This window comes from Idiotropiscis lumnitzeri, chromosome 18 (genome assembly GCF_059441095.1).
Source record: "Idiotropiscis lumnitzeri isolate Australia: NSW breed Sydney's pygmy pipehorse chromosome 18, RoL_Ilum_1.0, whole genome shotgun sequence".
In the NCBI taxonomy this organism is placed as follows: domain Eukaryota; kingdom Metazoa; phylum Chordata; class Actinopteri; order Syngnathiformes; family Syngnathidae; genus Idiotropiscis; species Idiotropiscis lumnitzeri.
The window spans coordinates 10037994-10162639 of NC_142408.1; the positions used below are offsets into that span (position 1 = coordinate 10037994).

Here is a 124646-nt window from a genome sequence, read left to right on the forward strand (position 1 = left end):
GCATACAATGCTGAATCCGTATCTATCCTATAATATCATACTTGATACATACCTACAGTAATGACGAAGAAGAATTGATGATTTTTTTTTTATATAATTATTTATTTATTTTTTTTTGCTAGATGTTCAGATTGACTGTACATGGAGACGGCCTAAGCACATCAGTAAAGCTGTAGATTTAGTCCAATTTTGTCTGCTCTTCGGAGAGGATAAAGAATATATGCCAGTGAGTACTGTTCTGAATGGTTTGCTCCATCATTTATGTCCACTAATATGTTGCGGAAAAGATTCTAACACCCATAAATGCTCTTTGTCAATTCGTCTATGACATTTCCTATTACGTGTTGGCAATAGGCTAGCGGACTTAAAGGCAAAGCTACTTGGTTGTTTTAAATATACAATGTGCAATTGTCTTTGTTTTATGTTTCGTTTGACAGTAAACTTGAACTGTGAGTGTCAACGAACAAATTGATGGCTCCTTTTCATACAATTGTTCCCTATCTGCTAAAGTGCTGTTTGTTGTGAAGTGAGTTGAGTTGACTGGCTCGACACACTGCTTGTATCTCATGCATGTCATGCTGTGTGTGTGTGTGTGTGTTTTTTTTTAAATTATTATTCTTGTTTTGAATCTGTCCTGGAAGGTTTTAACCGTGTGGTAACTAATGAGATCCAGCGAGGTTCTATAACACCGCACATTACATGGACGTTGATTAACATATCGCTAGATAATACCTCTCCGCTAGTGTCACTTCTGCTCGGGTAACAGACCTCATTAGCCTGTGCAGGTGTACCTAATAAAGTGTCCCCTGGGTGATCAAGGGGAGCTTCCCTCTCATCTGTATATGTTAGTGTGTTGGCCAATTTGCTTTCAAGGCAAGGCGATGGATAATTGCTGAAGCTATGATGAATTATGAAAGCTTTGATGGAGTAACCGGCTTTAGCTCGAGTGCTATAAAGCATGCAGAAGGCACGAACTGTATATTTACCTGTCTAACTTGTTTTCAATTTCTACTTCGGGGTTAATGAAAATTGAGGTCTTTTATGGCAGCTGAAAGCGTTGAATCTGAACCCAGTCATTACAGTGTAGAAGTATTTATGCTTGTTTTTTTTCAGTTTGAGCTTCTACCACCCCTGTGTATATGCGTGTGGGTGTGTGTGTGTGTGTGTGTGTGTGTGTGTGTGTGCTTATGAGTGCTTGCATTGAAGACGGCTGCAATACATCATCTCTCACGTCAATGTTTCCGCACAGCACTGTCCTAAAAAAATCGTCTTGATTTAAAGGTTTCCCGGATTACTGGTGACATTTTTTATATCGGTGATGAAGCAAGGATTGGGGGGGGCTTTGCTCTTTTGCTTTGGGATGTCCCGTGAGGTAAATGAATGAGTGGCAGATGTGCACAAGCGTGTCTTGCAGACGTTAGTGTAATTACGGAGAAAGGTTAGGTTGTTTTTTATAGTCTTTTTTATAATTATTTTTTTTTCCCCTTAAACAGTACAAAAGCAACTCAAAACTCCCTCAAGGCAAACCAATGAAGGGATCGTGTTTGTGGTTTTGGAAGAGAGAAATAAATACAAATTGGTTAGTGAAACCAAACATACACAAACGTGAAAAAAATGGTGCATTGAATTCCATCAATTTGAGTTTGTCTAGTGGTTGCACAAAATTAAATGATCTGGATCCAGATATTTTTTATTAAACAGAAAAGGCAAGTCAACCACACTAAAACAATTTGTAATAAAATGTTCTATGCGCCTTAACCAGTCTAAACATGGCATTCTGATTAAAATTGCTTTTGCAGAATATGAGTTAAACAGCAAAGGAACTGACCAATCACAGCTCTTCAGTTTTCAGAATCCGAGCCATGATTGGTTGTTAGCTGAGCCCTGAAGTCGACAGCGAGAGACAAAATGGCCGCCACTGAGATGGCTAATAACGGTTGGATTTTACCGCTTAACTCATATCCGGCAAACACAATAATAATCAGAATGACATGTTTCGACTTTTTGGAGAGCATAGATCATATTCTTGTAAAAAAAAAAAAAAATGTTTTGGATTGACTTCCCCTTTAAAAGTAGTAGTTTATGAGTCCGATTCGGCGGATTCATCACCCATTCAGTAAATATTTACCTAAAGTCTATATTTTGACCTTTTGCCCAAAGTCACGTGATCGCTTCCAGCTTGCTGTGACCATCAACAGGAAAAGCGGGATAGAATATGGATGGATGGATCATCACATATGGAGTTTTTACACTCTGGGAAAAAAAACCCACACTAATAGGTTTTTAAAACGTGATCACAGAGTGACACATTGAATGGACATATAAATGCTGCCGTCGCTCACGTTAGGCAGCTGCGGCAGAGCCAGATGGCTTCTGTCAAAGCCTTTTCGGATGCATTCTGCCCCTGCCAAGAGAAGCCGAGCAGCTCCATCCCGCCTGCCAGTCACGCTGAAGCTCAGCCAGGTTGTGACCTCACTGGCGAGCTTCGGCGTGCAGACAAGGAGAGCCGCTCCACCGACTTGGACTGACACGCGGAGACGGATGTTGAATGAGCGGGGAGAATGTGCTCATGAGGGTATAGATTTAAGAGACATGCTTGGTGTCTCACTAATGTCCTCTGGCAGCAAGCGAACGAGTAGGGGAGAAAGATGTCAGCTCACAGGTCACGCTAACAAGAGTTTTTCATCTCGGAAAGTCTCAACGGCATTACTGATGGAACAGTTGAAGATTGGCTCAAACCATTTCATTGCACTTTTTCTTGTTCAGCACTAGAAATGACAACTTTTCTCATATTGTTTATTGTATATATGTATGAATATTCCGAGAGATAGCGTGAGACCATTGGATTTGTTTTCATTAAATCAAGACGATGTTTATCACGACATTTATCACGCTATTATGACCTGTATTGCAACAGCCAAATGGGCTGAATAAAAGGAATTTAAATCGGTAAAGGGACTGTTTGTAACTTTTTGCTTTTGGCCGAGGATATGTGGAGATTTTCACAATTCTTTTTCAAGTCTTCAAGAAAGTTCAAATCATTTCAAATAATGCAACATTTCCCAGCTCAAATTGCAGCTTGAATATATTGAATACATATTCCCATCATACCATTCCGTTAGAAATGTAAATATTTTGTTTTGTATAAAGTTGCCTGATGCAAAATAAAAAAAATTCATTCAATGTTGTTCAATGTTTGTGTCAACAGAAAGCCAATTTGTCCAGCACAATCGATTTCAATAGAAAATGTTGCTTCAGGGGTCACATATCTTATTTAAATAAAACTTCTTCATGGACATAAATAATTATAAAACTTCTAATTAATTAGATGTATCTTTAAATTGGGTTCCCCTACCAGCTTTCAACCATACTAAGTAAATAAAACCACCGATAATTAAATCAATACGGGGTTCGCTAACATAGCAGGATGCTGCAGAGAAAGCAATGGTTTTAAATTACGAAAAAGACTGGAAAATGGACACGTGTGATCACATAATAATGGATTTGTTCCGACTTGGTGAAGCTGTATTTTATTTTCTGTTAAGTAACTGCAAACAATTGTTTTGTATTCATCACAAAGCTGGTCACATTTTCATTCTGGACCTTGACAACAGCATTGCAAATGTCGGCTCAAATCGCTTCTGGTGTCTATTATAGTAACGCGTTGCCACGACACTTCCAGAGAAGGCATATTGGCCTCTTTTTTTTTTTTCTTTCATCTTAAAGTGAACTGTTTTAGAAATGTTCCTTGAATTATAACAGCGATTGAGGAGAAATTTTCCCACAATTGCATTCCAAATATCTTGGAATGAAAGTTGCTAAGAACTTGCATGTAAAGCCGTCCCTTTTGTGCAATCGCATTTTCCATATGAATAAAATACAAGTGTTGCCATTCATTAGAGGCCCTCCTAATTACCGTGCAGCACTTTACATTTTAATGAGATATTCAGGGTCCTTGGTTCCAAAGATTCGAATGTGAAGATTCAAGAGAGCCCCGGCGCGATATTACAGAATAAAATCACCAGTAGCCTCCATCACAGCTGACAAAGTCCTCTGACTTGCGAAAGCCCCGACGTTCCTCTCGTGTTCAGTCACAGTTGGACTGGCTGCGTTTAAAATTCCCCGCATGCACACAGCTGAGGCCTGGAGCAGAAATGCTCTCCTAAACAAACACGCCAGCATCCAGCACATATACGATCACATCCAGTAGCTCGTTAGACCACCGGAATTACTCGGCCCCTACCCTCTCCATCCGCGTGACCCAGACTTTTCAACGTCACATACCTAAATGGCTCAGTTTTTCCCTCCAAGGGAAATAGTCCTTCGAACAACTAATCAACCATTAACCACCACTCAACTTGTCATGTATGAAGCGCACTAGCAAGAGCAACACTTAACAACCGGTGAAAGATGGCAGAGGCAGGTTGTAGATTTGCTCACAGCTGCAATAGGTTACAAAAAGCATCAGTAAAAGGCTTAGTGGAACTATTGGACTATTATTCTCAAGTGGAACACACAAAATAAGCATTGCCTGCGGTTTGGAGCACCATGCAAGATCATGCCTTGTCGAGCGAAAATGAAATCTTGGCTGTACCTGCAAAGTCCTATCGTTCAAAAAAGCCCACACACACACTGATGTAGCAATTTGGCAGAATGAACATGTCGTCAGTTGGAAGTTGAATGTCAATGTTTGAGCTAGACTGTTTGATTTATTCTAAGCTATATAACTCATAGATGGTTTCATCCAAAATGTTGTGCCGTGTGAATGGTACTTGCACTTTACATATTTGTAACTTTTTGCTTTTGCTGCTGCCTTGGACTCTCTTGAAAAAGAGCTTTTTTAATCTCAGCGGCTGTAACCTGATAAAGGTTAAATAAGTAATAAATAAATAAATCAATAAATAAATCAATAAATAAATAAAATAAAATGATTCTAAATCATACAAAGGTGAGTTTGCATTATAGCATTTAGATTAGATTAGCATTTGACCATATAGTAATTAAAATAAAATTCATTTAAATCAAATGCATTTAATCTATTATGCCCCCAACCTAAAAAAAAAACTGCAATTTTTAACGTCAAAAATAGCATTGTAATGCACACATCGCCAAATCGAATTGGCCACCAAGGCCTCGTCTTTCAGAGACTATAATCATGATCCATCGAAAGTAAATTGGCTCTGGATCCCCAGCCAACCTATCTGAGAATTACAAAATGAGAAACGTCCTTTTGTTGCATCTATTTTATTTCTTCTGATTAAACAGATCAGTATGTCTTAATTACATCTGGTCAAGATTAACTCCACTCATCCACACACAGTCGTAAAAACACACTTTCGTAATATAATGCATGTGATGTTTCGGGAAGCTTGACAAATGGCACACAATATAAAAGAAAACGATCGGAACCCATTATAACTTGGAAGCATGCTTGAGATTTTTTCTACAGGCTGATAAGAGCACATCATTTAATATCCTGGATGGAGAGTGTGCGGGTATTTTTTTGTATGTTATAAGAGTATAAAGAGAGTTTACTGCTATGTTCTCTTCACGTTCGATCTTTCATGTCAGAAATTTTGTACGTCTTGCCGCATAATGTGACATGTCCTACGCCGTCCTATGTTTGGTTCTTCGGCATTGACCAATAGGAAGACGGCGCCCTCCTACTTATGACAAGACTGGACGTGAAGCGCACATACAAACAATCAAAATGTCAAGAAAAGGGAACGGACAATAGGGATGAATTATTGGAAAATAGAAGAAGCATTTCAACTCATGCTGTTTGCTATCTGCGAAGCCAGTAGCTGATTAGCAAACGTAATGTCATTAAACAAAATCTCTCCACGTCTATTTGTGCCCAGTGATTGACTGGGAAGCAGTCCAGTTTCTTACAGTGGAGGCCACTAATTAATTCGCTGCCATTGACAGATATAGGAGCCAAAAAGTACATTAATTTTACGTGCGCTGTCAGTGAATGAGGTAAGGAAATTAGTTTTTTGTTTCAAGTTTTTATTCCAGTTAAGAGTCACCAGTTTCTCATTTATATTCAGCATTTTAGAGATATACTGTCCATTAAACAATGTGCAACATTAAAGGTTATAGTGTAGACAAAAACAAGAAACTATTTCCTTGTGATCTATATCTCCAGATCACAACATCGGCGCGGGTCGGCAACAAAACGCAATTGCAGTTAAATTGATGAAACCGCGGCAAATCACCAAAAAGGTGTGATTTCTGACGGTTTATTGAAAGAGTTGAGGAGCAGAACGGCGAGGAGAGCAGCTGAGACACATGGGGAAAATAAAAAAAAAGCTCTTTATGGGAAACTGCTGAGGTGTTGAAGGGAGACAGCTGGGAGAAGGGATGAGAGGAAAGTGAGAGCAAAAAAAAACCCAAAAAAACAATAACAACAAAAGGAAGCCCTCTGGCAGTGATTCTGCAAAATGTACTATTTTTACGTTCTGCCCCCCCGTCCAACAAAATGCAATATCGTGAATTATTGAAGCCCCTTAAAATTCCCTGCTTCAAAACGTGTCAACCAGTATGAAACGTGACAGTTGTGCTTGTGAGGTAAGCTCTTTATGAAAAGGACGCATCTTTGGTGTAACGACTAACATTTACATGACAATGAGGGGAGGAAACTTCAATGGGAAAAGCAAGGCCACTTGTGCTAATATGTTGCATCTTTTACTCTTTGACTATTATTACCCCTGCTATGTACATAATTCTAAAGACAATAAACATGTTTGTTTTAATCGTAGTTTGTTCATAAAAACTCCACCTGCTTCGAGGTAACACCATCTCAGAGGAACCTCACGCCTCAAAATAACAGCAAGCGGCTCATCCCTTACATATATCACATGACCCCATCAAACTGGACAGACCAAACCATGCATCCATTTTCTATAATGCCTTTCGTCATTATGCTTGCGGGTTGAGCTGGAGCCTATCCCAGCTGACTCAGGGTGAGAGGTGGGGTATTCCCAGTACTGGTCTCCAGCCAACCACAGAAGACCAAATCAAAGGAAAGTGGATTGTGATCATTTTTTGACAGTGATTTGTTTGTGAGCAGAGGCTGAGCGCAGAACAGTGAAAGTGTGTGGTCATACTGGTCACAGCACAACACGTGAATCATTGTTCCTTAAGTGTAAATGAAAAGCTGTTACATCCACAGCTCCCTCGGAGTTGGCTTTTCATTAAAGTGTTGTTTTTCCCCCGCCCCAGTAATTTGTCACACTTCATTATCTCATGGTGCCTGGGAACCCACTTGGGAAATTCTGGAAGTGTCGCTAAGCAGCTTGGTGTCAGAATTTAAGTATCTTGTGGAGAGAACCTAAAATATAAAAGGGAAATCTTCTTTCTTGTTATTGACCTAAGCTGGGACGTAGAGACTAAAAAGTACAGGCAGCAGAGCAAATTCAACTAAACAATCTAATCACATCCAATACAAAAGTATAAAGGTGATTAAAGCTACAAGCAGAGATGAACAGGACCTCACGCCACTTTTTCGTGGCAAATCCCTACAAAGTTTGATGCCATTCTCCACCCACTTTAAATATATATCGTCTCACTCTTTATAACATTCTGGGGTGCATGCAAATTGCCATCAGAAAAATTACGCAGTAGACTTTGTGAAAATTCACATTTTCTTTTGACCACAGCTGTACATGGAGGGGGTCACAACTAATTATTTTAGAGTCAGCCAATCCTCCACCAAGCATCTCCAGTTGGTCCATAATGCTGCTACTCGCCTCTTGACTGCTACTCATAAGACGAAAAACAAAACTCCTACTCTGGCGTCAATCCATTGACTCCTTGTACATTTTTTTAGTTCTTTTTGAGATTCTAGAATTTGTTTTCAAATCTTGAAATGATATCACTCCACTTTACATCGCTGAGCTCCTTCAGCCCTACGCACCTGCCAGGTGCAGGTCTGTGGACCAGAAGGTATTAGAGGGATACGCTAAACCTTAGGCAATTGATTCCCATCTTTAAAACACTTCTTAAAACTAATTTTTATATTGACTCAGCAAGAGATTTGGTTTTGTTTTTTTACAGTTTTTTTGTGGTTTTTACTGTCTTCATTAATAATGTTTTATTGTTGTATGACTCAGTTTTGTTTTACAATGCTTTAAAGTCAAGTTGATTTGACTTTTTAAATACAGTTCAGTTGAGTTGCGTAATAATGTTCCTTTTGAACGAGACCATCAGGCAGATATTAATTTAACAAAAAATTTATTATGCCAGTGTTTTCCGAAACATATGTATAAATAAATAAAATATTAGACACAGCTCTCTGTATGATAATCCGTCAGTGAGTTTCAACATTGTATCTATTTCTGATACACTCCTATGATTTTAGAGGAAGAGAAACACATGTTCTGTGTTTAACCGTGGTGGTGAACATTTGAATGAATAATGCACAGATATGTATCACGTGAGCAAACGCTTGAAAAAGAGAAGTTTGATTTTCCAATGTTGTGTTCGCCGTACAGCAGAACATATCAGATATATCTGATTTACAACTCCGTAGCAAGGTCCCGCCGGCTTCAATCTAGGATTCAATCTGTTGGCGCGCATGAATTTGCACAATTTATTCTAGACATAGCTCTGCCCGTTGGCACTGTGCGAGTACGACGGGAAGCTCCAATATGCCTTAAACGGTTTCAATCACATGGAAAAACACACCCAGGCCCATTACGTTGTACAAACAAACATATTTCCTCCACATTTTTTTAATAGCCTCAAATTCTGCTAAATATTATGAAAATACAATTACTTGGAACATCCATACTTCAAGTTTTAGTGTTATGCTTTTTTTGAAAATGGAACTGATGAATCACTTTAATGTGTGAGTCAAGTATGACGCATTTTACCAGGAACAACATTCATATTTAAACATGCATATTAATATGAGGAGTAGAAGGGAGCTCAAACGGAATCAGGATTAAAAGGAAGTTTTATATATATATATATATATATATATATATATATATATATATATATATATATATAGAGAGAGAGAGAGAGAGAGAGAGAGAGATAGTTTTATAGAATAATGAGGCATCCCTCTAATAATACCCAATAGCTCAGATATAAAGTACAATTGTTAGTAGATTGCTGTCACATGTAGAAAACAGCCTGTGCTTGCCAGAAATTCCTGCAGTGTTTTGCTATAGCCTTGTTCTCTATATTCTCCTCTATACCTGCTGAGCTCAATTAAGCAAGAGGTCGGATAGACTCAGGAGTTTCAACTTCAAATGCAAAATCTCAGAACATTTAAATTAAAAAAAATAAATCAATAAAATAATATATATATATATATGTGTGTTAACCAAATTTAATGTGATAGACTATGAAACGCGTTCATTAAACAGTCAAAACTTCATTTGACGCACTAGCTAAGTAATGATAGTATTTTAACGTATATTTGAATATTCAATATTGTAATCACATTGCTTTTGCTTCCTGCCACTACCTGCAAAAAAAAAACTGAGAAAAAAAAATGATGGCCGACAAAAGGACCCCGATGATGATTCAACTACAAAAACAACATTACATGCTGTGTTAGCTATTTCTGACTAATATGTCAGGATTCATCCCTGCAAGATTTATCAAGACTGTTCATCTTTTGTCAAACAGGATGATTCAAAACCTTTACTGTAAAAATGTTTCCAATTCCACGAACAGACGTGCTTTTATGACACCCATGAGAACTCCTAGTTAACTCGTTGCTACTTGAAGCATAAAAGATAATGGTTGGAACACTGTGCCCTCCCTTAACGGTTTACAATTAACAGCTTGGCCTTTACCGGTAACGTTGAAAAGTAACAACTCTGCTTTTCTTCTCAGAGAGAGAATGAGAGTTGTCAAGTGCTGAGAGCCGTCAACAGCACTTATAAATAAATTTTAAAAATGACTTGTGGGGCAATAATTTGAACTCCAAACAACTTGTTTCAAAGTTGCAAAATTATTTACAGTTTTTACAATTGTGTTGTTGCTTTTCACAGCAATACCAGTAGACAACAAATTCACATTCATGGTATTAATCTATTCAAATTAAAAAAAAAAAAAAAAAACACCCCTAGAACTACTGAAGCTGTTTTTGCTTCGTTGATGTCAGGATAATTGATAATTCCATAAGAATTGATTGACTTGCTTTGGGCATGCTAAATAAGCAGTTTTGCCTTTTTTAAAATTTATTTTTATTTTTTTATGATGTTAGTCTTGCTAATGTAGATAAAATTGATTACATCAGAAGTACTCTGGCCAGCTTTTATTCATCTTAATTCCGTTAAATAAAGCTGCCAGGGAATATGCTAACGGGTATTCTGGATTTGTAACTCCGTGTTTTTTGCATATATCTCGGGTTTATTGGGCTGTCAGCTTTGCGCAGCCCTGAATGCATGCGGAAATGTACCTGCATGCCTTGGAGGAAGCGGCAAATGTAGATACTGGAAATCAACAACTCAAATGATGAAGGGCCCGAAGGTTGTTCTTGTTTATTTCTTATTTTGCAAATTGCAATTCAAGATGATAGCAAGTTCAGGTCAATCTCTTTGACTCTTGCTCAACAATGAGGATTGTTACCAACTACTTTGAGCACGCTCGCAATCTGTCCAATTCATGTTCAAACTGGAAAATGAAAAATTGATGGTCTTTACTTGGTCTCTTTCACCCGAGATCAGGAGTTCCCTACTAAGAAGTTTTAGCCAAGTGGAAGTATGAAACATTCACAAGGCTCGAACTCCAATTTAACGTTGGCCATATTCAAGTTGACATTTTTGTCAAATTGAGCATTTTCATTCAGACCCAGCTGTGCCGAGTGATGTCACCGTGAATTTTTATACAGATACGGATGGTTTTCTCGACTGGAACAGGTTCACCCTGTCATCTTCATAAAGATAAGCTTACAGGATTTAGCTGTCAGTCAAGGGTAAAAATAAGAAACAACATTAACAGTCATCTAAAATATAAAAAGACACAGCTGATGAATGACAAAGGTGGAGGTGATTCATATATCCATCCATCCATTATCCAAGCCAGCTGTCTACGAGCTGTAGGCGGGGTACACCCTGAACTGGTTGCCAGCCAATCGCAGGGCACACAAAGACGAACAACCAACCGTCCTCACAAACACACCTAGGATCAATGCAGGGTGACCCATCAAACTAACATGCATGTTTTTGGAATGTGGGAGGAAACCGGAGTACCCGGAGAAAACCCACGCAGGCACGAGGAGAACATGAAATCTCCACACAGGGAGCCAGAATCAAATCCCGCACCTCTGCATTGTGTGTGGGGGTGTGTGTGTGAATTATTCATAGTCTCCCTAAGCATGTTGTGTTGGTTTTCTTCAGGAAATCCAGCTTCTTTCTACATTCCAAAAACATGCACGTTAGATCTGATGGAGCCTCCAAATTGTCATCAGAAGGTATGATGAATGTGACGCTGAAGGGATGTCTTATCTCCTTTGTCGCCCAAAATCAGCTAGAATAACTAAATACAGAGTGTTTTACCGTATTGCGGTTCTGACATGACGGTAGATCTTTTGATTGAATTTGATGAGAACGCTTTTCGTGGCAATGTTGAGCGTGGTGCTTTTAGAATTAGCATGTATTTACGCTATTGATTCTTTTTTTGTTGTTTTATAGCGAAAGGTTAATGAACTGTATTAAAATAGTCCTATATAGAATTAATGTTTACTTGGAAACAGAAAAAGGCCTGCCGATTTTTAATTCATTTTAATTCCTTCTTTCTGCAGTAAGAAAAAAAAAAAAAAGTGTCTGATTTAGAACGGAAAGCATCCCTCAGGCTTCACACGTGCTTTTACAGCTCTTTCTCCAAAGTGATTAAAATTAGCCATTTATGCAAACTGTCGGCTCTCATTAGATGACGCTGCAAGATGTGTACAACAGAAGAGCGAGAGAATTGACAACATTTTCTCTACAACCATAATGGGGAAAGTGATATTTCCTGCATTTCTTTTCATGAGGTGGGAGAATCACTGAATGTTCTGAACTTCTGTTTCATTATCCATCAGTGCTGCTTGGAAGCGTTTCGCCACAGCATGGACGTCATGCGTGGACTTTTTTTTTTCCATTGCGGCTGTCAAGTCGTTCTTCTCTAAACAACAGATTCAACAGCGCCTCTGCTGGTGGAAACCAAATAGTGCACTTCATTTTGCCCTTACTGCTGATCCAATTTATAAACAATCAATTCCTTTATGGTAGTTCTAAATGCTGGGGAAGAAGATTTTTGATCTATGTTGTGGAGTAATTATAAAAAAAATAAAAAATAAATGTGCTTGCATGTAAGGAAGGTAATTGAACTACCAAACAAAAACATTGGGAAGCAAATGAAGACAAGCGGTAAAATAAATGGATAGTTGGGGGAAAGATGCGTTCAGAAAAAATTCAAAAGCTCGATAGAAACACCTACCATAATGTTGACAGTAAAAAAAAAAAAAAATAATTAAAAAAAAAAGGTATATGGAGCCAGAGTGAGACTTTTGGCAACCAAACTATTCAGCTCAGTTCACATGTCAAAATGATTTTTTTTTTTTTTTTTGCCACCTTATTTGGTTGGTTTGTGACTAAATACAATTATCATGTCTTGTGCCAGAGCATTAAAAACGTGGAAAAACTAAGGAAAGTTCCACACATAGTGCCAAACACTTTATTGTCTTGTGACAATGTGCTCATACCCTGCCATGTGCCAAACGTGAACAGTATTTATTTTCTTCCTGTCAACCAGATCGACCTTGATAAGGATTTAATTTGTTTTCCCTAATTGAATGGGCAATACCTGTTGAGTTGAAAAAAATAAATAAACTAACAAGCGTTCTCTCTTATGAGATTCTGAAATAAAACCGGTGTTGACGTGCTACTTGTCGACAAGCATCACGTGAGAGCTGAGGCCTATACCAGCTGACATTGAGTGAGCTAGAAATGGTTGCCAGCCATTGACAGGTAACAAGTTTGCATGCAAAAATACATCCCAGTATTAGAAATGGAGATAAACTATAGTTAAATATGACATTCATGTGAAAGAAATCTGAATGTTTTTCCTTTTAAAGTCAGAATCCTTCCAACTTTTTTTTTTTTTTCCATTCATGGCCCTAATCCTCTTCTGTAACAATACAATATTGGTATTCAAGAAATAACGCATAATCATTTTTGTCATACATCTGTATCATCATGTAGGAAGTTATTCTAACAATTGTGAAAGTCACACATGATCTTTTTTCCGATTATTATTGATACTTTATAAGCACAATCAACACCCTATTGATACGGTAAAAACAAAGAGTGTGTTTAAGAATTATCTTGAATCAAAGCGAACCGTCACTGCTTTCCCATTGTTGAGGCGTAAAAAGGCAAAATCATAAAAACTCACCTTCATGATATAACTCTTAAAATGTGGTCTTTGACATTGACGCTTAAGATCATAAGACTGTTGAAATGTCAAGGACAGTTTTTTTCTTCAACAATGACAAAAGCCTGTTGCCTCTAAATCCTGGAAAAAAAAAAAACAACAAACGCATACCTTTATGAGTTCAAGGTCGGATTATTGGCAATATTTCTATAGTACTGTGATAAAACACCATCGGTTGCTTTTCCGCAGGAAGGAGAGAACTTGTCCCGACAAAATGCACTTGTTCTTACTAACACAGCAGTTCCTATCGCAACAATCACCGCTCCTGACCACAAACAATAAAAATTGACGACGTGAGCTTGTACTGAGTAAACATAAAGCAAACTTAACTTAGGGACTGGATCGTTGTGTATATGAAACACCAGAGTTGATGTTATGCGGAGTATATGTGTACTTCCCCAACAGGACTTCTTGACTGTATAAAATAAAGGAAGACGCTTAGTTGCAATCTCCACCGTGAGGGATAAGCTGCAAATGAGCTGTGAAGTGTCTGCTTTGGAAACAGCGGGGAAATGCTGTGAAGTTTGTTTACGTCCGCTCGGATGGTTCCATTAATGGTAATTTAATAGAGGTTTCAAAGCGGGGAATTGAATATTTTTCAATCTCAAAGCAGAGAACATCCATCTGATCTCTGTTCCTATGAATTAGTAATCACACATGAAAAAAAAATCTTTAAAGGCAACCAACTCTATTGTGCTATTTTTTTTTCTTCAAATCGTCTTTGCAATTAAAAATATAGCTTCAATGAGACAAATTTCAGAATATTTAAGAACACTGGCTTTGAATAGTTTACTATGAAATGTGGTTAACATTCTTCAACATGCTTAGGAGTGAGGATGTGTTTTTTTTCCATATTTTTCCAAGTATTTCTAATTTCTTTCCATTTATAATGGAATAATTATTAGATTCCCATACAAAGTAGAATTTTTGAGTTATAAACAAGCAGGTCACAGCCACCCAAAACGTGCCGCAAGGCGATTAAAATAGATGTGATATTTTACTACAATACAGTATTGTATACCTGTGGATGAAATTGTGAATTTTATGTTGAAAATAATATATGCGAATGGCGTACGTTCCACACCGGTGTTCTGAAATTGCTTCCGACGCGTCGAGAAGGCCTACCAATGCCCAGTGCGCTTGCGCATGCATGCACAAAATATTAAATGAGAGGTGTCAGAACAAAGTACAGCCTCATGCAGTTCACATCGCAAGTGTCATTTTTTGCGACGGTCAGGTGCAGGCCAGATTTCGGAGTATCACTTGTTATGCGATGGCCCTTAGGTTAATTAAAGACCTCAAAGGGTCATCAGGTATAAACGTATTACGGCTTGAGTTGGAGCCTATCCCAGATGACTTTTTAAATGAGATTGGTTGCCAGCCATTTTGGTGCAGATTATCACTGCTGTGACAATCCTGTGATGTTTTCAGTGGCATCCGAACCATGCTTGGTTAGATTGTACACACACGGAGTTAAAATCGAGAGCAAGCCGGCAGAATGATCCAAACAGGACATCTATGGTGCATTACTTGGCTGCATCCCCTGCGGTGCACCAATTTATTTTCTGTCAAGGCCATATCACAACTGGACCGTAGAAGTAGCCTTGCATGTACAGAGATGCATGACAACAAGATTCTGGTGAACAAAGGCAGCGTCACAACTAGTTGTATGCATTTATACATTCTGACATTGGGTGTGAGGATGTGGACTTGAGGCTGAAAGTTCAAAGATGAAGTCTGAGAAGTTGTACATGTGCCTCGGGATATGTTTGGGGGCATCACTTCCAATCAGGTTTGTCCTGCGGTCTGACTACCATGGATCGGAGAGAACTTATGTCGTTTAAATTCAGCAAAGGAGGAAGAAATGAAGAGTTCAAATGTAAAAGTTAATTTGGAAAACTTGAATTCAAAGATATTCAATGTCACCAACCAGACAATTCCAAGAAAACCATTTTCTTCCAAATGAGTCTAAAATATTCACAAGGCTACATAAATACGCTAATGTGATAAAAATTACGCTATGTGAAATTTTAATTCTAACCCTTTAACGATAGCGACAGACCACATTGATTGCACAGGGCCACTTCGTTACTGCTATCCTCAAGATCATGTCAACCTGCTTGATTATGACAAACATTTGCAAAGGTTTCCTCGCAGAATCTGCAAATCTGATCACTAACACCAATATCACCGATATTCCAAAACAGAGACAGACTATTGCATCAACATTATCTTGACCAAAGGAGCACTGAGGTCTTCAATCGGATTAGGTTCCAGCTCAACCACGGCCCAAACGCTAAAGAAAATTCATGCAAAATAAACATTAGCGAAAGTTCATACACATTAAACTTTAAATTGAAAAACATAACGAGTAGTATTCCACCATCACGCGATTTATTTATACTAATTACAAAGCTTCTAATTAAATGCATTCAATTAAGTGCCACCACTAATCATTTCCTAACTAAAAATTTCCTAATCCAATGGAGTAGATTACTGTATTTTAGAGGGTGGGTGCAAAATATTTGAAATTAGCTGGTGCCATGCAAATGACCCTGAAAGTCACTTAATGAAAATGTTAAACATACTGCTGCTCGGTAGGTAATATGTGGACCGCATATGCTGCCTACTTAGTGTGCTAAATTAAAAGAATTTCATTAAAATTTGATGTTATCTTCACGCAGTGGGGGCTACCCCATCTTCATGTTTTCCATTAGTGCCCGAGCAGTAGTCTAACAAACTGATAACTTGACCAAAAGTGACATCCGCTTTCTTGTATTTTCTAAACCTCTGTGCTCTCCATTTTAAATCACAATGGTTCACATCTTTAATCAAGATGTTTATAAAAATTAAGATGATCCGTAGGAGTTCATAATGATAAAAAGCATGACCTGCCCGAGTGCAGTCACGGCCATATTAGCGCTGTTATTCAGCATGTACGGTTAAAACCTGCTGAGCAACACAGCGAGGAGACAAACAAATGTGAAAAAAAAAAGTTCAAATGCCTGCATTTATTTCCAGAATGTATTTATTCATTTGGGTGGGGTTCACTTTGATATTGCAGTAGAAATGATCTATCCTCCAAATTAATGTCACCGAGATGACGAAACTATTTCAGAGGAGGTTCAATTAACCTAACATGGCAGCTGGTTTGTGTCAAACGATTTAGTGTCTGAAAAGGGAACGCGTCGACCGTTTGGAAAAGAGCCGAAAACTCCCGTCAATTATAGCAAAAATGGTCAACAAGAGAGACACGAACACATGTTGCTAGAATTTCATTCATAATTTAAATGCATAATATGATACAACATACAGACATTTTGTCGAAAAAATATTTATCTCCTTTGCATTTATGACAGCGGGAAAATACAGATTTTAACACCAACTGTGTTTCTCCTGTATTGGTTTATGCAGCTGTTTAGTGCTCAATTTAACGAGTGCCCTTGCAGTCTGCTTTGAAGCAAATTGTGTGTGCATCCTAATTATAACTACATTGTTAGGAGTACATTAGCATCCTTTGCATTAGCCATAAACATTTGTTGTACTTGTGGTGCCCTACTATAGCTTCTGACGTGTCTACTGATGCAATTTAACGCGATGTTGACTCACTGTTGCCCATTTTAATTGAAAGTCAGTTCACGCACGATTGCCGCATTCATCTGGAACATGATGCTTGACATTCTTGTTTGCACATCCGGAAAAAGGGTTAAATATATCTTTCAATTCATGACTAGGATTGGGGTGTATTGTTTTGTGAGTGTGTTGATGCTGTTTTATGTAACACTGGTGAAGTTCCATAAAAGCGATAAAACTTCCAATTAGCCTGCATTCATTGGGAAATGCAGCAGTTAAAGCATCTGTGACCTAGAAAGATTTGCAGTGAGTCTTCAACAGTAGTCATCCTAATTGCAATATTAAACCCAGTGGTTTGAGGTCAAGTAAAAAAATAATAAATAAAAAGTAAAAATAAAAAATATAAAATATAAAAATAAAAAAATAAAAATTTATATATATTTATATATATATATATATTTATATATATTTTTATATATACATATATATATATATATATATATATATATATATTTTTATATATACATATATATATATATATATATATATATATATATATATATATATATATATAAAATACACAATAAGAACTCATTTAAAAATATAACACAGATATAATATGACATAAATGTGAAGAACATTTCTTGATTTTGTCAGGCCAACAGAGACCACCCAGCACTGACTACAAATACAAAGAAACTATAGAATTGAGTGGCTCGCATTGAACCACTTTCACAAAAAAAAGTCATCGCCATCATATTCATAAAAAACATTTCAATGCTTTTGTTTTTTTCTCCTCAGAGAACATTTTGACCTCAACTTCTGCTATAGCACTTTCAGGTCCCCGCAGCGCATGTCCATGTTGCTTCTGGCTGGCTTTCAAAACCAACTTCATGTTTGTCTCCAGCAGATTTTCAATTAGGGCACAAGAGTCTTCATTATTTTTCTCGCTCTGCCACCTTCTTCCTCTTTCTCAAATCTGTCCATCTCTTTTCATTCCCTCTGTATTGTGTCTTCTCTCCGTTTGCCCCCCACTATTGATTTTCTCTCCTCTACTCTTCTTGTAATGTTTGGCGTCTTCTTTTTCTACATCCAAGATGAAGTCCATGGAGATTTGTTTCATGGTTGTTGGGTCCTTTGAGTCTGTTAAGTCACTTGGGGGATCCTGTAATGCCTGTAGTTTAGGGACAGAGTAGCTCCCAGGTGTTTCTTCAGAACCGCAGGTGTCCAAGGGAAGTTCTGGAATGTTTTGGGGTTCTGGGAAAAGCTCAACACCAGGCTTTTGATCATTAACAGTTGTCTTCTCGGACTGTGAATCTTGGGAATATATCTTCTGCTGAGTGCAGCAAGGGAGATTCACCTGAAATTCAAATGGATTCAACACTTTGTTCTTGGCACAGATAACAAAACCATTCTTTGATGAGGTCAGTATCCAGAAGAAGCAGTTCGTCCACTTTCAGAGTGTATTAAACTTTCTGAGCTAGCGACATCAGGTTGTGGATTTACTGCACTTGATTTATATTGTGTGGTGCTTTTGTGGTGAGGACCAGAAAGATTGGGCCGCTTGTTTTGGGTATACGTGAGGAACAGACTGTCAAATGACCAAACTGCCTCTGCAATCCGTCTTTGTACCAATTCCCTGATGGCGATGTGTGGCGAGGAGATGAGATGTTTGAGTCAGACTGTTCTGGTGTCTCTGATAGTTTTAGGAGAGAACGGTGCACTCAAAATCTGGGGTTGATTGATCTGGGAAGGGTGTGGGGAGGTAGAAATGAGTGTAGGCGCAGGAATGTGTGGATAATGAGAAGGACAACTCGCCAGGCACTTTCTGTAGGCTTCCTCGTGGGCCTCAGCCTCCTTCTGCAGCTGAAGGATCCAAGCGGTGGGTTCCGTCCACAACCCCATGTTGGGATTGTCACATGACTCCTTCCTTTGAATGCTCCAGCCTGATGTGCCGCTCTGCATGGTGTGGTTCACATGCTTGTTGGAGCAAACAATTTTATCAGACGTAGAGATGGCTTGGAGACGTTTTAGGAATTCTTGATTTTGGTGGAAACGTTTGTTTAGGTTCTCAACATGAATCGTGAACCACTGTAACTTCTCCTCACATTCTCTAAGATGGACTTGGAGTTGACTACATCGCTTCTTCTTCAGGACAATCTGTGCCTGCAGAACATGCTTCTGGTTGTTCAAAGCTTGTTTTTCCAGAAGGTGTTGACTTTGCAGCCTGCGTATCTCTGACTGCAAAGCCAGAGAAGGTTTCTCTAAGTCTGCACAAATACGCTGGTTCTCCATCTTTGAGTCCTCCAGTTGTGTTTTGAGAAGCTGCACCCGCTCCTCCAATGTCGCTTTTTCGCTCTTTAATCCGGTATATTCTCTCATGTGCTCCAGTTTGTCTATCAGGAGTTCCTTCTGTTGATTTAACACTGAGGTCTTCTGCAGCGCTGCCTTCAATTCTTCCTGCAATCGTCTCACCGCTGGGAAGACTCCGCTGTGGTCTTCTGCTTTTGCGTCGATTGCAGCCAACTCGGTTTGGATACATGCGGTTTCTAGTTTCGTTTTGCCGTCTATGGGTTCATCTGTTCCCTTGCTGTGTTCTTCCTTTACCTTTGGGTCATACTTGGAGAGTTCTAGTTGTAGCCTGCGGTCATGTGTGTCTTTCATTGTTTTCATCACTCGCTCTCTCCTCCTCAACAATTCCTCAGTGGTCTTGACCTGCTCTTTGTGTCGTTCACAAATTTCTTTAAACGTCTCCATTTGCATCCTCAGCTCGTTTTCTTGCTGCCACAATGTTTCCATTTCCTTCAGCAATGCTCGTCTCTGGACGAGGACATTGTTTTCCTCAGCCTGATGTTGTTTTTGTAATCGATCTATTGTGTTATTTTCCTTGGCATTTAATGCTTTTGCCTTAATTCCATAGGTCATTTCCAGTTCTTGTCTCAATTGCTCAAATTTCTTTTGAAACTGCACCTTTATTTCCTTCCTCAACTCGGCAATTTCAATGTCTTCGAGACACTGCATTTTTACATTGATTTCCATTTGCGTCTGCACTTCGACTTCCTTTCTGTATGCCTCCAGTTTGGACTGGGTTAAAAAGTGTTCATCTTCACTTCCATTATCATATTCCTTTTTAATCATTTTCATCTTCTCAGCAAGAGACTCACCACCATTTATGACGCTGGCTGTCTGAGTTGATGCATCATGGTAAAGACCAGGTGCGTGACGCTGCACCACATGTGTCAGAAGTTGCATTAAAAACCCTTGATTATTGCGCTCTTCATCCTTAAGCAGAAATCTGGAAAGTGATGATTGAGGATCAATTTCAAGAAGCTGAAGAATGTGTTCTTTCTCGAAAATCATCAGGTTACTTTCAGGACAGAACACAGAAAAGGTGTAGTCATACCCAGACGTGTGAAGATGATTAGCAACAATGCTGTTGCAAGCGGACACTAAATTAAAGCGTGATTTCACAGGCACCGGGCTGCGAGCTGGTCCACTTGAGAATGGTGGCGGTTTGAGCTCCCTGATAAGTTGAGTGCGCAGTTGGGTTTGGAGCATTTCCCGCACTCGCTTATCCTTAAATCTTTTAAAGAGCCTGTCCCTCAGCTCACTGGATGATAAAGCATCCTCCCTGGTTGACAACATTATTATTGTCAAGTGGTGTGGGTCCACAAGGTGTGCCTTTTGATTTTAAAATGTCAAGCAAAATGATTTAGATTAAAAATGGTAACAGGGACAAACGCAGCAGCCTTCCCGTTGCTTTTTTTTAGTAACCTCAAAGAGATTAAACGTGAAGTGCATCACAAAGTCCAACTTCAAATAAATTTGATGCCACACTGACTATAAGGTGCATGACTATCATTGCCATGGTAACCCTGAGTTACATTCTTAAGTCGCCTTTAATGTCTATGGATACTTCTGTGCAAATTTGGAGTACTCAAAAAAGTAGTTGTTGATAATTGTTATTCAGAAAAGTAAGAATACTTGACCTTTCTTGTATAGGGCCTTTTTCCAGTATTTTGCACTTTAATTAAAATTCATTTATCAGACCAATTACTGCTTTGATGTAACATTTTAAAACCAGCAACTGTACCTCTTACTTTGAACATTTTCAAAACAGGGTCGTGTCTTTAGTTTTGAACGCATGGCAATGAATAAGATAATAGATTAGACCTGGAAGAAAAAGCTGCTATTGCTTTTTCTTAGCGCCATCAAACATATGAAGGATTAGTTCTGGTCCCCTACATCCCAGCTTGTGATTGGCTCAATGGCAATGCTATGACATCACATGTAATTGGCTATAAAAAAAACAAGTAGTACCAAAACATATGAGAAACTCATTGTGACTTGCATGATTATGATTCTTTATATCATAATTTAGAAACCAATCTTGGGTCTTAAATCATTCACTACCTGCCCAGTTAAAACCATACTTTTTGGCTTCTACACCTGTCAATGGCAGTGAATGAGTTTTTAAGGGTGTGAACTTTCAACTTCAACGGCCGTTAAATTATATGATGTGAGAAAGAAGCATCTGGAAAAAGTACTTTTTGCTCAATGCTATCATTAATGTTGAACAGTGTGGAAGTAAAAGTATTTCTCAAACAACGAAGATTTCTTGCGGATAGAGCATGCGCAGAACACAGACCAATGTTCCTTTCAATCGAGCAATCCCACTTTTGTTTATATGACCAAATATTTGGGTTAGAAAAAAGGTATTTGGCTTTTCAACAATTGTAGGTTGCTGAGAGTGTTCACATGGCCTTTAAAAAAATATATATTGCCAATATTCAGGTTTTGAAAGAGTTATCAACTGCATGTAAACATAGTCTGATACTTTGAGAGGTTGATGTGTGCATCAGCAGAGATGTCCACATAAATTTGGATATTTGTAAAAAGGTTGACAACCACTGATTTAGACCGCACAAATTGTGTTCAATTCCTCTGCTGACGTCAGGGGGAGGAAGGGGGCTTTGTCCATATTGCAAATAAAAAAGACGTGTGAAGAGTACTGTAGTTAGTTATTTACTGATTTCCACATAACTAATTCAGAAAATTTTAAATGCAAGAGAGTTTCATTTTCCTGATTAAAAAAACACTTTTGTGTGGAAAATTCTGAATCATATTCCCTTTAAAGTACAATACGGCAAAGTGTTCTCTTTCCTAATTATAAAACGTGGGACCATTTTTTGTTGGTATTTTTTTGTGCTTAATGACATTTTCATTCATCTCAGTGGGCAAAGATGATTTCAGACATTATTTTAACCCGCGACGATCTCACATTCCTCACCCCCGCCCTCCCCCACAACCCCCCCCCGTTCTCCACTTCCTCTCCCTCGTTGTATCCAACCTCTCCAGTCCACTCGTGTGACTTCCGCGCGTGTATGTGCCACAAAAAAAGCTCATGCAGCGCAGCTGCTTCCATTTCTCACAGCGCGAGACCAGCAAGCTCTCGCCACTTGCTGCTGGGGAGACGGAAAGCACCGGCCGGACTCAAGTCTCTCATGATGGCCACTTAGCTCCTCGTCATACGGAACGCAAACTTCCCCAGCCACCTGTTTTCATGTGTTTTTTTGTGTTTGCGCTCCACAGTCAGGTAGCCTGTGAGTTTTTCCCTAATCTTTTTGTAGTTATTATTTTTTTTTTTTTGGACGCGCGAGACGGAGCACTGTCCCGCGACGTGGATGCAGCCCTGCTCCGGTTGTTTCCGAGTGGACGAGGAATATATGCGCGGAGATGCTGCTCCCGGTGCCCCTTTTGTGGCTTCTGCATCTGAGCCGAGCGGCTCCAACGCAGACCGGGCGGGAGGACACGGGGGTGGTAAGAAGTTTGTGCCTTCTTTTTGACGTGCTAGTGGTTGTTTTGGGTTGGATGTGAGGTGGCAAACGGCTTTGAATATTAATCAGTCCGGATGTGATGAGGGGAGGATTCAAAAGGCACTCCGAAGCAGTGATGGGGAGCCGCGATGTGAGGTCGCGCAAAATGAATAAATAAATAAATAAATAAATAAGACACGAGGCTCGGAGTAAACACACACACACGATGTCTTCGCCAGGGCTGTCACACAGCCGGTTGACGTGAAACGAGGCGCACTTCCAGCTCCGTGACAGCGCCAGACGATGCCACTTTATTGGAAATGTCATTTTCTCTCAGTCATGCTTCGGAAATGTTGTCACGACAACACTTTTTTTTAGTGGCGCCACAAGAATTCAAACTGATGCATATTTAAGCACGGAGATTATAACGGTAGCCCGTGACTTTTTTTTTATTCAGGTTTTGATGAGCCAGGTATGAATGATGGTGAAAGCGTGTATGCATATTTGCTGATTGCTTTCAATATGTCAAAGGGACTGGCAGTCTAAAAGTTTGGATTCTAAATCATTTTGAAAATGCGAGTCGACCCACATCCTGGGGGGGGACACCATAAGATAAACATGTCATTACACTAGAAGAGAAACGTCTATCAAACATAGTGGTATATCATTACTGTCCAATTTTACATTTTTTTAAATTTAAATTCTCACATAAAAGGGATGGATGTCTGCAATGCAAAAACTCAATTCACGTAAAATTATAATAAAAAAAAAGTACATAAATGTTTTTTACAGGGCAGCGACGATATTTATACAAACAATTGTAAAGCTGTCCCTGGTCTGTTTCTGTGCAGCCCGATACCGGTCCGCAGACCGATGGTTGCGGACCACTGCTTTAAAGGATTAGAATTTCCATGTCAACCTTGTACTAGCAGACAAACAAAACATTTGACTCCTTCAGCAAAAACATATTGACAGAGAATGGATAATGTGGCATGATTTTGATGCACTACTGTAGCACTAATTGTTGTTTTGAGTTTCCAATTCCCACTGTGTTGGGAAGTGAGAGTTTGGCCAAGCTGGTCGGAACTCTGCTCCTACTGTGTGAGATTATTGTCCCAGCTGGATAAGAATTGTAAACACTAGAAATCTATTTTATGGCTGCGTTGTTCTCCAATACTCTACTCTCCGACTAACAAAGCCCTGGTTAAGTGGGTGGATGTGGAGCAAGGCACGCCCAAAAATAATTGTATGCACTCAGGAGCGAGCTTCACAACGAAAATTGCAAAGATGTCCTCTTCACAGCGACATGGGGGGCGTATTTGTATGCGGTGTAATGTGATTGGAAGTCATGTATTAACAGGACTTATATCGTCCATTCACTTCTTTCTTTGGCGGTTCAGCAAAGCATATACGATATCTGAATTAATTGCCATTTTTAATTAGAATCAGGTGATAAGTTTAATGAGGGCACAAAATATTACAGGGTGAACTGCTGCTGACATCATACTTTTCATGGTAATGGCTTTTGTAGCAGATGCTTTTGTCTCCCATAACAAAAATAATGAATCAAGACACGAGAACATTCGCCCAGACGCTCTTAAGCATCTGGGTCTTTAGTGTCCCTCCGGTCTTCAGTTTTTGTTCCGCCTCGCACCGAATTTGATTACGGACATTGTCTTGGCTCTTTAGCATTGTTTCCAATTCCCAGGGAACTTTTGCCCTGAGATTTTTTTAGATCTGCAACAAACTTGGCAGAGGCCAAGTAATGACACAATCCTGTTCAATTTAATTATGTGTTAAAGGAGTGAGGTCATTGCGTTTGCAGTACCAGGAATTTTCTTCTGAATAACTACAATATAGCGGGACTGCTTGGACTAACTATATGTCCTTCCTTTTCTCCCATCGTTTGAGGCAGTCACAGCTTTGTCGATAGATACAGCAGCACTGCGTCATATACAAATGTCGGCAGCAGTTATGATGGGAATACATTTCCCCTTTAGTTTTATCGTTTTATGAGTCATGCAGACTCCACATTGCACCTGGTATCAACTTTTCTTTCCTGTTTAAACTGATTCCTTCTCTACATCCAAATACTCTCTACTTTTTTTAAACAAAAAAAAAAACAATTGTATCAAGCCCAAGTTGTGGGACGCCTCGCGTCGTACGTTTGCTTTAGTATTCTAAGGTTTGGTGCCCGAATCTCAGATTCGGCCTAGCCGTGTGCATTTTGCATAATCTATGGATCTTTATGTGGGTTTTCCCTCCCACCTCCCAAAACTTGTGTTGAGTTAATTGACGTTACATCTGCAGCGGTTGTGAAAGCGCAACATAAATGAAGATGCATTGTATTTGTTTGTTTATATGTGTCCTGTGATTGGCTGGTGACCCGTCAAGGACTTCAGCTCACCCTGGACGCTAACTAGAGTGAGCGCATTAGAGAATGGATGGATGAATTGGATCATGTGGAGAGGGTGGAGTTGTTAACAAAAAGCAATGTGTAAATAACAAAAGGGGGATTCTGAGAACCAGATGGGCCACAGACACCATCCCTCCCACCAGTGACCTTCTTGATTGAGCGACTTTAAAAAGTCCCCACTGATCAAGCCCTCAGCTGTTGGGAGCAATGGATTACATTTTTGCAGCTTTTAACTGGGGTTCCTTTATCTCGACCCAGTGGTGCTCATAACCATTGTCCATTAGAGACACGGCCCACAAAACAACTTCCCGCCCAGAGAAGCGTGTCGTCCTCCACCCCTCACCCGCTCTGACGACACCACGCCATTATGATGCATCACTTCGCTCTTAGTGGAGCTTGCGCGCTGCCGCGTCGCTGTCTTTGAAACTAATTAACTGAACCACAAACTTTAAGCGCAGCTCTGAGCCATGCATGCTTTGCTCTTATCTAGCGCACCGCTCCAAAGCGTTTGTAATCCTTGCGTTTGGAGGGGATTTCAACATAACAGCCCATGTGCTGTATGATCCAAACTCTTTTTTTTGGGGGGGGTTCATCTTATCAATTTCAAGATGATTCTTTTAGATCAGGGATGTCCAAACTTTTTGCAAAGCGGGCCGGATTTGAAGTTGCAAAATGTCGGGGGGGCCGACCTCGGCTGACATTCACTGCATAAACAACAATATATTCAAACACATTTTAGCAAGCGATTCTGTGTTTCACATTTTGCTTTTTTATTTGCATTTAAACCATCAAACATGTATTTTGGTTCATTTGAAATATGAACATCACATGCAATTGAATATTTGCTTAACTTTTTATTCTTAAACAGAAGTAATTATACTCTTGAGTGCAAATAATATTTGAACATGAATTATATTATGAACATGAATTATATTATCATCATGGGAGTTCAATGTCCACAGAATTTTTGAAAAACAGAAATGATTACCACAAGTGCAGGACTAATTTGATATATATGACATATCAAATATAAATGTTGATTGAAAATTTTATTCTGGAATGAAAACCGACAACTTGTCTGAATTTGTGACTGAACAAAACAAAATTAAGTCAGTTATTTTAATGACAAATGACTTGCCTGCATTAATGTGACGGGTGATACTGAGATCTGGACTGCAGCACAAAGGCCAGGTCTGGCTCAAAGGCAGAAGTATTAATGCGCAAGATGTCTCGCAGATGAGAGTCTGTGAGCCGTGTCCTCAGACGACTCTTATTTAAGTTCATTACAGAGAATGTCTTTTCACACAAATACGTCGACCCAAACAAGCTCAACATTTTCTTAGCAAACTCTCGAATCTCTCGAAACCTGCCTTTATCCAGCTCTCTGTAAAAGTTGGCAAGAGAAAGTTGCTGGTGCCGACTACGGCTCTCGGCGTCACACTGCAACTCAATGAGCTCCAGCTGTAAATGGGCTGGAACATTGTCTGTGTCCACGGAGAAAGGTGATGAAAAAAGAGCGATGTCCTTCTCAATAGCTGCAAAATCCCGAAAGCGTTGTGTGAACTCTTCAGCCAAAGATTTCATATCTGATGCGTACCTCTTCGGTGTCTTTCAAACAGTTTGAGCTTGATTCCAAAGGCTTTTATGTGTGAAAATAGTTTGTTTATGACTCCGTCTGGTCGCTGGAGACTGGTGTTCAGGACATTAAGGTGCTTTGTAATGTCAACTAGAAAACCCAAATCAGCTAGCCACATGGGGTCACTTAGTTCTTGCATAGGTTGTCCCTTTTCAGCCAAAAACTCACAGATTTGCTGCTAAAGAGAGTAGAAGCGCGACAGTGCAGAACCCCGACTAAGCCATCGCACGTCAGTGAAATAGACAACATCTCCATATTCTGCATGAACATCGCTGAGAAACTGTTGAAACTGGCGGTGGCATAGCGCTCTGGAGCGAATATAGTTAATAGCCTTTATCACCGGTTTCATAACATGTTCGTATTGGAGATGTTTGGCACACAGAACTTGCTGATGAATGATGCAATGGAGTTTTACAGCGCTACCCCCTTCTTCACTTACTTTGTTACATATTAGTGTCGCTAATCCACTTCGTTCGCCAGCCATGGATGGTGCGCCGTCCGTAATAATCCCAGAAATTTTATTCCACGGGAGTTTTAAGTCATCCACGGCAGCGCAAACAGAAGAGAATAGGTCTGTTCCTCTCGTTTGGGCTTTCAGGCTCTGCAGGTCAAGTAGTTCTTCAGTAACGTTCATGTCATTGTCCACTCCTCTCAAAAAAATAAGCAACTGGGCAGTGTCCGAGGCGTCTGTGCTTTCGTCGCAAGCCAGCGAAAAAAAATCAAACTCCTTTCCTTGGACCCCCAATTGTCTTTTGATGTCTGACGACACTTCCTCAATCCTGCGTGCTACGGTGTTACGTGCCAGGCAAACTTTGGCAAACTCTTGCTGCTTCTCGGGACATATTTTCTTCGCCATAGTCATCATGCAGTCTTTGATAAATTCACCCTCGGTGAAAGGTTTGCAATGCTTCGCGATCAGTGTTGCTACCTCGTAGCTAGCTTTCGTGGCATTCTCATTTGACTCTCGGGCTCTTGCAAAATACTGCTGCTGTGAGAATAAACCCGCTTCAAGTTGCGCCAATTTCTTGCTGCGTTCCTCCCCGGTCAAATTGTCATACATGTCAGCGTGTTTCGTTTGGTAATGTCGTTTGACATTGAACTCTTTAAAAACAGCCACGGTCTCTTTGCAAATGAGACAGACACAGTTGTTACGTATTTCTGTGAAGAAATAGTCCAATTTCCACACATCTTTGAAGCGTCGACCCTCGCAGTCAACTTTCCTTTTTTTGTTTATTGTCGCCATTTTATAAATTGGGGGTAAAGGTCACCCGGGCTGATGCCTTGTAGTGATACTGCCTCTAGTGGGTAAATTAAGAACAGCAGTTAGGAAGAGCGCGCACTCAGTACTGTATATGTGCGGGCCAGAATGTATTAATTTTATTACAGAGGCTGCGGGCCGGATTAAGTTTGACCCCGGGCCGCATTTGGCCCCCGGGCCGGACTTTGGACATGTCTGTTTTAGATGTTTCGTTTTATGCCAAATTCAGCAGTGTACTGTATTTATCAGCTGCAGATAAAAAAAAAGGAGATTTATGACTTCATTAAATTACCTGGAACACAACAATACCTGTGTAGTGTTCTTTAGCTTTTACATGGTGCGTTAAAGGCCATTTCTGGTCTCTCCATCTGGCCTCATGTCCACTGACTTGAAGGAACATGCCGGGCCCTCCCACGGGTCTCATGTAACATGTCTTCCCACAACTTGCACCAGTACCTCTCATTAGCTCTGCTGATTTCAAAAGAATCACATTCTGCCAACCCCTCAGCTCACTATTCTCTCGCTTTACTTCTTTGAGGTTAGTTCTTCCGATGGTGGCTTCCTTATACCAACACATTGTAAGCCTTGTGATTATAGCCAAAAGCGGAAGACTGGAACAATGTTCAAGAGAAAAGTAGATGATGTCAAGATGTAACAGAATGAGGAAACGTTTGCATCGAAATTCATCAGCCAGACAGGGTCAATTAGATTGTTGTAACGAGAATATACCAAATACTTTGTGTTGCTAGAAAGTTGCCGAATTCAAATGCTATTGCTGTCAGTCAATGTCAGACCACGTTTTGTTTGATATAAAGGTTTGTTTGAAATAAAAGTGTGAAAAGTGACATTTAATTCTTGTGAGAATTTATTGAAGCAGTCTGCAGAATTAAAATTGACTAGCTTGGTAGATTCAAATGTAGCATCATTTTACGTAAATTTCATGTAAATTCTGGATGCCCAGAATTAGATATTTTTTGGGCCGGCTAACGATTTGATCTGGTACCTACATCCCCTGACTCTGGGAATATTTGGCCCGCTAATGCATCGCTGATGGCTAGCTAATGGCGTGCTAGCAACAATTGAAAGGAAGTTAGGGTAGCCTAGCGCTAGCTAGGATGAGGCTAGTAGTAATGTAGATAGATGAGAGGGACCTAAAAGAAAATTATAATAAGTTTTAAAATGACAGTCTGTGGTCGGCTAGGGTAAGGCGTGAGATCCTGGAGATTATATTCAGTTATTTTAAACTAAAAAGGTTCATGTTTTTGTGTGTTGTCATGCTGCATCAGCCGGTATGTGCTACGCTCTGATACATTTGAAGGAGAGAAATAAATATGGTTTCGTAAAAACTTAAAGCGCCATATAAGTGCACTCGAGTTACCATTTTGATCGAATTGGATTTTTAATTTGTTGGACTATGACGTGTTGACCAGTTGACTCTGTCATTCGCTAGCTAATGTCAATATGAATAACAAATACAGATTTTTGTTGATAGTCAAAGCTCTATTAAATAGTCACAGAGAACGCATATGTAGCTTCTTCACACAGCAGCGCTAGCAACAAACATTGATGCTTTTCAAATGCCAAAACTATTTCTGATACTCGGTCAGTCGGGAATCTCAGCATGCGGTGATGCAAACCACAGATGGTTGCTCATCGGTCAACCAACTTAGTCATATCTGCGTCATTGTAACGTTGTAATGATAAATGGTTAGAAATAACAAAAATAAACACAAGCTAACATGATTATATTCTGTCACTGAGCTCTTTATTATTGTTATCATTGTTGTACACCGAGTACAATGACAATAAAGGACATTCTGATTCTGAGATCAGATTTGCCTGTCGCCTTGCTGACCTTACTCTCCGAGTGAATATAATTTGTCTCTTTACTATGGCCAGGATGCCAATATTAAGAAATGAACATGGGCGACCGTCATTCTCATTTATTATTAAAAATGTGCTCATTGTGACTGATGTGTTTCATGCACTGTGGTGGAACCAGCTTCCCGTGGAACCGGAGCTGTGAAAATACACCTTCAGGCAATTTAGTCTTCTCTTAACCTAACATACAGGATTTTTATTTTGAATATACTGTACTGGAAAATGCTTTTAGAAAATGAATCAATATAGAACATACGAGTCAAAATGCATCCTTCTGAACAATTAGGACACTTTTCCAGTTAAGACATGTTTCTAGCCAAGCAGTTAAGACATGTTTCTAGCCAAGCAGTAGGATCTTTCTGTGTGTGGTCCTGCACTACGACCTGGTTAATGAGGGCACTTTTATTGAAAAAGTCTCAGACAGAGATTCTCATTGTGAACTGATTGACAGCAATGAGTGACAGTTTAGCGTGTAACATGCATCAAATTCACATTTTCCAGTGACGAGTGCTGAGCAAACCAAGCAGCCAACACGCTGCTATCCCATTCTCGCCACAGCTTTGTTAAGTGTGAAAGTTCTGCAAGGGGCTTGTCTTTTTTTTTTTTTTTTTTTTTTTATGAGATTGGCAGACTTTAGCATATCTTAAAAGGATGATTCGACAAGGCTCTGATGTTTAACTGGCTGCCACTGGAGCGTGGCAGCTGCTGCGTTTTGCGTCTGATATTTTCAACTGAATGGCAATTGCTTCTTTTGGTTTGGTTGTTAAAATTGTTTCAGGGATCAAATTTTAATTAGGTTGAAAAATCCCTCTGCGTTCTGTGACACAATGGTTTTAAAGGTGAGTGGTGAAGGTAAATATTCAAGTCCTCCAGTGTTTTTCTATTGCATGATAGCAAAAACAGAATTCTATGAGTTGCATCCAGACAGATCTGTCATCTGTCATCACATCAGGGCGGCAATATTCTGATCAATAAAACAGGAGTTTAGAACAATCATTCTCCCATCCCAATAAACATATTTCAAAGAAATCGGTGGTTTCTTCATGCAGTTGAGGATCACCAGCATACAGTATGCAATGCATTTAATATGCAAGTTTTACTGATTCTTTCTGGGACGTTTTACCAGCACTGTGATTTCACTTCCTTATGGAATAGTGCTGTTCCCAAATCAACCTTATTTCAAAGTAAATGTCAGAATAAAAGTTTCTTTTTAATCACAGCATGGTTTGGCCAAGTCTATTTTTCATTCTCCGTTGCAATTTAATATCGCAAGTGGGGCTTCTCGTTTCGAACTGAGGATCACCCAAAAGCTTTTTCCATGGCGGCTCTATTACAAGTTTACCCACTATAGAGCGGCCTGCATAGGAAACCTCAAATCAACTCCATGTGGACAGTTCTATTTTAACCACTGTGGCACCGCCCCTCTTCTCTTTGACCAGATCAAAGATTGGCTAGGCTGCTGCTTTTCAAACGATTGACCAGATCGTATAATTACAGCGGTTTATGGTGTTTGCGCTGGCTTCAGTGCGGACGCCCAAAATAATCTATAGCTTTGCCATCGGAGCTGCCAATAGTCTGCTTTAATAACATGATCAAGAAAACCCGAAAGGAATAGCAGCGCCGCTCTCAAATTGCTTGCAGAAACTGGCAGACTTATCAGAAAAAGTGGTTTGTTTGTGCGCAAAAAACATTCTTTTTTTTCACGTGTCTGATATTTGTTCACTCGTATGTTTGACTGAGTGCTGCCGCATGAGCTCAGATCGTCATTCCCTAACAAGTCACAGTTGCGCGGATAAAAGAAAAAACAAAGAGTGGTGAGACTGATTGCATTTGGGGCGTCCGTGTCAGAATAGTTCTGAATCCCATTTCTCGGAAATGTGAAATGGAAGCACAGAGGACCGTCATAAAAGACTGAGTGGGTGGCAGAGAATAAGTGTCAATGGCCGGTGGCCTCAAAGCCTGCTTGCTTCATTCAGTTTGATGTGCTTCTCTGGTAAGCACATCAAGTAAATGCTTCTCAATGTTATTGAGTATTTACACTCCAACAGATTGGATAGAAAACTTTGAGTTTCCTTTCGGAATCAGTATTTTCTATGGCATGCCATACAACAATATTCCCACAAATGGGGGCCATTGGTTATTAATGAGATTTGGGCATTAAAAAAAAAAAAAAAGTCATTTCTCTTCCAAATTCATTTACAGGTGGCATAAAGGAGTACACCACAATTCTGAATCTGTCTTGTGCCCAATAAAAAAAAATGGGAAAAAAATCGTAATTTTTGAATTGATGTTGTACACAGACTGTATGAGACAACGTGATGTCTGTCACGCGCATCTCCAGGTGACAAAATCCATAGCTTTCTCAGACTGCACTGCGGGTAAACAAATCCATACATGTCATTTCACCAAAACCGATTGAGGAAAATGGCTTGAATAGTGATTTCAGCTTTCTTCTCTGCCACCATAGTGTGCGAGGCGTCAGTTGAAAAGAAGATTCAGAAAGACCGAACACAAGACATAATTTACATCTAAACAGGTAAATCGATTAAAAACATGAATGCGGTGAAAATGTAGACGTAAACATGATCATTGAGCGACTGACTAATTATTTTACTTTTCTTTTGCTTGGATTAATGGCACAGAAGCGCTTTTTTCCAATCAATTAATCAATCTAATTTGATTTGTAAAGTGCTTTTCATTCATCAAAATGCAACTCAAAGTGCTTCACAATATTACATCAGTACAATTAAAAAAGAAAACACCTAGCAGCCCCCAGACCCAAGCACACATTTCCACATAGACAAGATCAAAAGTAAGACTAGAAGATGAGTAAAAAGAGCAAGGAGTGGGTGCAAAGTACCTTGTGGGGGGGGGGGGAATACTTTTGACTGAAATATATTGTGTGCCATCGCATCCTAGCAGGCTAGTCATTATGTTTTACTGAAAGCAACCCACCTGAACATATAGAGTCGCTGCAGAAAATATGGAGCCATGACATTTAATTTTCCCCACCAAATTGTGCTATGTGTATCTGAGGCAGTATTTTGACATTTTCAAGGTCACTGAGGTTGGACCGAAGAGGCTAACGCTCTCTGCAGTTCCTACGTGTAAGGATAGGTGGGATAACCGAGCAGCACAACAAAGTCAAAATGTTGCGCGTTGTGCACCACCTAGCTGCCACCAGCAGGGGCGCTGTCAACTCAGTATTAACAACGTTGTGGTCTGAAATACAACAATACATTAAACACATCTCCCTCCCTTGATTGGTTGACTGGTTAGCAAAGTTAGCACAAAGGCTAGCAAATGTCAGTAACTGCGTTCAAATGGCTGACTGTCGGCTGACATGCTCAACAAGAACCCGTGAGCTGTAACTTGCAAGACTGAGTAAGCTCTAAAAATAAATGCAAACCCATATAGACATAAGCCCGCGTGCACGTGCGTTCGCGTATGTATATGTAAAGGGTATGTAACAGCTGCCGTAATTCCTGAGCTGACACCAGAAGGATGCGGTTCACGGTGAGGATCACAAAGGCAACGGGTAGCATTGTGTGTGGCCTTTATGGTGAGAACCAGCGATTGCCACATTCTTAACCCAATGCATATACCGGTTCTCCTTGAGGAATTCACACAGTGAAATATTTTAAACCTTCCAGAGGCAATGGAGAATAGTGACCAAAACAACCCAAGTGGGTTAAATGGGAATTGTTTGACAGGTATGACGACTAACATTCGCACAAACAATGACGTTCGCATTAAGACGGCTAAGAAAGGTCTATTTAGGAGGAAAAACCACCCGCAATTTGAACAAGGCAATCATGATAGGAGTGTATAAGCGAGGAACATTTTGAAATCTGACAGCAAATATTGCCCGGGCCATCATGTCAGGTTGTTATAGCCGAAATAAAGCAGAAATAGTGGCGAAAAGAAAATGCGGCAAGGCTTATGACTCAGACGGCTTCTTATGCAAGACCACATGCCATTTATAAAATGTTACGTTTATCCGCTTTCCAACTATGGCAAATGAAATGAAAATTAAAGGCAAGGTTTTCCAAAATAACACACAAAAAAAAATAAAGGAATGGCAGCAGATGGCAAATTGTCCTAGCTACAAATTTAATGGAAGGCCCTTGAAAGAAACTACCCTCCATTACTGTTGTACTTAACAGCTGTTGATAAAGTCGAGAATGAAATGTTTTCTTTTCGCCACATGCGTACACACTCATGCAAACATGATTAATTACTTCTTTTCTTCCGATTAAATGTTGAGGAAATGCCATTCACAAACTCTGCATGAATGCCACGTGTGCGTCAGAGTGAGCCCATTTTTTTTCAACCTTCCACACATCAAATCCGACTGGTGTCTCATTATATGGGCTCTGTTCATACATCCTGGAGCGAAGCGACCGAGTGCTCGGGCAAAGACGGGGCTTCACTCGGCACGCAACATGCACTGTGCAGAAATCTAGACTATTCGATGCTTCCGAGTCCATCTCTTCTGTTCCAGTTCCTTGCATATGGTCCAATTAATTCTTATTGATCCTAATGACCAATAAAGGCTTGCACAAGATTAAAACGAGATGTGATTTGGGCTCGAGCACCCCTCGTGAAAAAGTCTTTTAGAGAGCATTTGAGAAATGAAGCTGTCTGCTCAATATGTGCGGAGAGTCACAATTGAACCCGTCTTTCTGTAATTGCATTATTGTTAATGTGTATCTCAGTATTCATGTCCCTAAATGCGTGTATATTTAGGAGCTAATAATTAAATAAAAATTATTTAAATCCAAGGTAATGTAAAAGACAATAAACATGAACACATTTAGTTGGAAAACTTTGTAAAGAATTTCCCAACCTTTAATCACTACTGCTGACAAGAAAACAAAATACCTCAACTCAGTCGTTAATGTTGCTGACTGTAGACGAGGTTGATATAGAGACGTATCAGTAATATTACTAAAAGTTTTTAAAGTTGTCTCACCTTAAGTGAACTTGAATTTTATTGAATTTAGCTGTAGTTAGGCCGTCAATGTAAAATGTCCCACAATGTGTGGAATTTACTATTTTATGCAACCACTTGATGCAGTAAATTCAATAAAAACTTTTGGCAGCAAATAATACACCTTGAAAAGTCAGTATCCTTAAATCCTAATTTGACCAAGTATGATGAATGGGATTCTCAATGAAAATGTTATTGTGCAATATTAAAATCTTCTTTCCTTACTCCTATACTGTACCTATTGCAGTTAAGCCAAACAGTTTTGAGAAAGTTTTAAATACATTAAATGTGTTTGAAGATTTATGCTTAATTGTTGCATTAAGCTCTTTTTCATCATTTCAGTTGTTAGCAATTTTTAGGCATGGTTAAAACCAAGCCTAAATCTACACTTGAACTTTCTGGCATGAATTAACCCTCCCCTCTGTGTAATTTAAGTCCTAAACACTTTCATTCCATGAGTGGCTGTCAGCCAACTTAGTAATAATCACATAAACAATTTCTACCGCTGCGGCATGCGATAACTAGCAAGCTATGCTCAAAATTGCATGTTACCTGAAGTGTTCTGGCATTTCTATTATTTGGGCTCGAGTGATTCTGTTGTGTGGCTTCGCGCTTGTCACACAGATTAGATCGAGTGGTGTCGAATTGGACGGCCCCAACGCTGGTCCCTGAGAGGGCTAGCAGGTAGCAGGCTAGCTAACAACTGCTAATAATTTGCAACAAGATAAAAATAGAAATGTGACAATTTGAATCAACAACGTCTCTGCAGCCTCTGCAATAGTGCAGGTTTCCTCATTTACTTTAAGTGATCAATTAATTGACTTTTGGATTATTATGCCCATCCCAACCTGAAACATGATGAATGGTTGTGGTTAGGTTTTCTGTTATTCCAGGCCAAACTATATCTGGTATTGTATCAAGATTTGACTTGTGAGAAGCAGCATGCCACAGAACATCCAAACTGTTGGAAAATACAAGGTCATTTAGTAGTAGATGAGGAAATAGAAGAAGCTAGGCTAACTCTTAGCTTACAAAGACTCAACACCACCAGTTACTCATCTATTTGTGTCCGCCAATGCCGGAAGACATAAGTAGCCTCACAATCACGGACCTCGAGGAACGATTTGCAATCGTAAATACTAAACGTGTACCCCGCTTAAGAAAAAAAAAAAAAAAAAGAAAATTCAAATGTGTGCCCCAAGGCATCTTAGGCATTTTGCCTATTCTGTTCTATTCTGGTGTATCTTAGTAACATTTTCATGTGTCTAGGATAGCACGGCGGAACAATGTCATCACTATAATAGCCCGAGTGGCTCCATGAGCCCCTGAGAGTCATCAAGGTCAAAAGGTGAAATTTCTGTGACTGGGTCATTTCCTGTTAGTGAGGACGAACATGAAGGGAGCCAGCAGCTGTGCATCAGGCTTAAACAGGGAGGGATTGTGGGGCGAGGAGGTCACATGCATGAGGAGACGCTTCACACAGTAGTTGCCGTGGTGACACCATAGCTACGGAACTTGTAGAAGTGCGCGTGTGAAACAGCCATTCATGAAAGAGGATGATGTCAGTGTCACAAACAAAGGTATGTGTGGTCTAATTTCGCGAGCACAAATAGAAAAGCCACTCCAAGGATTTTTTTTTTTGTGTGTGTGTTCTCTTAATATTTTATTACATTACTTTGTTGCCATTTTATTCTGGTAGTTTGTTAAAAATCTATTTAAAATTGAGTTTTGGTCGTTGAGTAGATGCCAAGTTTGGAAATCAATGAATAATCATGTTTATTAATCAAGATTTCAATAATCAAAAATAATACACATGCACAAAAGCGTATTTACCCTCATTATAGGATATCTTTTTCTTTTTCCTTTAACTTCACTGGTCAGAACACATTCAAAGGAAGTGCTACCTTATATTGAACTGTGACTCAATCACACCCCCACCCGCCCCCACCCTCCGCTTTGGAAAGCACAAATGAAGGGATCTCTTGACTTTTCATCTCAACCCCACCCGCAGACTTCCACTAACTCGCTGGAATTGCTTTTCCCTCCTTGCATAGATTCCCGGGGTCTAATAACTTTGGTAATCATTAGATCTTTTCACCACCAGCCTTCCTCGCTGATAGAGAGCTGTTTCGAGGACAAGCCAAAATTCGGCTGCACTTCCTCAGCAACTAACCAGAAAAGTGAGGGAAAAAAATGATCAAAATCACATTCAAAGAAGTACAAAAAAACATGCACTTCCCCCCCGTGTCCCACGCATTGCGCTTCCCTCTGTGCTTTCAAACGGGACATTGATGCTCAATTTAGCACCGTGCCCGCATTAATCAACGTCTCGCGCGCACAAAGCTTGGGTTTCTTCTTCAGATCTGCTTGCACCCAACAAGCAGATGTCTCGTAGAAGAAATGTGATTCACCCTCAGCTGCATATCAATGAAGACATATTGTAAAAAAGGATTTAATTAGGTTTAGGTTGGGCAATATCAGACACCACGGCCTCATGGACTAAAATCTCTCCACGTACTGCTACTTAAATGCATTTTTACCGTCAAATGACTCTGCTCCTATTAAGATGCATGACTCGATATCCTATTCCAGTATACATCTTCAAACTGTAAGTATTACCACTCAACTCAATGGTGCAAAATGTATACCGCCATGATTTCAATGCTAAAGGCTTGGCGCATGCTATTTATACGCACTTCTCGACGGGATTCATTATTTCGCTCTGAATGTGAATTCCAGAATTTTTTTTTTTCTTCCAACGGATTTGAAGCTCGTCGCTGATGCCAAACCTTTCTGTATTAAAGGATTACAGGTTCCTGTGGCCAGGATTACCGAGGTGCAAACATCCTCACATCCAAGTACAGTAGCAAAGAATGGGAGTATGTCAAAGCCTGCAGAGAAGCTGCATGCCTAAGCCTAAATGAGGTGTGGATGTGGAGGATGCTAGAAGGCAGAATACATTTTTGCTGTGTGTGCGTCGCCGTGGTGATTTATTGTTATTATTAATATTAATACGACATAGTTCTATACAAACCCTTTCACCTTTTTTTCCCACAATCACACACATTTCCCACATCTGTGAGATGCTTCGATCAAAATCAGTATCAAGCAACATAGTACGCTACAAACTTTTGGCCCTGTCCCTTCACTGCTAGGCCAACAGCAAACATGATTTCCCCCCACCCCCCCCCCCCCCCGACTATCCATGGGCAAAGCATGAGTGGATCGTTATCAGGCTTCTGCAGAATCAGGTGTGTTGGTGGAGGGAAACATGAAAAACATGCAGGATAGTGGACCTCGAGGACCACATTTAGATATATTTAGATAAATTCATAGCTACGGAAGTGGAGTCTACATATTAGCATGTGGTAAGTTAAAGTGAGGATGCCACACGCGTTTGTTCTTATTTATGACGTACTTGCATTTACGCCACACTTTTTGGTAGAATTTTGTGTGGTTGTCAAGTTAAAGCGTTTCATACATCAACAACTGTCATAGAAGTAGATAAACGGTTTTTCATATTAATTCATGGTCTGCCTTTATTTTAGCGCAAGCCTAAATCATAACAATAAAAGATTTATGTAAAATGAACTTGATATTGTTTAGGGTAATACATTCCTTTTTTGTCAAAAACAAAAATACATGACCTTAGAATACAATCACATATTAAATCGCAACATTGCTTATTTGCAAATATGACGGAAAATCAAAAAGACAAGATTCCCCTGCCCGAAGCAAACCAGCCAGAAGAAAGAATATGATTAAATAATATACTACTCACCTTCACGTGTGACCTTCCATTGGCGCAATTCACCAATCAGCAGCTGATGAGAGGCGAAGATCAATCTTGTGGAAGCTTGTTAGCCTTCTGGCTAAATTGCGAGGTTTAATACAATTAAAGCCTGAAGACAAATCAATGAAGATTAGCGGCTCAAAAGTGTGTGCACCCTTCAAGTGCACAGAAAACATATTTCATAGGGCCTGTGTTGGGTTTTCCGCACCCTTGACTGACCTGGATGCAAATTGGAGATGGCTCAAATTTGGCTGCTTTATGTTCCAAAGTGCGTCCGTCACAATTTCATTCCGTCACAATCACAATTCTCCGACCTGAAAGAGAAGTATGCATGTTCACCGGTTGACAAAGAAGTATTATTGTTGGCACACATTCAATGATTCAATCTCTCCACGGAGAAGAAAACTCAACTTCAATTAGCGCATTTACCACTAGTGTCAGATTCTCTCTTGAATTTTTGTACATTTGATGTTCGCAGCATTTCTTAAAAGGTTTGGAACACATTTTGAGCACAAAGCCCAAGTGCCGCCCAAGGACGAAGGAAAAGAAAAAAAATACAAGGAACAAATAATCATCTTCGTGTCCCTCAAAGTCAATCTTTTGTTTGGTTCGGAATCAAGATTTCACCTGAAATGAGTGTATTAAAAAAATAATTAAAAAAAATAAAATAAAAGACTAAAACTGTTTGTATTATTAATGTAACCAAGGAGTTGCCGGTGGTTGCCGAAGAGTATTTCACTCACTATTTTTTCCAGTGTCCTTGAGATTTTATTTATTTATTTTTTTGTCTCTCCCAGCGCAGTATTTAAAGTTTTGCCGAGAGACCAGGAGACAGGGCAGTACACTATGAGAGTTGATGGGGTCGTAGAGAGGGCAACATCCCAGTAGCAGCAGGACCACAAACGGCTCCTTTCTGTCAGCCCAACAACTTTCTTTTTTTAATATTTAACAATGTGCATTTTTTATCACATATCCATGAATACATTAAGGGTTAATAGTCATGACACAGCAGGCTTAACTTTATGAAATTCTCACTTTTTTTTGAAAGAATATGATTTTTTTTTTTTCCGGCCACGCTAAAAACCTCAACGCGAAACTGTCTGTGCTAAATGGCCTGCCCGGAGGGTGGCAGATGCGCCCGCCTTGGGAAGGCCGCACCTGCTGGTCGAGTGTCAGGATTGTCACGCCCACGCATCTGCCAACAACGCCCACCCCACAGACAAAACACACACACCTACATACACACTCGCACACTTTCCAACCTTGACTTCTATTTCAAATGTCTTTTTAGATGTAGCTGCATGTACTGACGTTTCTCTCACAGATTCATAATGTGCGCCCCCGCCCCTTTTCAAAGCCCAAGTCTTGTTTTTTTTTCCCCCTGCTCCCTCATTGCGTTTTCCTTTTTCATCTAAGAAACTCCAGGGGCGGCTCGGCCAGGCTTCCCGTTCTTTTCCATTTATTCAGAAAGTGTAACATACTGCCCCTCGGTGGCCGAGGCATGCACACAAGAAGAAGCACACTCGATTGATGCGTGGCTAGAAGTGATTAATTGCGCTTTCATTCATTTCAAAGGGGAAAAATCATTTCTGAAAGGAGTGTTTTGTTTTACGAGTCTGGTCACAGACGAAATTAAACTCGTAAGTCAAGGCATCTTTGTATTAACTTTGTGAGACGTGTCATTTCTGTAAGTGACTTTCCCCTTTATTTGGAAACAAACTGACGATCAATTACCAGCGTGTCAGGTTGTATTACCAGCGAAAGGATGCGCGTTGGTGACTGATTACACTTGAACTCGACTGTGACGTTCCCGTTTGCGATCCATCTCTTTTTAATCTTGCTTTGTTTAAGGAGAGCGATGCTAGAAGACGTCATTCCATAGATTGTCATCTTTTGAACAAAAAAAAAAAAAGAAAGAAAGAAAAATCATTCCTCTCCCAAGGAGAGCCATTTTTAGATGTCATTGTGTAACTCACTGTGTCGACCCCTGACGGGACCAGCCAAAAGCTGCAACAGTGAAGTGCTTAAAATAAGGAAAAGAGGGGGGGATGGGGGGTGGGTAACCTCAAAAAGGGATATTTGTGGTTCTGCTTTGTGTGGTCTGATTATATCCTGGTATTTGGTCCTATTTAAAAAAAAATTGACAGGCTTTATAATTATTATTGCTCGGTTTTAATCCCGCATGCTACTGTGTATAGAATCAAGGTTCACAACTCCCAGTAGATATTATACATTCTTTAGTTTTCCTTTATTTAAGATCCAGAAAGAGAAAAAAAAATAATTTTAATGCAATGTGACAAGTTATGGACTGGATGTGTGTGTCAGATGGTAGCGAGTGACATTTTCTTTTTCTACGGCTCGATAGTTGGCATTAAATTTACAAGCAATTCATTGGCCGACCTTATGAATGGAACCTGTTGAGCAACTTTAGGGTTCATACACATAAAAAGGATCATAAATAGTTGGGTGGATTTTTAGAAAAATTCTGCCATAATGTTCTCAGATCAAGTCAGGTGTTACAATCTATGTGGTGACGGGCGGTTCGGGAGTATGACCGCATCTTGTCGTTTCGCTTTCAGGACTGGCTGAGCAAGTTTGGTTACCTCCCACCCGCTGACCCAGTAAACGGCCAACTTCAGACCAAGGAGGCCTTGACCAAGGCCATTAAAGCCATGCAGAAGTTTGGAGGACTCAAGGAGACGGGAGTGTTTGGTAAGTGGCTGAGGTTTAGCCTTTATATTGCAAAAACTATCAGGGCTTCAATTATCATAAAATCGCTCACACAATCGACTTTTCTTGACAGATCAAGCTACATTGGGGCTCATGAAGACACCCAGATGTTCTCTGCCAGATGTGTCTGAAAGTGAAGTGTCAGTGGGCCGCAGAAAACGAAGTCTCAGTCCTCCAAACAAATGGAAAAAAAGGCATTTATCCTGGAGGTAAGAAACGATAAACGCTTTAAACTCTTCAGCAGGGGCGAGTACGACCGCCGGCCGAGCAGCGGTTAGTGAAAGTGGCCCAAAAGCGTCTCGTCCAAACACGTTTCACAATGACCTCTTCTTTACAACCGCTGCCTGCCAAGTCACAGTGGTCTCTTATCAGTCCATGTTCGTAGCAAAAAACGAAAATCGTGTTGGAGCACATCCAATTATCAGAGGATTCAAAGATTATGGCCGCGACATACGGTTTTCAGTTGTTTGGCGTCGCTAATGGTGTTGCGGTTCAATCGGCTTCCGTTCAGGCAGCATGCATCTGGTTCCCGCTCTGAGAGTGAGTGACTGATGACGATGTCTGTCGCTATAATTTCCCCTGTGATTAACTGACAAACAACGCAGGGTGTATCCGCCTTTTGGCCCAAGTCAGCTGGGGTCGGCGCCAGCACCGCGCAACCCTGCACAGGATAAACGGTTCATGAAAATAGATGGAGGTCTATTTGGGTGGGTGTGAGGATAGCTCTAAGAAATACTGTGTTAAAATAAAACGCAGTTTGCGTTGTAGGTCATCGCTGCGCCACATTAAGAACGAAATGTTTTGTTTTTCCTGCTGCTGTCTTGTACCCAAATTACACAGTAGTTAAATTTTTTCTTATCCATGATAAATCTTTTTTTTTTGTGTGTGTGTGTCCTGATCTGATGAGTGTTGTAGCCGTAACATTTGATGCAAATTACTTGGTTGCAACAAGCAGAGGCGCTGGTGATTGAATATTCAGGTGCACGACGTCCGCTATGCAAAGCTGAGCTACAGACCACCGCTTTGCTCATTACAATACTTGCATAAAAACTGGAGTTCAGAGCATTACGAAAGAGATTTTCACAATTTAAAAACATTTAAAAAAAAAAAAAAAGGAAATGCCAAATGCCATTCCAGCGTAAATACCGAGCAGGACTTGCTTCAGTTCTGCATTAGCCTACTTTCCCGGCCAAGTCTTGTTGAAATAATTTTTCCCTAAAGGTTGGTTGCCTAGAATCCAAGACTGAATGAGAATATGACGCCCAAAAAAAAAAAAAAAAAAAAAATTCTTCTCCCTTTGCATCTGTTAAACCCGTCCGTCCCTACATATCTCAGATTCATAACATCCCAAATTCAATTCAATTATCACCCTCTGTAGAGTTTAATGGAGGCTCGTTCATTTGAATCAAATGTGTTTGCGCCAACAGGCATCCGGAACATGCGGGGCATTGGCACCCACCCTCCAAACCTCCCAACCACACCTGGACCATGATTCAGATCCCAAATCTTTCCGCATGCGCTCGTCTCTTTCTTCCCGCATTCATTTCCCTAATGAAGCAAATGAGTGGTCTCCAAAGAACATTCAGTCAAGCGTATGAGAACACACGCATGTACTGTGGGTTCACACTGATATCACTGTTTACCTCATTAATAACAGTTAAAGTCACGAAGGCAAGGACAGTTTAAAAGAAGTCAGACCTGGTTGAAAGTCAAAAGTAGTCGCTAATGAGGGAATGGTAACCACAGTCATAAGTCAGCAGCAGGGGTCCGTCATCATGCTAATTATAGCCATAGCTCACAGCTGTGAGTGACTGTCAAGAAAACGCCACAGCTGTATCCAAAGGGGCTGCTGCTATGCCATCTATGCAACCATGCGCCTATTTGAGATAATAACGTGAAATTGCTGGCAGTAATAACCAACACCAAAGCGTACGGACATCACGTTCTTCCCTTTGGAACCTGTGCAATATTTAAATGCATATTATGGAGAATTAATGTGGTCATTATCTTGGACGGTATTTTTATTTTATTTTTTTTGCACAATAAGAAGACTTACTCTGTCTTTTAGAGGTGATTGCAACCTCTAGACACACTGTATTTTCATCTAAGGAGACATTTGGCCATGTGCGTAATTAGAAACAACAATATCAACCTCGGCATGAGGCACTAAATTGCAAATTGCTAAACAAATCAGCATTCTAGAGCCCTGCCACTATCACATTACGGGCACATTGAGAAGCAGGTGGAGCAAGGTCAAGGAAAAATGTTGACAGCATGAGAGGGGATGCATGAAAGTAGAATAATATTCAACTCATACTGACGCAATGAAGTGCAAATTCATTCAAAGTGATACGATTTTGCAGTCTTAATGAAAGCCGCGCGCTCGTTGATTCTTCAGAGCATCCAGCTAAAGAGCGTCCTCCGTTTCTTGCATATTTCATAAATCGCACGACTTTGTCTTCGCTTAAAATGTTTTTTGTCTTGTTTGAGCTTTCTTCTATTTTCCTTCTCTCGATGAATCTCGGTTCATATACAACCCTGAAGAAAAATTGGTTTCCGAGCAGGGTTTTTGAACAAATATTGCTTCATTTCACTAACAGTCACATTAAATGCGTGGGACGCGCGATTGTGCTTTCTCGCACGAATCGTAATCCTCAAACAAAGAGATAATGAAGGGAATTTGTTTTTAACTAAACCCATAAAAACAAAGTAGACTGAGGCGGATTATTTCTGAATCCAGTATCAACTTTTAGTTTCTTTTATGCTGTGTAACGTCGTCTTCCCCACGTCAGACGACTGTTGTAGTACCAAGAGTGACCTGTGAGAGGCAGCACAGTGGCACAAAACATCCAGAGATTCAGACTACATGAAGAAGAAAGGGTTTCCGCAGAAGATATCGAAGAAGCTAGGCTAACTGTAAGCTTATCCGCTAGCTACTTTGCGGTGGCAAACTCCTCTGCCATTTTATTATCGTGGATGACTTGGCAGATGTTACACAAACATGAAACACAACCTCTATTGGTGTCCGACAAAAGTGTGACCTTCAGGGGGTTTCCTAATTGGCTACAATTCCGTTTTATATCACGCAGCTCGGCCTAACTCAGATAAATGAGTCGATATTGAACACATTTAACATTTCCGATCGTCTTCCCTGCCTGTTTTCGGAGCAGATCTGGAGAATTGCTCAAACAAACCCACAACACAGGATCATCTTTTTGAGCCATGTCATAGATAATGAGGCCTGACTCTAAATCTTGCCGACTTTGACCTAAAATTCGTCTTGGTTTTTGGTCTGTGTGCGTACCCTTGGAGAACAAGTCAGCATTTCTTTGCAAGTGTCAACTTTGAATTTGACTTCATGCAGCGCTTCACACATCAGTCAAAACTACAAAAAAAAAAAAAAAAAAAACTGGCCTTGCTGCTCATGTCGAGTGACATTTGAAGAACTTGTCTGGTGTGAAAATTAAAAAAAAAAAAATCTTAATGTCTATCTTACTTATGTCAGTGACTAATAGTGGTGATGGGCAAGGAAACAGGAAAGAGTCAAAAGCAAAAAAACGACAGCGAGAGACATGACAAAGGGGAAGATCTGTGCGGAGCCTTTCATTTTGAAGACCTTCATCTTCTGCCCGGATGACAAGAATCATGGCTCTGTGTGTGCATGTGCCACATGAATGTGCTGACTCTTTGGTACGACACAGCATGGGGCCGCATCTCTGTCAGCTGAATCGTTTCAAATGTGCAAAGCGTGAGAGTCACGAGTGGGTGTGTCCTGGCTTTCGCTTGCGTTCCAGGAGATGCTTCATTTCAATTAGGAGGGAAATTAGTGCCCGTCTACACGGGGTAGGTCAATAAAGTTCGATTGTGGGCGGGCGCTGTAGCGCGTCAGGTAGTTAGCATCGGTTGGGACTTCGTCGAGCTGCACAGCCACACGAAGTCAGAGTATCCTGGTAGATGCCGTGAATGCGTGTGCCAACCGTCGATACGCAACTAACCAGTGGGCATAAGAAAGTGGAAATCGTATCAAAGTAGTAGCGAGGTTAGGGGAAAAGAAGTCCACTTTCTTTCCCAAATGTTTGTGAACAATGTACACTCATTGACAATTACTTTCACTTTTTCCACAAATGAAAACAGTTTCTTGGTGTATTGATTAAGGTCTCAGACATTCTTTTGTCCACAGACGCAAAAGATAAAGAACTATCATACAATATTTGGTATCCATTTGTTACACTGATTGTAGCATCCGTGGACCGCGTAAACTGTGGCGAATAAGGCCAGGCTTAATTTGAATATGAACACCACATGCGGTCCAGTCGTGCCGATTGTGACTTCACATGGCCGAAAATGCGGCCTTCGGAGGACCCAGCCTCTGAATTTGGACACTGCCTCTCAGACACCTCCAGGAGCAAATGTTCACCCTTCCATACCCACATTGCAAATACATGGCCACTGGCTAATACAATCACATAGCGAGCATTCATGCGTATTTGATTGTGTTTTCACTTGTGGAGGCAGCACTTTATCACCGACTGCTGTTAATTAGTTTGCAGACGTGGCGTATTAAGCAGTCACAGCGGCAGACACAAACACGCACATTGACATCGGAGCATGTGCTAGTTATCAGAAGTTAATGCTTTCAACACTGTTAGCGCTCCTGATTTTGTGCTAAGACTGTAGCTCCCGTTGCTTAGTTTTGGCCACTGCTTCCCAGCGACAATGTTTGATCTAGGAGGCTGGCCGCTAAGTCATGTGCGGAGAAATTTGTTGTGTGGGTGGTTATTATTCAAATCAGTTGATTTGAGACGTCCCAATTTTCCAAATCCAGAAGGGCTCACTCACTGAGAAGCCTTCAGAAATAGACAGAATCAAAAGATTTTCTAGTTTGCTTAACTTCCCAAAAGATGAGTAGGCAGGCAATTTTTCACACGTATGCATATTTGTCCCCTTTTATACCCCCTTTTATGTCTTTTTTCACTTCTTTTGTCTCAGAGTGAGGACATTCCCAAAAGACTCGGCCTTGCTGGGCAGAGACACCGTTCGAGCACTCATGCATTACGCCCTGAAGGTTTGGAGTGATATCGCGCCGCTTAACTTCCACGAGGTGGCAGGAAGCGACGCCGACATCCAGATCGACTTCACGAAGGCCGACCACAATGATGGATATCCCTTTGACGGGCCAGGGGGAGCCGTGGCCCACGCCTTTTTCCCTGGGGAGCGGTTCACCGCTGGGGATACGCACTTTGATGATGATGAGTCATGGACCTTCAGATCACCAGGTGAGAGAGAACGCTGTGGTTGTTAAAGTTTCCACACCGGTTACTACCTCAAGCGATTCTCAGTATAAAAGAATAAAAAAAATAATCATTGTCACATTGCTCAAGCAGGTTGAAAATGGCTAAAAATAGTTTGTAAATAATTGCGATATGTGTTTGACAACGCGCTAATTGAAGTGGTAGCATTCCAGTAAAGTTAGCGGATGAGTCTAACATTAGCCAAAAGCTATGCTGAGAACTTGCCCCACCCTTAATGAATTCATATCACCGACGAGAAGCACAGGAAGTGACATGAAGGGAAACGTCACCAGCAAATTATCTTGTGTGTTAAGAGTGATTATTCTATATGACACAAGTGTGTGCTTACTGAGTCATTACTGTTGTCATGCTTGCTGCAATATGCCGGTTGGGTGAAGATTCCATAATGGCGAATGATATTTTTCATCATTTGGTTTTATTTGTTTCTATGTTGGTCCTTGAAAAGATGCCTGCGCATTAAAATGTATAGTGGCACTAAACGATTTGGCGACCATTACCTTTACTTAAAAAAAAAAAAAAAGGATGTCTGTGAGCATTGTTGCACTATAAGGCAAATATTTTAATACTTATGATTGTTTTATTCTTTCTAGCATTGATATTAATTTTTGCAATTGCAAAGCCTTGATTTTAGAATACAAACGCTGTCCTGTGAGTACTTAAATCTTGCTGACAGAATTTTATTAGTGAATTTCCAATTTGAAAAGAAATGTATAAACGACACTCGTTTTAATAACTCCTTATGCACTGACACTAAACTCTCTGTAGCGTTTGGAAACACCGTATGAGGCTTCCAAAGTGTATCTAATCAACAAGTGGGCTTGCATGGCATATTTATCTTTGAGTGTGCTTTGAATGTATTCATGTTAATTATTTATTTATCGATTCATCGAGGCCCCATGTTTAATAGAGCCACAAGGATAAATGGTAATAATTATTAAACAAGTTCATTGAAAAAAAAAAAAAAAAAATGTTCATTGCCGTTTCGAATGTCTTTTGGAGGACAGTTGTCATCCACTAGTAAGGAAATGCCACGTTATGCCAGTGTCGATAAATACAGCATCTCTGCTTTTATTTTTAGAACCGGATTATATTTGTCTTGGCACAAATTGACTGCGTGGTTTTGTTCTGAGCTTTTATCTTGATTGACCAAGCCAAACTTGTTTCATCCAAGCCTGCCCTTGAGAGATGTGCTCGTTCGGAAGAGTTAAGACATGATGCTAAGCTTCCCTAAATGGGAGCCCGCCTGCCTATTTGTGGTCTGATCTGGGAAGCGCAATATGCTCTTTAAATGTTTGGAACTCGGAATATTCTCTTGTCCCTCTGTCATTGGCGCTACATGATCGCTTTTGGAATCTATGATACTCCAGCTGCATTGAAGGCATTTTTACTTTTCCAAAGCGCAGAAGCAGAATTCCAGGTGCTTTGCCAAAGCGGTTTGAAAAGGATTGTTAGTGGCAGAGAGGAAGTGTTTAGTTTTGTTAAATAAGCTTCACCAGTCATTTAGTTTTCCTCATTTTCCTGTCAGGAGACTTTATGCTGCAGAAGAAAAATAAAGCTGCATGGATGGAAATAGGGGCAATGGAGTGATCTACAGTCTTTGCCCTGACTGAATTGTCAAGTGGCGATGTCTCGGCGTGGTCACACAAATGACAGCTCCGCCATTAGCGTTCCTTTTCTTGGAATTTGCCGTTTTTAGTTTACCTTTAATCTGAATGAGGGAATTTCACTCTGAGCTTCATCGTTGGCATCGTCCTTCCATTGCTTCTGATAAATGACGTAAGGCGAGGGAGCCGGAACAAGAAAAGTCAAAGTTTACTTTTTTTAACTCAACAACAGTATGTGTTTTAAGAAGACAGAAGTTAGTTTCTTTTTTTTTTTTTTTTTTTTTAATTTATTTATTTATTTATTTTTAGTAGGAGTAACTCTACAAAAAAATGTGTTTGAGCCCTGCAATTGACTGACAACCAGTTCAGGGTTTACAATGCCTCACCCAAAACCCTAATGAGGACAAATATAGAAAATGAACTTTGTGAAACTTGAATTTTTTTTGGATCAGTCGGCATCAAAATATAGCCACACGTTTAATCATTTTTCAAACAGAAACTTTAATTATTATAATATTAATAATAATTATAAGCTTTTTAACACAATGGAATGATCAATATTGAAATTCACAGTATGTCAAATCGCTCAGTGAATGCTGGTTAAAAAATAAAAAATAAAAATCACCCTATAAATACTCTCAGCATATTAACAAAAATCCAATGAATGTAAGACAGTCATCAAACAGCAGTGAAGTGTTGGACCTCTTACTTTGGCCTCAAATGTGTAACCAGGAGAAAAGCTTTTTAAAGTTTGAGTTTACTTACCAAAGAAAGAAACCATTCTGTATGCTAAATGCTAAGCTAAATCATTCTGGACCAGATAACATGGGAAAAAAATGAGACCACAAGGGCAGAGCATAACCCTTTGCGGAGACCAAACATCTATTCTACCCTCCTACCATCTCAGCACATGTAGTGCGATATAAAAGTAAAAACAAGGAAGAGCATTTTTTTTTTTTCAACAAGAGGTTTCACTTCAGGACTGTCACTGGCTGGACGCAAAATCAAATCTGTCATCAGGCTTTCAAGTCAGGTTTATTCGGCGCATGCAAGGAAGGTGACCGGTTAATGCTAACTTAAGGGTATTTTCAATGATTCTGGACGCTTTAAAGTACATCAGATTGCTCTGCACAAAGTTATCTTGATTAATCAAGCAAAACGTGTTTTCTCCAAGATTGCCTTCTGCGGGAGAGCTGCCGATTTGTAATGAGGACATGATGCTTAGCGCCTCTAAATGCAAACCAGCCTGCCAAGTCCTGGTCAGTGCTGGAAAACACAACATGTTATCTCGACGCTTGGAGTGCAGAACAGTTTGGTTTGCTTCCAAAGTATTTTTGGCTACAGCCTAGTAGGGCAACCAAAGTGTTTGTGTGTTTTGTCTGACTGGCTCATCATGAATATGACAAACAGATCATTTTCAAAATCTTTTACCCTTTATTTGTCTGTTTGTGCTATCCGTTTGTATCAACTCTCTCCCAATGGATCTGTGAAGCAAACACTTTTTCAAAACAAACCATCTGGCTTGTGACGTCGCAAGAGTTGTGCGAGTGTACAAAATAAGCTAACTAGGAGAATTGCTACCTCAAGGATGGAGGTTGCTCATTATGAGGACAAAACCTGCTGGAAGCTGACATCAAATGTTCTCGAGTCAAACGTCCAAAGAAGTAAGCTATCCTGGAAGACTCAAGTCCCTGAGTTCTTGATAGCCAGGAACATACCAATCAAAGCTGCCAGAAGAGGTCGCATTAGCTACAACTGAAAGTCTAGTAGCTAGTTTTGAAGACATGTTGACGGGGCTAAGAACCTTGCAATTGCAAGACTCCTAGCTGACGTGTGTATACGTTCATAACTAAAGTAGACCTTCTGGAGAACAAATCAGTTACTCTTTTGTAAACGTGGGCAATTACCTTCTTGTTTTGTTGGTCTCACACGGTAAAAAAAAAAAAAAATCCAAGCAATTCCAAATATATCATTCCAGATTTTCTCTTATTAGTCACAAGAATGTAAACAGGAAGGTTTGCCATATGGATTATTGCGAGAAACGGCACCAATAAACATAACAATGCAGGCAAGCTAGCAAGCTAACGTATGCCACCACGTAGCCGAGTGCTCTTCAAGGGGGCGTCTTGAGCAAATGATCCTTTCTCACCCAGTGAAAACAAAATAAGATGATTAGTACCACGGACCATCCAAATATGCTGAATTTAACAAACATGGACTAAATAGTTGTAAAAGCACCCAATGACAGCTTGGCAACTCCAATGCCAATAAATTGACGATGATTCTGTCACATCCATGTGTTGCTCAACAGCATGTCGCAACGTACCCAATTTAGTTTCTTGTCCGTATCTGCATCAAGGCCCTTGTTCTTCTATCCATTATTCTGCCAACGGCCGCTTAGTCCAAGTGCGATTACTTTGTGCCTTGCTGCGTATTCTATCACATTCTGCAAAGTGACTGAAGCTAAAAAAAAGATGAGTGGGCCGACAGTTTGTGATATGTCATGAGGCTCTTATTATTTTACTCACGCACTACTTTTTATTCTGAGTAATGATTTTCTCCCTTGCTATGTTGAGCTATGTCCTGGGTTTGACTCTTACCTGAGTCTACCTAAAATTGTATCGTACCATATTTTGTTAAATAGCATGACAGCCTATTCATCCCTGAAGAGGGATTCCCCCATATGCGGCCCCTTCTCTGGGTTTCTCAATATTTTCCTTTTTTTTTTTATGCTTTCTTTGCCATCCCGGGGGTCAAGATCAGGGGATGACTTTAATATTAGACTTTTCTGTGATCAAGGGCTGCAAAAATATATTTGAATTGACTTACATTCTGCACAGACTCATCTCACAATGTACCATACATCCTTATCAGCCATTTCATTTGGCACTTAGAGAGAATTGATCCCACGCCAGCTGCATGATGTAAACAACCACACTGCCAATGGCTCCTGGGCAGGATTTTACTGAGTGGTTTATCGCTCCTTTCTCACATCTTTCTACCAATACTTTGTATGCTGCAAACAATCCAGCCAGTGATCCTTCCCCAAGATAAAAACTCAGGTTGAAACCATCAGTATAATGCCTCTTTTGAGACATATATAATGAAGAAAATAGTCCTTTAAGGTGTAGTAGCTATGCTGTCAAAGCATGTGTGTAATGGATCCGATTGTACCCAAGGTCAGTGGAGGGCACTGATACAAAGAGCGCTCATTATTTCCTCCATCCTTGTTCCTATCCTTCACCCATATTCTGGGTTACCGTGGATTTCCACCATGGATGCTGTCACGTTTGGTCAGCTCATTCAGAGCAAATGGGAACTCTACCGTTTTTAATTATACAGTACATGTACTGCATCATGAATACCGTACCGAACAGTACCTCTTGTAAATTTCTACGGCATCTTTAACCTCACCAACATTTTAAGGATTTAGCATGAAGGGTCATTTGTTTTTAATTCATATATTTTTTTCTTGTGAGCTGCTTTTGTAAATGTTTCTGCGGAAAAACACCCTTCCTGTCAAACATTATGCCTCACATCAATTGTTTGAAGACTGGGCCCTTTGGATCTCCCGGCAGACAGCATTAGTAGTAGAGCAAGGAAGTAGTGTGTGGGCGGGCGCATCCTCACCAGCTGCGCAAATGGGGGCTGAAGCTAATGAGTGTAATGAAGTGAAGAGTACAGGGGTCAGAGGTGTGCATATGACTGGATTCAATTGTTGTCAAAACACTTTAATTCCTCCACCAACTCGTGCGAATGCGTGAACTACAGCATGGTCTGATGGGGATTTTTTTCCCAAGTGCCACAGTTGCAGCTTCTATCATTAAATTGTGATTATATTTTTATTGGTATAGCATTTGGCTCCGGTCCACTGCGTTCGTAGAGGTCCCTCTATCAGGAGTCATTTGAGAAAACAAGATCCCATTGATTTTTCAATCAAATCTGACACAAAACGGCACAAGAGGCCGCTAAGGGCAGATTAGCCGTCCGTGGAACTTTCAAGGCATTGTTGTCCTGTGTCGAAAAGATCAGAGTTAATCTCTCAGGAAGTTAAAAATGAAGGTCATTTTTCCTACCCGTATTATTAGAAAGGCACATTTGTTTTGGATTATTGAAGCAAGATAACTGTGATACTTAATGTAAATTTCTGGACATGGAAGGAGTCTCATCAGTATATTTTGTAACCTTTGTTATAGATGATTTATCTACGACAGTTTTTTTTTGTTAATTTGAAGTAGATTGGAACTGAAGTGAAACACAGTTTATGAAGATGAAATAAAATTGTGGTTTTTGCTACCTCTAAATGACCACCACCCGCCAAAATAAAACACAGTTTATGCTTTGCATTGTGGGATGTGATGGGCATTTTAGGAACAAAAAAAAAAAAAAGAAAAAAACAACAAAGAGTCATTCATAAATGAGATTCCGCTGTTTTAGAGCATATCCTAGTTTTGTCTCAAGGTTCCGTCCTTGGGCCAATTCTGTTTTCATTGTACATGCTCTCACCGCGTCAGTTGTTCAGCCTCTTTCATGGAATGTCATACAACTACGATAAGGATGATCCGCAGATCTGTTTCCCTGCCAAACCCAATAACTCCAACTAGCTGATCTCCCTTTTTGAGTGTTTAGCTAATAAGCGGTGGATGACTTCACATTTTCTCTATATTTACTGTCGTGAAAGTTATTTTAATTGAACTGTTTCTCATTGCTGCTATTCAGGTTATTGGCCCATTTCACCAGAACATTAAATCCGCTGTTAAGAATCTAGGAATCATCATTGTCCAGCATATGATATTTAAAAATAATGTTTTTATTTATAATTGTTCAGTCCTCTGTTCTTTGCATTTAAGAAATATCACTCTATATAATTTAAGACCTATTCTGCTTTGTTCTTGATCAATTAATCCAAACATTTAACTTCTTTTGGTTGGACTTCTGTAATGTTGCCATTTAGATAGTGACCTTCCGTGTTAGCTGGCTTACTTTTCGGAACAGATTAATCACGAAAACCAAGCTTCTACGGTAAGCGAAAAAAAAAAAAACGTGTGTAGCATCACGAAAGGAAGTGCGTACTTGAACTGAGATGACACTGTGGTGTTTGAAGATTTTAAGTGCCGTTTGCTTAAAAGTTGATGTTATTTTCATCAGCCTTTAACTATTTAGTGAGAGTCAGTGGAGGTAGTAAGTAAATTCAAGTGGCCTTCACTTTGTGTGCGTGTGTGGGTGTATGTGCATATGAATCATGGAGCTCTGCAAGTGGTTCCCGCTTTTAGGCCAAACCCCCACTGTGATGAAACCCCTCAAGGGTGAAATTTGCATCCAAGTGCATCAGACCTTTTAATCTAAAAAGCAAACACACATCGACGTACGGTAGATGGCTGGCTGGTTGGGGGGGGATTACACCTCCTGAATTCAATGTATTTGTGTATTTGGCTTCGGAAGGTGCCATTTTACGCACACTTGGGTTGTAGATCAAAACATAAAAACTTAATAATCTTTGGCCTTGTCCTATTTCAGGAGCTGCATCATTTGGAGGCTGCATTTGAAGGCCTACGTAATACATTACTACGCCGTGCCAAGTCTGTAGCACTTATAAAGTCCCCTTCAAAGAGGATTTGTTTTGTTGTTGTTTTTAAAGGGGAAGTATGCCCTAAAAATATTTGGAAAAAAATGTTACATGCGCCTTCACTAGTCTAAAAGTGGCATTCTAATTAATAGTGCGTTTGTGGAATATAATTGGAGCATCAAAATCCAGCCAATTCAGGGTCCGCCATTTCGCCACTTTCTGTCGCTTGAAAAGTGATAATCACAGTTGTTCAGCTAACAAGCAATCATGGCTCAGCTTCAGAACATTGATTGTTGGTCATTACCTGAGCAACTTTGATTGAAAGAAAATTTGGGGGTTGACTTCCCCTTTAAGAGGATACACTGCAGCTTTACTCCTGATTTCTCGTTTAGAGAAATATTGAAATATGGTGATACAAACCAGTAGAGGAGAACATTTGACATTTGAACGGAAATGGAAATTCCAAAACCTTAAGTAGACAAAGGTTTATCTTCCGCTGTTGACAATGTAATGGAATCTCTATGGGTGCTCGCTTTGATTGAACAGCACAAGGTGAACAAAGCTGAGGGTTGGCTCACTTGCCAAAATGTGATATCATTCCAGTTCCTTGGAGTATTTTGTTGATGACATGTCAGAGACATTATAACAAGGGTGGGAATATGTGACGCATCGAGGAAATCCCCCAAAAATAGACCTTCAATGGCGGTTGATTTGACATTGGCCCGGTGCTCGGAATAGTGCAGTCCCTCAATTGGGGCGTAGCTAATTACTTCAAGTCTCTCACACACACACGCACACCCCCACACACACACACAACACATATTCCAGGCGCATACTTGCAAGCAATCCCACATCGCCCTCCTCCAACCTCACCAGACATGTTTATCACGGCGTCTGCGTATCCGTCCAGACAACAGATGTTCAACTCAGCTGTGCTGCCGTCGAGCTATCTGATCCATAAATTGTTCAACTTTCACAAAAGGCAGGCTGATGCCTTGAAGAACTTGTTAGGTCATCTGAATGTTAGCGCTGCAGCTCTGTAATCATCTCGGGAGAAATGGACCTTATCGGATCAAATCCAACGCTGAGTAATTGCCTTTGCTAATTCCCCTTCCACCTCCTTCCAGTGCATGTTCTCGGCGGGACATTAAATCTTGGTCCACGAAGGCCAACTCCTAATGTGTGAGATGATGCTGAATAGTGGAATATTAAGCAGCGTGTTTACTGGACCAGTTCACCACGGCTGTATCTGACTTCCGTGAAGACAAGTGAGAGGGGTAAAATCAAAGAAGAGGGGGTCCAAGAAGTGTTTTTTTTATTTTTTTTTTTTGCTCTGATAGGCATGGAATGGCTTCTATTAAGTCCCACCGAAGACATAATCTGCTGCTGACGAGTCATTATCTTGAGTGAAACAAAAGCTTCATTAAGCAGGTGAATTGTTCTTCTGGGGTGTACCTGGACACACTAAAAAAGAAAACTAAGTGGTTATTTATTATTTATCGGCTGAGAGATTTTCTGAAAGAGGTTATCGTGTAAAAGACACTTTGAATGGAGATGAATATTGCTTTCTGGGTGATCTCACTCAACTTCCATCTTCAATTAACGGGAATGTGATTGCACACCTGATGAGATCATTGATTCAAGTTGGCAAAAATCTTGTAATTGTGCCAATGCTGGGATAAAACAGTCCTTTTTTTTGTATTCATCCTTTTACACTTATTCAAGAGTCATATATGTTCCGATAATACTACACAAAGCTTTCTGCACAATATGGGCTGATATAAAAGCTACTTCATGACTCACTTGTGAATCCGTCAGCGCAGAAGCCTTGACTGTTAAATATAAAAGAATTTTGATCACCTGCAGTGCTATTCAAAGCTCAGTACATTTAGTCGACAAATTCTCTCCGCTTCTACTGTGTCTGCGGACGTGCACTCCATTCATTTGGCCTCGCATGGGTCCTAAACATGACGCTTGGTACACGATTAGTTCAAAGCCCTTGTTCTCTCTCAATCCCTCCTTTTGTTCACCTTTGCTGTCCCCACCATGTGCTCTTGTAGATTACAGGCGCCATTTGTCTCGTGAAGGTCCCAGGTGGGACCTGGAAAGACGAGAGTGTGTCCCTTGCAAGTGCCAAGCTAAGGTTGCAGTCTTCGGGGGCTCTGTACTTGCTCAGCTTGACATGCAAGTGCTAAGCATTTCTGAAAAAACTGAGGTCTCTATAAAAGCCGTCAAATATGGAATTTAACAGGCTTTTTTTTTGTTGTTGTTGTTGTTTTGTTTAGAATAGCTCAAATCCGCCCCTGAGGCGTCTATCTGCTTTCTGGTTCTGACTGGCAAGCCCGAGAGTCAGACAGGCTTCGCAAAGTTATCTCCTTGCTGCAAACTCTACCATGCTAGAATCCTGCTGGATTAGCCTGCCATGCTCTATTAATTTGTTCAATACGATGAACATACATAAGATATAACACCTGACTTGGGTGTTAAACACGTCATTCTCGGACACAATCCACGGGAAGGTCACATTGTGGCTAACATTCATACATCTGAAGCACTTAGCATGGGTCCCCGTCACGGTTTTACAGTTGTGCTAGTTTGGATGAGATGCCATTGTCAGAATGGAATTAGAATTGGCGAGTCCATGGTACAGTTAGCTATCTATTATCACAGTTACGAGAATATGACAGTATGATAATCCTGTGGAAAAATCTTACAGTATCACAATAATAGAATTCAGGCTCTAAAATGTCCTCTTTTGCAATATTTGGGTAAATAAAATTAATTAAATAAATTAAAAAAAAAATTTTTTCAATCAAATGCAATCTTTTTATTTTTAAGAAACTGAAAATGATTGTATGAGTAAGGTGTTCCGTGTGTCTGAGAAACATGATTTTTACCCTTCAAGGGAAAAGAACGTACGCAGTGACTGAAGCACTATCATGGAAAAGCTAAAGATAATCAGAGCCGCGAAAAGTGTTAACAGCACGATAAGTACACTTAACTCGGCTACGTCAATTGACAATTTGCCGGCGCAAGGGAAATTTTTGACAAGCCATTGGTAGAGAAGAGACAAGAAGCACTTTGAGAATAATGAGCGCAACGATTTCATAAAAACTTGTGTGCACGGAGGCAGTTCAAATTCAACGTCGTGGCTGCTTTCCAAGAAGCGTCTGCCTGTTCCTCTTAGGTGAGGTCATGAATACGCATGAACAGACACTGCAGGCGGTTATCATCTGCCTTACTCAACGGGCAGAACGGAAATCTCTACAGGCGTTATAAGTTGTAGCCTTTGAACAGGTCGTGAGATGCGCCGCTTTCTTGATAGCTTGGTGAAGATGTGCCGGCAGCGTGGGGCCCGTTTTTGTTTTTCGGTGTGTCGATGCATCACGTACACAGAGGTAAATTGTCTGCAGACGTTGTTTTTCCACACTCCGGGCTTTGCGTCTGCAGGTAGAAGCAAGTAGCCAGGAGAGCGCAAAACCGCGGTAAGACCGGTGGTAGTCTGTCTTATGAAAACTGGGCTTGCCATTGGCCAAGTAGTCTATGGGGAAGTGGATGAGGGCTGGCTCACTCATGTAAAATATTTGGTACATTAACAAAAATGTATCATGTTGAGTTTAAGAAAAAAAAAATAATTGTTAACATTCTAGTCCCGTTTTAATTATTTTTAGTAAGTTGCAGTATCCCAGCACTGGTGAACTTTTTTTGGAACAGACATGTGGGCAACTCATGTTGTCCTTGGGGCTAACTAGTACCTGCTGGATTACTATTATCATTATTATTATTATTATTATTATTATTGCATATTTTTTTTTTTTAATCAACAGAGCAAAAAGGCACTTGTTTAAATATGTCGCAGTTTGCAGAGTGTCTAAATCTCTTTAGTCTCCCTATGTGTGTCTAATGCAGTGTGCTCACCCCTCCCCTTTCTGCTCAGCTGAGAACAAGGGGGAAAAAAAACAGCAGCTGGCCTCGTTTAGTCACTTCTGCAAGCCGCCAATCATATTGCTGCTGAGCAGTGCCCTCAAAAAAGAAATGAAGAGCACATTAGCGGTGACAGACAGTTTTAACAACTATTCCAACCTTGACTTTTTAAAACCACTGTAAACCGTGAAAACAGTAATCCGCTCACGCCTAGGTAAAGTACGCCTTCCGCTTGAGGGGAATGGATTCCCCCTGTGAACGTGAACAGGTTAAGTTTGTTTCATTTTCATTAATCTTGCCCACGGAGCATTTACATGGCCAAGAGCACTGTAATATTTTATAAATTCACTCTGCCTTTTTCCCCCCTAAAATGTGGAAGTTAAAATCATTTTTTTAAAATTCTTCTACCTTGTTAAATGATACATATTTAATCATCATTCACTCTCTGTTCTGTTTTCTTCAGACTCTCAGGGGATGGACCTGTTTGCAGTCGCCGTCCACGAGTTCGGTCACGCCATCGGCCTCGTCCACACCTCAGCCATGGAGTCCATCATGAGACCGTACTACCAGGGTCCCGTCGGCGACCCTTTGAAGTACGACTTGCCTTATGAAGACAAGGTCCGCGTCTGGCAGCTCTACGGTATGCTGGACGATATATTGCTTCTGTCCCGATTGTCTTAGTGCTGCATGTTGCATTTTATACGTTACAGTCTTCCCTTGGTCGCAGTAATTTGTCGTCTCACTCGCCTTTTGTCTCCTCTCGAATAAAATTTCCTCACCGTGACCAACAGCCGCGTCAAGAAGTAAATAGAGGAGAGCTTGTTCTCCTCCGTTCTTGTCGTTTGTCAGCTCATGACTGATGCGTTCAATGCGGTGTGGGTTTATGAGTTTTTCGCAACTGCGCACCGGAAGCGGCATAATGCAGTCTGTCGCTTTCAAAAAGTTTTTTATATTGTTTAAAAGTTTCAAGTGGCACAAAACTGTCTTTGAAATTGATTTTTATACTCGGAAAAATAAAGTTGTCCATGAAGTTTTTAACCCTTTCAATATATTCAACATTGTCTTCCTCACTGGCCCCAGCACAGGAATTAGCGATAAATGAAGCTTTTTTTTTTTTTTTTTTAAAGTTTTTGAATATGATCGTAAAGTCAATATTTTTTTGACCTCGCTTTTTGTATTGTTCAGCTCTACTAATATTCTGACCGGTGAGGAGATATTTACTCGTATTCATCCTTTCCCCTCATCCCAGGTGTTCGTGACTCCGTTTCACACACAAATCAACCAGGCAACCCTACCCAAACGGCCGAGCCGCCTGTCCTGATGGACATTCCAGAAAACAAATCCATTCTGCAGTAAGTAAAACTGATTTTTTTTTCTTATTTGAATTTTATCATACGGCATTGAGAAAAAACATTGCATCTCAGACTACCGTTGAGAATATGCACATCACAAGCAGTTTACATGAGATCACATCCTATTTGGCTAATGACTTTTGATGTACTTTGTGCTCTCACAGTTTACTGTAACTTGATTTAAACTTTCTACAAATATGCAGTGCCTTAGAATTGCGCCTGATAAAGCCAATAATTTAAAAAAAAAAAAAAAAACAAAAAAAAAAAAAAAAACAAAAAAAAAAAAAAAAACATTGCACTCATAATGAGTGCTCAAGGCGAAAAAGTTAGACTTCATTAAAGGTGAATTCACATTTTTATGGCTTCCTCTACTTGGGTTTCCTTTAATTTTCCGTAATGTTTTCTCACTCATGCTGAGACACAGACGTAATGAAGCCATGCAGGAATACTTCACATGGCCGGCAAAATCAGTGCTTGCATCCTAATGTGGAATAATGATATAATACGGGGCCATATCAGGAGATCTGCATCGGTAAAATCGCGTTTGGGAGACAGTCCACCTAATTAAGCGACTCCCTGAAGAAACTGCAGCTTCTATCCGATTTATTATCAAGGATAATTAGACTTAAATTTATCCATTTACGAATCACTTGTGCGTCTGAGCCCTAACGTGTGAGGAGGGCAAACTGTGTTTAACCACACGCAATAATGTCAAGCAGGAAGCTCGATGAGGCGAAACATTCATTGGTTGAGCGTTTGCCGCCATCATAAAAACTTTAACTGGACAGGCAACTTTCAAGTACCGGAACTTGTTGTTACCATTCTTAAAGTCATACCGCTGCAAAGTCTTAAATGGTTGTAGCTGATTCTCAATGGCAGACTGTGACTAGCTGGCTGTCATGGCAACATGTGACGCATCCTTATTGTATATCGGATAAATAATAATATCACTTAAATGCGAGGTTGGGGAGTTGAATAATGCAGATGATAACTGCCAGTTGTATCTTCCCATTATTTCCATTTTTCCCCTGACACTGTGCCTGAACTCCGCTGAGCACCGGTGACTTGAGTCCAAGCGTGTCAAATGAAATCTCAGCCTTTTTATTCATCACAGGGGCTTTTGAGTCACACTTGGTCTTGTGCCTCGCCAAGAATCCATTTGCCTTGGGTGACCCAGCCAGGAGCATAGCAACCCTGACAACTGAGCATCCGGGATTATTGGGACACTCAAACCTCTCCAACACAATTTGTTCATAGCAGCAGGAGCAATGCAAAGCTCCAAATCGTGGGGTTTTTTTTCCCATTCAAAAATCTATGAAAATTTCGTGTTGCTGGTCGGCAACAGGGGCTTGTTACACAGGACGTACCTTGCCTCTCGCCCATAATCAAAATGCGATCGTCTCCAGCTCACATACGACCCTAACGAGCTTAACCTCATTTGAGAAGGTCCGTTCTTGTCTTTGCGGTGAATTGTGGGTTCATACGATATTTTTGTCATTTTAGTGACAACACAGAAAGCATCAAATTTGAATAAAAGAAAACGCACGTGCTGAATTGAGAACGATGTACTTTGTATAAGCATGGCAAGCAAGACCGTGGTTGGTAGTTTAGAGGCGTTTTCTGCCTGAGCAATTTGTTCCTATTCAAAGTGATCTACTTCAAAGCTTCCACTGTTTTTCCTTCCTCGTGTCGGACAAGTTCCATTAATCAAGTCTGCCGCCACGAGGGCAGTGTAAGTAATAAAGCTGGATTAGCTCTGACAAGAGCACCGATGGTGACTCTTACGTGTTAATCGAGAGCGGAGTGCGAACCCGGCTTCATGTAGGACCTCCGCCTTGACAGTCGTCATTGAGAACGTGAGCCACGTCTCTTCTTGAAATTGCTCATAAACCAGCAGGTTTAATTCACCTTGTCAGCTTGATGGCAACCACTCTTGTGTTAAGTCTGATCTGACTCTTTCATGCACAGTATGAATAAATCTGGAGAATGAGTTCTCGAAAGAGATGAGATCATTCGACTGGAGGAAAAAAAAAGAAAAAAAAAAGTGTTCAACATTTAAAGAGCTGATAATGTTCCCTTTTAGCTATTGTTTTTCTATTTTTAACAGGCTCTCTATTCTTTCCTCACATCTATCTTAGGCTGGCGCGAGATGCCCCAGACAGATGCACCAGCTACTTTGATGCAGTGGCCCAGATACGAGGGGAGGCCTTTTTTTTCAAAGGTAGCCAAGCACAAAGACAAAATGACGGCTGAAAAAGCTGTGATGGGTGGGGGTGCGGCGGGCAAATAAATGAGCAGAAGGAGCTCAAAAGATGTGGAAGGAGTGTATTAAAAAAAATGGGGTGCAGGAGGAAAATGGATGAGAGAGGTTTTGCTGTGGATGCCCAACTGAGAGCCGCTGGGAGGCGGTCGCTCCGAAATTGCGTCAGGCTTTCATGTCAGCCCTCTTGAGTGGGTCCAGCCTCCTGCTGACAGCAGCAACAGGGAACAGCTTTTGTATCTTCGCAAGCAGGATGTTTACTTGAACTAAAATTTCAGCAAACCTTCAAACCAATCGGCACTACAAATGCACTGTTACCTTTTAAATGTTTCCATCTTGAACAAAGTGGAATTTTCATTGCAGTTCTTGAACGTCACACCTTTGAACAATCCATGGAAATGGTTTTAAAAGCAAAAAAGGCACGAATTCATTTTTCACAATCACCTCAAGTAATTTGAAGTCAAAAGCTTTCATACTCTTGAGGACGAATGGCTTATAATTGTGAGCGGTTGCGCGTGTTAGGAAGCAACTTTAAGTGTTGTCTCTGAATCAGTTAAATCAGACATCTTGAGAGTGATGTGATTTAAAATAATGAGAAAATAATCCCTTAAATCTGAAAATGATTGACTGGATCGGGGGGGTGGGGGTGCCGGCTTTTGTCATATTGTGACCTTCCTAAAATAATTGCTAAAGAGATGATTTGATTTTTTTTTTTTTTTTGCCTAAATTATCTCCATATAATGCCGGCCACTAAAATCGTCATCACAGAACATGATACTGCTGAAGTCCAATTATTAATAAATATTTTATATTTTAGTATTTTGCTGAAAAAAAAGGGAAAAAGACTGCCTATGGTTTAGGAAGATGAAGATAATTTTCGTCCAGTTTTGATCTGGCCCAGCTAATTTTGACTGAATTATTCAGTCTGAATATCATTAAAACAGTTTATGATTCATGCTTTCATTTACGTAAATTAAAAAAAAAACTGAAATGAGGATGACAGGCATAGTAATTTAGGAATTGATCATTAATAATCCTGTTGACTGCAGAACGAATTGTTAATCTACAATCAAGATGGGGTGATAAAAAAAATAAATGAAAAATAAATAAAAAATAAATATAAATAACTTGGCAACAATAAAATAAAAATAAAAATAAAAGGGGGGTTTCTCCCTCAAGGAAATCCTGCATCCTGAGTATCGTTCTGACTATTCAACTTTTTCAGTCTCATGTGGAAGAGTTGAGTTAAAATGATGACTTTTAGCTACTGTAATATTGAAAAAGAATCGCTCAGGGTAATATTTTAGTGACATCCAATAATCAGGCCTTGGTTGAATTTGAGCAGGAGAGATGAAAAAAATGCACAAATGAGGCCAGATCAGACACGAGACATTTTTTCCATGTTGAAGCTTCTCTTTTTTGTCCTCTTTGTCTTCTTAGGAAAATACTTTTGGCGGCTCACTCGTGAGAAGCACCTGGTTTCTCTGCGCCCCGCTCAGATCCACTGGTTCTGGAGGGGCCTGCCCGCCAATCTGGACAGCGTGGACGCCGTCTACGAGAGACCGGGCGACCATAAAATTGTCTTTTTTAAAGGTGCACTTGCCAAATTCACAACACCTCCTTTGAGCGATGGCAAAATATCAATACTTCACATCATAACGCTCCTGTACAAGGATCAATTCTCATTTTTGTAATAATGACTGTAATCATGTTATAGCTGAGTAAAATGAATCAATGCCAGCCAGCCTGCTGAAATCTCGGTGAGTGGAAGACTCAAAGTAGAAGTAAACAGATCTGACGGTTTAACTGGCAAATGCAAATCTCCAGACAGCTTTCAAGTATGCGGCAACTTCACCGTCTGAGCTGAGGAAAAGTGTACATTGTTGTTTACACATCTTCTGGGGGACTCTAATTAATGATGCGAGCACTGCCCAAACGCTCAAACAGGATCTACTTTATAAAAGTGCGTTTAGCAGATTTTTTATTTTTTTTATGTTTATGGACCACTGCTGGTGCTAAAAGTTGTAAAAAGCCTCTCTCGTATTGACTGAAAGCCAGTTGGATCTGTAAAACTGCCAAGCGATATCACTCCACACCTGTAATACGATGAAATTGGTCTACAGTGAACACTCGCCAGTCGCATGTAAAAGTGACTGAGCCCAACCGTAAATTGTGAATTTCCACCAAAAGCGAATAGAACTGCCTATATTAACAGTTTAAACCAGCCGTGGGCAAACTACGGTTCGGGGGCCACATGCGGCCCGTGAATGTTTTAATCCGGCCTGCCAACTTGGTGAGCGCTTTGGTTCTAAATGACCCGAAATCACTGGGTACACGCAATGACAACACCAACTGGGGGTCGTCAAATAGGTATAGCGATGGTCCACTGAGCAATTGATACAGACAGCTAGCAACGACGCCTCCTGTGAGCTGCCTGCATATTACGCTCCTCAAATGAACCGCAACTGACCAATCAGAGGGCGGTATGTTGGGGTCATGAACTCTAGCATAGCAGCAATTGCTAGAGTTCAATGGGGGATGTTCATGAAAAAGGCCGTGGATTCCGGTTTTAATCTTAGCGCATAATGACGTAGAATTAGAAAACTTTTATAAAATTAGCATAACAGAATTGTTAGCTTGATACTAATATCCCTATGTGCTAGTTATAAGAATAAAGGCCATGATTTTGAATCCTCAACCCCCCCCCATATTCTCTTTGCTTTCAGGACTCAAGTACTGGGTGTTTAAAGACAACGTCATGGAGGAGGGTTTCCCGCGTCCAATCAGCGACTTCGGCCTGCCGTTGGAGGGCGTGGACGCCGCTTTTGTGTGGCTCCACAATGAGAAGACCTACTTCTTCAAGGACAACCGCTACTGGCGCTATGACGACCATCTGAGACGTATGGATCTGGGCTACCCTAAAGACAGCACGCTGTGGAAGGGGCTGCCCCCCCAACTGGATGACGCCATGAGGTGGTCTGATGGTGGGTCGTCAAATATTAGAATTAGAAATCCCTTTATTGTCATTGTACTCAAGTGTGCAACGAGATTAGAGAATATGTGAATATAAGAAATATGCGGGAATTCACAGTCATTCACTCAAAATGACCTTTAATAGAAATTAAATTGGAATATTAGTGTAACTCAGTGATGCTTTGTTATTATATTGAGCACATTTAGGGACCACCTCGAAATTGTGGCACCGCTGTAAACAGACAGTAGTGAGCTAACATTATCTTACGGGTTTGTTTTGGTATTTCTAGCCTCAACCTTTTTATTTAATTTTCAATTCGTTTTTTTTAATCATGGTCTTTTACAAAAAGTTCAATTTTTGATATTATTGTGGTTGGTGTGTGCCGTTCACGAGAGTATTTTATGTGATTGCCACAAACACCAACTTGCATTCCTGAGTCAACTCATAAAAGATAGCTCAAAAAAAATGTTTTTTTTTAAATAATTTCAAACGATATAAATAAGAAGTTGGTTATAATGGTTATAAATTAGTTTCTCGAGTTGTGAAATCTTTGCTGAAACATATCAGGTGAATTAAATGCTGTGTATGTGACTGAATGTGATCATTTTAAACGTAAACACAGACATTTGAAAATGAAAACCTAGAAATCTGAGTGAAACTTAAAACGTTGGCGTTCAGCCAGCCCAGTGATTCTTGTTGAGTCAAAGTACAGGAGGTCGCCAATTTTGATGCTTTTACCACTCGAACAAAGTAGAAGTCGGAAAGTGAAATGGTAGAATAACTATGAAAAGGAAAATGTGTCATGTTTTAATTGTAATAATGATAATTATTAGTCGGAGAAGCAGTAATGTGCTTTTAATGATGGTCAAGTTGCTTGAGGCACAAAGATGTTAATATCGGAAACAATTACATTCAATTCACACCACAAAAATGCATTCAAGTTTGTCAAATGGATACAAGGCAGGGGAGTTTCGCAAATGTTTCCTCTACAAGTACAACATAAGAATATATCTGCCGACCCCCTGAGTATATTTAGTAATCTGCCCATGTTGCATACGAATCCAGCTGCGTCTGTAACATAAGGCGCACCCTGGGCTCGAGTAATGAGAGGGAAAACGTAAACAGTTTGAACGCCGGATCAGTGATTCATGAAATTAAGCCCTTGATGATATGTGTTCTGTTTTTTGTTGTGAACGCTTAATGAGAGCACAGATGATTCAGCATATCTGGCATGCAAATTTGGGTCTTATTTTCATACTGTTGTGCAAGAAAAAGAAACAAGATCAAGTCAACAAATTCCCACCGTACTCCCCCCACACCAATTATGATTGTCGACTTTTGAGTGACAAGCTCCCTCTAGACGACACGACATTATGTCAGGGTAAGAGTAGAAAAACGAATGGACATGATAGCAACTGGACTGGCCGTCGGACGTAGTTGGCAGATGCCCGGTGGGCCAGCGTCACTCAAGTCACCGGCCTGTGCCCCACACCACAGGATAATCTTCAACGCTGACATGCGACAAATAGGCTTTTGCAGGCTTTTAGCAGAATTGGGGAAAAAATGCTCAAGAAGGCCCGATAATCAGAATACGTTTTGCTCACATTGCATCCACTCGTCTCTCCGTGCGCAGGTTCATCTTACTTCTTCAAGGGTAAGGAGTACTGGCGCGTGCCGAACAGCGACATGGAGGTGGAGGCGGATTACCCCCGCCTCATCGCCAAAGACTGGCTGCTGTGCACCGACATGCAGTCGGACTCGCCGGGCGCGGAGGCCAAGAGCACCGAGAGCCGCGTCAACGTGCACCCTCGCCCGGACCACGCCGAGAACGGCTACGAGGTGTGCTCCTGCACCTCGGACAGCGCCTCGCCTCTCGTGGCTCGGCCTTCCTCGTCATTTTTCTGGCTGCTGACGGCCATCTGGACGCTGTCGCTGGCCCTCAGCCCTCTACCGCTATGATGCCAAAACTGACAATATCATACTTTGGTTATTTATTGCACAATCCTGACAGCAACTTTGTTTTGGGGCATTTGGATGAAGCGCTACAATCACTCTAGCTTCACAAAATATATATTTTTTTTTTTGCATAAAGAAAGGAAGAAAAGAGATGAGAGCTTTCTTGGCTGTATCTGTACTGCGCCTCAGCAGTTACCTTTGCTGAAATGAGTTTTGAAGTCCTTTTAATGAATGTATCATTTCAATTTCAATTATATATGAAGTTCTGTCTAGCTATGGCTGTGAGTAGTCGACGTTGAGTTGTAGATAATGTGGACAAGTTAAATATGATCTGTGAAAAAAATTTTCACCTGAGGAAAAACAAACAATCAGAGGCCGAAGGCGACGGTTGGGGAAAATTCCAAACCCCCTTTTTAACTTGAACAGCACAACGCGAGTGGTGATGCTACAGTCTTACTGCTTTGAGTTTTATGCTATTCCTGCTGTAAGATTTCAACACTTGGACCTCATTGAGGCCGCTTCCTTCTTTTAGGACGAAGCCGTAGAAAAAGTAAAACAAGCGCATCTTTCCACGCTTGATAAATTTGAAATCCTGTACATTAAAGTTCCAAATGATGGAGCATTTAGATAATCCGCTGTCCCAGCATTTCAAGTGACAGTTACACGATGCTAAATTGGATGCATTGACATCACTGGCGGAGCAAGGGGTGGGGCTGAAAGGGGCACTGCCCCCATGCCCCCCCCGCAAATATGCTGGGACCCGTAAGCGCTAGGCCAGATAATTGCTATTGCAATTGATAATTGTTTTGCTGACCCCCTGAGATAGCCCCCCCTAGTATAAAAGTCTAGGTCCGCCAGTTGACACCGATGCAAAAAATAAAACAAACAAATACAAACTGTTAGGTGAATGAAGACCAATGTTCTCATAATAATATAATACACGCTCTATTGTTTAACCAAATAATGTCGTGCTGACTGATGCACTCACTGTGGACTTGCTTTCTACTTTAATGAGGGCTCTGATTCTGAAAATATTGCATAAAAAAAGAGCAAAGCATTTTTTGTTGTTATTTTTGGGTTATTTTATTCCGTTTTGTACGAGTGCTCAATCCACTGAAGTGCAAACGAGTGCCAGGAGAATATCTGCCTTCTGCTTTTGCACCCGGCCGCCAACTTTCAAATGGCGGCGGCAAACGGATTCCTTGCTAAAACTCACTCAACTGCTCCCCTGTTTGTTTTTTCCAGCTGTTGATCATTTCCACATCTGTGTCAGTTTTTGTGTTTTGATTTTTTTTATTCCCATTCACCGAGGTGACAGCACTGCGCTTGTAAGGTTCTATTTCTCTAATAGACGGATATATAGTATAGGACTTAAGGGGTTGAAAAAAAAAAACAATCAAGTGTATATTTTAAGTTGCATTTTGTAATGTAAAATATTTTTATAAAAAAATACAAATAAAATGTACATGAGCGACTTTGGTCTACCGAGGGTAATTCTCCTTTGTTAAGGCACATTAGAGACCCGGCCTATTGCGGATGCCAATGGGGGTGGGGGGTGTTCGTCTCTGTCACAATTTGTGCTGTGTGTCTTCATCTTGCATGCAAAACACATCTTGTCAATCAACACACACACACACACACAAGGCACTTTAGTGGCAGACTTGCTGGCAGAGGATCATAAGAAAATGTACATCAGAGTGTTTCTTAAGGGAAACAAATTAGACGCTGTCAATGTGACAATGATCTGAAAGAGTTCAGTAGCTCTTGTTTCTTACTAGTAATGTGAATCTGAGTCTAGAGTTGTGCTTTTGGAGACTCATACAAACAGTTGCTTTAATTTAGTCACCAATTGCTGAAATAACACAGTCTCCTAATGTTTCACATACGTACATATACGCGCGCGCGCGCACACACACGCACGCACACGTTACGCATACTGATGGTTTCAAGTTTGGTTTTACTTTAAAGGCGTAATTTGCCGCAAAGAATTGACACAAAAATTAAAGCAAAGCAGGGACAGCGATGGAATCATAAAAATGAAAAATGAGGCTGAGATAGAAAGGGAAAAGCAAACATTTGAGGAAAAAAGACAAGTGAAGGAAATTAAATGTCGACTTCTGTAGAGACAGCAGACAGATGAGGAAGCAATAAATAACCCAAAAGTTTACTCTTCCTATTTTCTCCTCTTTAAAACCTTATTTGGAAATTGTACAGCATATAGTAGAACATTAAATAGAAAATGCAGCACATCAGTATTGGTGTGTGTGCGTGCGTGCTTGTATGTGCTTAGGGGACCCAAACCAGAGGGAAAAAAGCAGCTGTCGTTTTAACTGACTGATTGTTTTGCATGGCCCCTGTCTAATGGACCACCAAAACTGTGGCGCCGCACAGGTGTGGGATCCACACTTCCATCATCCAGCAATGAGTGTTTTTACATAATGTTCAAATTTACCAGAGCTTCTGAAAGTCCACTCATATGTATTATGCATTATGCAAGCATTATTAATGATGTTATGGCAACATGACTGATGCATACTGATATTTGTAAACGGGAGGCTTTTTCTTCAAAAGAAATGACACCAAAATCCTTCACACACGAGCATCATTAGCATAGCTGCTGTGGGCTGAGCCGAACCAATCAATCAGCAAGATAAGAAATGAAAAGTGAACATGAAGCCTAAAGTTTGAAAATGGATGTAGGCCATGTCAAATGTGTCAAATGTTCAGCCTCTATGCCATGCAGATAGTTCTGTCGGAGCGACTGACACTGGTTATGAGTTTGGTGGGCAGGTCTGAACACCTGATTGGGTACGCTGCTCAGCAAGTCAAGGCAAATTCCAAATCTCCAGAATAATGGATTGATGCACAACCGAATGGGCGACACGATGGCCTCGCAGTGAGAGACAGCATCGGTCGTGGGTTCAATCCCGGCTGCGGCCATCCTGTGTGGAGTTTGCATGTTCTCCCCGTGCCTGCGTGGGTTTCCTCCGGGTACTCCGGTTTCCTCCCACATTCCAAAAACATGCATAGCAGGCCGATTGAACACTCTAAATTGCCCCTCGGTATGAGTGTGAGTGCGGATGGTTGTTTGTCTAAGTGTGCCCTGCAATTGGCTGGCAACCAGTTCAGGGTGCCCCCCGCCTACTGCCCGAAGATAGCTAGGATAGGCTCCAGCGACCCTAGTGAGGAGAAGCGGTACAGAAGATGGATGGATGGATGCACAACCGAATGTCACGTGAAAATACTCCAAAACACTGAGTGACGCTATTCACCTCTACATTGGTTGGAATATTCAAGCAAAACAACCAAATACAAACCTCGACCATTCAATCAAGGAAGCTCATGAAAAAAAATTGAGTTAGTCAGTGTTTAGCCTTGCCTACTAACTTTGATTTAGTTTTTTTTTTGTTTTTTTTACACATAATCATTGGTAATTTAATTGATTACATAAATTTATTTAATTCCACATTTAATTAATAAATGAAATAATTAATGGCACTTTTGTTTAAATTTTATAGTGCATTTATTTATTGTCTGATTTATTTAATTCCATATTTAATGAATAAATACAAATTAATTAATTGACAATTTTAATGAAACATTTCATAGTGTACTTATTAATTTAATTTTTGGCACTTTCCTTCCACCATCGGATAAACAATCCCCAAGGAAATGGGAACGAACCAGATCCTCTACGTCATCACTTGGAGCCGCGTGCAGGTTGTGTCGTCAGCAGACGCGACATTACTTCCAAACAATAACCACCGTACGTGACATCATTGATTGCACAACGAAACAATAACAAATGGTTGTCAAACAATTCAGAAGCAGCCTTGCCTCAATGTTATCAGCCCGGACGGTTGATTACAATAACTTCCAAATATCTAATGGAATGTCGAGTGTTATAGGTATGGAAATCAATTTGTCTCGTCATTCAGATGCAACAGTAACGGACTAGCTGACTTCTAGCCTTGTTGGCAGCCAGCTCGACAGAGAGCGTTTCAACTCAAAACACGTCATTGTAGCAAAGTATGGAACACCCGATAATCCCACGCATGTCACTCTGAAACACAAATATATTACTTACATTTACGTGTCTAGGGAGGTCGAGGTCTGTCTTCGTGATGAAGGGCCACACGCCTCTTGTTCGTGACCCTACCCCGAAAGTTTACGGGGAATTGGCACACGTCTTGTTTGTCGTGAACGTGCATTTCAACGCAGAAGGTACAAGATGGGCCGTAATGGGGCTGCTTTATCCTGCAATTGTACAAGTCACGTCAGTCACATGCAGTGGAGCCTGTTTGAAAATCTTCTCATTCACAAAAAAAGGCATACTTTTCCTCTTTTTTTTTGTCCAAAAAAAACACGTCACATGAACGTAAACTGCACACTTGGAGCAGAAAACATAATCTATTAGACCACTGAACGTTACAAGTTTTGTGGACGTGCCGGTCCCTATTCCAGCTGTCTTCATGCTGTTGGCGGGGTACATCCTGAACTGGTTGCCAGCCAATTGCAGGGCACAGACAATCACATTCACAAACTAAACCTCGGGACAATTTAAAGTGTTCAATTAACCTGCCAGGCATTTTGGGGGAATATGAGTGGAAAACTGAACACCCGGGAGGCCGGAGCCGTATTCGAATCAACACAATCCGTGCACTGAGAGGCGGACGTGCCAACCGATCACCGTGCAGCACCAAACGACATCAAATGTCAAATGCGTGTGTATTTGGTGTCCTTTGTTGCCCTCTACTGGACGTAAAGCACAACGTGTCAAAGATGCCACCTAAGACCAGCGGGTTTAGTAGAGTGGGGAGGATGACAAATACAGGTACACGTCTTATATAGTCAATGTTTGCTGTCTAGTGCAAACGCATCCATTCTAAACTATTTGTAATGTGCAAATGTTGTTGTGCACTAGTGGTAGTATTTTCATTATTAGTGACTAGTTTTAAGTCTGCACCTGTGGATTTCACTTTTACAAGTAATTGAGCAATCTAAAGCACAGGTGTCAAACTCAAGGCCCGGGGGGCAGATCTGTGCCACGGCGTAATTTTATGTGGCCCACGAAGTGCAAATTGCGTGCATCAACTTCTTGTTTCTAGCACATTTTCTTAATCTAAATATTGAGATCTGAGATATCGCCATTTAATTGTGACCAATCCTCTCCTTTTGAAATAAATTGAAAAATTGTTGAACAAACAATTACTTATTGGCGTCTGATTTTAAGATTGGCTTTCCATCAATTTTTTTGTGTGTATGTGATAACGTAAGGTGATCGGTCATACATTTATATGGGTTCATAATTCCCTCGGAGGTAAACCAAAACTACGAAGCGGCCCATCCACAAAAACGTTTGACACCCCTGAACTAAAGTGTTGAAAATGGCTTGCACTCTTTGACAATGCGATATTAATGGTTGCACAAACATGGTGTTTTGGGATCTCCTGAAAAGTGATGATTTTGGAAGTGCAAGCATTCCGTCCTATGCTGCATAAACCTTTTTGAAAATAAAAGCAGAACTTTTTGAGAGCAGGGTCACTGATGGTGTAGTGTTACACTCGCCTGACTTGTGTGTAGGCAGCGTGGGATCGGTTTTACATCAGCGCCGTTGTCTGTGTGTGCCCTGCGACTGGCTGGGGACCAGTTCATGGTGTTGTCCGCCTTTTGCCCAAAGTCAGCTCGGATAGGCTCCAGCATCGACCTGCCATGGGATAGAGAGGGAGGGAGGGAGGGTGGGAGGGAGGTCGAGAGAGAGACAGAGAGAGAGAGAGAGGGAGGGATGCATGGGTGACCCAATACTTGTGTTCAGACGCACTCCATGAATTCAAAATTCGTTGTCACAAAAGCTGGAGTTGTTCAGGCATAGGTGACCCCCAGATAGTGTAATTTTGCTCACTCAAGAAAGACGACACTTTTTTGGGGGGGACCATCAAAAGGCACTGACTTGAGCAGTGTGACATCAAGTGTTGCGAAATGTTCCTCAGGCAGAAGCTCAAGTATCAGAGCAGTATGTGATCATTAGATTTTTTTTCACGAAGCACGCTCGAGGTCGCCCCAGGCGCGAACATTCTGGATTCCACCTTCAAGTATCAGGCCGGTTCAAGCAGAGGAGCAATGTTTTAACATGTCTGCAGTCACACTGGGAAGTCCTTCCCGAGAACTCATGAAAAGATTGAACGTTAAGAATCAACGGTAGGGGAAAAAAAGCTGGGTTAGAAATGAGCACATTTCAATGAGGCCTCCTGTTTAGATTCCAGACCAACTCCCTCTTTAACGTGGACTAGCTGCCAAGTGCTGGCCGGCTCCGTCCCGGAGCACTCTTTCTCCTGCCAGGATATTGAGGGGTGACCACAAAACAGGTTTGGGGGTATTTGCATGGCCAAATGGCCCCGTAGAAATAGTGTGGGCCGCTCCAATCGGGTCTTTAATCTCAAAACTGCATCTCAATACACAAATGCAGCAGTCAGGAAGGGACCTGTTTGTCTGCACCCGTCCCCCACCAGACCCGCTCGATTGTATCGCCTATCCACCAAACACTTTGAAATCCAAAGTCAAGCGAATATGCTAGGCTAGCTTTAAAGGCTTTGGCGTACAGAATGGCGAGTTTATCCAGACAAAAAGGACATTTTACGTACATGAAATTAAGTGCATCTTACCCTTATCCCACCCCCATCACCCATATTTAAGCACAGTGCTTATGGTCAAACCGTGTTTTAAGGAATAAGACCTTTAGACATTTTAATGCCGGCCATGATATTTTTTTCTGTGGCACTTGATGTAGTTAAAAGTGAGACCCAAATGAGACACTACCTCATCCAAACAAGTATTACCTACCCCATTGGACTACTCCCCCACCCTCTTGACCACCCCAGCTATCGTAGCCACTCCCTCTTTGTAATGACCAATCAAGTTCAAGGGTCAACATAGATCAGACATTAGTCGTCTACAAGCACTTTCCCTCCAAACTTTGTCTGTTGGGAACCGTTGGCGGAAGCATGCAACACATATGTGGTAAGCTTCAACTTGTTCGTACTACAAATGGCAATAATTAATCACATTTTGACATCTATAAATAAATGAGGAGGTGTGACAAAAGAACACTGCAAAATGAGGTGAAACAGTGCCACTGGCTATTCTTGTTTTCTCTGGAGTGGATAGTAAAACTTTGCTGTATTATGCATATTTATATCATTTTGTGTGTTTATATATATATATATATATATATATATATATATATATATATATATGTATATTTACAATGAGACTTGATTTCCCTTATTATATTATTTTTTATTGATCTTAATTTTTTTTGCATTATTATCATCATTTGCAACTTTCCCATTACCAGACCAATAAAGGGTATTTTTTGTGAATATTTTCCAAGCGCCATTAAAATTCACCCGACAACCATTTTTATTCCTTGTTGTTCAACACAGCATGATACTTGAGCCCATATTTTAGTGACTTTTTTGTTTTTATTGTTGTCACTTTGCTGCTACTGTATTGTTGTTAAATTATGTTCAGTTGCTGTTTTTATTTTGGGATTTTTATTCATCAACAGCAATAATGAGATGGATGACTAAATACTTTATTACAATTTAAGGGGCAGGAACTGTTTCATCAATGCAACATACATTCCAGGACTTTTGCTAAAAATGCTTGTCGGGTCAGATTTTAAGGCTCATTCTATTAAACACCTCGTCTATCCAGAGTCCAACTCAAATCTGAGCATGCCCCGACTGCCCCCGACCATTGACTCCTTCATGCAGGGAAGTATCAGGATGTCTCTGGAGAACGCCCATCTCTGGAAGTCGTTTCACAGCATCGGAACCGAGATGATTATCACAAAACACGGCAGGTAGGCGCTGATGTTTCTTTGTGTTTTGTTTTCTAAATTTCACTGGAAGCGTTTCTTCCAGGAGGATGTTTCCACATTGCAGCGTGAGTGTGACAGGCCTGCAACCATTTGCCAAATATGTCGTCTTAATGGACATGATTCCTGTTGACGGCTTCAAATACAAGGTACAACTAATTTGTCTTGATTCTTTGCACCAAAAGAACCCCCCCCCCCAAAAAAAACCATGCAAAGCCTTGCAAGTCTGCATTCAGACATCAGGTTGCATTTCAAAGCCTTTCATCGCTTCCTGTTTGTGCACTCTCAGCCGGAGGCCCAATTAATTAGCATCCCATTCATTGAGGTCAGCCATTCATGCAATGGCTCGTCAAATGGCTCTCACTTGCCCAGAGAACCATTTGGTGGCTCATACGGCCTAAGCACACATGCTTCAAAAACGTGCATAGGAATGTGGATAAAGTGAACTTCTCTTTTTATAGAAATCACTCATCTTATATATCAATTAAATATCACTTTCAAGTTGTCTCCCAACAGCAGTTTACTAGTCGACATAAAATACAACATTGTCGATCAACAGCTTTCCTCTGATTATTTTTTCACTGCAACAAAATGTTCAGGGCTTAAACAATTGTGCACCGAATCCGTATTTAAAAAAAAAAAAAAAGGGGGCTTATGCCATTTGCACATCTGCTGTTTCCATGGTAACTTGTGCCATTGAAATGACAGGAGATATAAACACAATGTGACCAAGACAAATGCTTTCAAAACTTTTTCCACTTCTAATACTGACCTACAACTGTTACAACTTTGTTGGGGAATAAAAAATTCGAATTGAAAAAAAAAAAAAGACAAGACCGCCCTCTCCCTGAATATGCTTGAGGCCAGATAATTTACTTATGGGTATTTTCTTTTTTTCTTCCTGGGAATTCTTTTCCACCCCACGTAAGTAACAATGTTTATTAGCGTTTTCTGAAGAATTGTAAAAAATAAATAAAATAAAATAAATTGTTTTGCGAAAGCCCTGCGATATCCTTAAGGGACCCCAAATAAAAAAAATCCCTGCTCCGCCAGTGCTCGCAGAATCCACACCGTTTCTCAATTTGACAATTCCATGGCCTGACCAAATGAAGCACCTCACATTCTTGAGGCCGACTTGTCACAAAGCAATATCTCCTGAATAGTCATGACTCTGGCCTGAGCACAAAAGAAGCAGACAAGTGGGTCAATTTTCTCTCTGCAGTGGAAGAAGGACATGTGGGAGGTGGCAGGAAAGGCAGAACCTCAACCTCCGTGCAGGTCCTACATGCACCCAGACTCCCCCGCGCCAGGAAGTCACTGGATGAAGCAGTCGTTGTCCTTTCTAAAGATGAAGCTCACCAACAACACCCTGGACCAGCACGGACACGTAAGACATCACGTGTCCTGGTTTCATGTCCAGTTTGCCCACAAAACCGCATTCTCTGTGAATGTCTTTCCATCAGATCATCCTGCACTCCATGCATCGCTACTACCCGAGGTTTCACGTCATCCAGGCAGACAGCCCCTACACGGTCCGCTGGGGCCCCTTGCAGTCCTTTTCCTTCCCAGAGATGAATTTCACTGCAGTCACTGCCTACCAGAATGTTAAGGTAGCTGTAATGCCGGTTTGAAACCCTAATTGTTAACCCTAGTTTGGAAACCTATTGTGAAACCCTAACCCTTGTTTGAAACCCTAACCCTGTTTCTAAATCCTAACTCAAATTCTAACCTGAGTTTGAAACCCTACTTTGGAAATCTGCTTCAAAGCCGAACCCTACTTTGACAGCATAATTTCAAACTCCAAATTTACATTCTGATTGTAATGCATCTGTTTAACTGTACAAAAAGAAAAGTCTGAAAATTGTTATCTTTGTTTGTGTTAGTGTTATGGCCTGGCACAAAGGCCACCACAAAGAAGGGGAACACGCCAACCATTTAAAGAAAGATACTTTCTAATCCAAATTAACAAGTACCAACTAAGTATATACAGAATGTCAGTAGGTCATCAGTAAATTGTTGACGTGTAGAACCAAACATAAGGTTAAAGCGGCAAAATAGTACTGAAAACTGACTAACCTGGAGGAGGACAAAGCAAAAAGGAAACGAGAGTAATTCCAATGCACGCTTTACAGGCAGAACTCCTGGGCGCCGCAGGTGTTCTGCATCCTTCATTAAGAACCAGTTGGCAAAGCAAAGTTGATGTAGTCTAGCACCTCCAAGAGGATCCCAGGGGTCGTATCAGTAAGCGTGTAAAAAAAAAAAAAAAAAAATACAATTATAATTTTCATTATATTTATGACTATATTTATTTACCATATTTATTCTAATGAATAATTAATCAGTTGAGCCCTAATCTAAATAATAAATTGGTGTTTTCTCTTTTGTTTAACGGTAAGATTATCAACAAAACCTTAAATTTCGAAAATTCTTTTTCATATGGTCTCTCTATAATGCAGATTTTTTTTTCCTCCTCCTGTGGGTGAAACACCGCCCACAAGATAAACAGCTGTTAAGGCTACTGTATTAGATGTTTGTCTGTCATGATGTTTTCCTTTCTTCAAGATTACCAAGTTGAAGATCGACCACAACCCTTTCGCCAAAGGATTCCGAGAAGGAGGCACTCACACACAAGGGAAAAGGTAGCTCACCATATTGGGAGGGCAAAAATCCGAGAAAAATGAAGAACAGTTTTAAAAGCTGAGATAAGGTTTCATATATATATATATATCATTGTTGTTTTTAGGTGTCGTTCAAACAGAAGGACTTCAGAGAAAATGTCCTCACCAGAACACAAAAAGCATTGCAAAAGTCCCTCAGGTAATTCAATAAGATCCTTGGTGTTCAAGAGAAAAGATTATTTGAGGCATGCGACATGCGCTTTAAACGGCTGCAATTCCCTCACAGGCCTTGAGGTGGCGTCATCTTCCACTCAGTCGAAGGAGACAGTAGGTGTAGATTCCGTGAAGGGGGCCAGCTGGAGTCAGGATACCTCAGAGGGTCTCCAGGCTGAGCCGCTGGAGCTGCACGAGTACGAGTACAGCTGTGAGGAGCAGATGGTGCCCGCCTCGGTGGCCTATCAGCCGTACAGGTCTGACTTCAGGTAGGATGCAAGAATGTTGTCATGTCAGCTAACTACCAATGTGTTGACATCCAAAACAAACATGATCCATTGATTTGAGCTCAAACTGAAAATAGAAATTATTGATGTTTCGTGAATGAGGGAAAGACGATTTTCACCTTTTTTTTATTGTCTTTACAGTCAACCTGCTTATATCATTCACATTCAGGACTCTTTATGCGATAGAATCCATCAAAATATAAATGTGTCCCACCAGGGCTGCGGAACATTCCAGAGTTGTGCTCCCCATCAATGATGTGGATGCGGCCCAGCCCCTCGCCACGCCAGAACAGGGCGCCCAACAACATGGCTACCACCACCACCACAGCAACGCGGCCGACTGGAGCCAGTACCCGCTCTTCTCTTACTCCTGCTGGTGAAACTTCAACATCAATCAGTGTTCCCCTTATGAGCTGATACTTCACATGTATGGACATGTATAAATGTGTAGTGCTTTAATCACTTACCAGGCATGTGGATTGCATTACTGGACTTTGCATCATCATTCGTTGGAGATTGCGTTATGACATTTATTGTTTTCTACTGTAGTGTTTGCCTTTTTTTTCCCCACCTGGCTGTCAATACTTTAAGAGGTAAAATCCGCAGCTGCTGCTCTGAGCACACAAACTCACATGCACAGACACCTATGCACACACCAAAAAAACTGGTTTACAACAAGATTGGCAGTCCAACTTTTCCAATGATTATCTTACAAAAAAGATACACATTATTCAAGTTCGAGGTCAAAACAAACATTCAGTTTGTGATGACTAAATGCTACTTAATATTAGTTGCCTCGTTATAATATAAATTTGTACCCAGGTTCACTTGGGAATTGTGTCGTTAAAGGGTAGGTTAACACCAAAATCATGTTTATAATTATATGTTATATACAATACAATTTTATTTGTGTAGCGCATTTCACAACAGATGAAGCTGTAACAAAGCGCTTTCCATATGGTGTAATATAAATTAGCGGGTAATAAGAACACAAATTAAAACACATTTACAATAGATAGAAGAACAGCAGGACAGTGACAGTCTCATGTTGCAGCAGAAAAACAAAACATTTGTATCCATTTCTGTAGACGGAAAATGACATCACAGTTGCTCAGGGCTGAGGAAACGGCCAATCACCTCTGTGACTTTCGCAAGTTGATGAGTGATTGGTCGTTACCTGAGCTCTGAGCAACTGCGGTATCATTTTCAGTCGACAGCAAGCGTCAAAACAGCCGCTCCTTGAGATGGTTAATACAGAGTGGATTTTGTCAGTCATAGAACATATTATAGTAAAGATTTTTTTTAGTTGGCATCCCCTTTTAACTAGAAATTCACCAATGTCTATTGAGAGACTGAGCGGCAACATATTCGCAGTTCGGCATTTGCAAATTGTCTTATTCCTAGTTTTAGGGGGAACCAATCTTTTATGATTTGGCGCCATCTTGGTGCCTAAGAAATTAATGAGGAGTTAAATTTGCACAAACGTTGACCTTTTGCCACCATCTTGAGGCATCTATAGGCAATTAAAAAACTCTTTGGGGTTCAATTACTCATGGATTTTCACTTTTTCAGAATTACTCCGCTGAGAAAAAAAATTCAATATGTACAATAACTGTTACTATATAAAGTTGATAAGGAGTCATTTGGTCCCATTCTCATATGACAAGTACTGTTGTAACAAAAACACAAAGTGAATGCTGATGGGCTGTAGTCATGATTTGTGTACGATGACGTGCTGCTGTAACGACATGTTGCTAAATGTCACAAGAACACGACGCACATCTTGAGATGAAAATCTGAGCAGCTGACACATTACAACAGCGTCTGGAAGATGGAGAAGTGTCAGACAGCGAGCACAGAATGACCAACACGCACTCGCAGTCTGGCACCGTTTCTCACACGGCAGAAGGCACAAGCGTCTGGACTGTAAATATTTTATAACGTGTGTATCTGGGACGTTTAGGAACCTTGAGGGAGCGCAAAAGCCGAGTGACGCGTTTTTCCACCAAGAGGTTTAATGGACGCTGGATTCAACAGAGGTAAAATAGCGTCATCCATTCAAAACGTCCTTTCAACGTCTGTTTGTTAGATAATTGGCCGCAATTCACCGTAGCATCGTTTGCAATCAACTGTTCACGTTAGTTCAGATTGCGCTGCTCGTTTTGTCATAAATAAATAGACTTAGAGTAGACTGGAGCAGGCGAAAAATTATGCCGCCATTTCCCATCAAAAACAATGTATGAACATATCCGGCGGCCATGTTAGGAGGGGCCACTGGCCCATCTAGGTAAGGGAAACGAAAGTAAGGGGACTAGCTTAGCATTGCTGCAAGCATGCAGCTCAAAAGGAGCGCGTTGGATCGAGTACTCACAAGTCATGCACACTTCTTTCAAACATTCTACATTTGGTACAGTAGTTGCATCAAGTTGAAAAAAGGTGTCAACATCAAAGCTCACGAACACGACCAGATGCCCGTCATTATCCTCCGCCCAAGCACATATGAAGTTAGGCTATCAAAAAAGTACAAAACAATATTTTGATCCTGTATTGGTTGTTTTAAGACCCCCCAAAAAATATTACTGACACTACTTACTGATATAACCGGCTCTAATGGGTGACTTCTTCCCCGAATGAGTGTTAAATTGCTATATTCATCAGTTTTCGAGAGTGAAGCCTACCTCAGCTGTCTTCGGGCAAGAGGAATGCTACACTCTGGACTAGTCAAACACGCATTCAAGCTCATATTCACAACCATCTTCAGTGAACCTGACATTGATGCTTTTGGAATGTGGGAGGAAGCGGCAGTTCACAATGAAAACATGCTAACGTGTTCTGATAAAACATCACGTACATACATGGCTGAATAAAAGGATGGGAAAAGGGTGCGGTGCTAATGGACTGTATGAACGCTCGCATCGACTGTTCTGCACTTTCATTTACTCACAGAGTACCCAGAGGAGAGGTCAAAATTGCTTGAATCAAAGTGGGTCACATGACTGCAGAAGCAACCAATCACTGAACAGCGCCGCATCGATTCAATGGTACATTAGAGCATCTGTCCCCTTTGTTTGAGGTTCAACTCAAAGCACAGGTAGCAGCAAAGTACAATGGACAATAAACTGGATAATTTCTGAACAACATTCGAAAACTTTTGTTTTACCAGAAATCTTGTGGGACATGGGGCTCAGTTCAAACCTAAAATTAAGTATCATGCAATCAGATATTAGATGAGTGGCAATGTTAGGACATGCAAACTGTATTCAACATAAAACACCTACGATAATAGGAATGCATGTAAAAAGTCCATAAACACTAAAAGCTCATGTGATCACCTATACAAAATCGAAAACACCTTGTCGAGCGGACAAGAGCAAGAACCCCGACTGGTTATATTTCAGACATTTAACTCTGCTTAAATTTCGTTAACCTTACGGTAAGCCTCTCAGAACACATTTTGTTTCTGTATCTTGGTGACTTATTAAACAAAACAGACACGACAGAAACTGCTCATTTCCTCATTCTCTTTAACTCAGCCATGGTAAGGCGAATTGTTTTGTGTGTTTTCAGAGGTTGAAGTGAGCCTAAGTAGAGATGCTCACGCACATTTTGGAGCCGTTTGGTCTATTTATTTGGACATGATGCGTGACATATTCACATTGATTTTGAATGGACAAATTATGATCAGTCCCAAACATGCTTCTAAGACATAAGGAGAAAAGGGTTTTTAAATCGTTATTTATTCACTGATTTCTCCAAAACAAATAGAAATGAATTAAAATGATAGCTATTATTTTCTTGATAAAAGAATCCATAAATAGATCTTGTGTGGACCATCCTGGCTGGACGAGCCCTTTAAAATGATCATCACACCAGTCTCCTGAAGGCCTGAGCGCCATTTCTGTTGGTTAGAGGTGTTGAGAGAAGGCGGAGAGGGGCGAATAAAGAAAACAGGCACGTGACACTGCCCTTGAAAAGTTTCCCCATCTGCCATGTCTGGGTCAGCTGACTTTCTTTTATTAGCACTTCATTAAAATTCATTAATTGCTTCCTTTCTCCTGGGGACAGCCCAAAAGAAAAAGTGGGACTGTCATGTGCATGAGTGTTGCGCTCAAGATAACACACACACACACACACACACACAAAAAAAGCTTCAAGTAGTAGATGTAAATTTTATTTACTTGTTCTGTACATAAAGGGTCAATACCAGCACAGGTGTTAACCATGGGAAATATTAACACGTGTCAATGGTATAAGAAAATAAAAGGCACAATTCTTAATCCTAAGTAAAAGACAGGCTTTCCTAGGAGTCAGGGGACACAGTAATACTGTTAATGCCATTAAAAACAACTCAGAAGCACGAGAAGTTCACCTCAGGGAGGGTCATTGACAATCAGGATGTATTGCTTAATTAGTAGAGTGGATCAAGTGTGAAGACCAGGAGGCTGTAAAATTAAAAATAACAATGAAGAAATGAACGACAAAAAGCAGCATGTGGCCACAAGCGTCTCCTTGTTTCCCTTTTGTTGAATAGCAACACTCAATCAGTCACAGCAACTCATCTGACCAGAAAAAAAAATAGTAGCTGTCAGAGGCATCTCATTATTATTATTTTTTTTTTCTTACAGCAGATATGTCAAGTGTGGGGGCGGGGACCCCTACAGTTAAAATGGAATCAACATTTCCACAATTGACACGAGGCAGCTTGCATAAAGAGATCAACCGTGGCGCAGGCCCAACATTTAAAGAAAAAAGCTCAATAAAATCCTAAATAGGCGAGGAGGCGTTAAAAAAAAAAAAAAAAAAAAAAAAAAAAAAGGATGAACGCAACGAACAATGCATTTATCTTTCTCTGTGTGAAACAAGGCATCAACGTACCCTCAATGGCTTCCAGAGACTTGGGGGCGGGTGTTTCTCACCTGCGCCTCTATAGTGGACGGGTGGGGAACCATTTTAGTTTCAAATCCTCTGACGGCCATATTAAATTCATGACAAAATATGATGCAACAATCTGATGGCTGTTGTTACATATTATAAACAAAGTTTGTTTTTTGGTTCCCCACCAATGCCATCACAAGTGCAGTCACAAACCTTGGCGTCACTGCCACGCAGCTTATCTCTACGCATAACGTGCGCTCAGAGACATGCAAAGACGTCTCCGCCTACATACGTCATGTCCATTGCAAATTAGAAAAATTGTTTCAGAGATGGCACAAAAATCATACAAATTGACAGATCGTGTCGATTAGGATTAGCAGTGAATACACATCAAATCCTTAGGCGGGCATGTGTGCTTAATTAAAGGTAGAGAGGAACTCACTTGCCTTGAGAAAATATTACATTGCCTCATTGCCACCTCCCCACACTTTATACAAATAATCACAACATACGCACACTCAAAACATGTCATGTCATGTGCTGAATATACATTGGAGATGGGGAAGTGAAATGGAACCCGGTGTGCGAACACTGCTTGTCAGGGGACTCTGGTTTGAGTCTGGGTGGATCCAAGGATGTAAACAGTCAAAGCCTTGCGGAAGTCGGCAAAAGCAGTGTCAAGAAGAGAAAAGGGGTCTGGGGGATTTTGGAGGGGGTTCTTGTCATGGTACAGCCCCAAACAGGAAAAGCACACTGAGACAAGAGTGGGTGGTAGACAGGGGCGGACTCACGTACAGCTCGGTCCAGGCAAGGAGGTCAACTCCTAGGTCAGTCAGTCACTCTCATCCGGGTTCTGGGGGTCGAGGATTTTTACATGGGTGAATGGGAAGAGACCCCTACGTCCGTTCACCTCCCCCTCCCACTGACCGTTGATGTTCATCCGCGTAACTTTGACTAAGTCACCCACCTGCAGAGAGAAGCATAGGGGGCAGTTAAAAGAGAAAAAGGACATACACTTAAAAAAAAAAAACAAAAAAAAAAAGATTTTGAAAATAGTAGTGGTTTTAGCAGATGACGATGAGTAAACGGCGGGCTGCCGCTTCAGATGGGTTTCGTGACACAAACGCGACCCCCATTCTGGTGGCACCATATGGTCTTTATCAGGATTACAGGGAACCAAAAGCCACAGAAGCACAAGTGAAGGCACGACATTTGGACACTTCAAGGGCATCAGACATAGTCTGGAACAAGTCTTGTACGCCACAAGGGAATGAGAAGAATGCTAAAAACGAAAGCTGCATTGACAAGAGAGTGACAAAAGGTGAATAGATCTACGTAACATATTACGGAGTTTGAAAACTGATGAAAGCAAATTTGAAGCACGGAGTTGCTTTTTTTCCCAAGGGGAAGCAACACCAACCCAATTTAGAGCTCAAGCTTTTGCCACCATTAAATTGCCGTTAATTCTGTGTTTGGAGGTATTGATAGGATTGATCATCTTTTCTCCTGAAAGGTTTTCATCCAAATTTCAACCACTACATTTTATACAGTATATATACTTCGCCATCACTGTCAAAGCCACCACTACCGAATCTTTATACTCAAGTCTCCCACCCAAGATCTCGGGTACAATAAAACTATCCATCCATCATCCAAGCCACTTTTTCTCATGAGGGTCGCGGGGGGTGCTGGAGTCTATCCCAGCTGTCTTCGGGCAGTAGGCGGGGTACATCCTGAACTGGATGCCAGCCAATCGCAGGGCACACATAGACGAACAACCATCCGCACTCACACTCATACCTAGGGGCAATTTAGAGTGTCCAATCAACCTGCCAAGCATGTTTTTGGAGGAAGGCCGTAGCCAGAATCGAACCCACGACCTCTGCACTGTGAGGCCAAGGTGCTAACCAGTCGTCCACCGTGCCACCCACAATGAAAGAAACTTTTTTATTTATAAGTCGCTGGAAATCATTCTTTGTTACGAGGCATTTGGATTATCATGTAAACTTGGTTTATGCGGAGGATAGGTGATGCCAGCATGCAGCTAGTCGGCCCGTGCCGTAAAAAAAACAAACAAAAAAAAAACATTGCCATTCTAACATTCCTGTGACTCTTGTTGTGACAATGAGTCATTTTCGCGAGTCATTTTCATTCAAATCTGTCATTTCTGATTGGGCAATTTGAGTCACCAATTCTTGCACAGGCCTAATCTACCATAGCATCTAATAAAACACTTTCTCAACCAGTAGCCAGCAAACAAATGCAAGACTAACTCTTCATTATGTTGCAGAAATTACACGCAAAATACATAATTATTCAGTTAGCCCTTGACATGTTTTCATTTTTCCATAACTTGTTCTGATATGATATTCTATTGATTGTTAAATTTCAATTTGCACTCACTCGGTTTGTTTAAATGTAGTGCAAAAAAATATAGTTGTTTTTCCTAACACGGTAAATAATTGTGATGAATAAATTATTTTAATAGCGGTGGAAAACAATATATATTTACTGTAATTTTTTTTGGGGGGGGGTAAGTTTAGTTACTTTACACAAGAACATAGGGTTATATAAAAAAAAAAAAAAAAAAAAACAGGACACGGATGGCCAACCTTGAATGAATCTTTGCAATTAGTAAGTTATTAAGTTTCAACTGTGGCTCCTTGAACGGAACACAAAATGAATCAGCAAACTCTACCAAAAGTGCTCTGTCAGGCAAATTCCAAAGATGTTATCTCTCACCATTACTTTCTATTTGCAGAGATGGTTAATTGACCTTGCAATTGCATCATTACACTTTAATAGAGGACTCCATCACTGTTACGGATTGTACACCGTCACCCCCCCAAAAACAACCACTCATAGTATGCAGTTGTCGCTTATTACAGTTCCGTGCAATGTTGTGTCTGATATTCGACAACACCTGAGGATAGTTGATGCCATCATGCAGCGACATGGATGCCAGTAAATGCAGCAGACATATGAGTCAGTCACTGGAGTGAAGTGAAGCCCATATGCATGCGATATGTGCACATTATGCATCACATAACACGTTTCAACATGTAAGCGCCAGTGGAAGGTGCTCTGAAAGTTACACATTTTTTCCTGTAACACGCAGCAAGGGCTCGTGACGAAGAAGGAAACTATTTGACTTTTTCTTTATTCATCAATGTAATCTTTTGTGAGGTGTTATGTGTAATAATTCTTTTATAATAAAATTCATGATACTTTTGGTCTCTATAAGCGTGATATGAAATTTTCACAAATGTTTCATGTCTACTGACAACAAAGGTGCTCTGTCTGTGTCAAACGACAACCGAGCCTTGGCTAATACTGCAGGCAGTGTAAAATTGGCTCCAGCCAATTATTGTCTAAATTCTCCTTTGCATTTGTGGATCAACTCCACCAAGAGAGGTTATGTTTTGAACTGCATTCGCTGCTTTTGTTGTCAGCATAACACACATTGAGTTTTTTGTGCTTGTTGGTGATTTGAAGAGGGAAGCGCCATGACTTGGGATTCAAATATCTTTTGAGGCACCAGTCCTATAACTTTTCTGACACAATCAGTCTGCTGTTTTCTCCTGATGTACACTAAATGACACACTAGCACATGTGCTTAATGACAAGTTGTCAGTTGTGATGCTGTGGTCCACTACTTCCATTTAACCAGATTTTGAAGGTATTGTTGCTAATAATTACTGTAATATAGAGAAATTGTGTTTTCAGTTACCTCTAAAGCGAGAGCCGTCTTGTCATAGGCGCAGGGCACTCGCTTCTGAATGGCTTTAGCCATGACAGGTCCGTTCTGCAAGGATGACAGCGGGGTGTTGACAGGTCCAGGAGTGCCCGGAGGTAGCGGCGACGGGGTCTGCGGCTGGGCGTAGGCGTGGACGAGCGTATGCGAGGGCTCGGGGATGCCGTAGCTGTTGGAGTTGCGGGAGCCAAGGGTCGGCTGGCCCGGGTGCGGCGAGGGTCGTACCAATTTCTCCACGTAGGGGACGGGGATCATGCCAACGCGGCCGTCTTTGTTCTTGGCGCTCCACCATTGCTCCTCTGGCTTCTCAAGGATGATGAGAATCTCGCCTTTCTTGAACGGAAGGTCCTCAGCGTCGCTGCCAGTGAAGTCATACAGAGTCCGAACATACTCCAGGTTGTCTTCTTGGCCGCCCAAGGGCTGGATCGGACCGCTCACTGTGCTTGGGTACCTTGGAGATTATGAGACAAAGGAGGGGGATATAATTTGAAATGTTGACAACCATTTGGGTTGATTGGAACATGTGGTATATGCTGAAAACGGTATACATTTTGCTATAGTCGTATGCGTGTCTACGTCAAACAGTCACCCACCCGCCATGCTTTTCCAGCTGCTCAGGAACTACAGGGGCGACGCTAGGCACTCAGCTAGCTTGCTCAGCACCAGCTACAATATGAGCTGCAGTTGGCTAATCATACGCCACATCTCGCAAGAACAGAGGATAGGAAAAGATGGAACATCCATGCTAGCTGCTAAGCTAATAGGAAACAGCCTAGCGGAACCACATTCCAGGGAAGAGTATTTAACTATAAACAGCAAATTAGCAGGTAAAAAACTGAAAAGATTGCAACAGGTTCAAAAATCACACTTTCGAAAAACAGGAACCAATGAGTTCAAAATATATAAATTTATAGTAGAAATAAATATTTACAAGGTAATGTTTTTTTTTAATAAATTTTACTTTGTTAAGGAAGTATATAACCCATTCAAGAATTGCTTCCATTATAATTTTGACATTTAAGTTTGAATTTTGATATATACCATTAGCGTGAAGGGATTTAATGTGAAACCAGAAACATTTGGGCCATAAAGCTCAACCCCTTTAATAGTAGGAAAAATATATCTTAAATTATTAAATGTGATACATTTTATGGTCCATGATGATTTCGAGTCTCAGAATTTGAAACAAGGGAGACAACAAAGAGGGGATACATATTGTTCATACTGTTAGGCTTGGCACAATGTTATCAGTGATGATAAGCCAAAGAGGAAATTAAAAATGACGATAACATGAAAACAGGAACTTCTGGCCAAAAGCAGTACTCCAAGGTAAGGTTTGTACCACGTTTGAATGAAAGGCAAGCTGTTTTATTGTACTAAAGGATTATTGTACTTCATTCAATGAACAGTTTCACCATTTCCATTTTAACGTCTAGATTGCACATATGTGTAAAAATACAAATCAGGGTTGAATGAGGTGCATTTGCATTCATCTTGTTGCACCACATGTGTAGTTGTAGCGCAGCCATGTGCACCATTTCCAGATCTGTCTTGATTCTTCATGACATAACAGTCTGCAGTCTAACAGAAAGTAGGTTACTTCTGATAAAAATAGCTAACCCAGATAACGTCAATCTGCAGGCAATCTTACATTGCAACATGTACTTTGCGACTGTCCTACCTGGGAGCTGGTTCTATCAGCGTGGTCGTGTCCAGGTAGTGGATTTTGTAGAACTCCAAGAGGGCGGCCAGGTGCTCAAACTCCTGGTCTCCGATCTTAAACCTCTTGCTGGGCAAAGAGTTGATGATATAGTGAGAAACTTTGGAGTTCTCGGAAACTGACAGCACGTAGTCCCCGGGGCAAGTGGACGAATCACGGACCAGGAACATGCCATGTCTTTGTCCTTGTAACCTATTCTGTGCCTCTTGGCGGGACACGGGTCCAAAATACCAGGCCGAACGTTCAGATGAGTCGAATCGAGCAGTGGACATCTCTGTTTAAAAATAAGTTAAATTCAGTCTACAGGTGAGAAACCCACAAGTTGGGCGCTGTATGAAGACAACAAATCAGCGCAAATTGGAGGTTGCAGGGCAGGTTGTTCGAGCGTCCACCTTGGAGGCTGTCGATCTTCAGAGATCCTCCTGCAAACTACCTGACGTGCTCACAAGCAAGCTGCAGCGAGCAAACTTTGGACCATGCTGTGGTTCCTGTGGTATGCAGGCTCAGTCGAATCGGTCAAGAAAGACAAAAAACAAATAAAACAACTTATGACAAAGCCACAAATGATCAATAAAGCTTCCGCTTTTGCTTCCTCCTTCCGAGAAGACACCGGAGATTCTAGTCTGGTAATTTATCTCCTCCGGTCAGTGTCGGTTCTGAGAAGAGGAGGGCGGAGAAGTGGCCTCAGTTGTTCCTCTGATAATTCCTCATGTCGTCTCAACGTCGCCGCTGGGGAAAATGACTTAGCAGAAGCTCCTGGGCACACGCGTCGCGGAAAGGCCTATTCGAAGCCCCCGTCTCGAATCGGAGCGCACTTTGGAGGCGGCGGAGGAGAAAAATGGCGGCCCACCACACGTCGTCTTCACACCAGAGATTATTTCACAACGGCGGGTCGGCTCTTGCGCGTGCATGTCATCACGTGACACCGGAGCGGTGGCGCGCGCGTCTCTTATATTCCGACTAGTCGTATTTCCGCAATACCTTGTTCTTCTTCGCGCTCGTCGCCCCTCAACGCGGCCGCCGAGGAGTGCGAGTCCGAGACGAAAAAATGGCGACGGGAGGGCAGGTCCCGCTTTCGGAGTGCACGTCACTCACCGCCGGAGGGGGAGGTGGGAGTAGGAGGGAGAGAGAGGGAGGAAGGAAGGAGGGGGGAGGGAAGGAAACAGAGGAGACGAGAGAAGAGGAGCGGATCGAGGGTGGGCGGGTGATGAAACCCGGCCGGCCCCTCACCACCGGTGTGAGCTGTCAATCACAATGCCATGACACAGCAGTGACGTTTCAAACAGTGTTCTCTATTTTTTTTTTACTCAGAGTACCACCTAAAAACATACTGAGCTCGCCATAACCAACAATACCGTAAAGTGGTGACCTATTTTTATTTTTTACAGTGAATTCAGAGATTTGTTGTTCAAAACACTATAAATATTTGAACATTAAGTGTTCCCTCGCTACTTCGTAGTTCGGTTATTGCTTCAGTCTATCATGGTGCTTTCATTTGGGCCCATAATTTCACCAATTGCAGGTTTACGTCACAATTTCTGATTTTCTTGGGTTTTTTTCCCTTCTAAGGCGGACCAGTCAAAAAAGTGGCAATTTATTTGCTTTTATTTAAAAAACAATCAGACGAGACAGGCTTTTTGGGTGTGTTTGGAACTAAGTTCCAAGCGCATTGCTTCACTCTGACTGTACCAAAAGAATGCTGTTCGAATCTGTCATTTAATTATTTCAAGTGTCACCCCAAAAACAGAGTACCAGAACCCAGTGTGTAGTTAAAGCACAAGCCGCTGATTATAGGCTGCATTCAGAAATTAATGTGAGCGGAGCTTATTCTGCCTCTGACAGCACACGAGGATGACAAAACGTCAGTTTAAAAACTACCTTAAAGTTGTTTTTACTTTAAAATGGCTTAACTACTGTCCAAGTGTAACCAAAGGTATAATACTGGCTACCGTTATCTGGGATTGTTTCCGTTAGCTTCCGTTTGCTTACGCAGCAAGGATTCAAAGCACCGGTATTCATTCTTCATTTAGTATTTTACAGTTTAAAATTTCAGTGTAAAAAAATTCTTTAAGGTGAGATGTAACAGCCAACATGTGTATCAAGTATCAAATACCATATTTGATACTCTACTGTGATGTATTAATTCACAGCATTCACACTATTTCTATTTTTTCTTCCTATTCTATTTGAGGAATTGTTTAGCTGCATTACACGTTGCTATGAGGAAAGCATTCAAAAGGAAACAATTTCATGTCTCGCGGTTTAATTTACATTCAACGTAAAGATGATGGGCATTGGGCATAAAACTGTGAAATCCGGGCTAATCTGCATGTTGTAAAGAGGCATTTTTTACAGGGGCTGTGTCTAAAAGAAACCAATAAATATAAACGGCAATCAGAAAAACAGACAACAGTGAATTAGCATGACAAGTCATTCAATGGTGTGCCATTTAAGAGATAAAAGAAAAAAATAGAAAACGCGGTTCCTCTGGTTTCGAGGTTTCAGTCATCATTTCCCTTGTGGCTGCAGCTGCCACAGAGCAGCTCTCAGCACTGCAACACTGTGTGCATGTTAATAGAACCGCACTTACTGGCTTATGATGCTACAAACTGGGTGAAACAGAAGCAAAACATTAAGTCACACAAACATTCACAAATACAGGTAAAACATAACTGACTTTTTACAAAGGTCAAACTTTGCGCGACTGATATCATGAGTTAAGTGGTTTCTCATTGAGGATGTTCTTTAGAAAAAACACCTCCCTCATTGTAACACAGACATCACACTTTTTGTGGTTGTGTTATTTGCCGTTCTCTTGAAACATTAACATTCAGCCAAAATCGCCAACCAATTGACTTGCCTGGTCCAATTATTACATTACAGGATTTCATTGCAAATTTTCTCTGACGCCCTCATGGCCGAGAAAGTCCAGAGGACACGAGGAGCGCAATATGATTGGCCAATTAGATCTTGCAGCAACGTGGCGGCGACAGTCGATGAGCAGTCTAAGAAAAGTACCGTATTTTCGCACCCAAAAGACGCGCCGTGTCAAAGGGCGCAACACCTGTTGAGGGCGCTATTTCTGTCTTTGTAACATATACTGGACGCACCGCCTGACAAGACGATAGCACAGCTGCTGTTAGCATAGCATGAACTTGGCAGAGCTGCCCACACTGACACAGCCGATAGCAGCCTACTATGCCCCAATAACATAAGCAATCACCCCATTGTTGCAGCAGACGCCAAGTCTCTATTGACAATAGCTGACATTGACAATGGCTCAGGCCAATATTAGGTGCATTGGCAATAGCCTACAAAGCAACGTCAGGGGAGCGACTTGGCTGCTTACCACACTCCTTAGAGTCACGGTTTAAAAAAAAATAAAAAACTCATCATACAAGCAAACAATGAAACATAGAAATAAGATTAACACAAACATGTATCTCTCATGCCATCAATATACCCAAAAAAAAATGAAAATAACACAAAAGCCACTCAGCCTTAGCTAATTCAAGCAATGCATTCTGGGAGCAGAGACCCACAATCCCATAGCTGTTTAGAGAGATTTGCATGGCTGTTTAAAGAGATGTGCTGTTATGCTTTGGACTTTTTGTCTGTTGTCTAAACCTGGGACGTTTCTTGCTTGCAATAACATAAATGATAAGACAGACTAAAACATTGTGGACAGCTGCCCTTTGTCCAGCTTTTTCCAACACCATCACCCAAACATTATAGTCAGATGGTGTATTTGTCACGGTCGATTGTAAGCATGGACAACTCACACTTTGCCCAGCAGGGTGTGCTAACATGCACTTCCAACAGCTCGTTGATGACAAGGGCTGATGGACGTGAGTGGTACTTTGTCCATTTAATGGACGCATCGACTGACAGGGCGCTTTGTTTGTTAAGGGGAATTTTTGTGACTTTAAAGTGCGCCTTATGACTGCGAAAATACGGTACATTGGACTGGATTGACAGAGCATGGTGCAAGTAAAAACAATTCAATTTTTTTGCATAATTTGGATATTGCCCCCAAAAAAAAAAACTACTGTAAACCTAAAGTTTAGGAAAATAATTTCCACCAGTAAAAATGCGGAGGTTACCCTTATTTAAATCTTATTTAAATCATGTGAAGTGTCAGCCCAGACCAACTCAATGCAATATAACATTTAATATTTTTACATTTATTTATTATTGTTGTCACTGCCCGGTGTTATTACTTACTATTAGGACATCTGCGCATCTGTGGGTGTGGCTTGTTTCTTGTGGCGTGTGGGTTGTTCCCTGCATTATGTAATATCGCGTGAAATGTACATAGAACTAAAGGGTCTAAAAAAATCTGATAGCGTGGGCACTTGGACGTGTAAAGCCAGCCTAGACGCGTACTAGCATAAATGTCAATGTTTGTTGGACGATTTTCAACTTCCGCAAGGTTCATGGGCTGCAGTGTTGGATATGTATGGCTAAAATATGAAGACTGTAAGAATGTTTAAATAAGACAAAAAATGACTCGTTCGACGATCAAGTTTGATTTGAGACAATACTAGTGTTGAAAACTAGAAGCGAAAACTTTGGAGACAAAAGTATTTGGATGCCTGGCATGGAGTGAAAATGGAAAGAAAGTTAGCCGGGAGGTGACTCCAATCTTCTGGGAAGACTTTCTGCAACATTTTGGAGTGGATCTCAGCATTTTTATCCATTCATCCAGAAGAACAATAGCAACCTTACAAGTGTTGGTCTTGGTGGCCTGAGGTCTGAGTTGATGTTAGTTTATGGAAAGACAATTTCTTGTCAGAAAAGTATCAAACTAGCACCAATCTGGCCAGCCCGACATTTAATTTATTCACTATTTGACATCCCCTGACCTTTGTCGATGGTACCAATCCTTTGGGACATCCCCAACACTTAAAAACACAAATACCTAAATCAGTCTGCTACTGGAAACATATTCCAGAGTGTATTCAGTCATTTGTCACGTTACATGTCCAGGGACACAAAAAGGACGACGGCTGCCCTGAAAGTGGTTGGTGCTGAAAGGTGATCATCTGGATCTTCTCACCGCACTGTAGCCTTGACGTGGCCTCGGTGCACAGCACGACTCCTTCTCTGGCGCTCGGCCACAGAGGAGCTGAGGCTTTGCGTGAGCGCTGGCAGGGTCACGCCGGTCCTGGGAGAAAAAGAAGAAAAAAAAGAACTTGCGTATTTTCATATAGGATAGCATATTAGATGTGTTTACTCATAGGTTTGAGCTTTTGTGTTTGAATTATTTACTGCCAGCTGCTGTCAACAGAAATTGACATCACAGTGCCCACGGGCTCAGCTTGCAAACATGGGCACTGTGACGTCCATTTCAGTTGACAGCAGGTGGCAGTACAGGACAAAACGGCAGGCCCATGTTTCGACAAATGGGGGCACATTCAACATACTATTGCAAACCATAACATGTCCATTAATTTCCATCTCCATAAGCAATTTGAATTCACATTTCACATATGCATGCTTGAGGGTATATCAAAACGCTAACTATATTGTGGAATGGAGTCAGATGTACGACCAAAGCAGTTGCAGCTTCTTTTTCAGACTTCCAGTTGACTAAAATAGTGCATGACGGTCTACAAATGCATTTTAAGAGATATTTTTAAACACCACGTTGGGTCAATTTTCTGTCACCCGTGAAAAGAAAAGGCACAATGGTAAAATGTTTTAGATCAAATATGAATCTCAGATTAGTTACCCACTACTATTTTTTTAAAGGCTATGTATCATTCAGTGGTGGCGGGTTGAATTTTACATGGTATCTACAAGCATAATTTTGGTTGTGAAAGAACAGGTGAAATAATCTTCACATTGTGAATGGCCCTAAATTATTTGCGCTGCTGTGACGCCATTCACCCACAATTTGACATTTTGAACAGCAGCCTCACTCGTTGCAGACAGTCAGCAAAATGAAAACTATTTGCAGAACCGCACGTTATCCTCTTATTTTCAAGAGAAACATGACACACAGAGAGGAAGACACAATTACATACGTTTTTCTTGTTTGCAGATCCAGTTTAGGAAAGGGGTTGTCAGAGGATTTGCTGGAAAAAAAAAAAAAACGATACCTCCCATTAGAAATGTGTTTGTTATTTCCATGATACGGACAACACAACAATGTTCTCTGATACTTTACCAGATATCATCCACAAGGTAGGCTTTGGTCAGATTGTAGTTTTCTGGGGTGATTCTCTTGTTGAGCACAATATCTCTCAGCAATTCCTTGTAGCGCACAATCTAGAGGACACACAAGTGTTGGCATGAGTCGAGACACAACGGAAGACAAATGCTTCACACGGTGATCGTCACCTCTTGAGACTGTAAACTGTTGGTATTGTACAGTTGACGGATGATGAGCTCACATTCCCTCAGTGTGGACGCACGAGGAAGATGAGACGGACCGATGTGGACTTGGAGAGGCTGCAGCGAGGTGGCCAACGCCCCGAACTGCTCTGACCTGCGATTTGCTCTGTAGGGCCCATGAATATCGGCACAATCTCCCATGCTTCTAATCAACAAGTCAGACATAATATTCTCACATTAGTTTATGTAAATAAAGAACATTTAATATCACAGTGGAACCTCCAAAGTTGAAACAAATCTTCTCTGTGACACGAGATACCAAGTTGTTCTCATTGAAAAAGATTTTTTTCCATGGGAAAGAATGAATCATTTTGTTCCAGGCTCAAACGGTCACCATTATGAAATTATATTATTATTAACATTTGCTGAAATTGAACTTAAGAAGATATTTACCTTAGCATTTGGTTCTGTGTGGGTTCTCTCCCCCGAACGACAGGTCCAAGACCCACTTGGCTATATTTCAGGACTAGAAGAACACAGTGTGGGGGTGGGTATTATGTAAATGACGTTGTTTAACTGCTATGTAACAGTCGGGAAAAAGTGTCGCTCGCAAATCACATTTTCAGAACAAGGCACATCACAAAAGATTTACTTGGTTGTTTGATTTCATATGTGATGGATGGGCAATCAAGAGATCCAATCATTTGAGTACAAACAATAAGGAGTACATTTTCCATAAAATGTCCCCTTTAAAATGAAAATGAATGTTTAAAATTGACACTGTATTTGTTTCCTAAGTTGCATTTGCTATGTGAATCTTCATCTTACCTTTCCGACTTGGCTTGGGAGCCTCCATAATCATCTTATACTTCAACTCTGCAACATCCAAACAAAAAGAGGGATGAGGGTTTATTATGGAGAAACAAGACACATGTTTAGTAAAGTGACATTGGTCAGATTTCAAACGCCAAAAGAGAAAATCACTTACCTTCCACTTAACTCAATTAGAACCAAGGTGCTATGCTATGCGACATGCAACATACTAGGACTTCAGTTCCTTCTATATTACCAGAATTAAATAGCACCTATTGTCATTGTAATGTACAACAAAATCTGAGAAAGCAGATGTGGCAGGAGTACTGATAACTTAAATAAGGTAAGAGGACTGATTCAACTGCATTACTTAAGTAAATCTAAACTGTTATGTACCTAAGTGGATTCAAAGGTTTGTTTCTAAATACATGATACATGTTTGACTATAATTTTATCGCATCAGTGATTATTTGGCCACATGTAGTCAGGTAAGGCTATGTGATATTCTGAAAATGCTTTCCTTTGTGTTCTGTGCCGAATGAGAGTGGGCAAACTTCACCCGAAGAAGGCAGCATAAGGAGGGGTGAAGATTTATTAATTTCTTTCTTAAGTGAAACATTTGACAGCCAGCATGGGGGACTGGGGCTTTGGGCTGTCATTGCCTCTTTAGAGCGCCTCATCGTTGGCCATGAGTGCACGCATGTGGCGGAGAAGGTGGAAGAGGGAGGCAAAAAAAAAACTTCTCTCTACGACAAATTCACAGTACTAAGTATTGATTTGTTTTCAAACATAGGGAGTTAAAAGAAATGAATAAATAAAGACTCAACGTACATAAAAAATCTACTCACAGTGCCCACAATTGAGCTACATATCAGGAATACAAGCAATAGTTGACATTTAGTCCAATTGGATTGACTAATAATCATTCACCTTTATTCTCTCTTCTGAGAAAATCCACTTCTTGGTGAAGTTTCTGCAGCGTTTCTTTATGTTGGCACTGCAGAAACTCGATGTTCCTCTGCAGTGACGCGACGCGAGTGTCCATGTCGACGTGACCCGACCCAGTCATCGTCCTCGCCGCCTCTCGGTCCCCCGCGGGGAGGACAGGCAGCGGCTGCAGTCGGTTCGCCGGTAATCTTCGAGGCGAGCACGGCACTCCGAGACGCCCGACTCGGCTCCACTGTGGCAGGTGGCGCACCGGCGGGAGGTTATTGCTGGACATAGCCGTGCGTCATCCAGCTAGTTTAGCTTCGATTAGCCCTCGTCGTTAGCAAGTAGCGACAACTTAGTCAAAGTAGCAGCAATAGTTTCATTGCCACCATTGTCATTAAATATAAAAACTCATCTAATTACAATCTATGTTCTCCAACAAAACAATAAATGGGAAAACAACTTTAATAATCCAAGCAAGCAGTCAATTGAAACAGCAGTCTGGTCAGACGACAGTTACTATGGCGACAGTTCACCTCTTTTTACGCCGCGTTCTTGTTACCTCGGATTAATGAAGACCCCCCTTGCTCTCGGCAACAAAGAACAGACGTACGCTCAACGACACAAACATAAAATACGTAGGAGTGCACGGCATTTTATACATAGAAACACGACAGCAACGCGTTCGTAGGGATATGTTGGACAGTAATTATTTAGTGACACACTAGAGGAAGCTTTTCTAACTCGGGATTTTAAGAAGTAATCAAAATAGGATAAATTATACAGTTGAATCAGAATTTGTGGAAATTAAGGGCAACAGTTAGCCATTATGTCCGATTTTATGCACGACAATTTGAGATTTTAGATAACGTTCTGACTTTTGAGAGAACCTAAACGCATCGTAACCACACACGTGACCCCGAGCAGACGTACTGAATTCTGACAGAAGCAAGCACCAATCAAGGAAGGCGAAACTTGCGGCACAAAAGAGACAAAATAAATTTGTACAATTAAAACAATACCTGTATTAGAGATTCATTGAAACATGCTAAATACTAATGATTAAATAAATACTGTACCACTATTACTAATAGGACTGTAGTATCCTAGTAGTAGTAATATAAAATACAACATAAAGCCACATCAAGTAATTAGAGATTGATAATTGTGGAAAGTTAATTCAATTAATTGATGCTTAAATAAATGAATTCATATTTTATTGATGACATATCACAAGCCCTACTACAGCATTCCTGAGTTTGCAGACATTATCAGCGTCCCCTAAAGGGAATTTGAATGACTTATTGGGTCTTGCTCTCACTTTCTGTGCATATAAAATGAGCAAAATATACATTTTTGGGGGGGGGGGTGCGGGGGTGGGGGGGTGTACACAGTTTTATTTTAGTACTTCACAATAGCTTGAATAAGACAACATGACAAGATGGCCCCGCATAGTCCCTTTCGTCTCATGTCTGAGCAGGTTTAAGGATACCCAGTGTGTCTGTGCCACTCTAAATATTCATAAGGAGACATGTGGAAGAACACAAAGGAAGTTTAAACAGAAAATGTGTCTTTGAATGTGTTAGCCAATCCTCAAATTTTTTAAATAATAAAAAAAAAAATTCAATTCTACAAAATGCTATCTGTATATCTGCCAACAAAAAAGACAGCATCACTACAACAACACATCCATTCCTTTAACTTTATTCATGTTGCAACTAACAGTAAGGGTTATATTACACGCAGGGACATTGAGATAGTGTCTTGCCATACATGACAATGTGAAAATGCCTTGCCGGGAGTTCAGCAGAAAGCCTTTTCTTTGGAAAAACAAAACTTATTACATGTTATGGTACTGTTCCCTCCGCACCCGGGGATCCATAAATACAATGACAACAATAACTTAATTTACAATTCCTAGAGGTCATACTGAACACAAATAAATGGTGACATCCGGGCATGTTTTTACACACAGACGTAAAACTCTTGACTCCTTGCAGGAGAGTGCGAACCTTCACTATGGTTACACTTCATTTTAGCTTCATGGGAATGCTTTGAACAGCAGCCACGATAATGGCAGCGAGTCAACATCCTGCTCAAGGACATTACAGCAGAAAACAATACATGCTCCACCCGCTCCCACCCAAAAATAATCTCAAAGCACGCACACATTCTCTTCATGGTGACCCGAGTTGATAATAATTGGGATGGCCAGTGGCAATGATTGTAGGGGTAATTACAAAAAAAAGTGACACATGCATCACATGTGCTCGCCGCTGTATACTGACTGAGCAGGACGAGAGCCACGATGAGCTGATATTAGGAATGTACAACTGAAGCATTAGACACATGCCCACGACTGAGAAAAAATATATCATATATATGTGTGTGTGTGACAAAGGGCCTCAAAGCAAATGAAGTCTATTTAAAGAGGGGGGAAAAGCTATTTCACTCTGCTCGACTAACAATGCTACCATACTGGATCTCTTTGTAAACTATCTTTAGCTTTTTCAAACGTGAACATCTTAATAACTTAAAAAAGCGCAGGAAAATACAGTGAAGAAAGTAGTACTGGGCCCCACAACAGATTATTAAAGTTATGAAGACACATCATGGCCACACCGGGTACGACGACACATTAGTCACTAAGAACAAAGTAGTAACGTTAGGATAAATAATTCATAAAGTTATGAGTTTTTTTTACATGTGAGAAAAAAAGTTACAGTATGTTTTGATATTACACGGGGAAAAAACTGATGCCACAAGTAATAATTACTACTTTTGTTGAAATATTACAACTCTATTATAAGTGTCAATTTCATTCTCTTGTTTTTAGGGTGGCCCTACTCCTTCGGAAACCAGAGGAACCCCTTTTTATGGATCCTGAAATTTCATGGGAAAAGTGAGTTTGTGTCAGCGTCGTCTTTGTTTCTCTCCACAGTCGAATTGAAAAGAATCCTCTCCACACATGCTAACATGCACACAATACTGTACACCTTTGAATGCAGGCAACACAAACATCGACCATTTCCACTGGCTCACAAATGAGAATTATTCAAATAATCTGTTTGGGATTCAAAGTTAAGTCTCAAGCTCAACAATAGTAATAATAAAAAAAATTAAAAAAAACAATTCAGATGAAAGATTTAACAAAAGCACTCCAAATCAACACATTTCAAAATCATGACAGAATTGTCGCCTACTGACTACTCTGAAGCAGAACACAATATATATATATATATATTTTTTTTTTAAACCCTCCTCACCGTAAAGCTTTTCTCTTATTTTCTTCAAGAAAACGTTCTCTGCGTTCACAGCATCCCTCTGTTAATGAACACTCTCACACCAAACACACAGTAACTATGATACAACTGCACTCCATGAATGGCAGTAGAAATCAAAATGAGCTCATCAGTCATGGTATATTCAAACAAACAAAAACGATACTTGACATGTGTCGCATGTTCAACTCTGTACAGTACTTCAACAGTGCAAAAACATTCAGGCGTGTGCCGCCGTGCAGCCCAACATTCAGACTGATGTTGACGCGGCTTCTCTCCTCTCCTATACATTCGCATTTTGATTATACTTGCTTTGCGCGGATGATGATTGATAAGATACAATGATGTAAAAAAAAAAAAAAAAAAAGAGGAACCACGCTAGGGGATGATTAAGGACTGCACGCAAGACAAATATCCTCCAGTTAGCGGGGCATCGTTAGCGCAATCATCATCAGAGATGCTAATAGCGCCACTTCCGCCTTTTTGGACCCACTCGATGCAATGTTGGGAAACAACGTTCTGCACCAGTTGCCGCCTTCCTTATGAAAAGTAGCAAGTAAAGCAAGTCCATAAAGTGTCAAACCAAACTACTTACAGCGGAGCTAAAAATCCAACGTATTATAAAAAGGCTTTTAATCGTCTAGGCAGAAATTCTTCTCCAGTTGTAGCAATGTTATGTACACTGTAGCAAGCAAGTAACTAACTGGTTTGAAACAAACACAAACAAGTGGTATAATGTGAACATACATAATATGATGAGAATGAGAATTGGCTACGTCCAGCTTTCTTCAACATGCCTACTGCACCTCCACACAGGCGTACAGCTCATAGTTCCTCCACAAAGATGAACCATGAAGGCTTTTTCAGTTGTCCACTGCAGTAGACTGATCCATCTTCAAAACGTATGTCATGGCGAGTATATGTGACTACTTGGCCATAACTGCTCCTGCAGGTTGCGTCAAATGGGGCTGGGGGTGGGAAATCTTAATTGGCCAAACGGTCTCTCATATGAGTCAGAATGCAGCAAGGTGCATCGGGACCAACATCAAGTTCCGGTTTAGTGAAAGGGACGCCATAGTCCGAAGCGTTAACTTTGGGAGGTTTTGTGAAAGTGAAGTTTGACGGGATGGGAGATGATGAGATGAAGTTTGTCGGTAATGAGTCGATGGGTGAAATCACGTGAGGGCTTCTCAAACACAGAGCCCGGACTGCAAGGCTGTGAGGCGTCGTTCAATACACTCTTTACCTGCACGCAGAGAGATGAAAGAGGACGGATTGAGGTGAGCTGGGATAGAGGAACTGGGTGATTCGGGATTGATATTTGACTTACATTTGCTCACACTGAGAATGTCTTCCTGTTCAGTGAGAAGCATAGAGAGGCCCTCCATCAGCAGGAGGGCTTTGTGGTAGCGATGGATGGATGCCTCCCCCTGGTGGAACATCTCATCCAGAGCAGCAGACTGAACCTACAATGATTCCATAACTCTCACATACAGTTTCATCAACATCCATTGTTTGTTTTTTTTATTCATAAATCTCTTCTCCTCTATAGGGTCACAGGAGAGCTGGAGGCTATCCCGGCTGACTTTGGCGAGACGCAGCATTCAGTGTAAAGTCAGGCACAGCAACAGGGTAAGCACAAGTTTATTTATTCTAATCTTTTTTTTTTTTTTGACTCCACAAAAGTAAGAGTGACATTGATGATTGATGATCTTTTTTGCCAATTGAAAAGCGTCAAGGGCAATTAGAGCTGTAGCAATAGGTTTGGTGCGCCAAAACCTGGTATGGTATGGACGCTTTATTTTGATACCAGTTTAGACTTTTACCCATGGAAATGAAATAAATGACACCAACTATAACATTTGGCAGAAACAGGGCTAATTTCCTTTCTTACCATCTGCACAGTGTGGGTAAAGAGCAGCCTCTCAGCCGTAATGGAGGTGATTTTGTCCATTAGTCTGTGCTTTTTGGAAAAGAAGCGCTCCAGACGCGTGCTGAGAGAACGGCACGATGCCACGCTGGACTTGTACAAGTCATTTAGCCTCCTCACAACTGTAAATGGGAGATTATTGGATTTAGGCATGGTTATAATGGAGGGCTTTCCTAAAGCGAATAGCTCATACCTTGTTTGACTGTTGTCGACGGGTAAAGCTTGCCCTGCTTCACCCGCTCCATAGCAGTTTGTATGGCAGTAGACAAGAGTTCTGCAGTCTTAAGGTACAGAACAAGCTGTTCTGCATGGCTGGTGAGACCGCAACATAGAAAAGGTAAATTTGAATATGACTGTGAAAATTAGTCATGCATTCACTGCTGCTCATACATAGAGTGGTATTTCATAAGTGAACACAATCCTTTCTCAGATTCATTCAGGTTTGCCATCATTTCTGTTTTAGTTTCTTACTACAGTGTTGTATATTTAATTATATATATATTTTTCGGAATCTGTCTAACTATTCTTGAAATACCCGTATTGTAAAGAGCAGCCAGAACATAAAGAAATTCACTGCATCCATGCAGCAGCATCATTATAAATCAGGATATTATATAAAAATTAATTCACTTCAGAGGTTGAATTAAAAAAGTGAAACCCATTTTATATAGATTCATTTAACTCAGGAACGTACTTTTCATGAGGCAAAATGCAGTTTGATTATTCCTTATAAAGCATTGAAATATAATTTCTTGAAATGGTGAATTTGGGGTTTTCTTGAGGCACAAGCTATATAACCATACAAATTGTAAAAAAAAAAAAACAAAAAAAAACAACAAAAAAAAACACATACTCATAAAATATGTCAGATAGTTAAGATTGCGAGCATATTCAAATTTATTGAGGTGCACTAGTATGTCCTCAAAAAGATTTGACTCAAGAGCAGGGGTGTCAAGATTCAGTCTTGGAGGGCCGCTTTCCTTCATGCATTCAATCTCTCCGGGCTGCAACCCACCTGATTCAAATGATCAGCTCATCAGCAAGCTCCGAAGAAGCATGATAAGTATCTTGCTCATTTGAATCAGGTGTGTTGCAACCAGGAGTGATTGAAAACATGCAGGACATTCAGTCCGTTGAGGACTGGAGTAGGACACCCCTGCTCGAGAGGTTCCACTGTAAAATAAATTATAGGTCATTAAGACACAATTCGACTGCTTTTTGCAAGTAAAGTTGTAGCCTAATGAATAAAAATGTATAGTGGTTTGGTCCTGCATCCTTTTCATTGAGTCATGCAGATTTTTGTGTATGCCTTGGCAGCAAAGCGCGACTGCTCATTTGCACATTCTGAAGCATCCATTTTGTCTCCGAGGTAACATTTCAATTACTATAAATAGGCACACCAGAACCATCAGAACAACAATTTTGCCTCCAACAAAAGAGGTAAGCAGCACGGATGATGCGGCCTTACCTCCACTCTCGGCTCAGTGAGCTTATCTGATCTGCCACCAGGCTCTGCTGCTGCAAGAAGTGAGGGTGAGCAGCTTCAACCGGGACCCCCATCAATGTGATGCCGCGGGCCCCGGCCACTTCCATCAGACAGTAAGCGAAATCCAGGGTGAAGCGCAGACTCTGCACGGTGTCTGTGTGCTCCTGCTGCACTCCCACAAAAATGAGACACACACGCACACACACAGGAGGACAAAGGTTGTGAGCTCTTTAAACTGAAGACACAGGGTGCCATTTAAGCACTTAAGGACTGACCACAGCATCAAGTTCACTTTTTATCAATCAGTGACTTCTGTTGTTTGTCTTAGACTCTACAACTTTGATTTTTGTTTGGAACTGATCTGTAGCTGTTCAGGTACTAATAGCAGGCTCCACTTTTCTGCCACTGTGAGAAGAAAGCCTTCATCTCACCTCCATCAGGGTCTCTTCAGGCAGCTCAGGGGCCTCGAAAGTTATACGACCGCCCATGTTGGCCGTGATGGGATCAAAGAAATTGTAACGAGGGCTGGAAGAGGCCTCAAAGCCGTCGCCGTAGGTGGCCGTCTGAGGATAGCGACTGGTGAAGGAGCCTACAGGGCTGACTGATGCAAACGAGCCTGCAACAGGGTCGGCACAGAGATAGCGTTAGAACTGCTACTTACCAGCAACATTTACAATTTAAAAATCGGGTGCAGTAGAATTACTACCAAAATCAAACTAATATCAATGGACGCTCATGCTTTTTAACCATAGCTATAAAATGTACTGTTTTAAGACAAATAATTCTTAATCATTGGAGTATTTTGAGCATGCCAGCTACCATGAAGACACCTAAAAAAAATAATAAATAAAAGAAAGGCTAAAAGAGGAACTCAAGTCAAAACTGTTCTCTGCAATATCCTCTATGTGCCCCCCATTAGTGTAAACACAGTATTCTGATTAGTATCAAGTTCTAGGAATGCTGTTTTGAACCATCTCAGAAGGCTGACGTTTTATGCAGCACCGCCCCCTGCTGCCAACTGAAATTGACATCAAATTGCCCTCTGGTTTACGTTGCGATAACTGCTGGTCACCTATATTCTGGGCTTGGTCACGTCACCAAAATGTTAACTGTAGTTATTTACTCCAAAGGATTATTTGCATTTCCATTATCTCCAATCAGGAAACATTCAAATCAAGAACAAACCAGCCAGTATGCTAAACAGGATTATGTTTAACCTGTACACTGTACATCTTTCCCTTATCCAACTCAATCCAAGTAAAATATCAGTTGACTTGAACACTGCAACACACACACCCATGATTAATTACATATAACTTCCACATGTGGGCTAATGACATATACTATGATGAAACCTGGACTGCAACACGAGCAGGTCTCGGAGCCGCAGAACGGAGTCATGCATCACTCGCGTTCATTCAACATATTTATGAGTTGGTGTTACCTGAGTATTTCCTCTGTCTGGAGGTCTGAGGCGGGGTGCCGCCACTGGGAGGAGAGCCGATGGTGAAGACAACCTGTGCTGGGCTGCAGGAGCCCGGTGCAGGACAGAGGACACCACCAGAGGGCACTAAAAAAAAAACAAAAAAAAAAAAGGTATTGGCGTGACCACGGAATGATGCACTTCATCAAAAAGAATTGTGATGAAAGACATACCTGCTATGTCAATAGCTCTTTCACATGCCAGGTTCTCTGTGCTGCCTCGGTCGCTCACTGTTCCACCTGTTCCAAAGGCTGCCATCAGCAACATGTCGGACAGGAGGCCGGCGCTCTGAGATCTGTAACGCACAACACGCAAGCTTTTAGATTTGAGGAATGAAAATATATGGTTGAAGTTTCAAGTAAAGCTTCCCTCCTATGCAAAGTATGTTTGTCTGCTTTGCAAGTAGTATGAAAAAACTAAGCGCCTAAAATATTAAGTTTCATTGGCGACAGACAAAGGTGTTAAACAATTACCTTACCGATATTATATTAACACAAGTAGAACACGATTAATCGCAAAATAAAACACCACACTTGAATGTATTCCACTTGACAGTTTGTTTATTTTACAAAACTTCAGTTATATAGTCCTCTTTTTCTCATCTTAACACCCTCCGTTGACACGCGTGTTTATATTGTAATATGTGAAAAGTATTTAAGTCCACAAAACGCGAAAGAAAAAATGCGGCATACAAAGAGGTCACTGTAATTTACTGTTGGCAAAACGTGTACGAATGAAAAATGAAGGCTATTATTGCACTGTTTTCCTCTCAGCAGCAAAAACATGCTTTAATAATTAAGGGCACCAATTGCAATTCCAGCTCTCACCTTCCAAATCCCCTGGTGTCATCATTCATCCTGTGAATGCAGTGTGAAGGCTGAGGGCACTGTGTGGGCGCTGGCTGTCCAGCATCTCTGGGCTCGATTTGCACAGTCCTGCTGCCGGGAGAGCCCACCACTAAACCCTGCTGTGCCAGGAAGTTGACAAGGTTTGGAGAGCTGGGGGGTTTGGGGAATTCAAATGGGGGCATAGTCTGCAAACAGAAGCAACAACGGAGGCACGACAGAGCTTTGTTTAAACAGTTGCTATTCATATGGTGTAAACCATGAAAAGAACACCACTTAAAAAAAAAAGACTCACCCTTGAGGGGGAGCCCAGGATGGTGGGAAGTGGGCTTCGCTGCATCAGCTCACTGAGGCGGGGGGACGAGTGCAGGGGGCGAACCGTCATCAAGCCCGCATTAGGGACCACCACCGGGTCCGAGTGCTGCTTTCTGATCTTCTGTCTGCCGCCGCCAGTGGTACACTCCAAAAGACAAGGGGCGCTGTGGAGCCGTGTCCCCAATCCTGTGGCCACCGGGGAGTGTTTCTGAGTGGTCGGCCTGGATTCAGCATGCTGAGCCGCTGCAACGGGCGGCGGAGTAGGTCAGAGGATTTCGAAGAACGGGCACAGTATAACACAATCACAAATATTATTTAGGACAAATAAAACATCTCCAATTTCTGTTCGGAAAGTGGGTCCACGCCACCTGGCAGAGGACAAAGGGAAGGGAGAGCGTGACTGCTCAAGCTTTGCAACATATAACTACAACACAACTCACACCTTGGCCTGCAGCGAATGCTTACAGATACTAAAAACTATTTCCAGTATTAGAAAATGTACTATTTAAAATTCGACAGGCAGATTTATAATTAAAACAGAAAAGAGAATTGCCGAAAGAATTAAATACTGTGGATAAAAACATTTTTTTCCAAGCAGATAATCCAAGAGCTATTTGAAAACCATCCCACATCTTTTAAGCCTCACATTATTTTTATTGTTGGTTGACTTTCAGCTTAGTCCCGTTCATTCGGAGGTCGCCACAGTTACTCATGACATGACATGCATGTTTTGCAGTTCTTAACTTGATGCACGCCACCTTTCGCCCTGACCAAGATGTGATCCATAGTCTCAATTCTCTAAAGTTAATGATTTTAATGATATTCCCAGGTGATTTTTTTTCCTCATCTGACAATTTATAGGAAAAAACATCTTTGAACGAGCGCCTCATTATCCATAAAAAAAAAACAAAAAAACAATCATTAGGTGTGGAACACTGATCTGCATTTAGACTAAAAAAAGCGAATTCTTCTCAGGTCGATCATCATTCATTCTGTGAATGGTTAAGGTGAAGGAAGGGTGTCAATTAAAAAGTTAAAAGTCTCTTAGATACCCTGAGGGGAGAGTTGAAATGGTCTTGCTCCTCCGAGTGACAGCCTTCGGGTGGTGGTCACTGTTCCGTAAGGAGGCGAAGGCCCGGTCCTCGCAAAGCCCAGCGGACTTCCACTGCTGCAACGATGCACCGGAGTGGACAGCCTAATGATGTCAGTTATTTGAAGTTAAAACTCATGGACAACAATAAGTACATCTTTGTGTTTGTACAGTAAGCATGCTAATAGACACATACCGGGGCGAGCCTTCTTGTTTGGTACTATAAATATGCTGCTCCAAGCGCTGGTAGTTGTGCACCTGAGTGGGAACTGGGATTGGCAGGGAGTGACCGTGGTTTCCACCGGGGCCTGCATAGTTACTCCCCGAGGACTCGTTGGGCCTGCCAGGAACAGTCAAAAGATAAAATAATAAATAAATTGCCACTGAAAAATCTTTAGATGAGACTTTGTGCACTTGAGAGGCAACAGGAAAACGCAACGACAACTGCACGGTTGACGACGACCACAATGGTTTCCACCGGGACATGTCACAGACTCATAATAACACAGCATCCATTTTTTTATCCTGTTTAACCTGTTCAGGATCACAGGAAACTTTCAGCAAAAACAATTTGTGTGAACGGCGCGTTAGTATGGGCAGCTAAACTTGACAAAATTGATAATAATACATCTACAAATGATATCTTCCACATTAAAGGCGTTCCTTTGGCATGATTAACTTCATCATCTAATATTTCGGGATCATTTTGCAGGCTAATCGGAACAGCTTCATTGAGTGCTAAATAATGAAATGAATTTCTTCAATATAATATCCAGCTCTGTGCTGTTACCTGACACGACTGGGGGAGCCACTATAGGAGGGCGAGTGTGGTGGCGATTTGGCTTGGACACATAAACCAGACGTCAGGAGAGAGCTTAATGGGGAAAATGAGAAGAAAATTATTTGCTGTGCAAAAAAAGAAAAGTGTACTTTGCAAACATTCCACTTCAATGTCTTTATTGTCGATCAAGAGGAGTATGAGCTTTTTCTCACCCGCTGTTCATTAGACTGTCCTGCAGCACTTTACTCTCACTCGTCAGCTCAGCCGCTGCGGGAGATAAACACATATCTTACACATTTATTATCTATTATATTAGACTTTTATCTGTTATTGGCACAATTCAACTGCTAGGGGGATGGAAAAACAACCACAAGAAAAACAAGTCTCTTGCTCTCGCTTACTGTTGAAGTGAGCGGGCACGATGACAAAGTCGTCCGTGTCACAGGAGGAGGAGTTCTTGCTGCTGCCGCCTCCTCCGGACGAATCTTTGAGGAGAAACCCGGCGGCCTCTTGGGTGGGGGAGGCCAGCGCTTTGGCACGTAAATGCTGCGCATCACCAAGAGATTGCTGCAGAGGCAGGAAAGAAGTGTGAATAGTGAACGAAAGACAGCAGTAGTATAGTGCGTCTGCACAACAATAGAGCGAAAGTGCAAATGAGAGGGGTGATTCATTCGGTGTGGACCGGGGTGGCCTCTTGGTGCCACGGAGGCCTTTGTTAATCATTTACACACAGATGGCGGGTGCAGGGGGGTTAGATTGAAGATATGATAAACACAGACCGGTGGAGAGGCCAGGTGCGAGGTGGAGGAACTGCTGCAAGAGCTGGCTGAAGCAGAACTTGGGAAGCAAGTCATCGTCACTGTTGGAGTTGCTGGAAGGAAAACGAGCACATTTCATTACGCAAATAATCTTTTCAATTTTGTAGTTCAGTAAACTTTAGCTTTTGTACAGAGTTTTCATCTAACTAGTATTAAACTATTACAGCATTCCCAGAGCACCACATCACTTCAGTAACAACTGTAACTTACTCTTTTTTATGGACGAGCTGGTTGCTTCCAAGAAGGGATGAGCAAAAAACTCATCTGCAGACAACACAGGGTTATCAGATTCATGGTGTACTTTATCAGGTAGTTGTATTTTTGTCTTGGATGTGCTTTTATTGCAATGTGACCGCTGTGAGAAAGCCGTTTCCCTCAAACGATCAATAAAGTATCATTAACTGCCTCGTTTCAATATGAGCGGAAAAAAGAAAGACGTAACACAAAGGCAAAGCCTCAGAGCTAAACCCCACTGTACTGAAATGCAAAAGCCAACATAATATTTGAGTCCCAGACAACTGATTCTTGGAGGCGCATGCAAAGATAAAAAAAAAATAAATGATGTGTGCACTGGCCAACATTATTGCCACCTGGAGAACCTCGATCTTATTTACTTTCCATGATTGTGTGTTGTAGTTATAAAGCGTGTTGCAACATAATAGCACTAATAACACTGCTCAACATATTTTTACCAAATTTTTCAACCAGCGATGTCCAACTAGAGTATGTCACCTTTTTTTGCTTATATGTGCAGCTTTGCGTCAAGACTCTCACTCACCAAAGTCCATGCGGTCCTTGTGATTGCGCTGCAGCAGGCCCCGTAACAGATGTCTCAAATGGCTGGAAGTCTCTCTGGGAATGCTGTAAAATGAAAATACTATCATCATTTGGTGCTTTGGAAGATTGGACTGACATGGGCAAATGTCAACTTGCAACAGATGCACTTAAATCTGCAGGCAGTGTCGCCTCGCCTCAAACCTCTTCTACATTTATCCAAAACTATTTACGAACTTAGTAATCTCAATGGAGCTACATACTTGGGGCTGAGGTTCTTGTTTTTTTCATAAAACATCCTAAGATCCTGGGGGCTGCTGGCCTAGAGGTGACAGAAATAAAAATTAGTGCCAGTATGATTCTTTTTATTGTAAACCCTTTTTAATGAATTTAAGTTCGGTGTCAACAAAGTGAAGACAGAGACGAAGAGAGAGAAAAAAGAGCAAGTACGGGATGTAATGTAGAATTGTTGCTAAGGAGCCGTTGCAAGAGAATGTTTGAAATTAGTTTGGAGACATGATTCTCAATAGACCAACTAAATGGCACCAAGAGTATTTTACCATTTATTCAACTGACATTTCATTACCTTCAAAGTTGACATGTCAAACGTGTTTGCAAAACGGCGCTGTAGCTCCCAACATTAACATGCAGCAGGAGTCGCGCATGCGCTCCCTTGGTGAAGTCCAATATTTGCTCTCATTTCGATCCACTTTTTGGCATGCTAATGACTTTAGCGCACATGTGCTTTTCAGTTCTTTTGTCTCCAGCCTAGAATGGTGGTGGGCTGGTTTGCCACCATGGCCTTGTGCGTACCTGGAAAGGAGCCTTCCCAGTCAGGCACTGGAACACGATGGTCCCGATGCTCCACAAGTCAGCCTTAGCGTCGTAGTTTTGGGACATAATGACCTCGGGTGCCTTGTGAGGGAACAGAAGGGGGGGAATTGTTTGAGATCTATATTTTTATGGCGTTCCAAAGGGATAACTAATGAGGTAATTAAGATTCATTTTACTACAATGAACTTTGACAAATTGGGCTTTGCCACAGTCGAACGAGGTCACAGTGCAAATAAACCCCCGGATTTCGATTTTGGATACATTGCTGCTGACGATAATGAGACTGCTTGCATTTTGAAAACGTTGTGATGTGCATGTGTTCAAGTGCTCTCACCATGTACATCGGTGACCCGCAGAGCGTTGCTGCCATCATGTTGTTCTGAAGGTACCTAGCAAAACCAAAGTCCGCTGTGGAAAGAATTTAAGTGATGAGAAACAGGATCCGGGAGTGTTTTCAAAATGCTCTACATTTGAGACATATACTGTTAAGTTTTATCTTGTACACTTGTTTGTCATTCTTCATGAAAATGATGCTCAGGAGAGCCGTACATGCAAATAGAGGCTACATTCAATATGTACAACATGTATTGTGAGTCCAATAAAAGTTCCCTCTTACATTAACAGTGACTTGAGGGAACAGTAACGCAGGAAGCAAGCCTACCAATTTTGATGCAGGTATTGTTGGAGTGGGATTTCCGTCCTGGTGGGTAGGAGAGCAGAATGTTCTGGGGTTTGAGGTCCCTGTGGATGATGCCTTTCGCTTGGAGGACCCGCATAGCACCCGCGATCTGCTGCAGGAAAACGCGAATGGTGTCCTCGCTTAGCGTGCCTTTTGCTGTGGAGGGACGTTGAGCAACAACAACAGCTGTTGAGCATTCGTTCTTGTCCAAAGCATTGACAGGCGTTTTGAAATGCTTTACTTACCGTGTAGGTAGTCGGCCAGGTCACCACCGTTACAGTACTGCAAAGCGAAGAGAACAGGAACAGGATTAGGAAAAAACAGGTGCCACAGGTTCAATTCAGAGAAGTAATCTGTTGTGTCTAAATTCTAGAGTGATGAGCTGAACGGAACTTGTCGTTGATGAGTAACCATAGATTAAGTGTCGCTGAAGCTGCAAAAGAGCATCAGCGGATCAAGGAATTGATTTCCTGAGGAGGAAAATGCAATTCAAGACGCGCGGCCTTGCTCTTATTCCCAGCATTAATATGAATGAAGCCAGGAAATTGTGCCCTCCAAATCATTTATTACGACCTCAAAATAGCATCAATGTTAGGATCAGAAGTCCCTTGTCACTGGAACAGAGCAAGTTGATTTGGACAAGAAAGACAAAACTAGACAAACAAAACAACAGTTTACGAAGAGCTTTATAATTAAGACTGGGTTATAAAAGTACAGCAATTATAAACTTTGATTGTCTACTAATGTGGGTGTTCTTCATGAGCTATAATTACACCATTGTTTCACAACAGCCATCTCAGTGTCTATGTAAACATAAACATACAAACACAATCAGCTGGATTGTACGGGATACAGCAGTGTGTGGGACGGGTGTTGACCCCCCCCTACCCCCCTTCCGGCGGGTCGGTGCCAGAGGACCGGCCTAATTTTAGCTCAAATGCTGACATTGCACAGCATTGAGCAAACAAAGGCCAAAGGCCGCAGCAGGCTTACCTCCATCACTAGGTACACTGAGCTTGCAGTTTCCTAAGGGGATGGGGAGGGGGGGTGTAGAAGAGGCAAGGGGATGGGAGGAAAAGAAAACATGTCAGAAACAGACAAAGACATGAAGAACAGGTGGTTCTTGAGTTGACAGATTGTGTAAATGCCAAAGTGATTGAGAACATGCTGCTTGATTGAGATAAAAATGTGAAATTTTTCAAGTTTTTGGCCAAAGTAGGGACATACCGTGTTTTCCGGACTACAAGCCGCTACTTTTTTCCTAGATTTTGAACCAGGTGGCTAATACAACGGTGCGGCTTTGCTGTGGATTTTTCTTTCACCGGTAGGGGTGCTCTATAGTTCAGAAAATATGCTGAATAAATCTCGATTTTTTTTTTCCTCTTGGGTCCCTTCTGTTTTAATTGGCAAAGTTAAAAGGCACTGTTTTAACAATCTGTTTATGTCTCTTAATGTGCATTCACAGTACAAAATTGTTCTGTACATGCAGTAAACAGCTCATTTTTTTTCAACATAGAAAACTGCGGCCTATCGTCTGGTTGCGGCGTGTATGTCTTTCTCTCTTTTTTTTTTTTTTTTTTTTTTTTTTAGGGTTGCTGCGGCTTATATACGGGTGTGTCTTACAGTCCGGAAAATACGGTACACATGTTGGTTGCACTCATTTGTAATTGAAACAATATAGACTATTTATTAATATAGACTGCTTCCAATGTTCACTTCATTTTTTTTTTTACATTGATTTTATTTTTAACTTAGTAGAGAGGGGAAGTAATAATAAACAGCTGAGATAAATGTAAATGGTTTGCACAAGTACACGCGCTCGCTTACCACTGGGGATGTGGATGTGTTAAACAACAAACCGATCACATCCAAACTCACGTTCAATTGGAGATCGCACACACCTGCCACCATTTAAAACACTCCGATTAACCACCATTTAAACGTTGCACTGTTCCAGTATGCGCCAAAACACACAGATGTATTATGATCTGAATACACCATTTCATTCCAGATTTCTTTCCAACTGTGCGGTGCAGGTTATAAATTACATTAAACGTGGAAAATTATTTATCTAGGTCTCTTCAGTAAATCACAAAAATCGTGACATTTGACCAGGGGGGGTGTAGACTTTTTATATGCACTCCAAGACTAAATGAGTGCAGCCCTCACAGCATCATTTGTCTGTGTAGTGCGAGGCAACATGGGGTCTTGGTAAAAACAAACTCTTATCACATGGCAACAGATGACTGAGGTCTGGAGGTGCAACACTCCAGAAGCTGTTTTTTTTTCTTCCTTTTTTTTGTTGTTGTTTACGTGAATGATGCTGTCAACTCCTGAGAGACAGCACATGCTTGTTTAAAAAACAAAACTGCTTATTCTGTCTTTCACTGTGCATTTGTTTTTTTTCTAATCCAGCTGACATCGAGAATGCACACGCTCACTGCTACCTGATTTCAGTAGCCTCACAAAATCTCAGAAAACTGTTCCTAAAACTTTCGCCACAAGTTGAACAGTTCTACACCCCTGCAAACTACAACCACGAGTAGGAAAACTTGCACTGAGCATCATTATCTTTGTAAAGACACACTCTTGAGATGTGACCTAATTTTGTGGCTGGTGTGTCTGCACTGCTTTGTAAGCGAGCTGGAGGCCAATGGACTTAGTATTTAGATGAATTTCCAGAGACGTGAACGTCACCCAATGTCACAGGGTTTAACATTTATCGAACACCTGAATTAACCTGCATGCACGCACGCCCAAAATGTTCTTACATAACTACACTACGGTCAATTTGATCATTTATTGCCCTGGACTGACTCTTTCCCCACAACACTGCACTCTGATTCTCTCCCTATCTCTTGCTTTCTCACATGCGCACACACACACACACACAAAAACAGACATTTTTTGGTCAGTTTTTTCTCTTTACGCTGCCATGACGCATACCAAAATTGTGAAAACAAATTGCATCACTTGAAGCTTGTAGTGTAAAATCCAAGCTTAGCAGAATGATTCATCTACTGGGATGTTTGATAAATCAATGTGTCAGTGGTCAGGGCCTCCCTGATGCCTTATTTGCATGATGAGTACCGGACAAAAAAAGGTCAAGAAAAACCAATACAACAAATCTCCTGCTTCCACGAGCATTTGAACATGTCAGACAAGTAAAACAAATGACGATCTGCTTTTTTGTAAACAGTCACAGTCCACACAGGAGCACCTTTGTATGTTTCAATGTAGGCGGACACACTGTAATGCAGTGTAACAGCATCAACATTCCTGCTCAACTTGTACCACTACAACAAGGTTCAAAAATTGCAAACAAAGTCATGTGCTCCTTACCAGATGTCATATTTGATCAAATTCAGTTAAAATTATGTTGTGACGGGTCAAGGTTGACAGTTAAAGACATGCCCGGTGTATTCCATAAGGCCAAGACCTGCATAAATTGAGATCCATTTCAGGTCATCACAACGTGTCAAGTGTGTGCACGTGTGCGTTCAGGTCACTGTAAATGCCAATGTGTGTTGCTAGGTTACAAGCACCCGTGACAGTTGAACCTAAGCACTAACTTCCTGCAGCCCTAAGACCTTAATACTACAAATTTAAAATAAACACATCCACATTCGCAACAGGCAGCACATTCAGGCTTCCAAAAAGTTGCAAAACAAATGCGTAAGGGTGAGGTGAACCACCAAGTAAATTGTGCAGGCAGACACAGTGTAAACAATGTCTGAGTTCAACAGGGCAAAAACACGGAAGTGAAACTGTCCAAAACAAAAGACCGTGTTTTGCTGCTACGATTCATTTAAAAAAAAAAAATTACAGTCAACAAAAAAACGGTCAGGTCGCATGAGACCCAATTGGGTCATGTGGCACCAACATGGCCACCAGCCCATCTGCTCAGTGTGGTGAGCACAGACTGACAGAAAATTGGGACAGCAAGCGGTGACATAATTATGTGTGTAAACAGCACCGGAGCACATTATTACATACCTGAAAGTCCAGTAATGCAACAATGTTTTCATGCTTGAGTTCCTGCAAAAGAGAGTGTTTTTAGTTTGGTTTAATTTAAAAAAATGCATCCATGAATTAGACTTGTATAACTAATTTAAATCTTCATATAATTAATCTTCATTGGATCATCTCTATTCTGAGGAACATAACTCCAGCACATGAATAGAAAAAAAAAACTGAACTAGTGGCTACAAATGTACTGAAGGATACATTGATTCCAAAACGTTCACATTTTTGTCTCACGTAAAAATAACCTGTGACATAATGCATAATGATGTTTATAATAGTTACTTTGAGTATTTTGATCTCCTTCCCCAGCAACGTCTGGGATTTGGCCAGGTTCTTCTTATTGATGCATTTTACTGCCACCTCCCAGTCATGTTTCTGATGGGAGAAAAACGAAATGTACAGATTGTCCCAAAAATATTTGGGAAAGGTTCAGAAATGTCAAAAGGATAAGCCTGAATTTATAACTGCAACAGTACCACAATGGCGAAGCGAGAAAATGCAAGTGACTTCAGCTCTATTTGACACCGTGCCCCAATTATTTAGCGTATGTCACAATACCATTGGCGACATTGGAGTCATTAGCGAGGAATTTGAAAGAGGTGTAAGATTAATATTTTAGAGCAAAAGAATATTATGTAATAGAATGTTTTAGCTAGATGCAGTATCATTTTCAAACACTTCAACATATGTATTCATGTAAAGCACATTAAAACGTAAAACGTATTATTCTGATAATCATATATATTCATCTAAATCCTAAAATCATCAATCCTAATTCTAAAGGTGTGCCATATTCAATATCAACATGACATTGCACACTTTTTTGTGTGTTGCTTGTCCCTCAGAGAAGCCAAAACTCATTTTTTACAGGGTGCGTCCTGCACAAAGTGTTATTACAATATGGTCCGCCTTGCAAATTGCAATTATGTTATGTAACTCAGTCATTATGTGTTCGCAAGGTAGTCATACCCTTAATTCTAAACACTGTTAAAACAGACGGAAAACGCAAACCAGCATATATGGTGGCTCCTCCCCTTCCTGGGGGCATTTAGGGGAGGGGGGGTCCCCACGTGAAAGTTGGTCCCAGAACACATTACATAATCGTTTGTCAAGTGGAACAAACATGGGTTTTGTACTTCATCTTTACAACATTCCCAGGGTTCTGATGCAATGTCACCGTGATGGGCAGTGAAAAACTAACTTGTACCAGCCAGGTTCACTTTCGTGTATTGTTAAAAAATCTTGTTGTGAAGTTATGTTGTTTTGCAACCTATGTACTTATCTAAAAGAAAAAAAACGGATCAGATCTTTTAAAACGCCGTATAAAAAGGATACTCCAATCAATCACAAAAGCTCTTTATTAAAATACCGGTTTGTGTCCTAATAATCTTCACCGCGGCAGTTGGAGAACATGTTTCGACATGTTTATAACCGCCTCGTGCATCACACCAGCCAAACAGAGACAAAAACGTCTCAAATTAGGCGAATGTGTGACCACCCATACCAGGTGGCTGACATCATATCACATTTCAAGTGATGACAATCATTTGATTTTATGTCACTATTGCTCTTTACCGTTTTATTATGCTCAAGAACATCCTGTTCGGGCAGCTAGGCCTCTTAAGGTCGCGCCACAACAACAAACGCCAAATGGCTAATTGCTCGTTTTCCTTTTCAGCCAACACATAAACGCGATCGCAAACGTTCTCTGCACACTATGCACAAATTGTGGCGTGTTAAAAAGCGTAATCCTACGGAAAACGACCACTCACCTCCCGGTTTCTGCCTTTAAAGACCACCGCAAATGCGCCATGTCCTATGAGGTCCTTCCGACTGAACTCGAATCTGCCCACCGTCTCCATCATGCACCTCAGTCCGCTTAAGCACTATTTGGACCGGGCTACAGAACCGGGGGGCCTGCGGTCACCCTTTTTGCTAACAAGCTCGCCTCTCTCCTCAGTCAAGCCGGGGCAGCAGCAGGGACAGTCACCCCCTCTTTCACTCGCCAGGAGCTGCCGTCCAGACAACACACGGCCCTCCTCGCTCATGATCGCTCGTTACGGAGTTTCACTCCCGACGAGGCCGAGCGAAGACTTCCATTTTTCCGGACACCGAGCTCCTCCACGTCGAGCTCGCCGAGGGACCAAGCGGGCCTGGCAGCCTGCTCTTGTTGTTCCAGCTGTCGCCAATGACGTGCCACCTTAAAAGTAGCTCGAGCTGCGTTTTGTTTATATACAGGAGCTCCTCGCTTCTGTCGTATCCAGCGTCAAAACGACCTCCACACAAGAAAAATGTACTAGCGGCTATCTCAAATCACAAATAAGAGGTCGCATAAGTCGCTAACGCCGAACTCTAATCCATTATTCGTTAAAAATAAACGCTGAGTCGATCAGAGTCCCAGCAGCATAGATGGTCCCAACAAAGCAGACGGTATAGTCGGGGCAAAAACGCGCATGCGCAAAGCGAGCACAGCTGTAGCTTTGACGTCACAGGAGTTCTCAGTAGTCGAGTCATTATGGGCTCATGATGTCAGGAACTTGCTAAATAAACATTCTAGTTAAAACAAGGGGAGCGATATACGCGCGTCGTCGTTTTTGTTGGTTCTTGATCTTCACATTGTGAGTTTAATGTGGCTGTTCAAGGTTTGCAAAGTGATTAAAGTGAATAGGAAGCTGGTGTAGATGTTGCACAAGGAGCCTGCGCGCATTACACTCATGATCAGAAAAAAAGTAAAAAAAAAAATGTTTCAGGTTATCTACTTGAGTAAAAGTATACAGGCTGAAATCTTATTGGTAGAAAAGTAAAAAAAAATACAGTCAGTTACACACAATACCCATTTTAATAACGTGGAATCTACAAAACTTCTGTGCATACAAAATAGTTTTCGTATTTAGTGGCTGGCATTATGCAATCAAAACAACGTGATTCCATAGCTTCTTACTTGTTCTGCCCCCAGAATGGACTGTCCAACTGTGCTGATTGGTTAAAAAAAATAAATAAAACACAAAAAACACTACACCACTGTGTGTGTATGCTCAATACCAACATTTGTGATTCTGAAGACCTTTGGCAGATTGCATTTGCATGGCAAAAATTTTTGTTTACAAGACAAGTCACAAGACATTCAACACAAATCCATCTCTGTCCAATTTTTGGAATGTTTTAAATGTTCACATTAACGCAATGTCTGTAACGTGGAAACTCCATTCATTTAGGATTAAGAAAAAAAAGAGAGAAAATATTCGTGTTTTCACAGGACAGCCCACGATATATTCATATAACCTTTATTCATCCAGGTAAGGTTTCAGACAACATAATAAAAATACATATACAACAACTCTACCATGTGATTTAGTTACATATTTACATGATATATCAAATTGCATCATAGCACATAGAGCATACAACTCAACTTGACACATTACAGGCTAAAACGGGTGCAGCAACCATGTATTGTACAGTAACCCTGAATCACTTTTTAAAATTCTTTGTTGTAGCTGCCAACACCAAACACCATAAATAAGGCCATGGGTGGGGAATATCTTGCTTTTTCAAAGGCATTGCCATCATAGTTACTCCCTTGTTCTTTTTCTTCCATGTGGCATGTTATTCCTTAATATCAGATCCCAAGATCCCAGTCAATAAGACTTGAATATTTTGTATATGGTGTCATCATCACCGGAGGTGACAAAGTAAATATTCATACAAATGACTTTGTCACTTCCCACCACTGGATAATTATTTAGCCGTATTTAACTATAACTCGTCCTGTAGATAAAGGCTAATTCAGTTAGGTTTTAGTTTAAAAAAAAACAAAAAACTATCATGAATGAAGACAAGATGAATGGCATAACATAGTGATAATCAGAGAGTGGAAAATTGTGAAAAAGTGCCTTGGCTCATTAATGGCTAGGAACCACTAATCCAAGTTTTATGTCGCTAAAGTATCCATTTCTATCTCAAATACTTGGAAGTTTTAGAATTTAGATAGCTATTTGTGAACATCCCCCAAAGTCATCTCCAGCTCCCCTGCGTGTCCTAATGAGGATAAGTGAAATAGAAAAATGGAGCCAAGGATCAACATTGCAATATGAATAAAACAAAACCTAACTATGTTTTGGATCTTTTTTTAAACTGAACTCTACTCTTTTATTAGTAGGCCTATTAATATTTTATTTACTGTCGTGTGTTTTATGTTTGGTCTTATGCACAGCACTTTGTTACAGCAATGGTTGTGCCATATAAATGAAGATTAATTATTGATTATGATTGATTTAAACAAAAGTGACAAAGGAGATCCAAAGAGATTGCCAGAAAACTGGCAGGAGTGTGTTGCTGTATTACTCATTAGCCAAAATGCTAACGTGAAGCTTAACAAGCTTCCGTGGCCCAAGCATTGGGAGTCAAGCTAGCGAGACTAGTTATTTGATTTTTTTATACGCGGTGATTACATTTGAGTAATCTTTGTGGCAATCTTAGGCAGCTAAGTTAACGAGGGTAGTGTTGCTTTTGAATAAATCGTGAAAGTAAAAAGTATAGAGCGTTATTACCAGCTTTATGGGAACAGTGTTGCTCAAAGACAGAAATGCTAATGTGCCAAAACAATTAAAAGATATGTTTTCCTTCACATAACATGATATAGTAAACAGGCGAGTCATAAATATTCATAGTTCATTAAATTGTATCGAGGATAACAACTGTGTACAGTGTGGGTGCCTGGAGAACCAAGAAAACAAATTCACACAACTTCAGATGTGCAACTATTCTCTCAGGACGGGATTATGTAGCTTTTTAATCACGCCAAAAAAATTCAGCTATATTTCGTTGCCTCTTTTCATAATTACAGTACTGCTTTTCCTCCCAGGAAAATAACAAAGTGAGACCACAGAGGAGCTGGAGATGGAAACCATGTTGTGTATGAGGCCGATCTAGATGTGCAACAAAACGAAAAAGCAGAATTGAAAACATGAGGGGGAGGGGCTGTGGAATGAGGACAAATGGTAAAAGGGACTTGAAAGTTTAAACAGGAAAGAATGTCAGGCAAGTGGGCTTTGGATGCGTGCTAGTATGAGAAAATGGGACAATTCCAAATACATTTTCCGGTTTGAGCAGCATCTGACTCTTGCCTTCCTTGAACCAGATTAGGTTGTAGTACCGATATTGACCTTTGAGAGGCGACACGGTGCCATAGGGGATTCATACTGCTCGGAAATACGAAAAAAGAAAAACAGAGAAGCTAGGTTAACTCTTAACTTATACCTTAACAGTACATTTGTAAGCTCTTCTCCTTGTCATTTCGGTGAACATTGCACAAACTACCAGCACAACCTTACTTCGCTGTTTGTGTCCGGTAAATGCACGCATCAGCGAAGTTTCCTAATTGGTGTTTCATCTAAGTCACATAGTCTATGGGAACACTATTCATTCCCGGAAGCTAGTCAAGGTCCTATTTGATTGGATTTTTAAAGCTATTTTTGCAAATAGCGGCAGTCTTTGTGATACGGCCGTGCCGTAATTAGATGCTGTGTGCATCACTCACTTCAAACAAATAAATGCCTCCCTCCAATCTGCTTTTCCTCGAGTAGTAATTGTTATTAAACCCATTTTGCAAGTGGACATTGTATTGTTAACTGCTGTGCCCATTTGCAACTTTATTGTGAATCAAATCAGCAGCATGTCAACATTTCCTGAAATTAATTACGTTCTCAGAGCATTATTAAATGTGATTTTGCTTTTTGTTGCAAGGGTGTCACTGTCATTGCTAATTAGCTCTCCACTAGACTTATAGCCGGTCCCTCCGAAACCTTGTGTGTTATGTTCCAATAAGCAACTTATTAGTTTCGTGAAGTCTTGTTGGTTATCTGCACTTCTGTAGGATTGGCCTTTTTATTTTTGCTTCAAACTCAATATTGCACTTGACATAACATTCTGTATTATATTACTGTATTAAAAAAAGGTATTTATACAAATGATGACTACACCCACCTGCAGTTGCGAGACGACTATTTGCAAACTGTTCGAAAGACATGGGATGTGTTCGGACTCCCTCCTGATATACAAAATAAACCCCTTTATAAATTTTCAACAATTTTATTGTTGTTGAATCACTGGAAAGGCAATATGTCTTATGTGGCATTGTCCCGAAATGGAAAATACAACACATCTCAACATGGGAGGACATATAGAGCTTAATTTGTATTCATTTTGTATTACAGTATTGAAGAAATCCAATCATTGATTTGTCATGATTTTTAATACTAAAATACTGAAAAAAGACAATTGAAGACTAATTTCGATTCATTGAAATGTGCCTGCATATTTCAGACTTTTTGTGTTGTAGCTGTGTATTTAATGTTTTAATATAATTTAGTTGACTGTGCCTTTATAACATGGCCTTGATAGGTACAGTATATTATATATATGTATGTATATTTTTTTTTCCATATGAAAACACCACTGCGGAAGACGAGCCTGAATGACTAATTTCTGCCCAATAAGGCAGATATGCATGTCAAGCATTAAAAAGTGTGAAGCAACCTAACTATATTATCACATGAATTCATCACTGTGAATGGGATTCTCCCTAAAAAAAAAAAAAAAATTCTCTGCCATATGAGAGCTGCGAAGGACAGCACTCTAAAAACCTTTGTACAACAGAAAAAAAAAAGTAATCATCTTGAGTTGATCAGACATGTTACCATTCATCATGTTTCCTCTGCAACTAATGGAAGTTGTGACAACATTCTCCCAGGAAGTACTTGGATATAAGTACACGGCGCCAAGGTAGCCAGCGTAATGTCTTTTGGGATGTCGAGTTGTTCCGGAAAAAGCACGCAGGGCGCGGGAGGACAACTTCTACTCGCTAACCTGACGTGACATCAACAAGTCATGTTAACCTCAGCTGACAGGACATCAGATAGCAGCCAGTCAACATCAGCCAGCAACACTTGTGCACACTTAAAAGTTCCTGACATTCCCAGTGCGGCGCACTATTAGACTGGTGCTGCGATGCATACAGAAACGCTGTATTGTGTTTCACTGTGTCAGGAGGTTGGTGTGCTTTGCTCAAAGTGCACCGTCTCTTCTTATCGCAGACATTTAGTCTGCAGGGGGTTTCAGCCGTTTTAAATATTTTAGTCGTTTTGTGCTTCTCTCACAATGATTGATTGTGTTTGGTGTTCCAATCCAACTATCTGCTCGTGGCAGGTGGTGCAAAGGGCCTCGGGTGTTCCCAGCCAGAGATGCTATCATCATTATGCCACTGGCGTTTTTTTTTGGGGGGGGGGGATGGAAGCAGTACACTATTTAGCAGGAAAATTTCAATAGGTACAGTCAGTGTTTGATATGTTCTTTTTTTTTTAACATCTATAATCTGGCCTCCAGATCCTAAGTAGAAAATGATCTGAAAAAGTACTCAAGTGAAAGGAACAATTGTTCACAATTTTAAAGATTCTTTTGTTTCAAACTAGTTACTTTTAATGATTCAACTTTGGCAGGGTTGTATATTTTTGCATGAAAAGCATTACAGTATTACTAAAGCGAGGTACGCCGTTTCCTTTATCTTCCAGTAAATCACCTCGAAACAACTCCAAACCTTCACACTACAATACCGCAGTTCACAAACAGAATTAATCTAATAACATAACAAAACCATAAAAACTTGAAATAAAATGTATCAACTCACCAGATATGCTAATGCAGACCTCCTTTGCTCCTGCTTGTCTGTGTTAAGTTGGCTCATACATGCTGCTCTGAAAGTGCGCCAAAAAAAAAAAAATCTATTAAAATAAAACCGAGCAACAGCGTTGGTTGACCTATCATTAAAATAAAAAATGAGCCTTGAAAAGGAATTTTTAATCAGATCTGATAAATAAATCCCCTTTGAAATCAAGCTTTGGCGTGTATATTTAGCTCCACCAATCAGAGAGGCAAACACACCCTACTATACATCTCAACCAATCCGAAGACGGAAAAATGCAAATGTCGCCCTGAGCCTTCGCAAAGGTGCTGAATGATTAATCTAAAATCCGATTGGCAGAGCTGAGCACTTGACCCTTTTTTGCTAGTCAGTCCCCCGCTCTCCGGCAGCGATCTCTGTACCGTTCTGGATGTGACCCTCCGGCCTTATTCATAATAATTTTCCACCAGCGACCCATTCTGGCAACACAAGTCCCACAAACAAAAAAAAAAAAAAAAGTGTCAGTGCATGACGCCGGAAACGCTCACGGCAGAGGTTTATTTAAACATTATTAGCTGACTAATTTACTATTCAAATCCGCTTACCTTATTTGTCACCTTCGTCTCATTCTTCTTTTTTCTTCCCAATGCAAGTATGTACGCACAGTTGGTGTTGTGGTTGTAGCTCTGCAGTTTAGTTAAAAAAAAAAAAGCCATTGCACCAGTGTGTGTGTGTGCACGCTCTATACCAACGATTGCGATTCTGAAGACCTGTGTCAGATTAAATTTGCATGGCAACACACAGAATCTGCTATCTGATTGAAGATTAAAAAAAAAAAAAATCTACATACTGTATTCTGGGCACGTCTGGAAGCGGGGCAGCCAAGACACCCGCTCTGAAATGAAGACAATAGCTTCTTGGAAATAGATGAATATAATTCATCTAAATTGTACATGTAGGTCAGTGCTTCGGACTGTTTTTGGACCAACAGAGAAGACCTTGAAGGTCCTGATTGCGCGCCACGACTACACACTCTATTCTAAACCACTTTGAGAGCCATTGCATCATCCCATCCATGTATTTATATTACTGGTTATGTTCAGAAAGAAGTTGACCTTGCAGTTCATCCACTCTTCACATCGCTAACATGCCTTTGCCCCATCATCCTTCTTGATGAGTTTGGTTCTCCGGCTGAATGGTAGCCAGCTTTCCCCTCGCAGACAGATAGTGCGACAGCCTCCCTGCCGCCGTGAAGGTCACCGCTTCTTCCAAAACTGTCTCGCTGCCGAAAGGAACTTTCAGGACTTGATCAGCATAATAGTTTTGTCTGCCATCTCGCAGTGCCGTGGTCGAGTGTGGCGTCCTCGCCAATAAGGTCAATGCCAGATAATTAAAGTGAGAAGTCGCGGAAAGAAACTCGATAGCCCGTTTGCAGCCGAGAAGGAGCGTCTGACTGAGGGCTCCTGAAAGGATATGGCTGGGAATTCATGGTATTAACCACTGTATGCCACACTTTACAAAATGGATACCTGGCCATTGCACTCCAACTCGTATTGTGCATTTGTCTTACCGTTCACCGTCGGCATCAATCGAAGAGGCTGACCCTGTAAACGCCACCACACCGGCGCAGTCTGCCCACCCTCAGATCCGGCGGCCTGCCCTTGTACACAAAATTCGAACACAATTTTAACAGCAGTCACAAAAATAGAGCCCGATATGTCCCCTTAATGTGAATTGATGAGTTAATTAGACTGTTAATTAGATCACTCGTTTTTGTGTTACTTCAGTGAATAGGCAGAAATAAAAGCTCAAGAACAGAAGGCTGCTGCAGCAAAGTGGACTCGGTGAACTCCCGCTATCTCGGGGGAAATGGACTGAGCCCTGCTGGAATACATACAAATCAGTGAATAATTGACACACCCTTTAAAATGGTTTGTAATTGCCTAATTTGTGGGGGTTCACTGTACTGCATCATCCAGGGCTAGGGCTCATATATATATAAATATATATATATATATATATTTTTAAGATCCTACAGCTAAAATATTTGATGTGATGGAGAAAAACTAAGACCAGCGTTAGATTTAAAAACAGCAGTTAGACCTAACTCAACAAGTATTGTGTTCGCCAGTTTAATCAGTTCCACATAGCTGAACAAATTTTTAACAAAGTATTATTGTGCACTGATTTGTCAATTCAATCGCTGCACTGTATTAAGTATACGATACAAATTAGAACAAAAAGGAATCAGCACCATGTGGTACGACCACTAATATGGTGTCTCCGTTAGCCTTGACGTTTTAATCAAATAACATTTTATTTGATTCGACACTCATGCTGAAGTGTGCCAAGATTTTCAGAAAGCGGGGGGTGATATTTTAGTTCCAACATGTCTGGAGTGACAGGAAATGAAAGGGTGCGCCTTTCCTTCCTGCACTGATTGCGTGGGTTACAATTGGATTGAATTTCTTAGAATGAGGCCGTTGATGATTGCCAGAACGGGGTATGAACAAGTCTGACGTGCTTCAAATGAACGGTTGTCTCAGGGGCGCTCGTCATGCCGTGCAACACCTTGGGGATGGACCACTGAGCTCTACCACTCAACTTCTCGAAAGGCTGCTGCATTTGAAATCAGCTTGTAAAAATGCATGAGTGGGGAAAGGACCATTAATCACACTTGGACTTCAGAATGACATGAATAAATCAAAAAAAAAAAA

The 124646-nt window shown here is 40.9% G+C and overlaps 6 protein-coding genes and 1 long non-coding RNA gene across 10 annotated transcripts; 2 read left to right on the forward strand and 5 right to left on the reverse strand.

Annotated features, from left to right (window-relative positions):
* Window positions 1-17983: 17983 nt before the first annotated feature.
* On the reverse strand, window positions 17984-20655 carry LOC148319452 (centriole and centriolar satellite protein ofd1-like). The gene is made up of 2 exons (XM_088282080.1): window positions 18694-20655; window positions 17984-18370 (listed from the first exon to the last, which is right to left on the reverse strand). Exons 1-2 carry the CDS (start codon window positions 20653-20655, stop codon window positions 17984-17986), a joined length of 2349 nt encoding a protein of 782 aa, XP_088138206.1.
* Window positions 20656-22394: 1739 nt separating this feature from the next.
* Window positions 22395-66778, forward strand: LOC148319453 (matrix metalloproteinase-17-like). The gene is made up of 10 exons (XM_088281829.1): window positions 22395-22830; window positions 41383-41515; window positions 41607-41742; window positions 46523-46809; window positions 58403-58579; window positions 59189-59291; window positions 61430-61512; window positions 62992-63144; window positions 64278-64535; window positions 66159-66778. The coding sequence occupies exons 1-10, from the start codon at window positions 22747-22749 to the stop codon at window positions 66482-66484; spliced, it is 1740 nt and encodes a 579-aa protein (XP_088137955.1). The 5' UTR covers window positions 22395-22746; the 3' UTR covers window positions 66485-66778.
* LOC148319454 (uncharacterized) lies at window positions 38800-70694 on the reverse strand. Its single transcript, XR_015839786.1, has 3 exons — window positions 70569-70694; window positions 39023-39117; window positions 38800-38912 (listed from the first exon to the last, which is right to left on the reverse strand). It is a non-coding gene; the product is annotated as an uncharacterized LOC148319454 (long non-coding RNA).
* A 2782-nt stretch (window positions 70695-73476) lies between these two features.
* On the forward strand, window positions 73477-77875 carry LOC148319455 (T-box-containing protein TBX6L-like). The gene is made up of 9 exons (XM_088281804.1): window positions 73477-73498; window positions 74198-74345; window positions 74407-74509; window positions 75583-75747; window positions 75824-75970; window positions 76923-76999; window positions 77104-77177; window positions 77265-77460; window positions 77696-77875. Exons 1-9 carry the CDS (start codon window positions 73483-73485, stop codon window positions 77856-77858), a joined length of 1089 nt encoding a protein of 362 aa, XP_088137930.1. The 5' UTR covers window positions 73477-73482; the 3' UTR covers window positions 77859-77875.
* Window positions 77876-81627: 3752 nt separating this feature from the next.
* On the reverse strand, window positions 81628-89009 carry crkl (CRK like proto-oncogene, adaptor protein). Its single transcript, XM_088281930.1, has 3 exons — window positions 87789-89009; window positions 86084-86558; window positions 81628-83320 (listed from the first exon to the last, which is right to left on the reverse strand). Exons 1-3 carry the CDS (start codon window positions 88097-88099, stop codon window positions 83186-83188), a joined length of 921 nt encoding a protein of 306 aa, XP_088138056.1. The 5' UTR covers window positions 88100-89009; the 3' UTR covers window positions 81628-83185.
* An 805-nt stretch (window positions 89010-89814) lies between these two features.
* On the reverse strand, window positions 89815-96609 carry ccdc74a (coiled-coil domain containing 74A). Of its 3 annotated transcripts, none has more exons than XM_088282273.1 (7): window positions 95910-96609; window positions 94995-95042; window positions 94620-94692; window positions 94173-94332; window positions 94000-94100; window positions 93857-93907; window positions 89815-92994 (listed from the first exon to the last, which is right to left on the reverse strand). In XM_088282273.1, exons 1-7 carry the CDS (start codon window positions 96199-96201, stop codon window positions 92883-92885), a joined length of 837 nt encoding a protein of 278 aa, XP_088138399.1. In that variant the 5' UTR covers window positions 96202-96609; the 3' UTR covers window positions 89815-92882. The 3 variants fall into 3 exon arrangements, with proteins under 3 accessions (XP_088138399.1, XP_088138398.1, XP_088138397.1); XM_088282272.1 differs by having other exon boundaries at window positions 94173-94368; XM_088282271.1 differs by having other exon boundaries at window positions 94173-94371.
* A 988-nt stretch (window positions 96610-97597) lies between these two features.
* Window positions 97598-116713, reverse strand: ulk1b (unc-51 like autophagy activating kinase 1). Of its 2 annotated transcripts, XM_088281081.1 has the most exons (27): window positions 116024-116713; window positions 114534-114626; window positions 114222-114263; window positions 111219-111251; window positions 110471-110507; window positions 110208-110381; window positions 109881-109954; window positions 109526-109627; window positions 108976-109034; window positions 108717-108799; window positions 108149-108202; window positions 107900-107991; window positions 107522-107687; window positions 107333-107387; window positions 107130-107213; window positions 106536-106679; window positions 106302-106444; window positions 105230-105492; window positions 104917-105122; window positions 104263-104384; window positions 104051-104176; window positions 103038-103222; window positions 102589-102773; window positions 101314-101432; window positions 101085-101242; window positions 100521-100656; window positions 97598-100436 (listed from the first exon to the last, which is right to left on the reverse strand). In XM_088281081.1, the coding sequence occupies exons 1-27, from the start codon at window positions 116114-116116 to the stop codon at window positions 100381-100383; spliced, it is 3084 nt and encodes a 1027-aa protein (XP_088137207.1). In that variant the 5' UTR covers window positions 116117-116713; the 3' UTR covers window positions 97598-100380. The 2 variants fall into 2 exon arrangements, with proteins under 2 accessions (XP_088137207.1, XP_088137208.1); XM_088281082.1 differs by lacking the exon at window positions 108149-108202.
* Window positions 116714-124646: the final 7933 nt, after the last annotated feature.

What these genes read in the sequence shown, in the direction of transcription:
- LOC148319452 (XM_088282080.1), bottom strand. Translation starts at nt 20,655, where the DNA reads ATGTTGTCAACCAGGGAGGATGCTTTATCATCCAGTGAGCTGAGGGAC. An exon ending in CTATCAGAGACACCAGAACA is followed by an intron (nt 18,371 to 18,693) that starts GTCTGACTCAAA and finishes TTTGAATTTCAG; the next exon opens with GTGAATCTCCCTTGCTGCAC.
- LOC148319453 (XM_088281829.1), top strand. Translation starts at nt 22,747, where the DNA reads ATGCTGCTCCCGGTGCCCCTTTTGTGGCTTCTGCATCTGAGCCGAGCG. An exon ending in CAAGGAGACGGGAGTGTTTG is followed by an intron (nt 41,516 to 41,606) that starts GTAAGTGGCTGA and finishes TTTTCTTGACAG; the next exon opens with ATCAAGCTACATTGGGGCTC. An exon ending in TAAAATTGTCTTTTTTAAAG is followed by an intron (nt 63,145 to 64,277) that starts GTGCACTTGCCA and finishes CTTTGCTTTCAG; the next exon opens with GACTCAAGTACTGGGTGTTT.
- LOC148319455 (XM_088281804.1), top strand. An exon ending in ATTATCACAAAACACGGCAG is followed by an intron (nt 74,346 to 74,406) that starts GTAGGCGCTGAT and finishes CGTTTCTTCCAG; the next exon opens with GAGGATGTTTCCACATTGCA. An exon ending in TTGACGGCTTCAAATACAAG is followed by an intron (nt 74,510 to 75,582) that starts GTACAACTAATT and finishes TTCTCTCTGCAG; the next exon opens with TGGAAGAAGGACATGTGGGA.
- crkl (XM_088281930.1), bottom strand. Translation starts at nt 88,099, where the DNA reads ATGTCCACTGCTCGATTCGACTCATCTGAACGTTCGGCCTGGTATTTT. An exon ending in CTGATAGAACCAGCTCCCAG is followed by an intron (nt 86,559 to 87,788) that starts GTAGGACAGTCG and finishes ATAATCTCCAAG; the next exon opens with GTACCCAAGCACAGTGAGCG. An exon ending in AGACGGCTCTCGCTTTAGAG is followed by an intron (nt 83,321 to 86,083) that starts GTAACTGAAAAC and finishes TTCTCTCTGCAG; the next exon opens with GTGGGTGACTTAGTCAAAGT.
- ccdc74a (XM_088282271.1), bottom strand. Translation starts at nt 96,201, where the DNA reads ATGTCCAGCAATAACCTCCCGCCGGTGCGCCACCTGCCACAGTGGAGC. An exon ending in ACACAGAACCAAATGCTAAG is followed by an intron (nt 94,372 to 94,619) that starts GTAAATATCTTC and finishes CTTGTTGATTAG; the next exon opens with AAGCATGGGAGATTGTGCCG. An exon ending in ACAGTTTACAGTCTCAAGAG is followed by an intron (nt 94,101 to 94,172) that starts GTGACGATCACC and finishes TGTGTCCTCTAG; the next exon opens with ATTGTGCGCTACAAGGAATT.
- ulk1b (XM_088281081.1), bottom strand. Translation starts at nt 116,116, where the DNA reads ATGATGGAGACGGTGGGCAGATTCGAGTTCAGTCGGAAGGACCTCATA. An exon ending in TCACTGAGCCGAGAGTGGAG is followed by an intron (nt 101,433 to 102,588) that starts GTAAGGCCGCAT and finishes CGGTCTCACCAG; the next exon opens with CCATGCAGAACAGCTTGTTC. An exon ending in TTACCCACACTGTGCAGATG is followed by an intron (nt 100,657 to 101,084) that starts GTAAGAAAGGAA and finishes GAATCATTGTAG; the next exon opens with GTTCAGTCTGCTGCTCTGGA.